This window comes from Dendropsophus ebraccatus, chromosome 4 (assembly GCF_027789765.1).
Source record: "Dendropsophus ebraccatus isolate aDenEbr1 chromosome 4, aDenEbr1.pat, whole genome shotgun sequence".
In the NCBI taxonomy this organism is placed as follows: domain Eukaryota; kingdom Metazoa; phylum Chordata; class Amphibia; order Anura; family Hylidae; genus Dendropsophus; species Dendropsophus ebraccatus.
The window spans coordinates 123866821-124010999 of NC_091457.1; the positions used below are offsets into that span (position 1 = coordinate 123866821).

Sequence of the window (144179 nt, forward strand, 5' to 3'; positions counted from 1 at the left end):
CTGCAAATGGAATAAAGAGAAAGAAAAAAAAACGGCACAGGCTCCTCATGTGCTACCTCAATACATAGAAGATAAGGAATGGGGAAAAGGTGCTCACCTGAGAGCCACTTGGGCTTTGTGCATATTACCCCTCTTAGACTGTGGGGTACAAGTCCGGATCCAGCATGTATTTCAGTCGGATATGGGCCTAGTCACTCTACGGACTGACAAGCCAACTGAACCAGAAACGGGATACTCCCAAAACTATGGGGCCCATGGAGACCATATGTAAGCAAAAGGAAAAAAATATATATGGTACTTTGGGTCAGCACTGTCCACAAAAAGAGTTTCTAAAGGCTTAAATTAAAAGAATTTATTGAATAAATAAAATCAATTATACTGGTATAAAAATAAATAAAATCAGCACAAAAATGACGCGTTTTTAAAGATATATGCCCTCTTCATCAGATTTCAGTTTCATTTATCTGATGAAGAGGACACGTCTTCGAAATGCGTCATATTTGTGCTGATTTTATTTATTCAATAAATTCTTTTAATTTAAGCCCTTGGAAACTCTTTTTGTGGACAGTGCTGACCCAGAGTACCATGTATATTTATCTCCTTTTGCTTATGTAGGATCTGCAAATGTCCCTTTAATTGAAAGCACTCCTGATAAGCGCTTGAAGTTATGCATGTACGACTACACTTGACAGCTTAGTGGTCAGTCAGGGGGGCCCAATCAAAAGTTTCTTATGGGGCCCAGCCAATTCTAGTTACGCCTCTGAACCAATCAGTTCATTAGGAAGCTCTTCAGTTATGTCACTAATACCTTTTGGATAGTGGATTCTCTGATGCATGTGCCCTGTGTGTTCTTTCTATAAAGGTCAGTCTCTAAGCTCAACAATATATCACTTAAACAACAATAATAAACGAATAAGGTAAAAAATAATCATCATGTGCATTTTATGCAACAACTTTATTTGAGCCGAAATGCACTTACAATAGAGATTGTCCACTTAGATCCATACATTGTTTACATAATATGTGTATAGTAATAACTACATTTGTGCTTGTAGTCTGCCAAGAGTACATCCAAAAGTACAACAAATCAATGCACTAGGTAGTAGAATACAATGACTAGAATACTCTTGGTAAGTGTTAAAAACTAGTCCTTTTTAATCTCTTCTTTTATATAGATACATGTATTATAAAATAACATAAACCCCATACACAGGCCATCTACAACTGGCGCTCATTAATAAATGGACAATATTAAAAATTGTATTGTTCACGAAAATACACCAGACTGTTTTTATGCTTGTAGAAATTCCCCCGGATAAGTAACTTGAGTTTCCATACATAACAGGATTGCATTACTAGATCAGACACATTAACATCCAATTCTCAGAATTCGCAATAGCAATGTATTGTATCGGTTACAGTAAAAAATACACAAAAGGTTTATTTAGCATACTGTTCAGTGATTAATGGGGAAATAGAGTCAAAGTCCAAAGGGCGCTGCACATGGTATTGTACATTGCAGTCTGGGTTGAGTGCATGAAGATGTGAATAAAATACTCTACCTTCCAGTAGTGTGCTGGGAAGGATACAATACTATCTATTGTTGTGTTATATAAGTTGTTTAACTTCTTTATTCTTCAAATGCTCAGATTGCTTGGTGGAGGGATAGAGACTCATATAAGTGAATAGGGACAAGCGCATTCATCAAGAAGAAAAAGACCAAGATCCCAACGTGTTTTATAGTATCAACCCTTCATCAGGGGCCAAGATATTCACAGGAATCAATACAATCTTGCAATCAATTGTATCTATCATTGACAAACATACGCTTCTAGATAAATAAGTGTCCTTGATACCCAAGAAAAAGTAAACATTTATCTTAGCGTCAGTCATATACACAGAGGATATTGCTAATTTGCAAGCTCCGAGGCTTGGGTCATAGCTACGCCTTGTTCCATAGATTTACTCCACATTGTGTACATGACAGAATCACCAAGCTAGTGTAACCTATGTGTATGTGTAGATTCCCTGGAGAGTGAACTATACCTTAGATAGTAAATATGTACCACAGTAACTTGGTCCTCATCTCACGCTCACACGCACTAAGAAAGTCACAACTACTTTACACAGTGTGATTGTTGCCCCACAAGCTACTAGTAGATTTGAAACAGTACAAGACGTCACTTTTTCCCTAATATATCATATGAAGAATATAAAAAAAATGTTAAGGGTAATGTTGAGATCTTTATTACGGCCCTCACATAGTTGGTGTTCACCATGATCGGAATATGGAGTCCTCTTCATGTAGAGGTCCTGGTATTATTGTTCTTTGAGACAATAGATTAGTTGGAACACATTGAAGGCCTCATATGATGATGAAACCCAAATAAAACAAAGGGTTTAACTGTTGCACAGAGTTTACCATAACACATGGCTACAGTACAACATATATCCAAACCATAGGATCATGCCCAAAACTATGCAGAAAACAGAAAATTAACAGCAAACTCACATCTGTCAAGAAAGATGTAGCATGCAGGGTTTGGGTTGAACAATACCGTTCTTAGCACAGTGAAATTTGTAATTTTTGCCACATATTAAAACATCAAGGTTTACAAAATGTGCTTACAGATATACACACAAACACAGTAATTTTATACACTAGAGATCTTCACCAGTTCCTAAATGAATCAGAATAGTACGATCCACCATCTGCATTTGCTTCAACTCTAGGAGAAACTGTTGGACAGTCTCTCATGTATACACCGTATCAATCCTGCTGAAAGGATATCTTCTCAAGCTGTCTGTGGTCATTGGGGTGGAACATGTTTTTCTCTATTTCTATTAAATCTGATTGGCAAAAGACGTTGGGCCTGTTTGGTTGTATCGTGCCTGGTTATAGTTTTGCTGGCCTAGTCCACCTGGTTGTCCGAAGTTGGGTTGTTGTCCAAATCCTCCTTGTTGTTGGTTGTATGGTGGAGTTGGTCCATAGGTTTCTTGGTTGTAGCCACCTTGGTTTAATGACTGGCTACCAGACTGTTTTTCCATCGGCTCTTGAGGATACCTTTGCCCTGAAGCATGCCAGCCCGTCTCCTTGAAGACAAACCAGATGTTTCCAGCCCAAAGAATAAAGTTTAGAAAACCGAAGACCTGGAGGAAAAATCAGAAAGTGGTCTCAGTAAGCAATTCAAGATACTGAAGAGTGAGTTTTGACACCTAATATGATATACAATGCATAAAACTTTGATGAATAGGCTAGTAGTGTCCAATAAGTATTCTGTAATATAAGTAAACCGGACTAATATTATGTTGAATGCTCGCTGAGAAATTGCTTGGATGGGATGGGGGGTTGTTTGCAGACCCCATCTTCACTATGCATCTGTACTTATTCTCAATTTGGCTTGTATGGAATGGGAACAATTTAAAATGTCCCTGGAAAAAAGGATCCAGTTTCACGGGTAGGTGACCAAGATATGGCAGAGTTTATTTAATGTAGGTAAATCAATACTTTGCATAGGCTGTAAGGTGAAGTGAGGACACCATGCTGGGAGCGGGTGGTCAGGTTTCCTGTCCTTAAGTCTCTCAGCAGGTAGTTTATGTATTTAATGGTGTGCATGTTTCTCTCAGGTTACCAACTTGTAAGAAGATCCTGCTTAGTGAGATAAAGATCTAGCTGTGTTAGCTCTTCTCTTCTTTGGAATTGCCCAGTCATCCCTCCTAGCTACATACCTGTTTACAATAGCCTTGACTGATCTATAATCTGTGCATTTAGCATTATTACCAGAAGGTATAAGAATAGAGATGAGAGAACTTTTCAAAAGTACGGTCTGGCGGAGTCACACTAAAACAGCTAAACCATCAGAAGGGTTCGCTCATCAATAATATCTACTTGTGTCCTTCTTCTCTGGTCTCTGGTGTCTCCTGTAGCCGTCTCCAGCCTGCTCAGCCAATCACTGACTGAGATGGGGCAATGCCACGGCCAGTGATTGGATGAGTGGGCTGTCACTCCTAAGGTGAAGGTGGCTGGAGCTCCACTGGGAGTGCAGACAGGTGAGCATACCCTTTTTATGTGTATTTATTTGTGTTACAAACTTTGCCAAAAAAGGTTTGGTTCTTAATAAATCTGGGTTCATAAGATTCAGCTCGCTCATCTCTATATACGAGCTTCATACCAATCTATATATGGATTACTTTCCCAGGCTCTTTGACATCTATTCATAAAACCTGCCTGTATTTTCTTTCTATTTTTGCTATGTACAAAAAATGGTCACTGAGCTCTAGGGCTGTTGACTTGATAAAGTGTGTCTAGCTAACTTCATATGGAGGAAAGAATTATGTGTGATTAGTTCTTTTCCTGTATAAAGGACATGGTGAAATACAGACTGTAAGGGATAATGGCTTCCTGACTCCTCTTCACACAAGATAATGCTTCTCCTGTTATTCTTTCTAAATTTCAATAGCCTAGGCTGAGCTGATACAAAATGGACTTGACTCCAGATAATTAACTGATTGTATGGTTTCTGCAGTTGGATAAAGGGTATAAAACCATTATCTCATTGTGAAATGGTATCAGGTTGGTAATGCCATGGTGAGGCACATGGAACCATACCCCAGAATGATATTCTATAGGGTTAGATCTATTCGAATCATCCCTTAATAAATAAAGCTGCGGATGTATATGAAGGATCATTACTTGGTGCTGCCATTTTTGCTCCCTCTGCCCTAGATCGTTTTATCTCGGCAAAATATTGCCCCAATAAAATCCAGCATTTATCTGCTTTGTGGCATCCCACCGAGATGGTACGCAGTGTCACCTTTCAAGTTCAAATTGAATTTGGTGATAAATGAAGATGTGAGTGACTTCCTCATATATAATTCATCTCCCTGGTACATCTGTCACACAAGTGGCATTTATATTCAAATTATTGAGTGTCACAAGGAAATGTAATCTTAAATGCTTTGTAGATTAAATTTCAAGACTGTATGTGTTCTGGGGGGATTGTAATTAGGTAACCTTGACACCGGGTGATTTATTGTCCTCTCCTCTCCATGCTTGTGAGGACGCATTCTCTTTTCTTGGTTGAAACATTGATTAAAATTTACAATGATTTTTATGTTTGTGCAATGTGAAGCTCTCCCTGTGTATATTGGAAAATCTGTTGGATATAACCACCCAGAAATATAGTGAAATGTTGTCTTCTAAAGGTTTTCTAAAATAAGAACTATGGTATCTCTGAAAGCTTTCAGCTGTCATTATCAATGTCTAGGCGCATTTTCCTTTTTTTTTTCCTTCTGCCCCCTTTCTTGTTCCTCAGCAAAGGATACCAATATTTTAGGGCCTATTCAGTCAACTATGTAGTAACCACTGCTCAGTTCTCAATGGATTGTCAATGTTCTAAGTCACTGTTCTAAGACTCCTAGATTGAGTGAAACTTGACTTGAAGGGACATCTCTTTGCTCAAGGGGTGTGAGAGCTATTTTGGATATCCTTTCTTCCCAGAATTCTCAATGGAGCAGCAATGGTATGTAAGTCTCCTTACATCTCTATGATGAACTGTCCTTAATGAAAGTTAGCACTCCTTTGACCTACGGACATAAGAAACAGCCACTACTTACCTCTCCCCATGCCCATGAAGCACCGTGTCAGAGGCTCCGGGACCCCTGTCGGAAGGCAACCCCCCCCAAGTTCTAATGTCATTACCTGACCTGACCCGGCTGATGGATGCTCCATAAGCCATTCAGCGAATGCAGTGGTGTCCCGCCCCAGTCACAGAGTGGGGTATCCATCCGCCGGGTCGTGACATTCAAGAGCTAGAAAATGCAGACAGGAGTAGGATGCAGCTCTGTGTGGACATGGAGAATATGAAATATATGTTCTTTATTAGGTTTCCCCCACCCCCTGCCCGAACTAATTTTTTTTCCCTGCTGGACTTCTCCATTAGGAACTGATCAGTGGTGACTATCCAATTGTGAATGTGGGCTATTAGCAGGTTAGAAGCATCTAACCTGCTCATATGCCCCTACAGTGGATGTGAGTGCTGAGGATGAAGGTACGTTTCTTACTTGGCCTGTTTTTGTTTATTTTATAGTCTAATTCATATGCTAATAAGTTTGTTTGGTGCACTGGGGGCAGGACTGTTACTCTCAGTGCACCACTCCGCTCCTCCTAATGAGTATTCATCTGGTGCTCTGCAGTGCGCCGGAGAGACGTCACTGCAGAACTCCAAACCCAAATGTCCATTAGGAGGGGCGGGCCGGCTGGGGCAGATCAGTGCACTAAGGGTGGTAGTCCCACCCCCTGTGCACCACACTGCCTTATTAGAATATAGAGTTAACTACAAAGTACACAAAAGCTGTTCCGAGGATGAAGGTAAGTTCACCTTCATTCTCAGATCCCCATGCGCTATAGGGACATAAAAGTAGGTAAGAAAGTTAAAAACAGTGTTGGCCCCTCTTGGACAATGTCATTATGTATATAGGGAAACAGCCCCCACCTACTGACACCCAGAGTTTCTCAGTTGTACTGCACATTTTTTCTAATGTTGCTTTGGATGTGGCTAGAAGGAAATACATTATAACTTAAAATAGCTTGTGTAATGCAAAGACAGGAGCCAAAGCTGAATATATTACCCTTTATATTAAGAATAAAACTCATATTGTTCTTGTGTTCATCACTAGGCTGCTACTTATACAGTCAATAAAGTCAATATTCCAGGCATGTCAGGGAAGAGACTGTAGCTGTCGTATGGGAGAATATCTAATGCTATATTCTATGTCAGGGGCGTAACTAGGATTCATGGGGCCCCATAGCAAAAAAGTGTATGGGGCCCCCCCAACATATTACCTGTACCGGCAATATGGAGCTGTCCCCCTGCCTTTGGCAGCTCTGAGACGCTGTGCCCTGGGGTGGGGGTGGGTGAGTGGTAGCAGGCCACTCGGAGTCCCTGCTGGTTGGAGCAGCTCTGAGTCCAGGAGGGTGACCTCCATTATACTGACCACTATACAAGATGCTAGGGAGGCTGAATGACCCCATTATACAGGATGCAGGGAAGGCTGAGTGACCCCATTATACAGGATGCCAGGGAGGCTGTCTGACCCCATTATACAGGATGCAGGGAAGCTGAGTGACCCCCATTATACAGGATGCCAGGAAGGCTGAATGGCCCCATTATACAGGATGCCAGGGAAGCTGAGTGACCCCATTATACAGGATGCCAGGAAAGCTGGTGACCCCATTATACAGGATGCCAGGAAAGCTGAGTGACCCCATTATACAGGATGCCAGGAAAGCTGAGTGACCCCATTATACAGGATGCCAGGGAGGCTGAGTGACCCCACTATACAGGATGCCAGGGAAGCTGCTGACCCCCATTATACAGGATGCCAGGGAGGCTGGTGACCCCCATTATACAGGATGCCAGGAAAGCTGAGTGACCCCATTATACAGGATGCCAGGGAGGCTGAGTGACCCCACTATACAGGATGCCAGGGAAGCTGCTGACCCCCATTATACAGGATGCCAGGGAGGCTGGTGACCCCCATTATACAGGATGCCAGGGAAGCTGGTGACCCCCATTATACCGGATGCCAGGGAAGCTGGTGACCCCATTATACAGGATGCCAGGAAAGCTAAGTGACCCCATTATACAGGATGCCAGGGAGGCTGAGTGACCCCAATATACAGGATGCCAGGGAAGCTGGTGACCCCCATTATACCGGATGCCAGGGAAGCTGGTGACCCCATTATACAGGATGCCAGGAAAGCTGAGTGACCCCATTATACAGGATGCCAGGGAGGCTGAGTGACCCCAATATACAGGATGCCAGGGAAGCTGCTGACCCCCATTATACAGGATGCCAGGGAGGCTGGTGACCCCATTATACAGGATGCCAGGGAAGCTGGTGACCCCATTATACAGGATGCCAGGGAAGCTGGTGACCCCCATTATACAGGATGCCAGGGAAGCTGGTGACCCCCATTATACAGGATGCCAGGGAAGCTGAGTGTCTTCCAGCTGGCAGTGATAGTTACCATCTTCCTGCTGTGTCTCCTCCTCAGGCCCTGTGCACTCTGCAATGAGGGAATATCCCACCCGCGGTGGGCGATGGGGGCGGGGCTTGCAGCGATGGGGGCGGGGCTTAGCGGAACGTCCCGGGACTGTTCCACTTGTGGAGAGGGGGACACTGATGCAGGATGCTCTGAGCCTGTGTCCGGGGGAGGTGCAGAGGTGTTTCAGAGGGGATTGCAGACGCTCCCTCCTGCATCTCTGGCAGGGTGCTTTGCTATCAGTAGCGTAGCTACCTTAAAGACAGGGGAGACGGGCAAGGCGGCCCCCGGGCCCCCTGTAGTCCGGGGCCCCATAGCAACTGCCTTCCCTGCCTTCATGGTAGCTACGCCATTGTTCTATGTATATTGTACAGTATATATTAAATACAGATAATGTAAAATATCAGAAGTCACCAAGAAGTCCCAAGACAGCAACTGAGGTGTGGATAAGATGTTCTGCAGCAGCCAAGGTGTGTTTCGTTCTGCAGCAACATCTATACCATTGATTTGTACTATATGGTTATTATAATGTGCTGTATCATGTCAGTTTTGTTTGACATATAGTATTGTAATATTTCCCCACTTCCGAATCTTTCCTGTAGACCTCAAGACTTGGCCCCTGGTATCCACTTTTGCTAACATCTAATTATCTTACTTGACCTTAAAATCCTAGAATCTGTATCCACAGGTCTCAGTGCCTCTGAGACAATGTCTGCATTGATGGGTTTAAAAAACAAAGCCGGCAGCATCCTTCCCAGTCCCCTTGTCATGTGAAACCAACTTACCACTGATGTGTTCAGACTTGACATGACAGGACTACGCAGCGCCATACACTTGTTAGAAGGCAGTTTACATGCGGATATCAGTAACAAAACCTCATCAGGATCTGTCGCCACCTTAACATCGGAGAGCCCTTTAGCCCAGGCAGATGAGCTTACCAGCCACATGAACGAGAAAACTACAGTAACAATGAAATCCTGGAGGAAACAAAGAAAAAGACATAGGACACAATGAAAAATAGAAAAAAAACGATCAACATTAATACGAGAAAGAATATTGATATGCAATAGATTTACATGCAGTCCTGTATAAAAATCAGGGGTAGCACATTGTCATGTCTTTGGTATTGTAGAATCCAGTCCTGAAGAGCCAAAACCCCACAAGACCATAGGAAAACCCCTCCTCTTTATTCCCATTTGACCTACCTCCTCCCTCCACTTCCCCAAAAGGATTGACACTCAATAGCTGCCATGACACCATAACAACCCACGTCCATTCTGGACCACCGTGACCATTCCAATCCTAATTCTACCTACGTCCCCCCATTTAACATTAATCCTCCAACAATTGGCCAACAATAGGCAGGGAGAGTGGGAACGCTGTTCTTCTCCCGCTGAATTGAGGCCCTTGGTGGAAAGCAAGGATTTTTATCAACTAGTCCCTGCCCATAGCCCTGCCCATAGGCCCTGCGTACAAGCCCCAGTCATGCGGGCCTGCACGTAGGCCTGCTTCCCTGTTCCGGCCCTTCTTTTTGCAATAATTTACAGCAGGTAACAAAATAAAGCGTAATTAAAACCTTGTATTAACCCTGAACTGGTACAAGCACGTAAAAGCATAGAGGTGAGGGTTAGTGAGTGGGTGGTTCCTACATAACTGCCTGAGGTATTGGCCACTGTTATTTCTTGCTGCCATGTTGTGTGTTCTACTATAGTACCCATTTTGCCAATCGACAAAAGATTTTTACTTTTTCTTCCTTCCCTTGGCAGTGGCACAAATACTTGATGGTTACAAATTCAATATCTATATAAAGCAAAGCAGGTGGGTGCCATATTCAGTTTTTACAATTCAATGGTTATAACTCTCTTACAGGTTTCAACTTCAAAGGGATTTAGGTTAGTGTTAGCTTCACACACACTCCTGGACAATGTTAACTTAACATAGCTTTCCCAATATCTCAGAGCCGAACTTTATGATACAACTTTCTATAGCTATGGACAACTCAGGAAGACACTAGTTAGAGCAGTTCTGCAGCCAACCCCATTTACTACAGGACTGAATCCTATAAGCCAAACTATAAACCTCAGAGCATCAACCGTCTGCTATACACTGCTCCAACAGCACACCACACATGGGCCTACATGGATGCCTGTGCCCCCTACTGTTAATTGTTAGCTGAAAAAAACAGATATTTTAGGTTCCAGGCTTCTGCAACAGATAATGGTTGCACTGTCAACTACTACACCCTAGCAATCCTAAAGTCCTAAAGATGCAACGTCAATAGGGTACTGATTCAGGATTATATGGTCTATATCATGGGTCTCCAAACTGCGGCCCTCCAGCTGTTGCCAAACCACAACTCCCATCATGCCTGGACAGCTAAAGGTTTTTCAACAGCTGGAGGGCCGCAGTTTGGAGACCCATGGTCTATATTATACCTTTGTTGGAATCACATAACAAACTTGCTGCCACACAGATCCTTAACTTAGCACCTATAATGTGTGTGTGTGTGTGTGTGTGTGTGTGTGTGTGTGTGATGCTCCTATTATATGGCCCAATGTACTTAGTAAATGAGCACTGATCTTATAGATCAGCACTCTTTTACAGATTCTATTACACATACTGACAATTGTGCGGGCAGGGCTGCATGATAGATCACTGCATTAGTAGTTCGGCCCTTCTCTGCCATTATTCACTGCCCACATATTCTTTATTACCTGGGAGTTATATGGGCGTCAAGTAACGTTTTTTGGACAGGCGAGAAGGAAGCAATAAAATCAGCGAATGAAAAAGCATTTGCTCATTTGTTGCCTATCACTGGCCCCATTACATCGAACAGTATTGGTCAGGATCAGCTGAAAGTTGTCAGGACACACTGGAGTCGTCGTTTCACAACAGTCAGAGAGCCATAGGTTGGGTAGCACCATATTTGAGTAATAAAAGCATAAGCCTTGCCACACAAGCTGTACCATCTGAACACATGCTAAGCAACTTGGTGTAATGATGTTATGTAAAGCCTCTGGCACTTTACAAGCTTCAATGATAAATGGCTTCTCCTGTCCTCCTGTTGTGAGTGATGTTCATATAGAAATCATTATCTGCGCCCAAGGGTCTCCCAGTTACCTTCTTGACACAGCTGGGGAGCAGTGAATAGACAGAGAATCGCTATTCTTAGGAACATCCTAACTGATATTAGAAGAATAAGTAAAAACACAGCGCACTGTTCTGAATGCATGAAGCATATAATTACCTTGCACTGAAATGAATGGAGTATAAATGTGTTTCCTATAGCCTATATGACACCAACATAATTCATAGGACTGCACAGAGATTCAGAAGAAACCCTATCTGCAGCGCCATAGATCACCTAGGCATGCTATTTTGAAACTTATGCATAGAATGAACCTACTTGAAGTGCTATTTCAGGAGTAGGAAAACTGCTTTCTTCTAAACAAACAGTGTCACTTTTATCCTCGGTTTGGGTGTGGTGTTGCAACTCGGTTCCACTGAAGTGAATGGAGCTGAATTGTAATACAACACACAACCAGGTATGGAGCTGTTTTTAGAAGAAAGCAGCAATGTTTTTCTATCTTGAATAAGGGTATGGGCACACTACGGAATACACACCGAGACTCCAAGCAGATTCTGCCTCCACTTGAAGCTCCGCCCATCCCATAGACTCAATGATATCGGCAGGTGAATTCCAATGTCCCCCCAAAGAATTGGCATGTCAATTTTTTGGGCAGATGGAAGAAGTAGCTGGCGAATATCATTGAGTCTATGGGAGGGGCAGAACTTCAGGTGGAGGCTGCATGGTGGACTCTGATTTGAGTCTCCGCATGTTTTCTGTAGTGTGCACATACCCTAACCCCTCTATGTATGATAAGGCCCCATTCACACCTTGTTCTTGGGGTATAACCCAAGTATATGTTGGGATGTTGCCAAAAGGTATACCACAGCTCTCCCACTGTGGGCTCATTGACTTCAATGGGCCTAATGTACTGTAAAAAAAAAAAATCAGGAAACAGAGAGAATGTAGCGACTTATAGACTACATTCAGACCATTAAAGTCAATACAATGACAGTGTGTACACTGCAGTATAATGCTACATTCACACGCCCGTAGTGCAGTGTGCGGTTGTGGACTGCACTACAAATGTGCTTCACAGAGCACTACAATGGCACATCATTAGCATAGCAATCTTGGCTATGTTACGGTCCGCAGGTGTGAATGTAGCCAAAGTCACAATACTTTTTTACTGATACAGTATCCTGACTGCATACCCTGCAATTGTATCCCAATTCTATTGTATCAATTATTTTCTACTGATCCCAAGTTACAGCCTGTACTTTACTACAGAGCTACATTATATAACAGGCTGCAGAGCTGAAATCAGAGTGTTCCATGTCCACACAAGTCATGTCCGTACACGTCTGTACAATAGAATTGTGAATGCAGTTCTGGTGTATAATACAGGTTGTAAATAAGCATCTAAAATATTTACATGACTTTTTTATTTAGATAATCTCTCTCTCTATATATATTACTATTAGATGGTTTTAAAGGTGACTGTACCCTTTAATTGCAGGGAATGGACTTACTTGGCAACATCACCCGACCTCAGATTCTGTATCATTTCATCAACCTGATAAAACCAATGAAATATTTATCTACGTGAGCAGGTAGCTGCTGTAGTTCGCACCACTAACAGATCATTTAATTACTGTGCCAGGCGGCCTACAACCTGCTGACATCAGACTGAAATCAGACCCTGCAGTGTGAGAATGGAGGTAATAAAGTTTGCTCCATTAAGACTCAAATAAGAGATCAATTTAAGTGTAAACTTGGTACCTTCTTCCTACACAACCTTTCTCTAAGGGTCTGGTTCAGAACGATAACCTTTAAAAACAAATAACACAATCTACTATAATTTTGCATTGTTTTTTATGTATGTTTTATCTTTACCAACCAGTCTATACACAGCAAACACTTGTCTAGTCCAAATTCGAGTAGATAATGCAATACAAAAATGTCACTATACATAAATACATTCCATCCTGTCTCCTACTACAGATTAATCGCTAGAAGATGTCTGATTGTGGATTTGTCAAGCTGTTCTATTCTATTTACCTGTTCCTCTTATTTATACTTACCCAGATTTAGCAAACGACCAACGATGATTTAAGAACATGTTGAAAGAATACAATGAACGATTTCTCGCTCGTCGTTGATCATTTGCTGTGTTTACACAAGCCGATTATCACTCAAATGCAATCGTTATTGCGAAAATTTGAACGATAATTGTTGCGTGTAAAAGCACCATTAGGCTATGTTCACACTACGTAAGTTCCGTGGAAATCATGGCCATTGTTTCAACGGCCATGATTTCCCGGGAACTTACGTAGTGCTGAAGGCTTAAGGGATCCTGGAAGGAGTGTATAAACATAGTATACACTCCGGCTGGGATCCCTAGCGGCGCAGCGAGAAACTGACATGTCAGTTTTCTGCGGCGGCTATTCATTGAATAGCGGCTGCAGAAAGCGCTGTCAGTTCTCATAATGGAGAGAGCGGCTCCGGCCACACGCTCCATAGTGAACTGTGCGGCGCTAAAGATCATCCGGTACTGCAGTACCGGTCGGGATGATCTTTTCAGAGACCGGCCATTCCGTGACCGTTCTCTTACAGTGTGTGAACATAGCCCTACACTGAACGATTAGCAAATAATTAGTGAACAATTAACAATGATTTAAGGGTAAGGGCTAAATCAACGATCACTCATGAACGATTTTTCAATCGTTGCCTGCAATTACATAGGGCGATAACTATTTAAATTCAAACAATATAACGATTTTCCGCACGATAATCATCCCGTGTAATAGGACCCTTAGTGGTTTTTATACCGGTTAACTGTATAGGGGTTGAATTTATCAAGCCCCACCCCCACGCACCCTGCAAGATTTACTATGAGGCGCATGCAAAAATACAATGGATCTGGGCCTGCAGCACGACAAATGCAAACGTCTACACTTTTTTTCTGTAACAGAACTGCTTTCTGATATCAGTTCATTTGAAAATTATTTCTTTTCAACAGAATGGCTTTTTAACAATACTACTGTCCTTTTATGAGGCAGAACAGTCTTCTCCCCCCGCGTCAGCCACCAGGACTGAAGTTGACCTCGCCAACGGATCATGTCGCTACTTTTGGGCCCTTGAAAAACAGGATCCAGCCTTGCTTGGTTTGTCGTAGATTAGTTAAAATCTATGTAAACCGCGTGTTCCCTACACCCCTGACTGTCATAGCTTTCTACAGCAGCAATCTGTTTCCGAGGTGAGATGAGTAGAGTGATTTATGGGGACTGTAGATCTGTCTCCTGCACTGACATGAAAGTCCATCTGTAGTACACAGTCACATCTGTAGCGCAAGAAATGTTATTGCAACCAGCATCTGTCTCCCCAAATACCAGACAATAGAGAACAATTCATGCGACAGCCTCTCCATAGATGAACACTTATTCCAGGAATTCTCACTGGTAATTAAAGGCTTTGTATCCAACTTCTAAAATAGATTTTCCCTTGAACATTTAATGTATCCTTAGCACAATGTTTGCTTAAAGAAGGACATTTTACTTGCATGTTCCCTGATAATAGGGAGTGATAATTACAGTATACGGTCCAGAGCCATACACGCATGAATGTCATTGCTGCAGACAACCATACAGGGTCTGCTGGTCCACTCAAGCTTAAGAAATTGAGCTCATTGCCAAATTTTTTCATCTATATCACAGGTGTCAAACTTGCGGCCCTACAGCTGTTGCAAAACTACAATTCCCATCAAAACTACAATACCAATCATGCCTGGACAGCCAAAGCTAAAGCTAGAGGGCTGCAGTTTGACAACACTGATCTATATCAAAACCTGATTATTTAATAATTTATAAAAGCTGCTTATTGTTGTAGGTTGGAGATCAATATTTCTGAGCTTAAAGGGAAACGGACAGCTGAGATATGCATATCTCCCTGCTGCCAGTTTTCAGATGCCGGTCACATATGCATATCCATGTTGTCAGTTTCCTTGCACTTACAACAGCATCAAGGCTTCACTTCCTGGATAAAATAGTGATGTCACGACCCGACTCCCAGAGCTGTGCGGGCTGTGGCTGCTGGAGAGGATGATGGCAGGGGGATGCTCCGTGTCCCTCCAGTGCCCTGTGTCCCTCAGTGTCCTCCTGCCATCATCCTCTCCAGCAGCCACAGCCCGCACAGCTCTGGGAGTCGGGTCGTGACATCACCGTTTTATCCAGGAAGTGAAGCCTTCATGCAGTAATAAGTGCAGGGAAAAAAGCACTTTATAAGCATTTCCTGTAATGAGTGTATATTGGGGATTTGCATAATCTTTGGGGGGGGGGGGGGGATAAAATTTTTTCAATAGACTTCTCCTTTAAATGATCAAAACTTTTCTATTTGCAGCCACCACTAGGGGGAGACTAAGAGCTAACCTGCTGATAGAGCCCTATAGTGTCACACTGTTTGTGTCTGTGTGTGGGGGGGTGTGGAGGTCAGTGCGGGACCGGAGCAGAGGAAGGTAAGACACATAACTTCCTCCTCAGTGTCCCAGATCGCAGATTACACTGATCCCTGCCATGCTATGGCATAGCAGTGATCAGTGTATTAATGTAAAAGTCCCCTAAGGGGACTTAAAAAGGACTTAAAATCAATAAAAGCTTTAAAAAATGTCCCAAAGCCCCTCCCCCAATAAAAGTGAAAATCATCCCCTTCCAATTTTATACATAAAATACATAAAAATAATAAATTTTACATATAATATACCATAGAGTGTATAATCGTCTAATATATTAAAATAAAACAATATTGTTCCCATATGGTGAACAGCATGAACAAAACCGCAGTAAAAACCATAGTAAAACCGTAGTAAAAAACAACGCAGGGATTGTTTTTTTAAATTACATTTTATGTATAAAAAAATTTATAAAAAGCGATCAAGCAATCTAGAAAAGAATGGTACTAGTAAAAAAAAGAGATCATGGCGCAAAAAATGACGCCCTATACGACCCAATAGGTGAAAAAATAAAAGCGCTATAAGAGTCACAATAGGGCCATTTTAAATATAATAAAAATAGGAAAGCGTCAAAAAACCTAGTAAACATGCATATCGCTGTGCTCAGACCGACCTATAAAATAAAGAAAAAAATGTTAAAGTGCATTACATAAACATGGAAGCCACCCAAATTTGCGGAATCACATTTTTCGACACAAGTTCACCCCATAAATGAGATTTTGGGGGTTCCGTCATTCATTTTATGGCAGATTGAAAGATGGCATTACAAAGTACACCTCCTGTTCCTGAAAAAAACAAGCCCTCACATGGCCTTGTAGGTGGAAAAATAAAAGAGTTATGGGTCTTAGAAAGCGATGAGGAAAAAACAAAAATGCAAAAGTGACAATTGGCCCGGTCCTTAAAGAGAACCAATCACCTAAATATAACTGTCCCTATTATGACAGTACATCTCTCCCTAAGTCTATTCATGAAGATACAGACTGCCTTTGCAGTCTGTATCTTTATACTTTACCTGATCCTCTGTTCCCTGGCTGTTCCGGTGAGCGCCGCCATCTTGATGACGTCACTTGCGTTCCAGCTGTGCGTTCCAGCGTGACGTCATCAAGATGGCGGCGCCGCCGGAACAGCCAGGGAACAGAGGATCTGGTAAAGTATAAAGATACAGACTGCAAAGGCAGTCTGTATCTTCATAGATAGACTTCATGAGGATACAGACTGCATTTGCAGTCTGTAGCTTTATACTTTACCTATCCTCTGCTTCAGTGCCGCAAGGCCGGGCACCGCCATCTTGATTACGGGCCTTGCCTTCCACCGCTGGAACGCAAGTGACGTAATCAAGATGGCGCCGCCGGCCTTGCTGCACCGAAGAAGAGGATTAGGTAAAGTATAAAGATACAGACTGCAGAGGCAGTCTGTATCTTCATAAATAGATTAGAGAAGAGGGACTTTAGATAATACACAGCGATCTTGCGCTGTATAGCGCGAGATCACTGTGTGTTAACAGAGCGGCAGGCAAAGGATCATGGGAACCTTTCCTGCCACTCTGCATGACGGGAGTTTCCTGTCTCGCGCCGGCTCTTTTGAAAAGAGCCGGCTCGAGACAGGAAAGTAAAAAGGGAATAATTCAAAAACGTGACAATAAAAATAATTAATTATATTTGCAAATGTCAATTAAATTATGATTTGCATCTAATTAAGGAATAAAATTTTTTTAACTTTCGTCCATGATTGGTTCTCTTTAAGGCCATTTCAGGCTCTGTCCTTAAGGGGTTAAAGGGGTACCCCAGAGATTTTTTTTTTTTTTTTTTTTTTCTTCAAATTAAATGGTATCTTGTGTTTAAAAATCTCAAGCCTTGAGAGCTGCAGAAAGTGGTATATTCTTTCCAGTCTGAAACAGTGCCCTTTGCTGCCAACTCTGTGGGTGGCAGGAACTGTCCAGGTGAATCCCTTCCTCTGGTGAGAATTGTAACAGCCAGCAGCCAGTATTCTGCTGAAGGATCTACAGGATGGCCTTGCAGGTTATTATTAGGACTGTCCCATTTGAAGGGAGCATTTACAATTTTAATGCTGGATTATGCCATTGTTATTTGTTACACATATTATTGAAGAGGCAGCTTCACACTAAACGTATTCTTTCCTTGAAATCTACAACTTTGAATAATCGCTACATTTACAATTCCTGACATGTTGACATTCACAAGACATATATAGGTTGGATTTCTGTCACTCAAGATATTTCATTTGTAAAGACAAGTGTTACCCTATAATACTGGAGGAAAATGAACTCTATGGTACCTGCAGAGACTACATGTTTAAGGGGCATGAATATGTATGAATGAGTGGGTGTGATATGCATGGGCTCCACATATAACATACTAAATTTCTTTGCCAAGGTAGATAGACAGATGGATAGATTATGAGATGTTTTGTACTTAATGTGTATGTCTATGCCTAGGAAGAGACCTGAATAGATCAAATTCAGTAGAGTGTTTGCACAGGTGACAGAGGGGAAAGGTCTGCAAGATGCTTGAAGACTAAGGCCACATTCACACGTCTGTTGTCTTTTCCCCAACTGTGAACAGGACATAGTACCAATGTTATTCAATGGCCATGATCCGTAGCGCAAAGAAATAGGACCCTCTGTAATGTGGACTGTAATTTGTAATTTGTGGTTGGGATCGCTATGCTAATGATGTGACAATGTAGCGCTCCTCTGTTCCTCGTTCCCCGCTCGCTGCCGCCACTATTCCACTCGGGGAGCTGCAGGGGTGCTGCTCGGGTGATCGCTAGATCGCCCGGGCAGCCCATAGAGGATAGTAGCGTTCTGCTTCCACCACGGAGCGACGGCAGCAGATCGCTACTATCCTGGTACAGGCTAGGGGAAAAGTACGAGATCACAGGGGGTCCAACCCCTGAACCCCCTTGCAATCTCCGTTTTGGATCCTGTCGGCTCTGTTATGAACGGAGCCCTGGGTCGGCACGTGACCCGCAGCTCTATTAATTCCTATGGAGTAAGGGAAAGACTTCATAGGAGCGCTGTAATCGTCTCTTTCCACCGCTACATAGGAATGAATAACAGAAATTATGGGGTCCGATACGGAGATCACTGGGGGGTTCAGGGTCGGACCCCCGTTATCTCCTACTTTTCCCCTATCCTGTACATAGGGGGAAAGTAAATTTTTCCCAGAATACATCTTTAAGGCTTAGTGGCTCTTAAAGAGACAATCCCCTTCTCTAAAGATCTGACTATGTTTACTCTCTATTGGTCCAGGACTGAACTGTGTTTGTGCACAGTGTTGGGTAATCTGCACATTTATACAGTGACAACTGCGGGTGGTCAGGAGTAAATTCTGTGAAAAGTAGTGGACTAAGAGCCGCAAGGACAGCAGATCTATACAAGATGTCTAGTGAACCACATGAGAAAACCCAAGGCACAGAAGGCTGTTGCAGGGGGTATATGAAACCTCACAATGTCTTCTAGTGTTGGTTATGTTGTCTGTAAATATAACTATTCTGCACTCATCAACTGTGTCATCTCACTAAGGCTACATTCACACGTTTCGTAGCTGCAGACACATTTAGGGCCCATTGGTTTCAATTGGGCTGTTGACATGGTCCGTATATTTACAGATCCACAAAAATTGCATCTGGAAAATTTACTGACAAGCTCTAGTATGGACTGTAATTGTGGCACAGGTTATCCCATAAAATGTATGGAAGCATCTGTAATTTTTGCAGATATATAATTTTTAACATCCGAAATGTCCACACATCCATAAATAATACAGATGAGTAATCATTGTAAACCATTCCAACTTATTTAATTACCGCCTTCGCCTTTTTTTTAAAGAATTATGGTTGCAGTACGGACAATTTTTATGCAGATTGCGGACAAAGATTACAGGCGATTGCAGACATCATTTACGGTCCTGAGAAACTACTGAACATGTAGTTTAGCCATGAGTGTAGCCTAAGTCTGAGTTAGACCATCAAGTGTATAATGTCAACTAACCGACAGTGTACATCTAGGGCCCTATTACATATTGCGATGATTGGCTGAACAGGCCAACTACAAAATCCACAACACAACCCGACGGACCCCATTAGAAGTCTATGGGGTCCATGGGGTAAAGCTGTTCTCTGCCAGCATGATCTCTGTTGCAATAGAAACCATGATAGCCATGTAAACAGAAATAGAGAGTTTTAGTTAATATTCCTTATGTATCTGTTTTACCTGGAGAACTTATTTAAACCCATACTGCAGCTTTTTCTTCAAATTTTAACAGAAATGATACACGAGTTTAGTCCCCTTATAAAAGGAAGATCCTAATAGGTTGTACTATACTGGCCCCAGGGTCTGTTCCACAACCAGCAACGTATGCTGCAGTAGTGTCTTTCGATGGTTTTGACAAGTGTAGTGCACGTCTGAGACAATGGAGAAGAACACTTGGCTCTGGTAGCAATATAAATATTGCTTCTTGGCTGTTTGCCCATAACAATGAGCCACTTGACAACAAATTCTCCTTTTGCTTCTGCTTATGTTTTGAATGGAGTCTTTGCACTGTCAATTGTTTGCATGCAGCAGCCCAGTACTCAGCAATCACAGTTGTATCCACTAATTAGCACTAAAGATCAAGGGAGGAAAGGAAAAACCATGAGGAAATGCGAGCTACAAGTATGGAGGTTTATGCTCGCATCCGGCAAGAAAAAAAAAATCTAATTACTTTACAACTGACTGGTTCATATACTGCAGCTGAGACGCTTCCACAGGAGTATTCCAGAAGTAGGGGGTGTCAGCAGACTAATGAGTTTGCTCCTGTAAAATTATGCAACAAACTAATAGAAGATATAATAAAAGTAAAAGAAATAACCATCTACCAGGGTATTACTGCTTCTTAAAGCGACTCTATACAAAAATTTGACCCCCCCAAACCACTTGTACCTTTGGATAGCTGCTTTTAATCCAAGATCTGTCCTGGGGTCCGTTCGGCAGGTGATGCAGTTATTGTCCTAAAAAACTACTTTTAAACTTGCAGCCCTGTGCCCTACGGGCGTGGCCTAGAGTATCTGTGCCCTAACTTTGCACCACCCCACCGTCCCTCCTCCCCACCCTCTTCATCATTAGTAATGCCACTGAAACATTTTCTGCATGCTGAACATTGCAAAGGTGCCTTAACGATCCAGCCCATGTGCCGGGCTAAACAGGTGGGGAATAGGAGACAATCTGCCTGGAGCATTTCTAATGATGAGGAGGGTGGGGAGGAGGGACAGAGAGGTTGTGCCAGTCTAACACACGGAGCGACCAGTTTAAAAGTTGTTTTTATGACAATAACTGCATTACCTGCCGCACGGACCCCAGGACAGATCTTGGATTAAAAGTAGCTATCCAAAGGTACAAGTGGTTTTGGGGGGTCAGATTGTGGGTACAGAGTCGCTTTAAAGGGACTTCCAAAACACCTGCTAAACTTATGTTATTAGTAGATTATACATTAGTAGAGTATACAATGCTGATTCTATATCTGAAATATTTTTTTTATCTTTCTCTGTTCTTGCATTCCTTTGCTTTAAGCCACAAATGAAGGAGTCACTTGCCCCTATAGCCTGTTCTCTGTGCAGTGATCCTCTGTTCCCTGCCAATAGAGATAGCTTTCTGTGTGTCAGTGATAGAGCTTCTACAGTAGCACGCTACTATAGCTAAAACTACTCATTCTTCAGATCTTGTTAGGGTTGGAAATCTGAAATAAAATTTAGACTAAGGGGGCAACAATCTTCCAAATTCAGCTGATTAATTTTTTTACGACAACTATGGCCAATAAAATCCAGCAGTGCTGATCACATTTTAAGTCTGCCACTAGCAATTTTAAAGACCTGTAACCCCCCCGTGCCGGGAGAGAGCCCGGCCGACCCCCCGGTACAGACCACTATACTCACCGCATCCGAGAAGTCCCTCTCCTGGACTCGCTCCCACCGCCAAGCCGTGCGCACCCATAGAGAATGATGGTTCCAGTATGGGCATTGGACTCATCTCTTGGAGCGCGCGCATAGCTTCCGCAGGAGATATCTCAGTGGTGGGAGCTGGTCCAGGAACGGGACTTCTCGAATGCGGTGAGTATATGGGTCTGCACTGGGAGGTCGGCCGGGCTCTGTTCCAGCATGGAGGGTGACAGGTTCCCTTTAAACAGTTCTTCACATGTAATTTACATGCAATGAAAATCTGCTATTTCAGGCAATCATTTGTATCTTACAGCACTCTGCTCAGTAGGTGGACATGCATATAACTATACATGTTGAACACCAGGTGGCACTAAATCTTGACTAAAGATGCAGTCAATGGTTAATAGCTTGGGTATAAATTCCATAAAATATAATAACACATGCAACTTTTAATAAAAAATATAACATTTTAATGGTGTGCCCTGAGGTGTATCTGTCAGTCATTTGTGGCCAATAACTGGCAAACCATAGCTATGTCCTTGGCCTCTTCCTGTAATTGACATCTTTAGTCTACCAGCCGTGTTCTAATGTTAGGAACAAGAGCAGAAGGAGGTAAGTTTGTAAAGGTTACATCTGATGAGGGCTTTTCTTTCTTCAAAACTTCATGAGCTGCCTGTTCCCTTGGAAACTTGCTTTTTGTTTTGCCCAAGGGGTCTCCCTGTCCGAAGCTTTTTAATCCTGTCCATAATCCTTGTCACTGTTCTGTTCTGAGATGTGCTCGGCGCAGTGAACTTGACGGAATCTCAAATACTATGTGATCTTTGCAGAGACAAATGACATCTCCTATCTCTACTGGTGGCTTATAAATAGTCCTCCTCAATGCAAGAGGTTGGATAACATCACACGAATATTTATAATGCATCTTCTTTAGATAATTCATTCCTTAAAGGAGAACTATCAGCAGGCTAGAAGGATCTAACCTGCTAATAGTTCCCTATTGCCCAGGAGATGCCGATGAGGAAGGTATGTCTCTCACCTTCCTCCTCGGCACTGTTCCGATGCAGTTAGTCGTCTGGTCCGAGGTCCGGTAGGGCTGTTAGGAGCACTGCCCGCCCCCCATAGTGCCAATCTCCCCGGGGCGGATAGGTGCTATGGAGGCAGGCAGGACTCCTAATGAGTTACTAAAAAAAATAAATAAAGAGGACCTATCAAAGGACTTGTTCTGAGAAGAGTGCAATGAATGACAGTAGACAGCAAATTAAGACTCTTCTCAGGTATATCTAATTCGAAATTCTGATGAAATTTCACATTATTAAAGGGAAACAGGTGTTACTTTCATTTTAGGGAGAAATCATACTCTCAGGGATATACCAACTGTGAAGTGGGAGATGATTTTGTAAGGGGTTAAACTGCTAGATTAGACTATAGCTGCTTGTAAAGAGTTATTTTGGTAGACTAGGCCATCTGCTAGAGAAAGAAAGATCTGCTTGTAAGGGGTTAATCTGAGTCTCTAACACACAGCCAGCTTGCAGAAGGCACAACGAACATGGACCAAAGAGTTTACCTTTGTTGCAATATTTGCAGCTTTTCCTCCTCCTGATGCATAATATATAGAACTCCTTTGTCTCACATTGCTTCTTATATCATTGAGCATTTAAAGAAATATTCCCCTCAAACATAACTTTTCATATGCTGCTGTTCATGGTGAGACTAATTATTATTTCCAGACTTGTTATGATCTATTTAGTCTCCTTTCCCCAGTTCTGAGCTGCTGCTTTCTGCATAAAAATCTGTGTGAGCTTTTCTCTCCATCTCCCCTTCCTCCCCCCTCCCTTTTGATACCGCTGATGTAAACAAGTTCCTGGCATGCTGTATCTGCAACTTTGTAGCCTCTTTGTAATGCTGGGAGGTTTAATCTGAGGTCAAGTCGCTGATGAACTTGCTGTGATTATCCCTCATTGCTTTACAAAGTAGTTACACATTTGCAGATTGTGACTTGGGAGGAGGAGGAGATAAAGAGAAAAGCTCACACACACAGTTTTTTGTCTCTTTAGCAGAAAGCAGCAGCTCAGAACTGTGAGAAGTAGACTGAATAGATGATAATAACTTTGGAATGAATTGTTAGTCTCACCATGCAGAGCAACATATGAAAAATTATGTATGAGAGTAATAACCCTTTAAGGGAAACTATCAATATGTTGATGAATGTAATCTGCTAATACATTCCTATAGCACATTGGGCGCTGAGGATGAAGGTAAGTTTCTTACTAGTGATGAGCGAACCTGCCGAATGCTCGGATTCATCCAAACCCGAACCCTCTGGGATGCAATCCTAGGGAGCCCTCGAAAACATGGATAAAGCATTCATCAGGTTCACAGACTACTATTTCTTACCTTCATCCTCGGCCCCTTTTTTGTGATATTAGCAGTTTTTTTCCTATGCTAATTAGGCATTTTGGTGCACTGGGGGGCGGGACTACTCAGTACACTGATTCGATCCTGCCCGTCCGGCCTGCTCTGCTGGAATTCATTAGAAAGGTGTACTGATTGGTGTACCGAATGTGGTAGTCCTGTCCCCAGTGCACCAAAACATCTAATTAGCAAAGGGAATAAACTGCTAATATCACAGAAACTGCACCAAGGATAAAGGTAAGAAGCTTACCTCTATCCTCAGCGACCTGTGCGCTATAGGGACACATCAGCAGGTTACATTTTTCTAACCTGCTGATATTTTCCCTTTAAAAGGGGTTGTCTGGAGAGCAGAAGACATTTGAAAACTTCTGCTCTGCAGTGATCACGTTTTGTGATTCTATTTCTTCCAAGGCTTCCAACTAAGCCTTCCAAGATGTCGGGGGGAAGGCGTACATCCTGATCATTGCGTTTTGGTAACACCACACCTGCATGCAAAAAGCAATAGTTGCACAGGTTTCCCCCGCATGCAATGATTGAGATATACACCCACCCCCTCCACATTTTGGAAGGCATACTTGTAAGCAGGGCCGCCGTCAGGGCAGTATTAGCAGTACAGTTGTAAGGGGCCCAGGCCCAAACTAGAATTCAGGGGGCCCGCTGAAGCTCCTTACAACTGTACTGCACACAAGCGCACTGCTCCTGCTGTCTGTCAGCCGCTCACTGTCAGGAGTGGAGCTGAGAGAAGACACAAGCAGGGCCCCCTTCTCACTCCCCCCAGGCCCCTCCCCAGCTACCTCAGTACCTTTTCTGGCAGCGTTCTCTGTCGGGACAAGAGGGGGAGGGGCCCGGAGCTGGCTGTGTGCAGGAGAGAAGATGAGGACTGCACCTCATGCTGCCCCAGACTTTCCCTGCAGAACGTAAGTGTACTGGTGCGTGTGTTAGTGAGTTGTGAGTGTGTTAGAGAGTTGGGGGGGGGGGGGGGGGGGGGTGTCGTCTGGAGTGGGGGTTCTGCAGCATCTGAGGTGTATGATGAGGTTCTGCAGCAGCTGAGGTGTATGATGAGGTTCTGCAGCAGCTGAGGTGTATGATGAGGTTCTGCAGCAGCTGAGGTGTGTATAAGGTTCTGCAGCAGCTGAGGTGTATGATGTTCTGCAGCAGCTGAGGTGTATGATGAGGTTCTGCAGCAGCTGAGGTGTGTATAAGGTTCTGCAGCAGCTGAGGTGTATGATGAGGTTCTGCAGCAGCTGAGGTGTATGATGTTCTGCAGCAGCTGAGGTGTGTATAAGGTTCTGCAGCATCTGAGGTGTATGATGAGGTTCTGCAGCAGCTGAGGTGTGTATAAGGTTCTGCAGCAGCTGAGGTGTATGATGAGGTTCTGCAGCAGCTGAGGTGTATGATGTTCTGCAGCAGCTGAGGTGTGTATAAGGTTCTGCAGCATCTGAGGTGTATGATGAGGTTCTGCAGCAGCTGAGGTAAGTATGAGGTTCTGCAGCAGCTGGGGTGTGTATGATGAGGTTCTGTAGCAGCTGAGGTGTGTATGATGAGGTTCTGCAGCAGCTGAGGTGTATGATGAGGTTCTGCAGCAGCTGAGGTGTATGATGAGGTTCTGCGGCATTGCTATCCAAGCAAAACAATGGTTTGGTACACAGATTTCCTGGTATTCGATACTTCTTGTTAGGCTATGTTCACATGCCGGAAGAGACCGGCTGGGTCACGGAACGGCCGATCTCTGAAAAGATCATCCAGTCTGGTACTGCAGTACCGGCCAGATGATCTTTCCAGCTGCAATGTTCTGATGCGGGCGCATCAGCACGCGCCCGCATCAGAACTTCCCACAGCACATAATGAAGCGAGCGGCTGCTCCATAGTGTGCACTGACATGTCAGTTGTTTGCGGCGCCGCAAGGGATCCCGGCCGGAGTGTATACTATGTGTATATGCTCCAGCCGGTATCCCATAGTTGGTAAAGCAACGTATATTCTCATAATAATAATCACGGCCATTGTACAACGGCTGGGATTTTATGAAAATATACGTTGTGTGGACATAGCCGGGGGCTAGGTTCACACTATGTAACTGTGCGGCTGTATTTTTTATGCGGCTGTTAATGTGCGGATGAAACTCCGGCCGTGGGAAAAAATAGACATGCGGCTCAAAACATACGGTCATTTACTTGGAAATCTGGTTCAACTAAAAATAACAAATAAAATCTTAAGAAAGTGATGCAAACACCTCTGGATGCATCTGGGAAAGCAGGGAACACAGTTTACATGAATTGCTATTACCGGGGTTTGCGATCCTCTGCACTATAGCTGATGTCTCTCATGGTTAATCTATTAAAATAATAAAACACATTTTCGTTGTAATAAAGTGCCTTTCGTTGTTCAATAATTAAATTTAAACTAATCCATCATTTTGCAATTAAATATACTGTTAAAATAAATAGATATATAAATAAATGTATATTTATATATATATTTATTTTTTGACAGTATATTTAATTGCACAATGATGGATTTGTTAGAATTAAATTATTGACCAACGAAACTGAATTTATTTCCACGAAATTGTGTTTTATTAATTAAATATTAATTAGTACAGGAAGCTCCAGTAAGCCGTTAATTCATATTGCTGGCAATAGAGCATTCTGTACTAATCATCACTTTACTTTAATGAAAACATCAAATGTTTCTTCTAAGTATGTTATCACAATAGCATTATTAGAAGAAACATTTAGAATTATATGTGCGCTCAGCTGATTGGCTGATCGGCTGAGCGCACATATAATTAGCGGGTCCGCAGCACAGTGACTTCATTGTGCTGCGGACCAGCGAAGAGGACACATCGGGGTGAGTATACAGCTCTCCCCACCCCCTCCCCAGCACTGCACCCCTCCCAGCAAGGAAGGGGGGGTCAGTTAACCCCTTCCTTGCTGGGATGGGTGCAGTGTGACATCAGTCTGGCCCCCAAGGGGTTAAGGGGGATGCAATACATCCTCCCTTAACCCCTTGGGGGCCAGACTGTAAGCAGCGATCTGTAAAGATGCTGCATACTGTAAGGAGCACAACACCGCTCACAATGATGGGTGTTGTGCTTCTGTTTGTGTGTTTTTTGTGTGTTTCTCCCTTTTTGTTTTTCAGATATCGGTATCCTGTGGATTACGTCGGATTCCGTGGACTACGTCGATGACCAGCGTTTTTTTAATGTTTTTTTTTTTTATAAAATGGTCAATGAGGGGTGTGGGGGTGTTTTTATTTGAATAAAAAATTTTTTTAACTTGTGTCTTGTCTTTATTTCTTTACTTTATAGACTTAGTAGTGGAAGCCGTCTAATAGACGGAATCCATTACTAAGTTGGGGCCTAGTGTTAGCCGGTATAAAATGGCTAACACTAACCCCCTATTATTACCCCAGTACCCAATGCCACCAGGGGTACTGGGAAGAGCCGGGTGCCAGTGGTCCCGGAGCGTCAATATTGGCGCTCCTGGACCAGGCGGCAGCAGGCTGGTAAGATTTAGGCTGGGGAGGGCCTAAAACAATGGCTCTTCCCACCCTGGTGTTACCAGGCTGCTGTCGTTTGGTTTTTAACCCGGCTGGTTATAAAAATAGGGGGGACCCTATGTGTTTTTTTTTTATTATTTATTTATTTAAAAAAAAAAACCCGCATAGGGTCCCCCCTTTTTTTATAACCAGCCGGGTTAAAAACCAAATGACAGCAGCCTGGTAACACCAGGGTGGGAAGAGCCATTGTTTTAGGCCCTCCCCAGCCTAAATCTTACCAGCCTGCTGCCTGCCCGGTCCAGGAGCGCCAATTTTGACGCTCCGGGACCACTGGCAGCCGGCTCTTCCCAGTACCCCTGGTGGTATTGGGTACTGGTAATAATAAGGGGTTAGTGTTAGCCATTTTATACCGGCTAACACTAGGCCCCAACTTAGTAATGGATTCCGTCTATTAGACGGCTTCCACTACTAAGTCTATAAAGTAAAGAAATAAAGACAAGACACAAGTTAAAAAATTTTTTTATTCAAATAAAAACACCCCCACACCCCTCATTGACCATTTTATTAAAAAAAAACATTAAAAAAACGCTGGTCATTGACGTAGTCCACGTAATCCGACGTAATCCCCAGGATACCGATATCTGAAAAACAAAAAGGGAGAAACACACAAAAAACACACAAACAGGAGCACAACACCCATCATTGTGAGCGGTGTTGTGCTCCTTACAGTATGCAGCATCTTTACAGATCGCTGCTTACAGTCCGGCCCCCAAGGGGTTAAGGGAGGATGTGTTGCATCCCCCTTAACCCCTTGGGGGCCAGACTGATGTCACACTGCACCCATCCCAGCAAGGAAGGGGTTAACTGACCCCCCCTTCCTTGCTGGGAGGGGTGCAGTGCTGGGGAGGGGGTGGGGAGAGCTGTATACTCACCCCGATGTGTCCTCTTCGCTGGTCCGCAGCACAATGAAGTCACTGTGCTGCGGACCGGCTCATTATATGTGCGCTCAGCCGAACAGCCAATCAGCTGAGCGCACATATAATTCTAAATGTTTCTTCTAATAATGCTATTGTGATAACATACTTAGAAGAAACATTTGATGTTTTCATTAAAGTAAAGTGATGATTAGTACAGAATGCTCTATTGCCGGCAATATGAATTAACGGCTTATGGAGCTTCCTGTACTACTTAATATTTAATTAATAAAACACAATTTCGTGGAAATAAATTCAGTTTCGTTGGTCAATAATTTAATTCTAACAAATCCATCATTGTGCAATTAAATATACTGTCAAAAAATAAATATATATATAAATATACATTTATTTATATATCTATTTATTTTAACAGTATATTTAATTGCAAAATGATGGATTCGTTAGAATTAAATTATTTACCAACGAAAGGGACTTTATTACAAAGAGAATGTGTTTTATTAATTTAATATATTAACTATTAGAGGCATCGGCATTCGGCATCATTGCCGGCTATTTTTGAAGTACTCCGTACGGGCCGCCTGTCAATCCTCGGCCGCATGTCCAGCCGCAAACAATGGTCTTGTTCATTTTTTACGGGTCCGTTTACGATCGGGCAGTAGATTCATACATAGTGTGCACTGTGCAGCCGTATATCCTATACTTTCCAGCGTACGCATGAACCACCAAAAATACCGCCGCACAATTACAGCCGCAAATACAGCCGCACAGTTACATAGTCTGAACCTGGCCTCAAGCTGCATAATAGCACAGTTTAACATAAAGTATAATACCGAGAACACAGCGGACAGCTAACTAAGCGACGGCCATGTTCTCTGTGTGCCCTTAGTGTCACCCCCACAGCCCAGCCCAATCTCCGCTTCCAGTGGCCTCAACTTCAAATAGTGGGCACTTAGAGATCGCTTGTGCCGGCTATTTTACAGTGTAGATACCGCCGTCACAACTGACAGTGGCATTTAACCCCTCCAGAGCCGCTCCATATGAAGCAGGGGTCTGCTGTATATGGAGCAGGCCCTCACTGCCAATGACTGCGGCCTGCACTCACGCAGACAGCAGTCATTTAACCATTGCAGGGAACGCCCAGACACCCCTTCTCCCCAGGACCTGCAAGTGCAGCAGCAGCGGTCCCGCCCCCATCCTCTCCCCAGGACCCGTCATTGCAGTGGTCCTTTATCTCCCCCCGGGGACCACTGGTCCGGTGGTGCAACAACTCCCAGCATACCTTCTTGTGCATTACAGTAGTACACAAGAAGTAGTGCACAAGAACATATGCTTGGAGTTGTAGTGCACAAGAAGGTATGCTGGGAGTTGTTGTGCCGGGAGGCTGTTGCTGCAGTGTGCGTTGTGCACTACGACAGCATGAGGTTCTGCAGCAGCTGAGGTGTAATATGAAGTTCTGCAGCAGCTGAGGTGTAGTATAATGTCTGCTTACCTTCATAATACACCTCAGCCGCTCCATTACATCATAATACACCTCAGCTGCTGCAGAACCTCATAATACGCCTCAGCTGCTGCAGAACCTCATAATACACCTCAGCTGCTGCAGAACCTCATAATACCTCAGCTGCTGCAGAACATCATCCTACACCTCAGCTGCTGCAGAACCTCATCCTACACCTCAGCTGCAGAAGAACCTCATCATACACCTCAGCTACTGCAAAGCCTCATCATACACCTCAGCTGCTGCAGAACCTCATAATACACCTTAGCTGCTGCAGAACCTCATAATACACCTCAGCTGCTGCAGAACCTCATAATACACCTTAGCTGCTGCAGAACCTCATAATACACCCCAGCTGCTGCAGAACCTCATCATACACCTCAGCTGCTGCAGAACCTCATCATACACCTCAGCTGCTGCAGAACCTCATCATACATCTCAGCTGCTGCAGAACCTCATCATACATCTCAGCTGCTGCAGAACCTCATCATACACCTCAGCTACTGCAGAACCTCATCACACACCTCAGCTACTGCAGAACCTCATCATATACCTCAGCTGCTGCAAATCCTCATCATACACCTCAGCTACTGCAGAGCCTCATCCTACACCTCAGCTGCTGCAGAACCTCATAATACCTCAGCTGCTGCAGAACATCATCCTACACCTCAGCTACAGCAGAACATCATCCTACACCTCAGCTGCAGAAGAACCTCATCATACACCTCAGCTGCTGCAGAACCTCATCATACACCTCAGCTGTTGCAGAACCTCATCATACACCTCAGCTGCTGCAGAACCTCATCATACACCTCAGCTGCTGCAGAACCTCATCCTACACCTTAGCTGCTGCAGAACCTTATAATACACCTCAGCTGCTGCAGAGCCTCATCATACACCTCAGCTGCTGCAGAACCTCATCCTACACCTCAGCTGGAGCAGAACCTCATAATACACCTCAGCTGCTGCAGAACCTCATAATACACCTCAGCTTCTGCAGAACCTCATAATACACCTCAGCTTCTGCAGAACCTCATAATACACCTCAGATGCGGCAAAACCTCATCATACACCTCAGCTGCTGCAGAACCTCATCCTACACCTCAGCTGCTGCAGAACCTCATCATACACCTCAGCTGCTGCAGAACCTCATCCTACACCTTAGCTGCTGCAGAACCTTATAATACACCTCAGCTGCTGCAGAGCCTCATCATACACCTCAGCTGCTGCAGAACCTCATTCTACACCTTAGCTGCTGCAGAACCTTATAATACACCTCAGCTGCTGCAGAGCCTCATCATACACCTCAGCTGCTGCAGAACCTCATCCTACACCTCAGCTGGTACAGAACCTCATAATACACCTCAGCTGCTGCAGAACCTCATAATACACCTCAGCTGCTGCAGCACCTCATCATAATACACCTTAGCTACTGCAGAGCCTCATCATACACCTCAGCTGCTGCAGAACCTCATCCTACACCTCAGCTGTTGCAGAACCTCATCATACACCTCAGCTGCTGCAGAACATCATCATACACCTCAGCTTCTGCAGAACATCATACACCTCAGCTGCTGCAGAACCTCATCCTACACCTCATCTGTTGCAGAACCTCATCCTACACCTCAGCTGGAGCAGAACCTCATAATACACCTCAGCTGCTGCAGAACCTCATAATTCACCTCAGCTTCTGCAGAACCTCATAATACACCTCAGCTTCTGCAGAACCTCATAATACACCTCAGATGCGGCAAAACCTCATCATACACCTCAGCTGCTGCAGAACCTCATCCTACACCTCAGCTGCTGCAGAACCTCATCATACATGGAAAAAACCAGGCTTATAATGTTAGTCTATGGTGTCTTTTTTTTTTCTTACACAGAGCGGGGGAGAGGATGCGCTGCAGTGGTCTTCTCCTGATCGGTATGGGTTTGAATGCTCGAACCTGGACCGATCAAAACTTTTGATATGTCTCTATAACATGTCAAAAGTTTTTTTTAAATGACTGGTACCCTTTAAATCAGTGATGGCTAGACTTGACACTCCAGCTGTGTCAAACCTACAATTCCCAAGGTTAGCCATCACTGCTTTAACGGGTACCTCTTTCAAAGTTGATGTCTCTGGAGTGGTGTTCAGATGCAGGTGCTACTGGGAGATTGGGTGGAACTGGTCTGGTGTGGGACATATTGAATAAAACCAAATCCTCTACAGGCAGCTGTGTCCCACGCCACACCAGAGACATCAGTCAAAGATATGTCCCGGATTTTTCGTTAATGGGGGGCCCAGACACTTTGGGTGTATGGGGCCCAGAAATTCCTGATGGCGGCCCTGCTTGTAAGACGTGTAATCATAGGAAGTGAGCACTAGGGAGAAATCCCTTTAAATAAGGGAGCAGTACACATCTCCCCTGTGTTTTTAGGCTTTCCTCAACACAATGGACTTTTCAAGCTTAGAAGCAAACAATCTATCAAAGCTAGTAGATAATGACCCTTCCCTTATATTAACTCCAGCTTTACTCTTTCATTTTTAAAAAGCCAGTGTTTATTGTTAAAGTAAATAAGAAACGGGTCTCCTTTCCTATCTAAATATATTCAAGAAAGTTTTTATATTTTAGTCTTCTATTTTTAACTGATGTTTCCTAGTAGGTGACAGGTGGTGTTTAAGATACAGACTTATCTACAAATATTTATTATATACTGATTTAGGGGGATCTGTATTATCGGCAATCCTGTAATAATAATTATCTGACTCCCTTTAGGGGAAGAGTGTAGCTATAACAGTAGCAGCCCAGGTAGCAGCAATGGGCCTATGAGAAGAGGGTGCTCAGCTCAGCATAACAGAAGGTGGTTTGGGGCACTGGGGGTGGGACCACCGACCTCATCACTTCAGAATGCCAGATGAAGTGTTAATGAGAAGGACAGCAAAGTAGTACCTCCCCCAGAACACCAAACCACCTAATCCAGCAACAACACAAGGGTGGGCCTCAGAATGCTTGTCTGTTGCGGCCGACTGGACCTTAAAATATACTTATAGTTTTCTACTGTGTTGGACTAAACTTTTACCATTGTTATTAATAAAGTAACAGGGTTCTGCCACAAACCACCATGGTCTACATTTCATAACCATGAAAATAGCCCTTAGGAGGAATTATTTTTATAAACCACATCTTGTATCTAGTTGTACATGGATGAATGCAAGTGCCCTTCAAAATGGTTTTCCAAAGGTAGATACTAGAGATGAGCTAACCGGGTTCGGGTTCAAGTCGATCCGAACCCGAACGTTTGGTATTTGATTAGCTGGGGCTGCTGAACTTGGATAAAGCTCTAAGGTTGTCTGGAAAACATGGATACAGCCAATGACTATATCCATGATTTCCACATAGCCTTAGGGCTTATTCCAAGTTCAGCAGCCACCGCTAATCAAATGCCGAAAGTTCAGGTTCAGATCGACTCGAGCATGCTCCAGGTTCGCTCTTCTCTAGTAGATTCTCATTAATAGTTATAAGTGTCTGAATGCTGGGACTCCCACCAGTCATGACAATGGAGGCCCTGTGTGCAAGCAGGAGCACTGACGCTCCATTTACTCATTATGGGACTGATGGAGACAGCTGAGTAGTAAGTAGTAGGCCATACCCTTTGATACTACCGTCCTGTGTTATTTCATTTATCACAGTTGGGGGGAAATATTTCTGTATGTGTGTGCAAAAAAGAGAGCTGTATTTTCTTAGATTAACACAATAGAAGTACATTGCTCACTTTGCTCAGTATTTAAAGTGACTGGAAGACTTACAATTAGGGGCCCCCTGTTGTTTTCCCGATACTTATTCTGGAAGAAGATGTAGACAACTGTGGCAGCCAGAGAGTAGAGGAAAGCGAAGACGGCAATTGTGACAAAGAACTCAGCTGAAGAAGAAAAATCTCCTATCAGCGAGAGATTTTCTTTTTTCTTCCCTTCGCATGTGGGAACATCAAAATTCACCTGATGCAACCTAAAAAAAACAGAGAAGAACACAATTCACAGACAAGACACAAATCCGATGAGGAGCTGAGAATTTTCTGATTCAATTATATATATTGCATTATAAAGTTCATACAGCGAAGGTTGTAAATATTTGATAGGATACATGGTGGTTCTTATTATTGGTGGAATGTTACTTTTATACAATGCAATGAATAGGAACCTTTCTGTCAGATTATTATGGTCATCAGTAGACTGTATAGACAGGGATATTCATCTTTAGGACAGGCCATAAATACAGTATGTCATAGGTAAAAGTCTGACCCCTGGTGCAGAAAAAGGGGTTTGTGGTGATCTCTGGAGGGCTGTAACCCCTTCACTATTTATTTTCTTGTCAGTCCCTTCTGTTAAACAGGGGAAGGGATAAGGGTCCTATTATACTGAGCAATTTGGGCAGGTATCACTTCATGTAATAAAGACAACAATCAGCTGAGGAACCGATCATCAGCTCGGTTCAACATGTTTAATAATCATCAACCGTCGGACAAGCATCACTACTGAAGATAATGATAATTAAGATAATGTATACTTACCTGTCAATGTTCCCCCTGCCTTGATTCTGTAATTCCCCACTCACTACAGCTGTCTCTGGCACTTTCAAACCCACCTCTGTGACAGGCCTCTCAGCCAATCACTGGCCGAGGCCCTTCCTCATCTCGGCTAGTGATTGCCCATCACTTCAAAGATGGAACCAGTAATGTGAGCTGCAGCTGCGTTGAGCGGGGAATCCCTTGAGTGGGGAATGTGGACAGGTAAGTATATCTTTTTTGTTTTACACCTTTAAAGCAAGGGCTCTCTAGCAGTTCAGTGCTCGCTTATTCAGGATATAAGGCTGTGTAATATGGCGCTAAGCTTGTCTGGTCTTTCCTTGTAGTTAGGGAGACTCCTGTGTTAACAAGCTGCTACCCAGCCAGATAGCAAGAAAATTGATGCCCCTTAGTGGTGGTGGTGGTGGTGGGGCATATGGGTAATTTGGCTCAAAGAAAAACAAATATGATGGTAAATGATGATGTAGCAATTTGAGGCGTGGGAGTGGATAGAAGTAGTGTTGGGCTGGGTTCACACTAAGGGGGACATTTACTAAGGAGTCTAATGTGTGTGACTATTCTAATAAGGATTGGAATGTATTTCTTCCTATATCTGTTGACTGATTCATTAAAATGTAGCACTGCCGTAGTGAATGCATCTAAGTAAAAAGTCACACATAAAGTCGCAAAATTGCAAAAATTGCGCAAGCATATACACCTGGTACTGACTAGATGTAGGCCTGCACCTGTTTGTGTGACTTTTTAAAAAGTCGCAAATTATAATTTTTGCGCTAATCCTGAATAATGCCAACTTTTGGGTGAATCCTAAAAACAGGCAGATTAAAAAAAAAAAGTTGCATCGAAAAAATATTCGCCAGTTGAACACTGGTTCATAAATAGAATTTAGAGCAAAAATGGGTGAAAATTCCAATTATTCACCAAAAAATAGGTGCAGACACCCTTCGTTCGTATCCATTTTGATCTGTTTTTCCATTGACTTCTATTATAGAAAAAAGCGGATCAAAATGCATCCTTTTTTTAATGTACACAAAAACGTGGTCAACCACATTTTTGTCTGCCCCCCCAAAAAATGGATGCCTTTTGATCTGTTTCTTGATAATGCAATAGAAAAATAGATCAAAAGGATGCACACAAATGCATCAGTTTTTTGCAAAAATGGATAAAAGTCTGATGAAAAAATGTAGTGTGAATCCAGCCTTATTAAAACATTTGTTGTGATTTTAATTAGAGCATAAACAGTTGGTACAATTTACTACCAGGAAGGTATTGATAGAATGACCGTTAGAAGATGTAAAGGACTTGTAAGATGCTTAATATCTGAAACTTAACTCCCTTGGGAGAACATTAACAAAGGCTTTCTGCTTTGATGTATGATGCTGTAATGCACTTTAAACAGTTAGCACTGACCACATATTAATATTTCAGCATTGGTGACAGTCCAAAGATGTAGTCATTCACAGGCTTGGCCAAACTAACCTACATATGAATTGTGAATGAGTTTCCTAAAATAAAACGAATGGCTATATAAAGTAAATTGATAACTAAACAAAAAGGTAAACAGCCCTAAATGAACAGGACCAATGAAATAATGTCTCTTCAATACCACAAGACATCCTCAAAATTCTGCCATTGATTCAATGATAGCACTGATATTCTACACCATTAATAGCTATATTATTTATGTAGACTCCTATGTTCAAATAAGGATGTAGATAAGATACAAATACAAAAACTTTCCAACCTATAGTTGAGGTTCCCAGGGACCAAATAAAAAGGGGAAATACAGCCACAATTCGATTCGCCATTTGCCTTAAGTGGAAAGCACTTGTCAAGATGAAATAGCCCCTAAGAACATATACGCATTAGAGATAACTGTGGATTTCATAATTTATAAGCTGTAGTCATTGCATCAATTGCTCATGATCATTCTTGTGAACAAGCCTTAGGCTGAGTTCACGTTTGTGTTGGAGCTTTAGTTTGGGGCCCTGTTAGCAGATTCCATAAGATTCAGTGGAAAAGTAGTGTAGCATACGGAGCTACTTTTATTTTTTATTAAATGATGGAACCCAACAGACCTCATTATAGCTCAATGAGCTCCATCAGGAGCTGTTAGCCCCCATCATGTGATTGGCAATGACTGCATTGTGGTTACTGTTATAAACAGAAACCACAAAACCGATGTAGACAGAGCTTAAATGCATTATTAGTGTCTGCGCTTAAAAGAAATTCAAGTTGACAGGTTTATGCTACCTTATCTATTGCCAGTTCTCCAAAGAGCTTGTAAATTAAAATGCTTCCATGATAATCTTGCCCTTTACTGCTTGAAATATTACACCTCCCCAAACTGGTTCATATATAACACAGTCTACCTAATTATTTTTTATGGTTTAGGCAATGAACAATAAAAATTCTGTTTAACTGCTCTGATAGCATTAATTAGTGATGAGCGAGTACTAAAATGCTCGGGTGCTCGTTACTCGAGACCAATATTTCCCGATACTCGGGTGCTCATTTTGAGTAATGAACCCCATTGAAGTCAATAGGAAACTCAAGCATTTTTTCAGGGGACCCAAACTCGCCACAGGGTAGCTTGTGTGAAAACCTATCAACCTCAGAAAATGATGGAAACACCACGGAAATGGACAGGAAACAGCAGGGGCAGCATGTATGGATGCCTCTGAGGCTGCCTAATCGCACCATTACGCCGAATTCTGGGCAACAGCATGGCAGTGATCACACACTGAAGGATTAAAACAGAGGTAGCATATGAACCACCCCAAAATTTTGCGTGACACAGCATGGCGGTGAAAACACAGCGAACCATTAAAACAAAGGTAGCATAAGAACCACCCAAAAACTTAACCTTACACAGCATGGCGGTGAGGACACAGGGAACCATTAAAACAGAGGTAGCATTTGAACCACTCATAAAATTTAGGCTGACACAGCATGGCAGTGAGAACACAGGGAACCAATCTAAACAGAGGTAGCATATGAACCACCCAAAAACTTAGCCTGACACCACGGAACACCACGGAAATGGACAGGAAACAGCAGGGGCAGAATGCATGGATGTCCCTGGGGCTGCCTAACCTCACCATTACGCCAAATTCTAGGCAACAGCCTGGTGGTCAACCTCAAGACAATAGTGCTGACCCAGACCAAGATGGGCAAGGCACGCGCGACCACGGTCAAAGGCATGAGGGTCACTTTGAAGGTCAAAGGCCATAGATAGTGTTCCCCTGCCAGTGCCTGACAAGCTGACTACTCCCCTCCTCCACCCTTAATAACTTTTTAAGTTACTAGACTGACCTGAACCGGGGCATGACACCCCCAGACTACTTTGGCATTCGGGGTAATTTCCCCTGTATCATGTGATTCACAACTTATACTGGTTACACTAGTTTTTGGAGGTTGTCATTTTAAAATCTGTTGGTAACTGCAGCTGTATAGTGTATGCCACCCTCGTACACAGGGCAATTAGCAGTGAGCTTGGATATGACTGCACTAAGAAATGAAGAAATAAGAAAATATACTGATCACACTAGTTTTTGGAGGTTGTCTTATAGTCTGTGTGTAAGTGGTGGTATATGGTTTATGCCACCTGTTCCACAGGACAATGAGCAGTGAGGTTCTATGCAGCTGTACTACAATTCACAGAAATACAATGTACAGCAGCAGCACCAGCCACAAAACAATATAATAGTACTAAGGACTTCTTTGGGGTCTGTATGCAACACCTGTCCCCTTTCTGCCAGCAGCCGATCACCACAGTGTGCTGCTAAAATTGTGTTAGCTGCACTGCAAGTCCCAGCCAGCAGTCTGAAGTAATAAAGTTTTTTAAGATTTTAAGCCCTTACAAGGGTTGTTGGGTTCTTTCTATAGTATCCCTGCCTACTGGAACACTAATTTCCTCCCTAACGCTCTCCCTGACATGCAGCAGCTCTGTCCCTATTCTGTTCCAGCATGCATGTGAGCCGAGCGCCGGGGTCATCTGATGCCAGGGTCATCTGATCTGGCCAACCAATCGCTGCTATCGACATGTATGGGTCCCGTGTGATCGCAGGATGTACCAAAGAGTCTCCTGCATGTTGATTGGCTGAGAAATTGCGCCCAAACTTACAGGAAATGGATGATGCCATTTTCTTGAGTATCGCGAGATGCCATCGAGTACCCAAATACTCGAATGCCAAGCTTGGACGAGCATGCTCGCTCATCACTAGCATTAATACATTTGACTTACATGTTGCTTCATCCTACTCTTTTATCGGTTATAAGATTTTGCAGCCCTGTTATAAATCCTATTCCATTAAACAGGGTCACCACTTCAGGACCACTGTTTATTAACCACAGATGAGACTATTAACCATAGAGGAGAGTGACTTCTCCGGAGGACTCCATTGAATTGGCTGTTAGAGGAGAAATCTACATCTGTCTGCAACTTCCCATAATTGTAAGAACCAGATGATGATATAGAGCCTTGGTAATTGTGTGATGAAATCATATAGTTCTATAGCCATAAAATATAAAAAGGCAGTTGTAACCTTTACTTTATAAGTCCATTAAAAGATGTAAAGGACTTGTAAGATGTTTAAAGTGAATGTACCACCAGTAGATCCCTTTTTTATTTTTTACATGAATAGACCAGCGCCAGGACGCCAGGACGTTAGGGCATGGTCCTTTTTTGAACCAGGGCCTCATTCCCGCACACGGCGCCCGTTTACTACCGAGCACCAGCCGGAGATGAAGGACTTAAGGCGGGCCGGCTGCTGCCCAGTGTGACGAAACCCCCTCCCCTCTGTGACATGGCTCTGTTATTATCAATGGAGATGCGCCACAGAGGGGAGGGCTGATCGTCACACTAGGGGGCGGCCAGCCCACCTCCAGTGCTCCAGGTCGGTCCGGTGCCCAGGAATAGACTGGTGTCATGTGCAGGAACTGGGTCGCAGTTAAAAACCCAAAAAAGCGATGTACCTGGTGGTACATCTGTTTTAATATCTAAAAATGTCAGTCATCAATGTCATTTTGGTTAAGAAGTACTATGTCTATAATCTACGTTGGGGGGGAGGGTGAGGGAGTTTGCACTTTAGTTAAAGTTGGTGAGGATTTTTTCTCCATGATCGGTGATTTGGAACTATGCCTTCCATGTGCACCACTGATTCACGAAGTGCCATCTAAATCCTTCATTGACATATACAAGCGACATCCTTTTTTTCTCTATCTGGCTTAGATGCTCATAAAAACTTCTGGCTACCATAACTTCTCTCTGCAGAGTTTGCCAGACAACCATAGCACTCTCCAGCATTTCTCTACTCACAGCTCTCCAACTAATGTGTTCTTTGGTGCCCTACATAGCGTCAATAGGTAAATGGGTTAGGGGAAGGGGAGGTGAACTGTGTGAGGACGGCAGGTGCTTCCCCTAGTAGGTAGGTAGTTCTTCCTAGTAAGTAAAAGGTAGCCCCCCCCCTTCAAGTGGGATAGATAACCCCAGCAGGTAATCCCCTTCTCATTAAGTAGATGCCCCCAATAGTGAGATAATCCCCCCCCCCCTTAAATAGGTAGATACCCCACTTGTGTTGAAAGTACAAGTAGCACCGTATCATAGTGCTGTGATGCTGGAAGCAATTATATTGACAATGTGATACTGCGGATCTTACAATGCAGACCGGTGCCTCTCATCATGAGTGATGGAAAGTGTCAGTAACACATTATTTTTTTTTCAGAGGCTTCTTCAAATGTGTCATCTCCATAGGGGCTGAATGCAGAGACCTCCGCAGATCCTTCAGGGAACATCTGGCTATAATGGTCATGTGATGCCAAGAAGCCGTTAAATACATTACAGAAATTAATGATCTTTCACACTCAGTCAGAGGGGACATGAATAAACATGATGCATGAGAGACGAGGGAATCAGAAGCTACTCCCCGCCAGGAGGGATAGGGTATATGTTCCCACTGTGTCCAAACTAATCACATCTAAGAGGAGTGAGTCAGTTTGATTCCCTTTACAATAAACGCTGAGACATGTAACATATAGATTAAATTAATACAACTACCATATTGCTTATAAATCCCATTAATCTGGCATCCGATAATCCATAAAGTCTGTTAATCCAGCATAGAAATCATGTAGGAAGTCCAGGAATAGAAGCTTTCCTGACAATTACACAAGAGGATTTTAGATAACTTTCTATGAACATCCAATAATCCGGAAAAGTTTAATAATCTGCTACTTCAAACTATGAAATTATTTCTGGGTAAAAGTAATTTAATAGAATAATGTAAAATGGATTTTTGACTTGAGGGAACTTGATCACTCGTACGCTTTCATGTTCTTCAGGAATATTTTTTACTGATTTTAATGGGTTTATTAATGTCGAGAAGATTTTTCCTCACTTGTCGTTTTTGCAATCTGACATTGAATGGGACATTTATTGTTTATGCTTAAAGGGTTTTCTAGGGATAAAAACGTTGATAGTGAAATATTGGGCCCCCAATGTGGGATTTAAACCCTGCTGGGACAGTGACCCCCATGGAGAGCTGTGCCCTTTATTGTTTATCCAGGCACTGTATATCTGACTGTATCTAGTACAATAGCAGAGCCCCATTTGGACCACTACTAGTCACATACTGCTAGCCTCGATTCCCTGGAATATCCTGGCCGCATATTCTCAGGATCTCAGCTATGCACCCGGGGTCACAGGCATCAATGATCGATTCCCAGCACTGTCATTTTGAATAGGATTACGTACTCGTAGCAGAATTTTCATCCCACTGCATGTAAATGTCAGCCCCCTTAACCTGTGGTGGCCCAGTGAATACTTTACTCATCTAGGCTTCAGCCTGCTTCTGTGGCTCCCCGCATCCTGATGTCACGCTCAGCCAATCAGTGAACCGCCCCACCACAGCCACTGATTGACTGAGAGGGATGTCAGGATGCCAGGAGCTCCCGATGTAAGCCGGAGCATATTCACATTCACATACTCGCAGCGGAATAAAATTTTTGCTCCGAGTATGTAATCCTATTCTAAATGAAAGTAAGGGATTTGCAGCAAATCCGATGTAGATCAGTTACGTGTGAACCCACCCTAAAAAGATATTGTGGGAACATAGCCTTACAGCAGAAGTATAGTTTTATACCCCAGCCATTCTATCCTCTTTCAGGTGAATGAACATGCATAGACGCATTTGTTTTATACACTGGGAGCTTTCCTGGCATACAGTATATGGCAAACAACATGTGAACAGAGACTTACAAGGTTTATATTTTTCTTATATTACTGTAAAACCTGTTAGAAGAAAATGTAATTACAGTGAAGTAAAGAAAAGCTAATAATTTTATACAGTTATGATATCTAGATGGAATCTTCTTTTAATGCTCATGTCATGTTTATTTAATGCGTTGTACCAAAGAGATCAGAAACTCTATTGGTTTATATAAATGATATGTAAATCAGGCACAGAACATGCTTGCGCATAATGTTTAAATAATAAATAAGATTCCAGGAGTTTTTGAGGAAAAAAAATTAATTTCAGAAATGTGGAACGAGTGAGAAAATCTCAGCTTGGAAATGCTAATAGTGATGAGAATATATAATTCATGCAGGAAGGATGATTCCACATCAGCAGTTATTAAAGGGACATGCACATTGCATGCACATACGTTGTAAAATTTCGCTGTTGTTATAATTCTCAAAATCTAAATCAGCAGGGGATAAGATATCAAGAAGATTTGCAATTTACATTTATTATTTTTTTAGTCATCATGCTATAAAACAAAGCTATACTTACTTGTATCCAGGCCCAGTCTCCTAAAGGCAGCCTTCTAGTCTTGTGCTGATTAAAAAAGAGAAGCAGGGAGTCCTGGCCAGTACAGAGTGTCACAGCTCATTGTGTTTAGTATTTTTTTCTTTCAACCAGCACAAAATCAAAAAGCTGCTTTTGGGAGACTAGACCTGGATACAAGTAAGTATAGCTTTGTTTTATAGCATGATAACTAAAAATAAATATTTATGTAAACTATTTAAAATTATTTATGTCAAATTTATGTAAACCTGCTTTATATCACATCACATCCCCTGCTGATTTTAGATTTTGAAAGTTTTAACAACAGTGATAAGTTATTTAAGTTCTGAAAAATAGAATTTGGTTTGGATTACAGTTTTTTTTTAAACATACAGTAATTCTATGTCTATGTTCACACACAGTAAAGTGAAATGCAACAGTAAAATAGATAAAAAATGCTACATTTTGAATCTAATAATGTGTTGCATAAAAGAAAAGTGCTGTTAAATTAAAAAATTTAAGGAAGGCGGGGGGGGGGGGGCGTTTAAGGGAACATAACTCTCGCTGACAGCCACTGACTGTCATTTTCAGGCAGCATCTGGATATGTCATATACCCCTCTTCTCCAGCTGCAACAGCACAGCCTCGCTGGTGGATTGCCAGTTCAGCCAGTCAGTAATTGGGGCAGTGTCCCAATTGCCTGCCCCAATTACTGATTGGCTGAGAAGGCAATCCTTTAACTGGGTACATGACATTGCAGCTGGAGGAGCTGCAGGAGGCCGGTGGCTAACAGTGAGATCTGGGAGCGGCGCTATGGGGGATGGGGACAGGTAAGTATACTTTGTTTATTATGTTCCCACACCCTCCCGCCTGTCATTTTTATGTTTCACGGGACTTCTCCTTTAAATTCTATGGAAAATTAACTGTCTGTGCACACACTGCAAAAAAATATGTCACCATAGATTTTAATGTAGCACATTATTTTGTTACAATTATTTTTTTTAAATCTATATTAGTGTCATATTTAGGCTTTTATTTTACTGTGTATGAACCTAGCCTAAGCAATGAAGCTTTAAAAATATGAGCGTTTTTGTCACTACTATGCACATGGTACAGTTTAGATAATTTTTCTCATTTATCCATGGATATAGTCCCAAAGCAGGTGTAGATTTCTGCCTGTTTGCAGGTGTAAACCATGATAAATTAGGCCACGCCTCTTTCCCACTTTGCCGTGCCCGCACAGATCTGCACCTTTTCTGCGGCGTATACAAGGGGCGCTGCATATGATAAATGTATCCCCATGTGTAAGTGTGATGTAATTTAGGTTAACACTGATGTGATTAGATTAGTATTATCAAAAGCAATATAAAAGCAGAATAAAAACTCTATTTTTTTATTTATTTATAATTTTATTTAATTTTTTTCCCTTTAAAAAACAAAAAAGAAAATTCAACAATATACATACATATTTTAGCCCACAATTACAAAACATAACCTTTCAACACCCCCCCCCCCCCTCTCCCCTGGAGCCCTGAAGTGCTGCAGATAAACAAAAACAGTAGTTACTGATGTTATAGGAAAATTTCTGTATTGGGATATAGAGTATACTGTACATACGATGTGTATATGCTCCGGCCGGGATCCCATAGAACAATAGGCTATGTTCCTCTCCGCACAAAGTACGGCCGTTGTTGCCGAAGGCCTTAAGCTATATATCAAGCTTCTTCTCCTGCTGCTGCTCCTTTCCCTCCCCCTAGCGGTATATGCTATTCCAGCCAAGTTTTAATCAGAATCCGACTATCACTTTAAATTCTTGTAAGAAAAAAAGGTATCTATCTGCTCCCCATTGTCACAGCACACAATTGTCCTACAAATGGAATAAAGACTGATGTATAATTGCGTCTCATAAATCTCGAGCTATTTTTACAGAGGTGCTGGCCTTGCTTTATAGCTAGAGAAGTATGATAAATAAGGCCCGCGTTGTGACAGAGCACTGGTCGCATGAACCCATTTACAAACAACAAAAAACATTGTATTTGCCTCACAAATAGCGCGCTGCTATTCCGGGACTCATTTGCAGGGGTTGAATTGAAGTGTTTATTTCTCTTTATCGAGATTTAAGATGTATGGGGCTGTTTAGTATTCAGAAAATAAGAGCCTGGAATATGGCATCTGATCATCATAAATCCTACATAAGTTATAGGGGGGGCTGACAAGGAGAACAATGCACAATTTGTCTATAGGAAATAAGTATAACAGAGTAATTAAAGAGTAAAATAGAGTATTACATAAAGGGTCTACAGGGTCCATTTTGGGGCAGACGTGCTGCGGACATCAGGGGAGTACTGACTGGTTCTATAAGGAGGCAGGAGGACACCACAGGTCATCCCACTCTCTCATTGGTCAGCACAGATGTGAGGGGTCTGCACAGATGCTTGTTTGATCCCCTAAAGCACATTCTATATGTGACGGTGTTTGGCTTGGTAGATGTTTGGGTGTTTTTGGTGGCGTGGAGCAGAAAACTAAACACGGGGATTGGAGAGATGCAATACTTGGCATAACCCTTATCCAGAACATGGAGGCACAGTCTCTATTATAATCTAGCAGGTGGTAGAAGGGTTATTCATTAGGTAGCAACTGCTAGATATTATGCACTAGTCCCTTTAGTCTCTGTCTTCTCTGAGGTAGCCATTGTCTCACACTGGTTGGCTCCCAGCGGTGTCCCATAAAATACTTACTACTCAATGTGGTATTGCTATTGCCTCTGCTGCATGCAGGTCTTGACAGGACAGCTTGACAGCTCGGGCAGCTATGGATCCCTAGGTCTTACCTGAAGCCCCCAAAGGTTCTAGGCTACATGCTATGGAGCTGCACAGAGTAGTGATCCTCCTTGTCCTTCCATCTATTGTGACAACTGCAAGCAATGTTGGTCTACTCTAGTTTAGATGCTGGCCTCAGACAAGTACATTCGAAGACTTTTAGGATTCTATCCAGGAGCCAGCGGGTCCCAAGTGATCGGCTCGGCCTCCTCAGCTCAGACTAACTAGGGCATCTTCTCTCAGCTAAAGCAAGATGCTATTAACTCCTGTCTCCGTAGGGTGGAAGGAAAAGCATTAACCAACTTAACCGCACTCTAGCACTCTCTCCATTGTAACTCTATAAACAATGTAAATAATACTTGTATCATGCTTTGTTACCTGCCAAACATAGTATAAATATAGTAACAGCATAATAATGTAATACAGTGCATGACCATTGGAAGAATAAAGTGCAATAATGCTTAGTTTATTGGGGTTGATCCAGCACCTAACCCTACAGGGTGCTCTGGGACTCTGCACTATAGTAGTGCAGCAGATCTACACCATTCAATAGGGCTAATTCTTGGTATTTCCACCTGTTCCTGAATTTTTATTTTCTAAAGCAAACATTTGTTCACGTTGCCCATGTGCATTCCCAACATGAGCTGAAAGCTGTTTCGTGCCAGACCCCATAGCATCTACTGGAGGTTCCATTTGATCCCACACTCTCATCGGTCCTGCCGCTCCCAGAGAAGATACATGTCATGTCTCTCATGCTGTATACAATATACAATCATACTCTGTAAGACTATATCACCTTTACAGCTATGTATGGTAAATTGAATGGCCCCTAGGACTGACACTCTCATTCTATGTATCTGTCCAGTATGTGGGAGGACATTAAACGGTTTAGCAAAATTCATATGAATCACATCAAGATTATAACTTAAAACTGTATAAAACCCGAGCAGATTAGTCTGGTGTATCAGGAGCTTTATGCAGTTGTTAATAAAGATTTATCACCTGTCAAACAACAGACAGAACACGACTTTTTTTATTTACTGTGCTTGTATTGTCTGCCTTCCTGTAGACCTGCTAATAAAATCAAAATAATCGCTCTACCATTATAATTAAATAAAAGTATAAACTCTGAACCATGAAAAATAAGAGTTTAGGGGCCAAAAAAAAAAAATGTTGGTTGAGAAGCCAAGAAATCAATGTTGTTCAATAAATTAAAATAGAACATCTAATTTTGGTGGAGCTGGAGGAATATTCGTCATATCCATCATCCCATAAACTAAGGCTGGGTTCACACTACGTTTTTGCAATCTGTTTTTTTTTGCAGAAAAACGGATAGAAAAAACTGATGCAAGTGTGTGCATCCGTTTTTGATCCGTTTTTCCATTGACTTCCACTATAATAAAAAAAAAAAAAAACGGATTAAAACGGATAGTTTTTTTTTTTTAGCGGGCACCAAAATGTGGTCAGTGGAAAAACGGATCAAAACGAATGCACACACGCATCTGTTTTTTCTATACGTTTTTCATCCTTTTTTTTGCAAAAAAAAACGGATGAAAAAAAGAATTGAAAAAATGTAGTGTGAACTCAGCCTTAACTCATTGTCACTTTTGTACTTGTTCATACTATCTAAACATACCCAAAGCTCATGCCATTTGTCTAAACCATAATTTTTCCATAATGCTAAGTCAAACTACCTCTGTGGCCAGTACACACCTGTAGACGTACACAGTGGCGGTCTTTGGCACCAAGCACCCAAAGCGATCGCTTGGGGCCCCCAACATCCAGGGGGGCCCCCAAGCCCCGCTCTTGTGCTCAAGACCGCTGGACAGGGCCGCTGCCCCGCTCGCTGCTGCCATCTGAACTGTAACTATGAGCACTCGTAATGTGCGCTCATAGTTACATGCAGCAGCACTGACAGGGCGGGAGACATTGGCCCCCTTCCTGTCAGTTACTCTTGTGGCCGCAGGAAGGGTTTTCCCTGCGGTCACAAGTGGTAGCTTTGTCCTTGTGGTGCCAGCGCTCCAGTGACATCACTGGAGCATCGGCACCAGGACAAGGGGAGTGCGGCCTCTTGTGATCGCAGGGAAAACCCTTCCTGCGGCCACAAGAGTGAAGAGAAGAGGAGACGCCCGGACCCAGGTGAGTATAAGTGTTTGTTTTATTGTGTTATATACTATATGGGAGGGGGAGCACACAGGGGTCTGTTTAACTGGGGGAGCACACATCGGGGGTCTATATAAATGGGGGGAGCACACAGGGGGGCTATATAACAGGGGGAGCACACAGGGGGGCTATAGACTACTGGGGCTTCACAGAGGGGTCTATATACTACTGGGGGCAGCACACAGGGGGTCTATATACTACTTGGGGCAGCAGAATGTGGTCTATATACAACTTGGAGAGCACACAGGAGGTCTATATCCAAGTGGGGGAGCACACAGGGGGGCTATATACTACTGGGGGAGCACACAGGGGTCTATTTACTACTGGTGGGGCACACAGGGGGTCTATATACTACTGGGGGAACATACAGGGGGTACTATATACTACTTGTGAGGCACACAGGTGGTCTATATATAACTGGAGGAGCACACAGGGGTCTGTATACTACTGGGGCAGCACACAAGGGGTCTATATAATACTGGTGGGGCACACAGGGGGTCTATATACTACTGGGGGAATCACACAGGGGGTTTATATACTACTGGAGGAGCACACAGGGGTCTATATCCAAGTGGGAAGCACACAGGAGGTCTATATCCAAGTGGGGGAGCACACAGGGGGGCAAAATACCCCTGAGGGAGCACACAGGGGGCCTATATACTAGTGGGGGAGCACACAGGGGGTATATACAACTGGGGGCAGCGCAGAGGGGGTCTATATACAACTGGCGCACAACACAGGAGGTCTATATACTTCTGGGGGATCACACGGGGGGGCTATATATAACTGGGGGAACACAAAGGGGTCTATATACTACTGGGGGAAGCAAACAAGGGGTATATACTACTGGGGGGGCAGGACACAAGGGGTATATACTATTGGGGGCAGCACACAAGGAGTATATATTACTGGCGGTAGCACACAAGGGGCATATACTACTGGGGGCAACACACAGCGGTTTATTGTTTTGGAACGCGTGTCGAGGGGGGGGCCCCAGACATAACTTCGCTTGGGGCCCCAGAAATGCCAAGACTGCCCCTGGACGTACATTGATATACAGCTCCACTCTTTTCTATATGCTGCGACTGGTATTGCAGCTTATACCCATTCAAGTGAAAGAGACTGAGCTGCAGTCCCATACGCAACCTCTGCGTAAGAGTGGCGCTGATTCAGCATCAAGGACCATATCACTGCAGATGGTTCCATTCCCCTATCATCAGTCATCAGTGTACTTTGTAGTTAATACGGATGGGAGATAAAGCTGATCTCACAAGGTGCCCATAGATCCCATACAAATAATAAGCACTAATCATTGTCATGCAAGCAACCAGTTATGGAGATATTAATTATAAGAAAGGCCTATATCACTGCTAGTCTCTAATGGGAGTCATTCATCAAGGAGGGAAGGTTCATGACACCGGCGGCACATTCAGCCTCAGTGATTAGCAGCAGTACAGAGGGATTAAACGGCAATAACAGCTATAACCACAAAGTACTGCTCAGCAGAATGCACAGATCTACAGTATATTCCATATAGGTAGCCATATGCATTATGTCAATGTTATATTATATATGTTTTGCAAAAATAATAATGTTGCAGTTTTTCCTTATTCTTATGTTTAATTTGCATATTTCTAAAGTATTATAATCCATGGCTGCCACTTCAACAGCTAAATGTATTCTACCATTATCTAAGAGTAGAACTTCTCTTTTTTCTTGCAATATCTTGTACAATGTGAGAATTTATCAGCATTTACTTCAATGTTAGCTGAGGACTCATTCGGCACACAGTTACCTGCTCTGACTTTTCTATGTGTACTCATCTTGGCCAGGCACGTGGGTTTATTTCAATGGGAAGAAGGGAATAACCACTGTCAGACCCCACTGGCAGCAGTTATCTCTTGCGGACATGTTAGAACAATTCTTCTCTCCAATATTTGGGAGATAATCAGGAGGGGCCTATTCATGGAGATCATCAGCCAATTTGCCCAAATCATCAGGTTTGGCCAGCTTTACCAAGCTAAATTTTAAGGGATCTTGCTGCTTTGGGGTGGTTCCTATTGGCTTCTTCTTGACCCTTCAGCCTTGACTTATTGATCTTTCCTTGTTGGGGTATAGGTGAAGATTAGAGATGAGCGAACCTCGAGCATGCTCAAGTCCATCCGAACCCGATCGTTAGGCATTTGATTAGCTGGGGCTGCTGAAGTTGGATAAAGCTCTAAGGTTGTCTGGAAAACATGGATACAGCCAATGACTATATCCATGTTTTCCATATAGCTTTAGGGCTTTATCCAACTTCAGCCGAACGATCGGGCTCGGATGGACTCGAGCATGCTCGAGGTTCGCTCATCTCTAGTGAAGATCTATCATTCAAGGCTGATGGGGCAGACGGAAGCCACCGGGGATCACCCTGTTGGTTTCGGTTCTCTTTAATGTATTAACTAGTTAGGATTGGGTGATAATAGCACAGGGTATATATAACAATAAATCCATGGCCTTTCCTGGGGAATGATAATAGATGTGATACGAAAACTGCAGACTATACTGAAAAGATCAACTTTAGCAACATTGAAATGTTAAGGTGATAGAACAGACCGACATTGTCTTACATTTGATAGAGAGGTGCCGTATCTAGTCCAATACCAAATACCATGGGTACCCAACTTCTGAAGACTGCACTTACTATGTGGATACCTAGATAAAGTAATGGGTGTATAACTTCTTTAAAGAGAAACTATGAGCAGGTTAGAAGCATCTAATTCATTCTAATGAATATTGAGTGATGATATAACTCTGGTGACTGAAAAACATTCATTAGACGGGACTGAGGAGGACTGGTGCACTGAAGATGGTAGCCTCACCCCCAGTGCACCAAACTGCCTCATTAGTATGCTGATTAAACTTCAAAGTACATAAAAACGGCACCGAAGATGAAGGTAAGAAACTTACTTTCATCCTCAGCACCCCTTGCGCTATAGTCTGATATCAGCAGGTTGGATGCTTCTAACTAGAGATGAGCGAACTTGCCGGATTTCTGGTTCGTATGAATCAGAAATCTTGGCGTCTGATTCCAGCTGTCTGCTCACTATGTGCAGCGAGTGGATACAGCGTAAGGAACGCCATTGGCATTGGCTGTATCCCAGTTTTCTAGGCGTTCCTTACGCTGTATCCACCCGCTGCACGGAGCAAGCAGACAGCGGGAATCAGATGCCAAGATTTCTGGTTCATACGAACCAGAAATCCGGCAAGTTCGCTCATCTCTACTTCTAACGTGCTGTTAGTTTCCCTTTAAACCTTTTAGCACCTTCTTTTGTTTCTATACCTTTCACTCCATAATTTATTCCTATATAAATATTAAAGAGACTCTGTCAGTAGGTTTATCTAAGGGGAGCACAAACTAGTGACATAAGCTGAACAGAATGATGTATTTATTACAATGTTCTGTGCAGCTGATTCAGAGATATCCTCCTAAATAGCATGGACAATCCGTAGTCCTCTGCATTTTGTGCATGAGCCCAGCAGTCCTGGATATTAATGAGAAGCAGAAACTCTGCCCTCCAGCTGCTGATTGGCAGTTATCTATTCATCCTGTGTATAGTCAACTGTCAATCAGCAGCTGAAGAGTGGGGGAAGGGGTGTGGCAAGAATCTCATTCTCCTGCATATGGTTATGTTCACACAAAGTTTTTTCAGCTCCGCTGAAAATGACGTCCATCATTTTGAGTCTAAAATAACTGACGTCATTTAGCTGTCTGGCCTCCCAGTGCAATGACGGGTGTTGGTACATTATTTTACTTTGGGGTTACTAATTGGCCTTTGGGTGCGGCTTAATTGAAAAGTCCATTGAACTTAATAGTAAAAACGGAGAAAGAATGGTGACAAAAGAAAAACTGTGTGTGAACAACTAATAAAAAACGTCCGCTGTTTGCAAAAGACGTCCGAATATAATGATCATTATAGTTTGAGGTCCGCTGTAAAAATGGAATTAGTTTGACGTCCGCTGTAAAAACGTCCGTTATTCAATACATTGTGTGCATTGGATGTCTGTCTTTCCATTGACTACCAGAGAACTGGTAGACCGAGCTGGGTAGAGGAGTCGTGCTTGGTCTCCAATGGTACCAAAACCATCTCCCTATGACCCGGTGTTAGGAAGATATGACCCACTTTGGGGTTATAGGGGTTTTGGGCTGTAAGCCCAAGGGGGAGTAGCTGAGACCAGCCCACACCTGGGGGGCGTGTTGACCAGGCATATATATACCAGGGGCTTGGCAGGATCCATTGTTCTTTGTCCGGGGAGGCCATGACTATAGATCGGAAAAGTTCCTGAAAATCAATGCAGCAAGCACATGCCTCCCATGCTTCGCTTTACCACCCAGACCTGCAAAATACGGTAACGACCGATTGCCAAAACTGTCTGTGCTACCACCTGTAGTTTTGTCTCTGACCACTGCATATATTTTTCCGTTTATATTGTGTGTTGTTTGGTGCGCCCTTAAGGAAATTAAATATCCCATTTAATCTGTGGCTGTTCTTTTATTTCAAACAACGTACCCACACGCCTGTGTTCGCAAGCTAACGTTATCCACTCTGGGCTGGCTTCTGGCCCGATATAGTATTATTATATCTTAATGAGAAGCTGGTGGCAGCTTTTACCAGTCTTCCTGTGCCCATGTGGACAGGGTGGCGGTGTAAATCAATACCCAGCTGACCTCCCATAATCCTGGTGGAGCGTTGGACGTCACATATTCCACAGAAGAAGAAGAGAAGAACTCTAGATATTAGTGTGGGGCTACTGTATGTTCACACTGCGTATGAATCCGTCCGTAGATCGTACGCCGCCGTACATGTGCGGCTGAAACTACGGGCATGGGGAAAATAGACATGCGGCCGGATGCGTACGAACCGCGAACATACGCCCATAGTACAGTTATGCTTCCCTAGCTTGTTTCGAAGCAATCTGAGACAGGTAATTTACTTGGAAATCTTCGCCCAGCCCCGTAAACCACACAGAACCTTTTGGATCGAAAAATCAAGTTCAATTTGGCTGAAATAAGTACTTCGTAAGGGACCGCATGGAAATCCACGGCCGTGAGTTTCAACATTTCCGTCCTCAAACAATGGTCTTGTTCATTTTTCACGGCACAGTATACGATCCGGCCGTAAGCTCATACGTAGTGTGCACTGTGCGGGGCGTATAGCGTATACTTTCAAGCAAACGCATCAACTTTAAAACTACGTGCGTATATTCGCGGTTCGCACTACGGACGGATTCATACGCAGTGTGAACATAGCCTAAGGCTAGGTTCACACTACGTAAGTTTCGTAAGCTCCGTGAATAAGCGGACGGAGATTTACGTAGTTTGCGTACAATGGAAAGTATACGATCTACGGCTGCACAGTTCACACTACGTAAGAACTTACGCCCGGATCGTATGCGGCGCCGTAAAAAATGAACCAGATCATTGTTTCGGGACGGAAATGCTGTAACTTACGCCTGTAGCGCAACATGCGGTCCCGTACGGAGTGGTGATTTTTTCTTTTTTACACTTTGATTTGCCGATCCAAAAGGTTCTGTGGGGTGTCCGCGGCTAGCCGAAGATATCCTAGTAAAATACCGCTGTCAGATCGCTACGTACGCCGCTCGGGAAGCGTACGTAGCTTACCGGCGTAAGTTCGCGGACCGTATGTAGCCGGCCGCAACTTGCGTAAATCCCGGCCGGAGTTTTACACGTATATGTCCGGCCGCGAAAAATATGCGGCCGGACATATATTTAGTGTGAACATAGCCTAAAGCTGTACATATACGTTAGATAGCTGTCAGCCAAACAATTACTTTTCCCATCACCTATACAGACATACTTAGCTTTAATGGAGAGAAGGTTGTAAGATTCTGCTCAATTCCTCAGGCAGTGTCATATCTCCCCAAGAATAAGAGGATGGGGCAGTTGAAATCTAACTTTACGTTTATCATCGGGGAGAGAATCAGGAGGCCCATGTACACATTAGATGGTATTCCAGAGGTGCGGAAATCAGCAGATTTATCAGATGTTTATCCAGTACATGTGGCCAGCTTGTCTTCTTTGGTCTTTTACAAGTAGATTTATACAAACAAGGCTATATCCAGTGATTTATACTTTTTTTGAAAAGTTACCTGAATGGGTAAGCAATGGCAATATCAACGCGGAGGTCGCTTAGAGTTCTGTTGGCGCAATCCACACTGACTCTCAGTTCTCCGGAGTAGCCGCCACATGTTGCAAATGCAAAGATTGCAAAAAGCTGCAAGAACAGTGAAAAATATAGTTAACACATCGGGGCAAAGGAAGAGGGAAATATTTGTAAAGTGGATACAGAATGCTACCATTCACAACACAATGTCATAACTTTATATTAAATGGAATAACATTAGGTAACTGACACAGAATACAATGAATGTGTTCTGTGCTGTAGAAACCAATGCCAGTCAGCTGTCGACTAGGCGCACAACATGGTTTAAAAAGGGCAATGACATTCTGGATAAGAAACGATTTCATACGCACTATGCATCTATGTAAAAAGTCAATGGAGAGATTTGTCTAATGATCTGGATAACCAAGTCTGCAGCAAAGGAAAGGAAGGTCTGAAGGAAAGAAAGTTTCAGCAACAGCTTAGAGCAGGGGTACTCAACAACTTTTAGTGAAGGTCCACTTACCGGGGTCTATTGTCAGGTGAAGGTCCGAGCTGAACATCAGTAGGAAACGTGTTTTGTTACTTTGTCACAAACGTTCAACTATTTATATACAGAATTGCTGCTTATTAGCGGGAAAACTGGCATTTTTTTCTCTCTCACCAGGCCTTTGATATTAGGTAAAAAGGGGGTGACTGCCCTGGTAGTATATAGCCCCCCTGTTGCTCCCCCAGTAGTGTATAGCCCCCCCTGTGCGCTCTCCTTCAGTAGTATATAGCCCCCTGTTGCTCCCCCAGTAGTATATAGCCCCCCTGTGCGCTCTCCCCCTGTAGTATATAGCCCCCTGTGAGGTCCCCCCTGTAGTATATAGTCCACCTGTGCGCTCTCCTCTTGTAGATGCCCCCCCAGACAGAAAAAAAAAAATAACAAAAACAACTCACCTAGCACCTCGTTCCCCGCTGCGGCTGTCTTCTTCTCTTCCCGTCGGTCCGGCCCCCGGCTGATACGCGCTCTGTAGGGATGTCCCGGGGATTCCCCAGCAGAGCGCGCATCAGTGACCTCAGCGTACGCCGCCGGCCTGCACTTCCGGGAAGGACAGGCCGGCAGCGTACACTGAGGTCTGTGGTGCGCGCTCTGCTGGGGAATCCCCGAAACATCCCCAGAGAGCGCGTATCAGCCGGGGGCCAGACCGACACTGCCCCCAGCCCCACAGGCGTACTGACATCTAAGGACAGTACGCCTATGGGGCGGGAGGCAGTGCGGTGGGGAGCGGGACCTCCTAACCGCCCCGGGACGGACCGGATCCGGGGCGGTTAGGAGGTCTGACCAGGGGTCCGGACAGCTGGCCTCCGCGGTCCGGGTTCGGACCACGGTCCGCCAGTTGAGGACCCCTGGCTTAGAGGGTTTTATCATTACTATAAATATAAGATTTACTTTGCCTTTCATTAACAGTTCTGCATGTTAATAGTTTGAACTGGAGTCTTCTTATAATCTTACTATCATAAGGGTCCTATTAAATTGATACAGAAAGATTATGAGCTATGTCACTATATGACTGTTCCCACATTCAGCTTGGTACAGTTGTCACACACAATTTTAAGTAGCCAATCTTATTTATGTCCGCAGCTGTCATTTCCACTGCTGGAGATAATAACTGCACCTTGCAGCTCTCATTGTGTAGAAATATATGTTCAGTACAGTGTGCAGGTAGAATCTACTGCTCGCAGGAGTGTACAGGTCTCTGATTTATTATCACTTCATTTTGTCACTCTCTGTATTTGTTTCACAAATGGGACACCTACATTTTATAAGAGTTTTATAAAGTAGACAACTCCTTCAGGTATTAGGACCTGGGACCAAAGGCAGACATTGATCCTTCAATACTATTACTCTTAGCCTGACCTCAGGGCCGATTCTAGCTTTTCTGCCGCCTGAGGCGAAAACTGACAAAGCGCCCCCCCCCCCCCCCCCTCAGAGCAATAGTCAGGGAGAGAAGATCCAGGACAGGCACAGTGCAGCATTGCAGTGTGTATGGGACAGCACTATAGATAACAGTGTGCTCTGTGCTGTGACCAGATTTTTTAACTGTTTGAGCCACTATGGGCCCCCTGGGAGCTTCAAAACAAACAACAATCTACAACTGCTGACCTCTGACCTCAGGAGCCAGAGAAGAGCCATAAAACAGGCTGCTCTGTTAACTCTTTCAGTACTGCAGAATGTAGAGTATTACTGTGCATCACTTACATTCTGCAATACAGAAAGAGTTAACAGCAGAGCAGAACATTACTTTGATGCCTCTTCTCCTGCTCTTGCACTATGCTGAGGTCAGCTCGGAGTTCGGCAGGGCAGAGAAGACATAATATAGCGTCCCCGCTGCTGTTAACTTTTTCTTTTCTACAGTGTGTAAGTGATGCAGAGTATAATAACTCTGCATTATTGAAAGGGTTAACAGCAGGAGACACTATATCTATGTCTTATGTGATGTGAATACCTGTGAATACGAGGCTTCCAGCCTCCTCAGCGCTTCTCATGAGGCAACTGACAGGAAACACTGCTGGGCACTGAGCTGTAACTAGTTGTAATAATAAGGACACAAGAGGCTGATGCCGCCCCCCTCAAGGGCTGTGTTATCTGCCGCCTGAGGCAAACACTTCACCTCGCCTCATGGCAGATACGGGCCTGCCTGACCTGACTATACTAACCCTCAATGCATGGACCATAATCCAATCCTGACCCTTAAAAACACACAGCCTCTATTCCAAGCAGGGCTACTCATAAGTACTAACCTTGAATATAATTGAATAATTGGTGTTAAAGCACAGGTACATGCAGGTTATATAAGTATGGGCTAATACTCTCTGAAGTAGTGGAAGATCAATTGGATTTCATATTTCAGGCTCCTACTTGAAAGGTTTAACATTTGTTTTCTAAATGGGTCCGAAATTCTAGAAAAAAATGTAAAATGTAATATCAGTGGAACCCTGTTAATTCCTGATACACAAGTCCAAATCCCTTTCATAAAAAGAGTCCAAGAATAGGATTTGTTTATACTTTGTACTTAATTTAACAGAATAATAAAACTGTATGCAATAAGTTTCTTAGCTCCCTCTAGTGGTAGTTACAGGTAGTCTTTAATTAACCATATACCTATACAGGGGATTTTTCAGGTTTTGTATAGAAAAAATTAGGCTCTAAATAGTATAAGGTTATTTCATCAAAACTGAATTTTGTATCTAAAAATGACAATTTGTATTAAGAAGGTGATTTTTACTCTAAGTCTTCTGGATGGCCACACAATCCGTGCTAAATCAGCGGCGATAATTTGCTCTGTTTTATAATCACAATTGATCGCCTCATTATTATATATATATAACTTATGAGGTTGTCATGTATCCAGATGACCCAATACTGACCTGTACTGTTCAGGCCTAGAATATTACAGGAAACTGACATGGAGCAGTAAATGTGGCTCTAAGGGATATGTTATAGAACAGATATAGTCCTCACATTTCTTAATATATGTACACTGTGGCATCAGCTCTCAGGAGGTAAGAAGAAGCGTGAGCACTGCATGTGCTCTTTGAATCCCATTATTATCAAACAACAGAATTCATTTAATCGGAAAAATACTTTGCCACATTTGACATCATGTATAGCAACTGCAGAGAAGCAGCCACTTCAGAGACATTTAAATGTCACCTCACATTCTGCCTCCGGTACAATGTACTCAACGATGCAAAGAAAACAACCAGCGAGAAGAAGAATGTAAACATTTAGCAAATTACATAGGATCCATGGCAGCAGAAGTCTAATGAGAACGTACGTTTATAGGGCACAAGGAACCTTTCCACTACATCCGTTCAACCAATCATCCACATTAGTGGTGACACACCGGTCCAAGATTAGTAAAGATACCTAGGCCGTAATAATAACTGCAGATGTGTAGAAAGAGCTGCTGGCAGAGGAATGGTGGAAGCCCCAAAGTGATGGAAACCGCTATGCAATTGCATCTTTTCCCCTACCTATAATAAGACCAGTTGGGCTGGGATTTCTTGGACCTACCAGAAGACATGAAGCTAACGCCCAACATTCTATTCATATAAAACATGGCCACGATAAAGAATAATGAGTTATTTTTGAATCAAACCATAAGAAATAGACCCTAATGGCAAGTGGTTGGCCCCCAAGGTAAATTCAAACAGTGTCTTTTTGACTATTGAAGCCCATAATTGTATTAGAGACAAGGCCCAATGGAAGATCCTCTAATTCTTTGGTGGGCAAGTCTAAGGCTGGGTTTACACTGTGATTTTGCAGTCCATTTATTGAATCCATTTAATGAAAGAGAAAAAAAACTGGAAAAAAATGAATGCAAGAACGGATGCCATTGTGTGTAATGCTTTGGATCAGTTTTTCCATTAAATTCCATTATAAAAAAAAAAAAAACAGAATAAAACGGACCGAACCCTGCTCGATTGACTGTATAAGCAGATCTCTGATCAATCAATTCAGTGCATTGCAGAATTGTAGTTTTTTTTATTCGCATCACATCCCACAAAAGTTAAATAAAAGTGATCAAAAAGTCAGATTAATGCCAAAAGGTTACTAATAAAACTACAGACTAAGGCAAAAAAATCTGACTCCCTATGTCTTCATAGACAAAAAAGTTAAAAAGTTTTAGCAGTCAGAATATAATGTAGTAAACATTATAGAAACTGTATTCTTGTAATCATGCTAACCTGAGAAATATTGAGAACATGTCAATTTGCTAAATTCTGTTTTTTTTTTAATTTCCACCTCACACTTAATTATTTTCCAGATTTTTAGCCCAACAAAGTACAATTGGACAAGTAAAAAAACATGCCCTGTAGATGAAAAACCATTAGGCTATGTTCGCAAACCATCTTCTTCTGGCCATTGACATTCGTCTTTTACAAACTTCTGTACAATTATGGGCTTCATTATGAAATAATGGCCGTTATTAGAACTCAAAATGATGGCCACTCTAAAAGAGAGCCATCAAACGGCCAAAAAAACAAAACAAAAACAAAAATGTGTGTGAACATAGCCTTATAGTTATGGCTTATAAAAGGAGAGATTAAAAAACTGAACCCCAAAATATTAACTTCCTGTGTCATTTATGGGTTAGGCTAGATTCCACAGTGAGGTTATATTCACACGCAGTTTTTTTTGGCCATTTGACAGCCATCTTTAAGGACAGCCATCATTTTGAGGCTAAATAACGTCCGTTATTCTATATAAATGGCTGAAATTGTACAAATAACGTCCGTCATTATAAAATATGACACTTCGGAATAACATCCGCCCTAAAGGATGACCGTCAAATGGCCCAAAAAAATATCCTAAGACTAGATTTGCTGCAACAGGACATGAACAGAGATGGGGAACCCTCCAGCTGTTGCAAAACTACAGTTCCCATCATGCCTAGACTGCTCGATCTATGGCTGAATCCTGATTTGTGCACAGCTCCTAACAAGATTTGGGGGAATGCACCGCTTCATATTGAAGTGTGCAGGTTGGCACAATGTGGTGTTCTACATTTGCAGCTCATGGCTTCTCATTAGGATGACTAATAGAATTCTCACCCAATTATCAGCATCCATAACGTTAAGTAAATGAGTATGGGTGAAGGGAATAAGTGAAAACTGGTGGGTGATGATATACGAGGCTACATACATATATATTTTATATAGACCGCCACCACCAATGAGCCTAGACCTTTTCTTAGCTATTCAAAAGGCTTTGTTTCATGAACTCAATTATAAAGCGTCAATAGAAAATATCAATATTTTGAACTGGGGAAATTAAGAAAGATGTCACCTTGTCATACAATGACAACAATCGTTACATTGTATCAGGCAGCAGAAGTAACGTTTTCTTAATCTACTCTAATTAATTACAATGTGAACTCGTAATCCCGGCTTTTTACTGGACAAATTCATGTTCTGACCTATATAATGGGCTCAAAATATACATTTAATTACCGCAATACGTCTACTCATGCTGTATTCTGTCACTGGCTCTGAAGGCAATAATATATCACCGGGTGACATAATTCATATGCTAATGGAGCTTATATGTTACTTGGTGCTTCATTCTTTCCTTCTTATAAATGGAGACAATACTGTATATAGCTGAAGACAACTATGGTAGAACAAGTGACCCATCTTTCCTCAAGGCAATCTGATCAAACAGTCATTGGTGCTGATAGGTGTCTTAGAGAATTGTTCACCATTTTAATTGGTTGCTGTATGGGTGGTCAGACCTCTGCTGATTGTTAGATATAGTCAGGAGAAGCAATGGGCTTGGTGCTTTATTCCCTAGCTCTTTGCGTTTTCCGTTTTGCTGCAGGAGACAAGAAATACAAACGCTGCAATCCAGAGGACTATGTCGGATTCAGTGGACTGAATCCACTGAATGGTCAACAAGGGGTGTAGGGGTGTTCTTATTTCAATAATAAATTATCACTGCTGTCTTTTTTTTTAATACTCAGTTTACAGTATAAGGCCATGTTCACACAGCGTAAGTTTTGTATTAATAGCGGCCATTGTTGACGATTTGCAACAATGGCCATGATTAATACAAAAATTATGTGCACTGCAGTCTGAGAGAAACCTGGCCGGAGTGCATATACATAGTATATACACTCAATAAATAGCAGCCGCACAAACCTGACAAGTTACACAATGGAGAGTGTGACTCCGGCTCCGGCTGCAATCTCCATTGTCGGCTATAGTGAATTGGGATGCAAGCACAAATGGATGCGCCTGCATCCCAATTCAGCACAAATGAAGATCATTCGGCTGGTAATGCAGTCACAGAATGGTCACAGAATAGCTGGTGTTTCACCCAGTGTGAATTCGGCCTAAAAGTGGAAACTATCTGAAGTTTTTCCTTTCCCATCCTAGTACTACTAGGCTGCTGCTGTTTTTACCTAGGTGATTATAAACCAAAGGGGGCATTTACACGTTTTTCCTTTATTATCGTGTAAAAAAAAAACATAGGGGTCCCCTTATGTTTTACAACCAACCAGGTTAAAAAACCAAGCAGCGGCAGCCCCTAGTAGTGCCAGGACACTAGTGCAAGCTCCCAGCATCATAAACATACATGATGCTGGAACTATGGCTATTGGAGATTTTCTATCCTAAAGATACCCATTCACCATATAGTAAAGCAGGCAAAACCTGCTGCCTCCTGACTCTCATCAATAGATGGTGTTGGTATAGAGAAGGGTTGGGCATGCTCGATTATTTCCACCCAACCCTTTTGCTCTTGGACAGATAAGCCGTAGCCAGGAAAGCCTGGTGGCAGCTTATCCTTCCCTTACCCATAAAAAACACATGCCAAACATTCATATGTATGGAAAGGGCCAGAGAGATATTGAAGGTGTATGGCCACTGAGAGGAACACTTGTTTCTCTTTCAGACTGTAAATTATAAATGGGAGAACTCCCTTTTTATATACTTAGCTTATATACTTATGTACATATACAAGAGGTAAACAAGTGCTCCCACCATAGGACTGCCCACACTCCACACATTGGACCTCCTACTTGACCAGTTCAGTATTAGCGTTGGCAGTAGTTCCAAGCTACAAACCAAACTGAATGTTGTGGAGCTTCATGGTGGGTGCACATTATCCCTGCTGGTTTAACCCTTTAAAGTATGATGATTATTGATTTTTTTTTCTATTCTGGCAAAGCAGAAACTGTTCAAGGGATATTCACATTTTTATTCCCATTTTTAACACAAAGTGTATAAAAAACAGGACTTAGTGGGAAGGAAATAATGGATAGAGATTGCAAGCTCCACCAGGGCAGAGGCTGATAGGAATGAATGTATGCACTGCACAGCCCTGCAGAATATGTCACTATTAGTAAGCTATGATGTTAATAATATTAATGAAGCATAGATCATTTCATTTCATTTCATTAGAGCTTTGAAGACTTTTATGGGCCTGAGCAAATATGTGGCCATGTGACCTGGTGTGAACTATGAGGCATGAATTATTAGGACAGCACATATAGCCTTTTCTCATGAGCAATGCAGGTCTATACAGGTTTGTGGTTACATAGCTTTTATATATTGAGTTAACTGAAATAGGTTCTAAAATAGTGTGTTCTATATGTATGTTATATAAGGTAATGATTTTCCTGCACAGATATCACAGATATGGGATAATATGGAATCACCACATAAAATATATAAAACAACTATGATTATTTAAAGGAGAAGTCCGGCCAAAATGAAAAATCTGCTGCAGGCAGGGGAGTGCAGGAACATAATAAAGAATCTATACTTACCTGTCCCTGTGCCCCCCACAGTGCCGCGTCACAAGCTCACCGACAGCCTCCAATTTCTTCTGGGTTCCGATGTAGTGACGACCCAGCAAGAGATTCTGGAGGCCGGTGATGCAGCACTGCAGGGGCATGGGGACAGGTAAGTATAGATTTTTATTATTCCGCAACCCCCCCCCCCCTTCCCACCTGTAGTGCATTTTTCATTTTGGACAGACTTCTCCTTAATAACTGGACTTTTTGGCTTTGTGAAATACACCTGTCTGAGACGCTGAGTAAACAATGTCTCTTGGTGACCACAATCTCCGAGCTTTGTTACAGCAGTTGCGGAGTAGTAAGGAAAGTAAGCACAGTGGTTCCTCAACTTACAATATTAATTGGTCCCTGGGCGACCACTGTATGGTAAAACTATTTTGAGACCATAACTCTATGGAAAACTAGCCCCCAAAATGTCAGCTATAATAGGAAAAAATTAATATTAGAGAAAAATAAGCAGATAACTAACCCATATAAAGCAAGTTATCCCATATAGGACCCAGATAAAGCAGCTGCTGGAGGCTAAAGATAGCTTTCAATGTAGGTAACAGGAGTTTTTTCGGGGTCCTGAACAGTACAAACACCAGAAAAATAAAATCAGAGCCACCCTGACATGGTGTCCAAAGGAGCAGCTCATGTTTTCACAGTAAGAGAGTCTGAGAGGCGCTACAAATAGACAATTACTACATATGTTTCAGAGGTACAGTACTGCACTTTACTGGGAGGCGCTACAAACAGACAATTACTACATACATTGCCCACTCTTGTCAGGTCTTCCATCCATTCACATGTGACATAGCTGCAGATTGTCTGTAGCATTGTATGTTAAAGGGCTTTAGTCACCTGGGAGACATATGGCATATCCACCTGGTTTGCTCAAAAAATCTGCCACTTTTTGCCAACGTACGTCCTGCTTGCCTGATTGATAGGCACGTAAATCATGGAGAAGTTCTACACCAGCTCCAGAGCATGTGCATACTTCTCAGTCTGACACACGGCAGTCTCAGATTGAACAGATATACTGTGAGACGTGCACCTCTCAGTAAATCCGGTGTGGGGCATGGGGGCGGGATTTAGATAAGACTGATGGACAGGTATGGCGGTCTTGTAGATACATCACCTCTCCTTTCCTTAGTTTTGGTGTGGGTTTGCAGCTCAGTTCCATTGAAGTGAATAGAGCTTAAAGGAGAACTCTGGTTAAAGAGATTGTCCAGCGAAAATCTTTTTCTTTCTAGTCAACTGGCTTCAGAAAGTTATATAGATTTGTAATTGATTTCTATTTAAAACTCTCAAGTCTTTTCATACTTATCAGCTTATCATACTTTTTGCTGGATAACACCTTTAAGAAAGATTTAACATTAACACCTTATCTGTAACCACGCCCACCACTGACATCACACATATCAATAATCACCCGGTTAAGGGCAGAAAAACAGCCTCTCCTGAGTAGTATAGTGGAAAGGAGACACTGTTGTTTCATCTCTCTCTCTCTCTCTCTCTCTTTCTCTCTCTCTCTCTCTCTCTCTCTCTCTCATCTATGTAGATCAGGGGTGTCAAACTCAAATACACAGTGGACAAAGTCACGGGCCAACCTTGATAATTATTGAATGCGGCAGTGCTGGCACTGTCAGAGCAGCGTGTGTTGTTCCTGTCAGTGGTGTGTGTCTCCCAGCCCTGTGCACTATGATAAATGACATGATAAATTGCTATATGATTAAACCACAACCCATGTAATAGCCCCCCCCCCCCAATATTGCCCCATGTAGTAGCCAACACAACCCAAACTGTCCCACATATTAGCCAGCCCTCCCAATAGTGCCCAAATAGTAGTCAGACCCTCAAGGGTCCCATATAGTAGCCAGCCCTCCCCAATAGTCTCATATAGTAGCCAGCCCTCCCAAATAGTAGTCAGCCCCCCAAGTGTTCAATACAGTAGCCAACCCTCCCCAATAGTCTCTTATATAGTAGCCAGCCCTCCGCCATAGTCTCTTATATAGTAGCCAGCCCTCCCCATAGTCTCTTATATAGTAGCCAGCCCTCCCCCATAGTCTTATATAGTAGCCAACCCTCCGTCATAGTCTCTTATATAAAAGCCAGCCCTCCCCCATAGTCTCATATAGTAGCCAACCCTCCCCTATAGTCTCTTATATAGTAGCCAGCCCTCCGCCATAGTCTCTTATATAGTAGCCAGCCCTCCACCATAGTCTCTTATATAGTAGCCAGCCCTCCCCCATAGTCTCATATAGTAGCCAGCCCTCCCCCATAGTCTCATATAGTAGCCAGCCCTTCCCTTATAGTCTCATATAGTAGCCAGCCCTCCGCCATAAACTCTTATATAGTAGCCAGCCCTCCCCCATAGTCTTATATAGTAGCCAGCCCTCCCCCATAGTCTCTTATATAGTAGCCAGCCCTCCCCCATAGTCTCTTATATAGTAACCAGCCGTCCCCCATAGTCTCTTATATAGTAGCCAGCCCTCCGCCATAGTCTCTTATATAGTAGCCAGCCCTCCACCATAGTCTCTTATATAGTAGCCAGCCCTTCCCCATAGTCTCATATAGTAGCCAACCCTCCCCAGTAGTCTCATATAGTAGCCAGCCCTCCCCCATAGTCTCATATAGTAGCCAGCCCTCCCCCATAATCTCTTATATAGTAGCCAGCCCTCCCTCATAGTCTCTTATATAGTAGCCATGGAGGGCCAGATGTAATTCAAACTCTGAATTGCCTGGTGGGCTAAAAATAATAGCACCAGGGTCCAGATTTGGCCCGCGGGCCGGAGTTTGACATGACTGATGTAGATAAATAGATAGATGCTGTGTTTAGACTGGGTTTACACTACGTTTTAGCAATCCATTTTTTTCATTCCGTTTTTTGCAAAAAACGGATGATATAACGGATGCATTTTAACAGATACAAAAGTAGTGTTAGCTAAGTTTTTGTGTCTGTCAAAAAAAAACGGATCCGTTTTGATTCATGAATTTTTTTAAAATGGAAAAACGGATCAAAACGGATGCACACACATGCATTTGTTTCTTCTATCTGTTTTTTGCAAAAAACAGATAAAAAAAAAACGGATTGCAAAAATGTAGTGTGAACACAGCCTTAGGGTAGTATTACACGGGCCGATGGGGGCCCAATAATACCTGTAAATGATCACAGCGATCTACTAGATCGTCGCTCGTTTACTGGACCTATTACACGACCCGATAATCGTTAAACAAGGGCTGCGGGGACATCGTTACCGATGTCCTTGCAGCCCTTGCTTAACTATATACATTACCTCAGCCAATCACAGGCCGGGACCGCCGCGGCCTGTGATTGGCCGGGCGGCCTGTCAGCTGACAGGCCACTCTGAAGCTAGAGCGTGCGGGACCCGGGGAGAAGAAGACTGCAGCAGCTGCCCTGGAACGTGGATAGGTAATGTATATCGTCAGTCGCCAGCTGCGCACCACTACTACACGTATCGTTGTCATCGGCTGATCGTTGTATTTATTACATGGAGCGATAATCGGCCGAATCGGTAATAGTACCCTTACTATGCAAAGCAGAAGCAGATCAAATCAGTGGTGGACAGATACTAAAAGACAGGGTTGGGTACCAGGCAGGTGCAATTCATTTTGGAGAGATGTGATTTCCCAGATGGGTGCCATGAGGTAAAACTGGGATTATTTGTAAATGTTTGAGGGGCTAAGAGCAGGAAAGGAGTCAAGGAGTGTAGGCAAGCAGGAAAGTAGTCAAACAATGGGAGGAGGAACAGTGAGTACACCTATATGCTGTTTGTGCATTTTAACTTTTTGTATCAATGAAGTTCCTCTTGATTGTAATATCACACACAACCTGGGGACAGGGGTGGTGCTGTTTTGGCAAGAAATTAGCTGTTTCTTTTTTTTTTTTGTAATCCTGGATAACCCCTTTAACCTAAAGTTATCGATGTCAATATATTATGTAACTCTCCTTGCAGAGTCATGGAGGTTATAGAATTATTCACAATACATACTGGTCAATTATTTTTCAGCACCTTTATATGCTTTACTTTATAGAGCCCAAATGCATTAACGGTAATGGACTATTGATATGATTCAATGTCTACATTTATTTCAACAAATTACATTATCCATGAAAAAATATATATATATAATCAAATAAAATAAATGTGATCACAGTGATGTTTAGTTGTTTACAAAGAACTATTTCTCTAGTGTCAATCGAGGATTCTGAGGGGCCAATACCGCATATATACAGAGTATGTACAAATTAACTTTTAATTGCTTTGTGAATCATTCCAAGTGGCCGGCCATGCACGTTAGGTCATCTAACCAGCAGCTGTCTCTCCTGACACCCCCATACTTATGCATGCCCATCTTAGCTGAGTATTATCCTAGTTCCCTGCAACTCCGTTCTTGCAGTCCCCCACTGCTTGTCCCTTCTCCCTGCTTTTGAGACAGGAGATCTGAGCAGGATCTGACCACTCCTCCAATCCCTGGCTGCAGTGGTGTCCCATCTTGGCTGAGCAGGCATGTCCTACTCTATGCGGTCACCTAAAGGTAGATAAGTATCACTTTTTTTCTTTCTTCACAACATCCCAAGAAAATATAATTTTTTTCCATACTGAAAGAGCCCTTTAATAAACAGAAGAAAGTGATTATCGCCAAAGTCAACTTCAAATGGTGTTTTCTTTTCTTGCAACTTTAGGACCTATCATTGTCTTAGAGTATGGGACCTCCGGAGGATCGTCTAATATTCCTTTAGGTCCATTCCACCCTGCACCCTCTCCCACAAACAAGAATGATAAGGAGCTAAACTTTTCTTTTGTAACAAAGAAAAAAACAACAACATAGGAACAGTTAAGTTACATGCTTCATTTTACATTGAATCCTCTAAATATGTTTGGACAAGAATTTCCTAGTCATTGCTGATACCTTTGCATCACTTGTCCCATCTAGAGATGAGCGAAGTGAATCTGGCGAAGCAGATTCATTGCGAATTGTGCTGTCAATTTGCTTCTGTCTGCAAATTGAATTCACACCGATTTGTTAAGAAATTTGCAGAAAACATGGTGGCCGCAAGTTAGTGTGTGCCTTACATAATCAGTGGTTACACTCCACTCCTACTGTGTTTTAAAAAATTTGTTTACATTAGTGAAATGAGCATGCACCTTACATAATGCACTCCTACTGTGTTATACAAGTTTGGTTTCATTAGTGAACTAAGCGTGCGCCTTACATAATTAGTGCTCGCATTCCACCCTTGGGGTCCTATTACATGGGACAATTATCATGCGAGAAATCGTTATATCATTCGAATTTATACGATAATTTTTCTGTGCAATTGCAGGCAACGATCGAAAAATTGTTCGTATGTCGTTAATCGTTGATTTAGATCTGAACCTAAAATCATCGTTAATCGTTCGCTATAATGCCACATTCGTTCGCTCAAGTTCCGCATTTTATCACTAATCGTTCAGTGCAATTGCCCATTGTGTATTGTTTTGCTGGGATCAGATCGAGTAAACAATCACAGTAACAATCGCAATAACGATCATAACTAACGACCATCGTTCTGTGTAATATAGTGAACGATTTCAGGTTAATGATCAACAATTTAGTTTTCAATCGTTTATCGTTAGTCGTTAAAAATCGTTCCGTGTAATAGGACCCTTACCGTGTTCTAAAAATTTGCAAAAGTGTCACTTTAAGCCACTCATTTACCAATATCTAATGCTGTCCTGAGAGAAAATAGATGTTACGCCGCTTTTCCACTGATGTCCACTACTGTCCATGGCGGAAATTGAATGATTGACTGGCTGACTGACTTTTTTTTTTTTAAATTGTGATTTTCCAAAAACTTGTACAAAAACATGAATTAACAAATTCGTCCTTCTGTAATAGTCCCAGTACAGTAGCTACTATAGTTTGGCTGTTTTATTGAAATTTGTTAAGAATTGATTTGTGCATCTTAAGGAATTTGACCCAAAATTTGGGAACCTCGCGAAAGAATTTCCGTCTTTCACTCATCTTGTGACCCATCATATTTAAACTATGTGCTGGAAACAAGGGCTGAGTTATCTGATGTTCTGGATAATTAAATAGCTCTGTATTCTGGATGGAAAATTTTTAAAAGATGTAAGAAGGATACTTCTGTACTAGAAAATGGCAGGCCTAAAAAAGGGGTTAAAAAAGTCTTCTTAGCCACAAATTTTTCTTAGTCGCTATTACACTTTAGCCATAGGACAGGGAAGCTAGACATCAGTTCAAAATTTACTCTTGGGGAAACTCCCCCAAACTTTGCTAAAACTGAAGCACTTTATAATACCCTGACAAGGTCTGCAGAAGGTGCACCAGCTCAGCAGAAATGGACTCAATGAGTGATTTGGAGCAGCTCTTTTCCAGATGCCTGTCTCCATCTATAAATGCTGCTAACAGTAAGATATTGGATGTTTTTTTACTCAACGATAAAGCGGTTACAAATTGCGGAGGATCTTTGTGTCAGCCAGTTGTCAGGCACTGATCCCTGAGCACCTGTATTTTGCAATAACCTTTTATCTCTATCTAAGTAAAGGTAAATTACTGTCAGCAATGACTGACTACAGACTGGAAGGGTAAAGGGCAAAATTGTCCAATAATGTTTAATAGATACTAAGTAGTAAAGTTAAAATGATAACTTGATAAAGTAAATTGTATTTTATTTTAGTTAGGCGTATGTGAAGTTATAACATATTTTTCAATTAAATTAACCAGAGCAGTGTCAGGGTAGCTTCACACGTACTGGATCCGCAGCAGATTTCATGCGGCCAGTTTGCAGCGAAATCCAGTGCGGATCCTGGTAGTGTGAAGGTCACATACCTGCAGCAGAATTTTCATTCCTGCCATGCACTGATTGGCTGATGGGGAGCAAGGGGAGCCAGGAGCCTCACACAGCCGCGGTGGCAAGCAGGTAATTTATGCTCTGGGCCGGGGGCAGCAAGATGCGGGGGGATAAAGGGGCCAGGTAACATACTGGCAGCGGAATGAAAATTCTGCTGCGAGTATGTGACCCATTCACTTCACACTACCATGAGCCGCAGTGGATTTCGCTGCAAACTCGCAGCGTGGAATCCGCTGCGGATCCGGTATATGTGAAGCTACCCTTAAGGTGATTTTAGTTCCCTCCCTGCTGTAATTGTGCCCCTAAATACCTCCTTTATACTGCACAGCTATTTTTCATTGTTTCACTGTTCGTCAGCAGTACTCACATCTGGACTTCCTTTCTCTTACTTATCTGGTCAATCATAGGATAGCACTTTTTGCTGGACAAAATGCACTGTACAGAACAGGCTGGCACTATGTGGGAGATGATAAGAGAAGGGTAAAAATAAAGGAAAGAAACAGTAGCAACACAGCAAGGAAGGAGTTACACAGGGCACACTAATGCTGCTGATAATGATGACGGCAAGCCTGCAGACTCAATACTTTTCAAGGGGGATTACATTTAGGAGGCAGCACACTGTAAATAGTAGGATCCCTGGTATGTACATAAAGGACAGCTGCTCATAGCTTTATCAGTGGTCAGACATAGCAGGGAAGTCTTGATATACATTGCAGGCACTGTTTGAACACTCTGACATATAGGCTCATAGATTACATAGTTAGTATGATTGAAAAAAGACACATCGAGTTCAACCAAGGAGGGGATGGATAAGGGGAAGTGGTGGCTGATGGGTAGATTCTATACATACTGTAAGTATAACTAGACTGAAAAAAACAAACACAGCAAGCATGTAAGAATAACAGCACAACTCTGGCGCAACTCACCCTCCACTGATTGCTGTCAAAATATGGTGTCAAGGGAACAGCAAGCAGTGGGTGAGGATCGCAAACGAGATTGTTGATCGTTAACCTGAACTTGTTCACCCTATTACACATAATAGCCGATAGCCGTTAGCAGCGATTGTTATAACAATCGTTACTATGATCGTATACTCCATCTGATCCCAGCAAAAGAATGAACAATGTGCAATTACACTAAATGATTAGCGAATGATTAGGGTCAGATCTAAATGAACAGTCAACGACACAAGCGCTATTTTTCAATTGTTGCCTGCAATTACATGGAACGATTATCATTTGAATTTGAACAATATTATGCTTTTCCGCCCTAACTCCCCCTAGGACATATGATGCATGTGGTTATTAGTACCCAGGTGCATAACTTTACATTTATCCACATTGAACCTCATTTTCCAAGTGCATGCCCAAACACTCAATCTAAGTCAGCCTGCAACATCTGTACATCTTCCATAGAAGATTGCAGGTACATACTCCAGACTCTCCATCTTGCACATAGCACTAGTTAACACCCAACCCAACTCCCTGTGTTCAGTCTTGTCTGTGCTGCTAGAGACAGAATTCCCCAAACAACAGTCAGGGGACAACAGTTTTCAGAGAAGTGTGACACCTAGTGGCTTGGACTTTTTTTTTCTCCTTGAGGGTATTGAGTCATTTTTGGCAACTGAAGTAATTTAATTGGAATGGGCTATAATAATTGTTTATAATTTTATACAGCTTCTTTAAAACTCCACATTTGCTATGTGCTCCCATTGTTCCATTTTATGCCTGTTTTATGTGCTCCATGAAAGCTTGCTGGCACTTATAATATCTTTTGTATAAAATTTTAGACAAGAAGTAAAACTAAATTAGTACGATTTCTTAATCCTGGGTAATGCTTAGAAAGTGTATCCCTTTTTATATAAGCTTTTGGTTGGCTTACTTTGAACCAATGCTCCATAAGCTGTGAAAAATGTCTAGAACACATAATAAATGTGTCTAAATCAACAAAATGTGCCATTCATCGTCAAGATGTCTAGTCAAAGTACCATGTTCAAAGAGAAGATTATTTCTCCTGTCCTCATAACAGATAACATTACTTAAAGACTATAATTAAATAGACTCTGTAAGTAGGTTTCGGCTGTCCTATACTAGTGATAGAGAAGCTGAACAGAATGATGTATCACTTACATTGTTCTGTGTAGATGGTGTAAAGATATCCTCTTGCTTAACAAGGGCAATAAGTGGTCCTCTCCATTATGTGCATGTGCTCAGTAGTCCTAGATATTTATGAGCTCTAGCACAATCACAGCAGTTGGCAGTTGTGTATATATTCTGTATATAGTGTAAGAAGGTGCAAGGCACCGTCATAGATGGGAGGTATGTCTTACCAAGGGTCTTGGCCTTGGTGAGGTGAAAGACAATCATTGCTGCTGTCAGTGGCAATAGGCCACTGGCACATGTTTAAAATTTAGTATGGCTGCAATGCAGCCTAGTTCAGGATGGTCTTTCACGGGAGCATACCAAAAATAGGGTGGGTGGCTGCTCCCACATTCCAGGTCTAGGTTTTGGTGTGGCCTATGTAAGCCTGGGAGAATCAGCTGGGTGTGGTTGTGTGCCTCCAGTCTCAGAGTTAGCTGCTGCAGAGAAGGAGCTGTGTGTTTGTGGCTGTGCTGAAGCCACAGAAGGCTTCCAGGAGCTGTTTGGTGTCTGACAGCGCCTATCCGGGTGAGAGCCCTATGTGAACTAATTGTTTTGCATAACTGCCAATGAATGTTTTTACGGACACTGTTCAATACCTGGGTGTTGGCGGAAGAAAGCCGTATGTTTTGTTTTCTCTTGTGAAAAGTGTGGACAAGAAACCACTTATTTTTCTTTAAACCTGCTGCTGGTCTCATATTAAAATACTGCTTTTGAGACTCATCCCCACATATTGGTGTTTCGGATGCGGGCAGATCCCTGCTAGTGGATCATATATCCTCAGTTAAAGTGACTGTACCACCAGGCCCAGGCTGAAGCACCGGAGGCGGGCCGACCCACCCTTAGTGGGAGGAAACCCTAGCCCCTCTAAGATAGGGTTCCATTTATTCTAATGAAGTCACGTCATAGAGGGGCTGGGGTTTCTTCCCACTAAGGCTGGGTCGGCCCGCCTCCAGTGCTTCAGCCTGGGCCTGGTGGTACAGTCACTTTAAGGCTGCGGCCCAGATACAGTCCAGGCAGAGACTATGGAGGACATTATCAAACAACCTGTGCAGGCCAACACCCAAACCATGGTTTAAAAAACAATTAAAAAGTACAAGTATAGATGAAAGACTAAAATGTGATGCAAGCAATCTAATCAGAATATGTTGATGCAAGCAATCTAATCAGAATATGGTGATGCAAGCAATCTAAAACTATATGATACAAGCAATCTAAAACTAAAGTGAAAAGCCTTGCAGGTCACATTACATTTTGATACAAAAAAATGTACCATTACAATTGGTCCCAAAAAAAACAAACCCTCATATGGCTCAATAGAAAAATAATTATGACCTTTAAGGGGTAAAAGACTGGAGTTTGAGATTGCTTGAGTAAAGTGGACGGGATGTTGAGGATCTTGTATTCTGGAGGACCCAACATGTCGAAGCGTTACATAGACAGCCCAATTACTTATCAGGAAACTATGTAATACTTTATTTTCCCTGCGGTGGTGCTCTACAGAACCTGAACACTGAAAGGTTTTACTGCTGATCACCTAATCACCTGGAGATCCTTCTCACAAAAGATGTTCAACCCCCTCTAAGAATATCCTTGATCTATGTGCATCACATTCTAATGTTCCCAAATGTTATACTGATATATTCTATTATCTGTTAAAATCAACTTCCAAATGGTGCATTTAGTGTAAGTGACTCTGTAAGAGCAAGCAGAGCACTGTCTGATCTCTCCTGTGTGCAATTACAACTATTCTGTATACCAACCGCAAACAAACATCCTTAGGGTTAATGAGGCCAGGTTACACTTTCTGGGTAATTGCATGACGGGCTGAGGGTGCAAATGCTGGAGACGCAGCGCAGATGCTGCTGAGAACTACTTAGCTATACCCTGACCATTTATCTCAGAGTGATTTAACAACACTTCTGCACTGCTATCAATTATGAATGAGGTATACAGCTCCTGTCGTATAAATATTCCTTGTAACACAGAGCACTTAAAACATTTTAAAATAGGCTGAAAAAAGGAACCGACTACATTTCCATCAATTGTAAATAATAGATGAGATCAAATTTTCATCTTTTTTTTTTCCCTCTCCAGCAAAGGTTTCAAGAGTTTCTATCACATTACATGAATTTTGAGCTGCTCTTTTTCTTTTCCCCCCATAAAAAAGTCAATATTGGTAATAAACTAATTTCTTATTTACAGTCTACAGATTGAGGAAAATCAATGAGATGATTAATTGTAGAAGTCGGTTAAATGGGAAAGTGAGTGGGTAGATCCAATTTAGGGAGTCTATAAGATATCTCACAGATGAATGACGGTAAGATGTAGCAGTGTTGAGTTTGGCAAAGGTAGCAGAGAAAGGTTTGTGATTTGGACCAACTTAAATGGATACTTAACTGGTGTCAGAAAGTTATACAGAATTGTAAATGACCTCTATTTAAAAAACAAACAAACCTCAAGCCTTCCACCACTTGTATGTCCTGCAAGAAGTGGTGTCTTCTGTCCAGTCTGACCCAGTGCTCTCTGCTGCCACCTCTGTCTGTGTAGAGAACTGTTCAGAGCAGGAGATGTTTTCTATGGCAATTTGCTACTGCTCTGGACAGTTTCTGACAAGCACTCAGACTGGAAAGAATACACCCTTTCCTGCAGGACATACAGCAGCTGATAAGTACTGGAAGGCTTGAGATTTTTTTTTAAATAGAAGTAATATATAAATTTCTATAAGTTTTTGACACCAGTTGATTTAAAAATATTCTTTTCTCCACAGTATCTCCTTAAGTATGAAGTTAACATTGATGGCATTACATTGGTTTGCAAGTAAACTCAATGGGAGGGGGGGGGGGATTTATTAAGACCGGCCTACTCATAAGCCAGTCTTGAATTAGGCCCGACCCCTTTTCCCTGGCCGAAATCCCACCTCTTAGTGAATCCGGCCCGCGCCCCAACCTGCACCTGGCGCACCAAATTTGATCATAATAACCAAATTTGGATGATGATAAACGAGGTGTAAAAGGAGGTCCCGCCTCCTCCCGGCCTTGCCACCCCCCCAGCTCCCTTACCCGCCCATCGGGCAAGTGGGGAATATGCCAGAATCGGCGCCTTCTCCCTAGTATATGCCCCTGCCGTAACATTCATAAATGTCCCCCTATAAGTTATTTCAGGCTAGGTTCACACTGCTTTTTGCATCCTGTTGAAAGCTTCTGATTTTGTTAGAAAAGTTTACCATTAACACAGGATGCAACTGGACAGAAAAACAATGCAGTTCCTTCTTTCTGATGGATCACAGAAGCCAATGGCAGCAAGATGTAACAGGCCAGGCAGTGGGGTGCATCCTGTTTTGGGGTTACCTCTTTTGGTAATTTTGGAAGAAAACAAAAACAAAACCTTGCTCCTTTCAATGGGATGGTGTGAACTGAGCAATAAAGCTTAATGCACGTGCCAGGTGTGTGTAGGGAGGCATGAATAGTACCTGTGGATCCATAGCACCCACAGAGATATTCTCCCCAGAAACAATGTAATAGGGCATCTGTGTATGGAACAGCACAACATGTATTTGAATAATTCATATTTTTTAAGATTTGCTCATCTCTAATCACAATACGCAAAAATGCCAACCCAGCTCTGCTACATCTGCAGGTAATACCCCCTGCTTGTACAGGTAAAACTTCCATCAGAGACTGTTGGAGGTGCAGGAAAAGGTAGCGTCCATTGGTTGACAAGGCTGATGATTGATTGCTGTATGGATTGATACCCCAGTCATTGACAATCTGAAGAGATAATGCTGGAGAGGCATGCCATGATAAATAGCACGGCACACTTTTTGCCACTAATTCTCACTTAATGATCTGTCTCCATTCCTTAGTTTCCTGCACAGCGAGCACATTTGGAGACAGATGTTTGGAGGGGGGAAGGAGTATCGCCCAGTGCACTTGAAGCAAGCAGAGCGGCTGGGTGCATTTAGGCAAAATAACATTATTTAAGAGTTGACCTTTGTAGAATTTAAAAAAAACAATGAACTGTACATCATCCCCTTGTGATGGGAGTTATAGGAATATCTGCGGGGACTAATAAAGGGCTGATGCTGGAGTCGGACTCAGGACCTGATACTGAGACTATTGGAGCAACTTTGCTCTGAGCCCACAGGTCTGTTCAGATAAATAAAGTGCCCACCTTCTGACAGTACTGGGAGCAGTCAGAACAAAGGTCATGTGCCATCCTCTATATCAGATGTAGCAGTGCTGAATTCTGACACAGTGACATATTGCATCTGAAAGAATTTTGCATCTTGCCCTGTTACTCTATGCATTTTCTCTGTGCTCCAATTTCCCTCAACACTCAGAAAACTTGCTTATGTTAAATAGATTCCTATAAAATGTACTGATATTGAGGAAATTAGATTGTGATCCCCTCTGGGGACAAGGAATAATGTGCTCCCCCTGTACAGCTATATACATATGTAGTCATGAAGCAAAACCAGAAAGGATGCATAAGAAATTGTGAAAAAATAAAGACAAACTCAGCTCTGCTACATCTCTACATTCAATACAATACAATTGGCTTTCTCCTATACAGATTTAGCCTAATCCATAAGAAAACTTGTGCCCATGCTATGCAATGCTCTTTTTCCTCCTCTTTGTTATAGAGATTAAAGAATAAAAATATTTTAGACAATGCTTCAAAGCTTCAAATCTCAGAATAAGTCACCAAGAGTAAAACAGACAGTGTCAGAGAAATTGGGCTTACTGTTTCATATGAAACATTGGGTCAGCTTTATATTATATCTGTAATGGGGTTAAAATGATGATTTCTTGTAATCCATATACAAGGTAGACACTGTTATATAATAATACATTATTAAATATGTAAGATTTCTCAGATTCTTTAAAAAAAAAAAGAGAAAAATCTTCAAAAAAATAAAATTAAAAATTAAAATTCTAAAATCTTAAACCCCAGCCCAAAGTAAAATTGTAATTTTGTACAACTTACCGGAGCGAATATCACCATACACATTTACAAAGGAATTGGTAATCCAACTCTGCGCTCTGGAAATGAATCAGAGGTTGTAGCATGCTAAACCGGACAAGATTCCCAAAAGCTTGTGTGCAGAGACTTCCAGCTGCCTGCCTATTGCATGAAGTACAGTAAATCAAGAGGAGCAGCCAAATCGATGCAGGGAAAGTGAGATGTTAGATGGAGCAAGGAAAAGAAGCTTCAGATTCCTTTTCTTGAGGGTTGGCAAGAATTGTCATAACATCAAAGATTACTGTACAAAGCCCATTGTAAGGCTGGGGGATCTGTGCACTACTTTTATTAGCTGCAGAAAGCTTTTGCCTGTGTTTAGAGGCTTAGCTGTACTCTATGTGCAGAGCCAGGTTGATAGTAGAATACAAGGGGGGGAGAATACATTTCCTATGTATAGATTCAGAAATACATTCAGGGAGGAGGAGACACACACGCTGGGTGGTATCTGCATATTGCTGGTGTATTAATCATGAAGTTCCCCCCCCCCCCTTGCATTTGACCACATGTTGGGTTTAATTGTTAAATGATTATTAGTAAAATGAGAAGATGTAGAGCTGAGGGAGGATCAGGGGGGAGGTGAGCTTCAACCTGTGGCTCCCCACCAGCACTTGTGCAGCTGTAACTCCTAGCTGCTGGCTGTCAGGGTTAACTGGGAGTTGTAGTTTAGCAACAGCTGGAGAGCATTAGGCTGAAGATAAAGCAGGAATTAATATGTCGATTGGGGTGAGGGGTTTCATGGGACTGATGACTGATGTGTAGAGGGTAGATATGGCAAGGAGTCCCTGATACATAGGGGAAATGCCCAGCAGAGGCTATTTTAAAGGGGCAACTCTTGGTGTGCTGTCACTGAACACAGTGTACAATAGACTGCAGACACCATGCGGCTGTAAAAGAATAAAAACATTTCTTTATTCTTCAAATATGCAGCAATGTGTTTCGGAGAAGGGTCTCCTCTCTTTCTCAAGTAGAGATGAGCGAAGCGGGTTCGGGTTCGAGTCCATCCGAACCCGAACGATCGGCATTTGATTAGCGGTGGCTGCTGAACTTGGATAAAGCTCTAAGGTTGTCTGGAAAACATGGATACAGCCAATGACTATATCCATGTTTTCCACATGGCCTTAGGGCTTTATCCAACCTCAGCAGCCACCGCTAATCAAATGCTGAAAGTTCGGGTTCGGATGGACTCAAGCATGCTCCAGGTTCGCTCATCTCTATTCTCAAGTCTATATCCTGGGCATGAGCATATATTTGCTTGTGTCATTTTAAGGCTGGTACCCCTGGGATCACAGCATATATAGCACTGCTGTATTCTCTTCTTCTCTTATTCTTGCACCACGTAATGCCATCTATAGGATGACTAAAACCATTGGTACAGAACACCCCGGGCACATACTTTCAACAGTCCTGCATTTCTGCCATAGTCCCATGAAATAGACTGCAAAAGTGGCAAGATTTCTATCAACATTGCAGTACAAAGGGCGTTTTGGGTCAGAACAGTGTGGATTTTGTGCACTGACCTATGCAGAGTTGATGTTCTGTTAAGGTAACACATTCAGAAATATGCTTTAAGCAATTAAAAAACAAAACAAAAAAAAACCACCACTCAGAAAGCTGTTATTAAAGCGAATCTATCTAGCGAACCTTGGACCTATAGTTTCTGGTATGGTAATCGGTGCCACCACACTAAATTCAATTCTGTACTTAAAATCTGTAACAGTTTGGAGATATGCCCGCTTTTCTAGATATGCAAATTAGCAAGTCTGAAGTACTGGAGGCTGCTCAGAGTTTCCACTACATAGACCATTAGCTTGATGCCCTAACAGCAAAAACTGCCCCCCCCCCCACCTCCATTTATCCAACTATTGTAAATGACTGACACGAGAAAGCTGCCTCTAGGGTTGCTTTCGGCCCCCTACTCACTGGGCCCCTGGATAGCTTCACAGGTTGTAATTAGTGACAGAGAAGCTGAACAGAATGATGTATCACTTTTATTATTCTATTCAGCTGATTCGGAGATATCCTTCTGAATAACATGGATAATAAGTAGTCCTTTCCGTTATGTGCATGAGCCCAGTAGTCCCCAATATCCATAAGAAGCAGAAAACTCCACCCACCAGCTTCTGATTGGTAGTTATCTATACAAGCTGTGTAAAGGAAGTCACCTGTCAATCAGCAGCTGGAGGGCAGGGGGAGGGGTGTGGCAACCATCATATTCTCCTGCATATTAGGAGAATGGCTGAATAGATTGATGTAAGTAATACACCAATCTGTTAAGCATTTCTGTCATTAGTTTATGCTGCCCTCATTAAAGGTGGAATAAACCACCTAGTGACAGATTCCCTTTAAGATGGCAAGTAATTAGTTCCATCAAATAGTTTCATCAAATGGGGTTGTCTTCTGCTAGACTTCTGGGGCCCCAGTTGCATTATGGGCAATATATTGTACTAGAGTCAGGGCTCACTCAGAATCTTTTGGTATTGTTGGGCCTTTAGGTAAATATTACCCTGACAAAACACTATAATGTGACTCGAAGGGGCTTTCCATGACTTTAATATTGAGTACCTATCTATAGGATAGATCATCAGTATCAGATTGGTTGGGGTCTGCCTTCCTACTGATCAGCTGATTAAATGGGACATAGTACTAGTGCAAACTGTGTGACCTCTTTATCTTTTACTATAGATCTATAGATTTGATAGCTGCTGTACTGGGCTTCTGGCTTGGTTCACTAAAGAGAATTGCCGCTTGTCCCAAGTGAACTGGCTGTTAAGAGGCCACAATGCTCCGACAGCACTGCATCCCTTTCAGTGAGCTGATAAGTAGAGTTATCGGACTCCAACTGATTTGATATTGATAGTCTATCCTAAGGATAGATCATTAATATTAAAGTCCCCAGAAAACCCCTTAAAGATTTACTGCTCAGTGTAATAGAAGCCTAATACTAAGCCATAAGTAATACAATCCTTACAATTTACAATATGTGATGAACACAATTTATTCCAACCCTTTCTAATGGCATATTCTACAGCGAGTCTAATTACCGTCAATAGTGCTTAAATTTGTGAAGATAACCGGCCTTCAGAAGCTCGTGAGAAGCCCCTGTAAAAATGCATTTGCTGTTCAACTCCCACATGAAAATCATTATTTTTCACACACGTTATTGGTTTCTGTACAGAACTTGTCAATCACATTGCCTGCCATATTCCCAGCAGTATCGGAAACTTCCAACTCTGACTAGTGAGCTTAACTCTGTAATATAAGTCTTTACTTTCTGAAGTTTAGCTGTTTAGCAAGGCAAGACAGAGAGCAGGTTGGTAGTGTTGGAATAGATCATCCTGATTTATTTTTACCATTAATGGTTTTCAGGACAATAGCTATCTGTGGAAAGATGGAGCATTTAAAGAAGAAGTCCGTCCAAAATTCAATCTAGGGCAGACAGGGGGGTGCAGGAATATAATAAAGAAGCTATAGTTACCTCTCCATTTGCCTCTGCAGAGCTGCCTCACTGCTCCCACTCCTGCAACATCATGACTCAGCAGTGCCCGCTCAGACAGTCAGTGACTGGGGCAGGTCACCACTGGCTAAGTGGGCCCTTACCAACAGGTCTTGACAATGCCAGAACCCAGGAGAAGCTGGAGCCCGGGGAGTTAGGGCAAGCTTTCGACTTGCCACTGGGACAGGCAAAGATAGGTTATTATATTTAGACCCCCAACCCCCCTGCACTGTATTTTTTTTTTTTGGACTGGACTTCTCCTTCAACTACACATTTGTATGGAATGAATTGTTAGTCTCTAAGAGATGCGAGTATTTAACATGTATTTTGGAATAACCCTTACTGCCTGCCCCCAGCCCTTCACCACAACCCCGTTCAGAGGGAAAACATTTTTGGAGTAATTTTTGAATGTTTTACATCTCAAAACAGGGTCTAAAATACAGTTTCTTTATCTGAGGGCCAACACAGCTGTTCACGTCCTACTTAAATGGGTATTCCAACTTGATTAAATGCATTCTCTATCCAAAGGATAGGGCATAAGTGTTAGATTCTGTGTATGTGTGTGTGTTTGTGTGGGAGGGTGTTGTGTCTGACTGCTGGGCTTCCCATGATCTATTGAACAAGGTTTAGTCTCCTATGTTTTGAACGAACCCCTTCCTGTGCCCCAGTAGTGGTAAGCCGTTCTCCTCGGCACTGACCCTCACCCCCAATCTACTTCCATAATAAAAAAAAACAACTAATAAAAATATAATATAAAATAAATAGAGATGAGCAAACCTGGAGCATGCTCGAGTCTATCCGAACCCAAACGTTCAGCATTTGATTAGCGGTGGCTGCTGAAGTTGGATAAAGCCTTAAGGCTATGCGGAAAACATGGATAAAGTCATTAGCTGTATTCATGTTTTCCAGACAACCTTAGAGCTTTATCCAAGTTCAGCAGCCCCGCTAATCAAATACCGAACGATCGGGTTCGGATTGACTCGAGCATGCTCGAGGTTCGCTCATCTCTAAAAATAAACGAAAGTGCTACCCCCCCATAATATTATATCAAGGATAATAATAAATAGGCTCCTCCTTCATGGCAGGCTGATGTGTTATCCGGGCGGCTCTAGTTCGGTATACATGGCTAGAATTTTATCCATAGGTATTCTCTAAGATTCAGATTCTCTCACTAGATCTGACATACATATTTTATAAAATTAATTCATAGCAGAGTAAGCACTTAGGAACTTAAAACATAACTTTTAATCAAGATCAGAATAAAAAAGGTATATATAACCCAAATAAATAGAATCACCAATCTGAATCAAAATAACCGCACTTAGGAAAATAACAGTATAAATGTATAGACAACGGAACGTATTATAAGGGAAAACAGGAGAGGACAAGGTGCACTCTGTCCACTCCTAGATGATGGTACTTTCCCTGCCTTTTGGGGTGACCCACCTCCTTAAAAGGGTGGCCCCAACCACAATGACGTTCCCTTCCCTACTCTAAGTGCAGGACAAGACACAAACAAACACACAATGTGAATCACACAAAATGGGGTACCACACCAAACCAATATTCAAAAAGATCCAACGCGTTTCACCTGTACAAATAATAACAGGATCATCAGGGATATAGTGGTTTAAAACAAACAATAACAAGAAGAGAAGATGTAGTGCAGTAAATGTACAAAGCAACACCACCTGCACCACCTCGGGGGATTGCTGGATAGTGCTGAGGAGTAGCTCAGTGACACATGTGTGTCTCAGAGTGTACATGGGATGATGCCAGTACTAGTAATCAGGACAATAGCAATCCCATGTATTACAACAAATAAATTCCACCAATAGGACTCTTAAGATTCAGTAAACAAATGCCAGAATAATAGCAAATGATCGTTTACACGAATATACCGGGCATGCTAAGATATGATATGCTGTTGCAATTTGCCCAGTCAAGCAACTGATAGCTGCATCACTGGATTATTACCAAATGCTCAATAGCACAAAACATACATTATCAGTAGCGTCCTGATGGTGGAAAAGGCATCCTGCTGCAGATGTTCAGTGCACTCCTGAGGGGGTTAGTGCCAAGATGTAATGCCCCTAGGCATTATAGGTAGCAAAGAGAGAGGCAAGCGCTGATGGCAAGTGCTCCCTCTTCAATAAGTAGCCCCTTCCCAAGCTATAATGTAAAGTCTTCAGCACAGGTGCCCATGCCATACTCCCTCACTAAACTTATAATTAGAGATGAGCGAACCGGGTTCGGGTTCGAGTCGATCTGAACCCGAACATTCGGTATTTGATTAGCGGTGGCTGCTGAACTTGGATAAAGCTCTAAGGTTGTCTGGAAAACATGGATACAGCTAATGAATAAAACCATGATTTCCACATAGTCTTAGGGCTTTATCCAACTTCAGCAGCCACCGCTAATCAAATGCCGAAAGTCCGGGCTTGGATCGACTCGAGCATGCTCCAGGTTCGCTCATCTCTAGTTATAATGTCAATGTAATATACATGGAGGGGATTTATCAAGCTGTCTTACAGTAGGGATGTCCTCTGTTGCCCATAGCAACCAATCAAAGCTCAGCTTTCAGATATTTATGTTCCTTGGAAAAATGAAAGCTGAGCTGTGATTGGTTGCTATGGGCAACAGTAAGACTGCCTAATAAATCTCCAGGTTCTTTGGAATATGAATCCATTATAACCATATGGTGATTGTTTTGTAAACATTGTAAGACAGTGGCAGGTGATGTCATAGTGGGTATATATGTCATAATAGGCATGTAGGTGATGTCATAATAGGTATGTTGGTGATGTCATAATAGGTATGTAGGTGATGTCACGGACAGCAAGCATTAGGTAAGTGAAGTTAAGCTGTAACCCTTTCAGTTGTTCGCTGTCTCTTGGAGAGTTAGTGTCCAGCTTCTTTTGCTGAGTATCCTGCGATTACTTTCTAAGCATCGCTGCCTGAAGACTGAGAATCTCGGATTTCACCCAGTTCCAGTATGTTTTACCTAATCCTGCTATGCCTGATATTGAGTGGTTCTGCAGAGGGGAGGCCATATTTTAGAAAGCAACAAAAGGAAAAGAGTATGGACGTTATGGACGTTACGAACGTTATGGACGTAACCACCCACGTACAACCAGAACTGGAAGACAACGCTAATGTCCTGTTGAGCTCCTTAAAGGAAGAGACAGAGGAAGAAGACCAAGTTAAGAATGGCATGGATAGAGATTGGACAGATGACGTCTCATATATTTGGATCCAGCTTTCTATCGCTGTTGTGGTGTTATCCATCGTATGTTGTGGCATTCTCTGGTTATTAAACTATTTATGTAAGAGATATGGAGATAAAATATCAATAGACAATTGCCTGCCTCCATAGAACAGGTAGAATGACATCTAAGCCTGCCACAAAGGAGCCTTTTTATCATTATGCCTTATATTATTAATAAATATTCATCTTCAAAACTGCAGCTTCTTGTGTGATTTATTTGCGCTTTCTATTCTTTGAGGAGTTTATTTTTAATCATGTGACACGTATGTAATAAGACCTTCCCGCCAATAACTGCAGGGATGGGAAGCCTTTTGGCTGTCTGCTTAGCTGTATACATAACACTTATTGAGCCCAGTGTATACCAACATCATGGAGGCAGGGATAGTTATAGGCTGTCATTTACTAGTCTACAAGTGGTTAAAGTTATTTTCTGTTACTTAAAAAAAATTCCTACAGGCGGGGTCTGGGGAGCAAAAAGAAAAGATGTTTTTGGTTTGTCGCCGCTCATCTCCTCTAGAAGTACTGCGTGTGACATTGCAGCCTATACTAACCATCTGATATCAGGTAATAGCCCCTGGCACACTGATCACTATGGGAATTTCACAATACGCCATTTTTACAAAATCTCTTTACAATGGCATCTCACTTCTATTCCATCTATTTCAGATCTGAATCTAGAAAGAATCAGAAAACTAGTACTATGAATGGATGTATGCAAGTGTTTTGGGTGCCATATCTAGTCACTGAACACTTCATTGGAAAATGGAAATTCTTTGGAGACATAAGTAACTATATTGATTTACAAAACCACTCATCATCCATCATTGATCAACATGAGGGTGCCTTTACACAGCCAGATTTTTCTGACAGATTTTTGAAGCCAATACCAGAAACAGACTATAAACAGGGAATAGTTCATAAAGGAAAAACAGAGATTTCTCCTCTTCTCAAATCCATTCCTGGCTTTGGCTTCCAAAATCTGTTAGATAAATCTGTCTGTGTAAACGCACCCTATTACAATGCTTTATTGGTACCTTATATTGACCACAGGTTACAATATTTTCAATACCCAATAGTCTTTTCTGGACCCATCTAACTTGTGACTACATTCAACCAGGGGCGTGGCTGGCACCAGGCATTTTTAGCCCTGTGCTTTAGATCTCCAGGTGACTGCTAACTGCTTCCAGTCCAGTTTACTGTGTCGTGCTAGCACCATACAGCTGATTGGTGGAAGTGGTGATTGCATCCAACTGATCAGTAAATGATGGGCTATCCTGAGGATAGGCCATCAATTAGTTTTACTCAGAAAAACCCTTAAATATTATTCTTATTTTGGTTACCATTTGGGGGTCTATGGAAGTTTGCCATAGACTTGCAGTATTTTCTCAAGTTAGGCTAGGTTCACACTGCGTTTTTGCAATCCGTTTTTGTGTGCATTTGTGTGCATCCCTTTTGATCAGTTTTTCCATTGACTTCCATTGTAAAAAAAAAAACTGATCAAAACAGATCCGTTTTTTTTTTAGCGGACACAAAAACGTAGCTGACACTACTTTTGTGTCCGTTAAAAAAAAACAGGTCCGTTTTGATCTGTTTTTTTCTTTTTACAATGGAAGTCAATGGAAAAACGGATCAAAACTGATGCACTCAAATGCATCCTTTTTTTCATCCGTTTTTCATCCCTTTTTTGCAAAAAATGTCTGAAATAAATGGATTGCAAAAACGCAGTGTGAACCCAGCCTTACAATATATATATATATATATATATATATATATATATATATATATATATATATTACAATATTTTCATTTTCAATTAGTATTATAACTTAAGGGAACACTGCATGACTGTCACACTATGAATACTTTCATAAAACTATGGCCGTTGTTGCCGATTGCAACAACGACTGTGGATATTACGAAAATATACGTAACATTGGCGCCTATGGAATCCTGGCCGGAGTGTATACACTTTGGCCGGGACCCCTAGCGGCAACGTAAAAAACTGATATGTCCGGTTTCTGCGGCCGCTATTCATTGAATAGCGGCTACAGAAAGCTCTGTCAGTACACACTATGGATTGAGCGGCTGAACATAACCTAAAGGAGAAGTCTGGTAAAAATGGTGATGTCACGACCCGACTCCCAGAGCTGTGCGGGCTGTGGCTGCTGGAGAGGATGATGGCAGAGGGATGCTCAGTGTCCCTCCAGTTCCCTGTGTCCCTCAGTGTCCCCCTGCCATCATCCTCTCCAGCAGCCACAGCCTGCACAGCTCTGGGAGTCGAGTCGTGACATCACTATTTTATCCAGGAAGTGAAGCCTTGATGCCGTAGAAAGTGCAGGGAAAAAAGCACTTTCCTGTAATAAGTGTATATTGGTGATTTGTATAACTTTTTACAATACAATACTTTAATAAAACTTTTTGCCAGATTTCTCTTTTAAAATATTTTTGCAGAAATCAATATTACAAGCTCTGTAATATGTTTTTTTTTAGTCAAAAAGCCTCTTTCTGTACTCAGAAAGCTGTTTTGCAGCCTTCCCACCACGCACACTTCTTATCTGTTCATTATCAAGCAAAGTCACCTACCTTACAGAGGAGCAAAGTGAAGACGGGTTTGCATTGTCCATTATAACCTTTGAAGGGGAGAGGGGCTGAGGGGGATAAGTAAGCAGGAAGAGGAGACAAACAGCCTGTGCAGTTTGGAGACTGTCTTGGGACATAAAATATTAGATTCACAGGTCAGAAAGCTCAGTGCTTGTCTGGAAACTTGGTGAGTAGAGAAGGAAACTATTTTCCTTACTAAAACCTATTACAGAGTTTCTTAAAATCGTTTATACTATTGATACTGCAAATTTATACTACTATTGATTTCTGCAAAGTGACATTTAAATGACAGTTACTCTTTAAGATTTACACTTGTAAGTTGAGGAAGATATATGGTTGAGGAAGCTAAATCTAGGCTCTGTTCACACCACCATCATGGCGGTGGAAACTATTACAGGAATGCTGGACCCACTGAATGACAGAAAACAGCTGTGACAAATGATTAATGATCTCTGTCCGATTCTGACATGGTGTCTGTCAGTTTGACGGTAAGAACAGGGGAGTATGCTTTTGGTATGAAGATATTATTCCTTTTGCTGGAATTTTTTGGAACAGCCTTCATTTCAATTTAAGTATAAAGTAAATCTCCTATAATTAAGATGTAAGGCTTTTACAGTTATTTGTCCATTTCTTCTAATAATTACATTCACCATTAAGAAAATGATGCACTGGTCCTCAGCTACAAGCAGACAGTCAAGAAGCATTACATTCATGCTCACCATACTAACTCACAGTATGTACAAAAAATATCCTACAAGCCTCAAGGTCTACGAACAACCACTGTCTCTGTCAATGACAATCAAAACAGCCAATTGTTTCTATTGTGCTATATGAGATGCCAACTCTTAATAACAGCTCCAGATATAGATAGAATAATAGAGCTTTCATGTCATATTCTGTTCTTGCAAAATATAAGCTGCGCTGTGATTGGTTGCTTTGGGTGACAAAAAAAGTTTTGCTTTAAGACAGTTACATAAATCTGCCCACACTGTTTCCTTTCTGTAAAACGGAATTATAATCCACACAAGTCACCCGGGGCATCTGCACTGGTGAATCCTGTTCTGATCAATAATTAAAAAAAAAAAAAAAAGAGAATAAATATGTGAAAGGTCATTTTAGGTAAACCACCCCCATAGCCCCTGGAGACAATTAAGGCCATGGGTGAAGAATTAGATGTGTAAATTCTTGTACTTTATGGTAACAATAAAATGAATAGGACAGATATCATTTAAAGGGGATGTGTCACATAAATTTTCTTTTAGGGTGCGTTTACACGTACAGGATCTGCAGCAGATCAGCAGCAGATTTGATGGCGCAGATTTGAATCTGCAGCAGATCTGCAGCAGATTTGATGGCCCAGAATTGATTTGGTTTGCAGATCCTGTACGTGTGAATGCACCCTTACAGATTAGAATCAAATAGTAAAACTTGTTCTTTTATTCTAATCTGTTTCTATTTTCTGATTTAAATTTGTATTTATTTCACTATTTGTGCATTGTTATGGGGGCTGTAATATTGCCTGCGCTGTCTATAACAGAATTTAGTGACATGCTTTACAGACTCATTGACATAGAAGACAACAGACAGACTCTGTCCCCCTGAGATGAAAGTTAAACATCATTGAGTGTGCGCTGTGACCTTTGAAAAGGTCATTCAGTTTGCTGCTATTGTCTTGTATTGATGTTATCTACCTACTGGTGTCACATGTTGTTGTAATGCTGTACAGATCACTTTACAGTAGGCTCCTCTTACCACTCCCGACAGAACAGGAAGTCTCAGCTTAGTTTTAGCTCAAGGGGTGAGAATAAAAACTGCAAGACTTCTGAATTATTTTATAATAAAGAAAGAAAAATGGAAAATTATAAATAAATGTGACCAAAAAATCTTAAAAAACATGTTTAACATGAAAACATTATTTAAACAATAAGTCATTTTCTGATGACACATTCCCTTTAAATAATGCTAAGGCTATGTTTCCACTTAGTCCCACATTCTGTGAAACACAGAACCCATGAATGGGGAAGCCCTGTAGTGGACTCTTTCCCTGTCTGGCATCATGTATCAATATGATGCCGGGAGCAGGGAAAGTGTTTAAATATTTGCGGCACTGTAAAGAAGCAGCCACATGGCTTTGTCATTACAGTGCCATGAAGATTTTAACACTTTCCTTGCTCCTGGCATTATATTGAAATCCTACTGAAATCAATTAGAGACTTGAGCATTTAACCAGGTGCTCCCTGCTCGGCAGAATGGAAGGTGCCTGGTTAACTTATTTTTTTATTTTTTTTTATATTTCGTCCCCTGAAGGGATACAAGACATATTAGAACTCTGGTATGCTTACACAATACTACTATTTATTTATTTGTAGAAGATTTTATTTGGATTTCAAGAAATAGCAATAGCAATAAGCCATGACCATAGACAGGAATGTGGCACGAAATATCAAATCCAAAATTTAATTATAACAAGAAAAAACAAAACAAAAAAAAACACAGGTGAAGAACAAATGCAGAAGGTTAAGCCTCCCTCACAGAGCCGTATATTTATATTTATATAAACAGATCAGTATAATTATAATTATGTAATTATAGACAGTATAGAACATATTGATTCCTATGGGACAATGCACAAGACCATTCTATATATTTACAGAAAGTAATGTCCACATAAAAATAGGGCATGCGCTTATACGGTCCAGACTTAACAGATCAGTGAAAAATGAGGATAGCGTACAGATTCTGTCGCAAAAATGGATTCAATACAGAATTTTTTTGTGAATCATAAAACAAAGAAGTGGACTTTGGCTCCACATTTTTTCAGTACACAAAGGGGCAGATTTATCAAACAGAGAAGGTGTAGAGTCTTACCTTCTCCATGATGTACACCACCGTAACCCACTTTATGACTTCTCTTAACAGGTGTAAAGGATAAATTTTGCACTTTTCATACCTTATTTTATATCATACGTCATGGCACTTGTTCCAGTAAAAAGTGATATTTTATCATTTGTGGATTGTGCTAACTGGGTGGGGCTTTGCGGCCACATCGCCTCCATAGCCCTGCTCCTTTGTAAAGTCATCGTGAGGATGTCAGGCCCTGCCCCCTCAGCGGCCATTGAAAGAGATGGCCTAAAGGTCTAGGCCCCACCCCCACTAGGTTGGCACACACCAATGGCCGCTGAGGGGGCAAGGCCTATGAGCCGTTGACGTCACAGAGGGGCAGGGCTACATGTGTGATGTGGGTGGGGCTAAGTGGTGATGTGGCCATGAAGCCCCACCCAGGTAGCACAATCCGCAGATGATAGAAGATCACTTTTTACTGGAACAAGCACCGTGACATACAGTATGATATAAAATAAGGTATGAAAACTGCTAAATTTACCCTTTACACCTGTGTAGAGAAGTCATAATGTAAAAAGGCAGTGAGAGTGTCTCTTTAAGCCTTCCCAGAGCTGTCTGGCTTTATAAACCAGCCATGTAAATGCGGATGAGGCTTTGTTTAAGACCTGCTTACGAGCGTGTTGGTCTTAATAAGTCTCCCCCAAGGTGCTTATGGTCATTTGAAAGAGGCCTTAAGGAAAGGGAGAGAAAAAAGAGGGGAAGCAAGGTGAAAAATCATTAGTCTAGAAGTAACGACCAAGACAATAAGGCAAGGCACTATAGAGACTTAATTTTCATTCTAATGTTTACTCTATAGTCTACAAAATAATAAAGTATAAAAAAAAAAATATATCATAATTATGATAATTCCAATTACAATGCAAAGCCTAATTAAAACCTTAAATGTCCCGTACAATGCAAAAAAGAATTATTTTGTTGTAAATAAATAATGCATAAAATGTAGATACACTACTTTTCTGCATAAAATGTGGCAAATAAATAAAACAGGCTCAATCCTATGTGTGGGCCATAAAATTAAAAGAGACTTTTTTTGTCACCCGCTGCTACCCCTAGGGGGAGCCTAGGTGCTTACTGTATACTGACAAACACTAAACTCAATGATAAAACCGTAAGCTCAAATCTCCCCCTGGTGGTGGTTAGGAGCTATGTCTGGTATTCCAGATAATAAAACAAGATTGGCCCTGTTTCTGGGCCCAACAATGGGTTAAAATACTTGGTTCAGGAACAGGTTTAATTTAGTATAATAATAACAACAACAGTATCTTGATCACAGAACTTACTTAAGTCAGCCCTATTGTTAGATCACAGAGACAAGTGGACTTCACAACATAGTGATTTGGTATCTCTGTTAAAGGAGACTTAAAATTGTTTATCTTTCTTCTAGTGATTTCTCAGACGGACCGTTCTCCTGCTTTTTAACACCATTACCATGTCATTCACCAGCTATTCCCAAGCACATAATCACTATAATTACTGTTGACATCTAATTAACATTCAACTTCCTTCCTGCAGCAACTCCAGCTGAAAATGTCTCGCATCTCGTATCTAAGCAAATGAGCTGCGTTGCTGCGGCTGAACGTCATGGGTTCTCGTCTTATTTAATGTCCGTGATATTGATAATAAATAAGGCTTCTTTGCATTCTGAAGTGATTCCTAAGGCGGCTCATTAAATGTATTCTATTATGAAATCAGCAAAGGATTTATATATTAAACCCACATAGTGGCCTGAGCTCAGCAGCGCTCTAAGGTTTTTCATATTAAAAATGCAGCAAATGATGAATTTAAAAATGAATTACTTGGCTCTGCTCCATCCTTTAGATCTTGGATTTGGATCTAGCACCTACATTATACATTACAGGGTGCTTAACACCTTAACAGAAGGGCAGCTTCTAGATAAGACCATCTATGACTATGAGCTATTTAGCTTCCCATTGCTTTTATTTCTTACCAATTCTTACCAATTAACATTTATTGTATAATATTATAACATATCGGCTATATCTTCCCCTTTCCTCACGATTTCTAAAAATCAACATAGACAAAACAAAAGTAATCATCTTTCCTTCATCTCACTTCATCCCTCCATCTAATCTGTCAATTACAGTCAACAGTTGCACTCTGTTCGCACGTCTGTTGCCTTCACCTCAAAAACATTTTCCGAATCTGCTCTTGGACTACTGCAACATCCTCCTCTCTGGCCTTCCATCTAACACCGTTACTGCCCTCTAGTCTATCCTTAACTCTGCCGCCCGACTAGGGATGGGTTCACACTGCGTTTTTGCAATCAGTTTAAGGTATACGTTTTATGGAAAAAAACTGATGCAAAATCAGATGCAATTGTGTGTCATCCATTTGGATCCATTTTTCCATTGACTTCCAGTATATATATATATATATATATATATATATATATATATATATATATATCTCAGATACATTTTTATACCGGACACAAAAAGAGTGTTGAGTGTTTTTCTGTCCATTTAAAGTAACCAATTAAAAACAGATACATTGAACGGAATGTGAAAACGCAGTGTGAACCCAGCCTAATCGACCTCTTCCCTCGTTCTGCCTCTCCCCTCTGCCAATCCCTTCACTGGCTCCTCATTGTCCAACAAACTCATTTTAAATTGTTGACCATACAAGGCCATCCACAATATACATCCGTATATCTCTGACCTGATATCCCGCTACCGGCCCTCATGCAACCTCCACTCCTCCAATGACCTCTGTTCTTTATACTCTAGACCTCTCTACCCCAACACATCTGGCTCTGATCCACCAACAAGATCTTCAAAAAGCAAGCTGAAAACCCATCTCTTTAAACTAGGCTACAACCTACAAAAACACTTTGACTAGCTGCTCTTTATCTTTTATCTCCCTCCTCTTACTTTGTAGACTGTAAGCCTTTGTCCTCTATCTCTATGTATCTCTATGTCTGCCATTTACCTTATTCATGTCACATGTTTTTGATTTTGTAATGTTCTGTTTTTCATCCCTTACAGCTTGCAGAGCTCTCTGACTTTAGGAACAGTGACTGAACATGTGTCCTCCAGCATTAAGCTTATTAAGTGGACATACACACTGCTTTACACTTTGAACACCAGGTGGCGCCATATTATGTGTTTAAATGCAAGATAATCTTCACTTTCCATTTTTCTAATCATTTTTAACAGCATGGTAATGGTAAAAACTATTCATTTTGTATGAGTTATATAATATTTATAACATTTAATGGTTAGACAAGGTACTCAATGGGGATTGTGATTTCTTTCTTACATATATGATCTTAACCTGTATTACGTTAATTTGGAAAAAGTGATTACAAGTCATATAAACTTTTGTACGTACTTGATTTGCATTGGATACACACACACACACACACACACACACACTGCATTAACGTATTTGTATGTCTTCTGGTGTTTATAGTAATATGTCAGCCTTGTGGTAATTGAAGTGGTAATTCTACATGAGATAATTTCTGACATTGTCTGACATATTCGTTCCTCGCTGAGTACTTCACGTGTCATCGACAGTAACAAAACTCATGAAATTTAGTCATATCAGTTGGACAAGCTGACGGTGTGCTGGGCTCTGCCGTACCTGACCCTGATGAGTGGAGATCTCCATCAATTAGTTTATAGGAAACATTCTACAGTGTAATGGAGGATTCCAAGTTTATCAACCAAAGGTTACTCTTTGCATTATGAAAAGTTTTTACTTCAATTTCTCATGATTTCCAAGTTCCCAGCTGTCATTCGAGGTGCACATCAGCTAGAGTACAATACGCCCGATCCGGTAATGAGCTGTGTACCTTTGAGTCCATTACATAATCAGTCATGAGTATACATTGAAAATCCCAATAGTTAAAAAACATCCACACAGGAGAAACCATGGAAAGTATCAATCACTGCTTAGTGCTACCATGGGTGAGCTTCTGCGGACACTTTGTTCTGTCTGATTGTGACATATAGGTCTTGCAGTCTGTTCATTGCAATATGGCCATAGTGATTTCATTAGAAGAGGGCAGTGATTGATAATCTCCATGGTTTCTGTCGTGTGGGTGCTTTTTACTATTGGGGTTTTCCTTGCATACTAGTGACTGAAATGTCATTGCAACTTTTTTTTTATCTTCATTTATAAGAGCTAGAGATGAGCAAACTTTGAGCGGGATCGAGTCTGTCCGAGAGTGCAGCATTTGATAAGTGGTGGCTGCGGAAGTTGGATGCAGCTCTAGGGAGTCCTGGAAATTATGGATACATCATGTTTAGCCACACGAGACTTGCACAAAAATTTGTGATGTCTTAATGCTAGAAAACAGCCACACAAAGCCTGGTAAATTCCCCCATAGTTACACAGAGCAAAAATAGTTCCATACAGTTTCACATTAGTAATATATGGTTCCACTTAAGGGTGCATTCCCACTACAGAATCCGGATTACGTGCTCTCGCCCCATCCCTGGGGCTTCTGCTTGAAGATCTGCCTAGCTCATAGGCTCCATTCTATTCAGGTAGATTCCGCTGTCCACCAAAAAAGAATTGACATGTTAATTCTTTGGATAGACAGTGTAATGGAGCCTATGGGACAGCCAAATGTTCAAGCAGGAGTGCGCACGGAGCTTATCCGCACGGATTCCGTAGTGTGAATGGGCCCAAATAACTGCACAGTATAAGTATCCTTTCCATCTCAAAGCGTTAACAGATACCATGTCTACATCTCTCCCGATGCTCTTCTCTCTCTCTCTATTCTTTACCTGGATTTAGACTTTCAACCATTACCTGTTCCTGACATGAGATTAATGTATAGCATTTAGCCCATTGGCGACCATACGTTTTACTAACAGCTGCTCACCGATTATTAGTCATAATTACATTAGGCTTAGTTTATGGTTCTCTTATTACTGTAATATACTGAATGTAGTCATAATGAAATTGCGCAGTCTTATGTCATGTTGCCCAAGTGCCTTTTTGACAGACAATTCCTACTCAAGGATGTTAAGGATAGCATTCACATCACGATCGCGCCTTCTCAGGCACAGATATATTGGCACCCTGTCAAAATCACGTGTTGCCATATCTGTGCACCGACTGGCATGGGCCCCATTTATATTTATGGTCACTAGTGCTATTTCCTGTAACTACGATTTTGAGTCCAAGTAAAAAACTCATATACGTGCAGGAAATGAATCAATGTCACTGATACAATAGGGCCATACAAGTAACATGGCTGCCATTACTGCACCCGCAGTGTATGGTATTTAGCTTTTCCAAGTTTCCTCAATGCCTGGTTATGCAGTGACATTTGCCTTTTTCCCTATTTCACAGCATAATGATGCAAATTTGCTAACTCACTACTGTTGCTATTGTCTATGGTAATGATGCCAGTGTTTATGCCTTATAGTTTGTTAGAATTAGGATGGTGTTTTAGTATTTGCTGTTAGTTTCTCTAGAAGGGTTAACAGCTCTATAGTCATTTCCATAGTGTTAGCCTTGTGAGCACCCTGAACACAAAAGAGTTAGGAAAGGATTCAATTAGTATTTCACTTGAAGGTTTAAATTAGAGTGTCACACACAGCACAGTGTGCTACGGGAACAAGCATGTACTTAGCCTCCAAGGCTGAATGAAAAAATATACTTGTTATGTAATGCTTGGGGGTTAGGGGGAATAAGGACATGATATCACAGGGTAAGGCTCCATTCACACAGTTGGAGATAATGCTGATTTATTATTGCTGCTTTTCCGCACCAAGAAAGGACCAAGATTACCCCCATTGCTGGAAACCTGATGGACCCCTGTGGTGTCCCACTACTGGGTGCTGTCTATGGCACCTTAGTAAGTCACTCCCTCAGGTTCACAAGAGTGGGGGATGTAGTATTGTGTTTTTTAGGTGTCACTACTGTCTCTAGCCTACGTGTTGCACAGCTGAAATTACCAAGAGTTGAATTGTTTGTACCACATGTTTATATTCTGACCAATCACAGGTGCTTGTTTTAACGTAACCTATCACTTTTCTTCTCTCTCTCACACACACACACTCAGCCCCACCTCTCACGGGAGGGTTTAGTTTTAGCCCCTGTAGGAAGAGTTAGTTCCTGGTGGGAGGAAGTGAGTAGTTAGTAGTTGGAGGTCCAAGCGGACAGATGTGTGAGACACTACTCTCTTACAAAGTTGTTCTACTAGATCCTTAGATCAGTATGCAGTGCCAAACTCTACTTAGGGGAGAGAAGCCACCTAGGAATAACCTTACCCACACCAGGAACCTCTTTAAACAGTGCAGGGCTGTCTCCTGAAGCAAGAGGAACTGACCCCAGACAAAGCTACCGTGTAAAGTCTATGTGTCCTACTGCGCAGCGCAAAACGATTGGGAAGACCTCGGAAGTCTGCTACATCCATATAACCAACGAATGGGGTTTGTATTACCCACCTAGGACAGGTACCTTGCAACTAGGGGGCATAAGGCGATTCAGAGCCCCTTATACCATTCGTGAGTATGAATATTTCTTATCTCTTCTGCTTATACACCTGTTCTGGCAGAGCAGATTCACTACTTTGGGCAAGGCTCCTTTGGCAACTCCTCTCCTCCTCTCTCTCTCTCTTTCTGCAAAGCTCCAACTACTTCTAAAAACACTGGTTCTAGCTCACTGTCAGCACTAACATTCTGTGTCAAGATTTGCACTATTGTTGTCACGTGTACTGTACAAGTCATACCACAGTAAAGTATTATATTTTTTACTTAACACATGGGACTCTAATCTACTCTGTCAGCACCTATACCTACACATCTCCTTTAAAGTGTCATAGAGACATGTCAAAAGTTTTGCTTGGTCCGGAGTGTTCAGACCCAGACCAATCGGGAGATATAACCGGGAGAGGACCACGCTTAGTATGGTCTTCTCCAGGCTCTATCTCCTGATTGGTAAGGATCTGAACCAACGTTCCCTTTAAGCTGTGTGTGGCTGCTCAGCTGTCAGGGAGGCCCTGCTCAGCCTCCAGCCGTCTGCTCAGCCTGAGATCTCTGGGCGGCAGCTGAATGTAAGGGGGCCGTGACATTTCCTTTCCCAATCTCTCTTGTGACCGCAAGCAGTATTCTGCTTGGGGTCACAAGAGGCAATCTGGCCCCCAGCTGCTGCTCCTCAGTGTGCATTGGCCGGGACTTCTGGCACAGGGAGCGCATGTTAGAGACGCTTCCTGTACCGGAAGTACTGGCCCCGCCACACACTGAGCTTCCTGATGTGTGCGCCACCCAGGAATCTCCAGGACACCCCCAGGGAGCGGAGCAGCAGCCAGGGGAGAAGAGGAGAAAAGAGCAGCGACAGGGAACAGTTTGTTAGGTGAGTTTTTTTTTTATCTGCATGGGGGACCATCTATAAGGGGGATAGCGGGGGGGGGGCATCTATAAGGGGGATAACAGGGGGTTCATCTTTAAGGGGGGTTATCTTTGAGGGGGATGACGGGGGCCTGTATAAGTGGGATTATTAGGGGGACCATATATAAGGGGATAACTGGGGGGCCTGTATAAGGGGGATATTAGTGGGACCATATATAAGAGGATAACTAGGGCGCATCTATAAGGGGGATATTAGGGGGACCTTCTATAAGGGGAAATATTAGGGAGACCATCTATAAGGTGGATAACTGGGGGGCATGTATAAGGTAGATTATTAGGGGGACCATCTATAAGGTGGATATTAGGGAGACCATCTATAAGGGGGATATTAGGGGTACATGTATAAGGGGGATATTAGGTGGGCATCTATAAGAGTGGTATTAGGGGGATCTATAAGAGGGATAACGGGGGCCATCTATAAGGGGGATAACACAGGGGGATCAATAAGGGGGATAACTGGCGGGCCATCTATAAGGGGGATAACACAAGGGGCATCTATACAGGGCCGGCCTTAAGGTAATTGGCGCCCTGTGCGAAACTTTTTTCGGCGCCCCCCCCCCCCACGGGGTCTGCTGAGACCCCCTTAAGGTGTTATAAAGCTCCTACTCCTCCAGACAATATCCAGCACCCATCACCCGACCCTCCCAAATATTACCGCCACACCACAACCACTACCATCACTATCATATTGTTACTGACCAAATCAGTATACTAAATCCAATAAAACACAGTACCAGATTACAAGTAACAAATATTACCACCGCATACTGACTAATACCACTGCATATTGACTAATACCACTGCAAACTGAATAACACCACCACATACTGACTAATACCACTGCTGCTACTGAATAACACGACTACATACTGACTAACACCACCACTGATACTGAACAACACCACAACATACTGACTAACACCACCACCACATACTGACTAAAACTACCGCCACTACTGAATAAAATCCTCTGTACACAGATCACTATAGAGGTAGAGCCAGCCCTACACAGGTTCTATACATCATTTACATTACAGTGCAGTTATATCCAGTGACTCACAGAAGATGTCTTCTCTGATCGGAGTTCTTCCCTTTTCATCTTCTTCTCCATCTGCCCTGGGCCGTTATGAGAACTTCTCCGAGCCACGAAACCACAGAATCTGCCAGACAGACATATTAGTCTCCTCACTCTGGCATCATCCTCATCTCTATACTAACTGCACATCTGTATTGGCCCCTTTACACCCTTATTTAGTGGGTAGGCTGACTCTATGTGACCCCCTTATAGTATATGCCCCCCTGTGTAGCCTCCTTATAGATGGCCCCTTGTTTAGACTTCCCTATATATGGCCCTATGTGGATCTCCTTAAGAACCACCCTCTGTGTAGTCCCCCTATGGTATATGGCCCCCCTCTCTGTAGCCCTCCCTTATAAATGGCCCCCTCTTTGTAGTCTCCCTTACAGATGCCCCCCCCATGTTGTCCCCTCTGCCCCTCTTACAGATGGCCCCCTGTGTTGTCCTCTCTGCCCCTCTTACAGATGGCCCCCCTGTGTTGTCCTCTCTGCCCCTCTTACAGATTCCCCCATGTTGTCCCCTCTGCCCCTCTTACAGATGGCCCCTCTGTGTTGTACCCTTTATAAATGGCCCCCATGTTGTCCATCCCCTTATAGATGGCCCCCGTATTGTCACCCTTATAGATGGCCCCCCTGTGTTGTCCATCCCCCTTACAGATGGCCCCCTTATGTTGTATCTTCTTATAGATTGCCCCCTTATAGATCGCCCCCCTTGTTGTCCCCCTTATAGATAGCCCCCTTATGTTGTCCCCCCTTATAGCTTGCTCCCTTATGTTGTCCCCTCTTATAGATTGCCCCCTTATGTTGTCTCCCCTTATAGATTGCCCCCTTACAGATTGCCCCCCTAATGTTGTCTCCCCCCTTATAGATACCTCCCCTATTGATTGCACCCTTGTTGTCTCCCCCTTTAGATTGCCCCGTTGTTGTCTCCCCCCTTATAGATGCCCCCCTATAGATTGCTCCCTTGTTGTCTCCCCCTTTAGATTGCCCCGTTGTTGTCTCCCCCCTTATAGATGCCCCCTATAGATTGCCCCCTTGTTGTCTCACACCTTATAGATGCCTCCCCTATTGATTGCCCCCTTATTTTGTCTACCCCCTTACAGATGCCTCTCCAATAGATTTCCCCCTTGTTGTCTCCCCTTATAGATCCCCCCTATAGATTGCCCCCTTGTTGTCTACCCCCTATAGATTGCCCCCTTGTTGTCTACCCCCTTATAAATTCCCCCCTATATATTGCCCCCTTGTTGTCTCCCCCCCTTATAGATGCCTCCCCTATAGATTGCCCCCTTGTTGTCTCTTCCCTTATAGATGCCTCCCTATAGAAATTTGCCCCCTTGTTATCTCCCCCTATAGATTGCACACACACACACACACACACACACACAACTCACCTATTCCTCGTTCCCCCGCCGCGGCTCTCGTTTCATCCCGGCCGATGCGCGCTCTCTGGGCAAGTCACCGGCACTGCACACACCAGTGACTTCAGCGCACGCTGGGGCCGGTACTTCCTCCCTGTGCCGGAAGTACAAGGCGGACGGCTGACGCAGAGGTCACTGATGCGTGCTCTGCTGGGGAATTCCCAGGGAGCGCGCATCAGCCTGGGGCGTACTGTCCTATCAATCTTGTGACCGCAAGCAGTCACAAGATTGATAGGACACAGTACGCGGCGCCCATGGGGAGGGGAGGCTGGGGGAAGCCACCACAGGAGGGGGGCGCGGGCAGCCAGCTAGGGGAGCGCTCGGGCAGAAAGACAGCTGCACAGCTGTCTCTCTGCCTCAGCGCCCCCCCCAGCTAGACGAGAGTGATGCGCCCTGTGCAAGCACACAGATCGCACACCCCAAAGGCCGGCCCTGCATCTATAATGGGGACAACACAGGATGGGGGGCATCTATACTTGGGACAACATAAGGGGGCATTTATAAGGGAGAATACACAGGGGACCATCTATAAGAGGGAATACACAGAGGGGGCATCTATAAGGAGGCAGAGGGGGCATATACCATGAGCGGGTCACATAGTCAGCCAACCCACTAAATGAGGGTGTAAAGGGGCCAATTCAGATGTGCAGTGTGTATAGAGATGAGGATGGTGCCAGAGAGAGGAGCCTAATATGTTTGGCAGATTCTGTGGATTCGTGGCTCGGGGAAGTTCTCATAATGGCCCAGGGCAGATGGAGAAGAAGATGAAAAGGGAAGAACTCTGATCAGAGAAGACGTCCTCTTTGAGTCATTTGATATAACTGCACTGTAATGTATATGGTGTATAGAGCATATGGTACCGACGTTCCTGTGTCAAGTTTTTAATTTGTCCAACTTTGCCTGACCATTGCTCAGCTCTCTTGCGATTCTGCTTAGCTGTGGCTGAAGCTTAGAGAGAACATTGATCAGAACACTCAGACCTGGACAGATCAAAACCTTTGACATGTCTCTATGACATGTCACAATTTTTGTAAAATCCTTGATTTACCTTTCACTAAAACTGTGTCTTATCTTCAGCAAACAGACTGGCTGAGCTTTTAGGTACACCGGCCAGGCCAGGCCAGGCTTTGTCGTGATCTCTCTTTCCCTCCTGCACAAAGCACATGGTAAACCCTTTCCCCACTTTTTTTTTTTTTATTCTGGGTCTCTCTGTTACTAGAGACAGAAATCACCTGACAACAAGCAGCAAACAGGAAACTGCAAAGAAGAGAGACACATAGTGTACAAGACTTTAGGGGTATTTTTCTGTAAAAAAAAAAATTATAATAATAAACCTGGAAAACCCCTTTAAATTTGCTGCTGACTTTATGTTCAGTGTAACTTTCTGTTGTGCCTGAAACACCTGAAAATACCTGTAAACACCTGAAACAAATGCTAGGAAAGGTTTCCATATATGATTCCTCAGTCTCATTATCTCACATCTCAGTATATGGGTCACTCAGCCTTGCACATGATACTTACCCTGACTGCCAGTCACTTCTATACACTGTAGAATGTAAATGACTTATAATCGTCCTTATTTTTAGAATTTAGCTAATTCTCAACAATATCCAAGTAAAGTTATAAGATCAAAGGGATTAATACACTTGAAGCTGATGCAGTCCTCTACGTGGTTATTTAACGGGTCTGATGGCGCCTGGGGATATTTTAATGTGTGCAGCCTTTTCCAGCCCGTCAGCTTCACTTAATACTGATAATTGCACTTCTACCTTTTTATCGTTGAGCAATCTGCGGCTCAGAAAGGATTTCACCTGGAATTATAACAAATCTATGGTAACAGCAGGAATGAATGGCCAACAACTCCCCATGCGAAGTACAGACGGGGAATCGGACTTCTGTATTAAATTTGATATTGCAGGGGATGTCATTGACCAGCGCCAGGGTCAGGACGAAGAGTTGGGGTGTGACTTCTACATCACAAATCCATACAATACTTGTGTATGGGATTACTTTAAAGCAACCTAAAGCACACATGTAGTTTAAAAACATTGTTAAAAACCTGAATAATTTTGTTAGGTTAACCCCTCAGAGTAGTGATAAGGTGATTTTGTTTTATTTGAGATTCTTCTTCATGGTGCACAGCTTTTTCCTTGGGCTGGGCTGTTTTCCAGTAGTACACACACAGGACTGCCTTTCCCTGGCTTGTTTGACAAATCACAGCACAGCACCTACTTCTTTCTCATATGCCAAGACATAGAGGTAAACATGCACTGTAGAGAATAGGCTGCATTGTGCAGAGGGATGATTTATATAGAACATTACTATAGATAACACATGGAGGGAGAACAGGTTACTGATGCGCTGTCTTGGCAAGCAGTCATGTGAGCAGATATAAAGGAACCTGCAGCAGTACAGCAAGGAAGGGGTTACATTAAAGGGGTATTCCATCCAAAATCATTTTACATTAATAAATAGCCCACTCATAGCTTTTTATCTTTGTAAAATGAAGTAATTATTAGTTATTTGCAGTTTCTATGCTTTTTATGTGGACTTACCCCTCTGGATGCAGACAAATAGCTAAAGAGAGTCATCTCTGTCTCTATCATTGCTCCTGGCCCCCATTTTCCAAACGTGGATTACATGTCTTTCAATGGGCTGGGTTAGCCACCTAGTGGTGCCACCTACTGGCGCTGTCACTAGACAGACAGCTTTCCTAGAGCCCTTGATAGTGACCCTGCCAGATCATGCACAGTAGTATGGTATAACCAGACAGCTACACAATATCCAGGCTCCAAGTATGATGGGTACTGTGGTTGTCACCCAGCTGTTGGTATATGTGCAATGTCGGAGCTCGCTGACATAACATTGTGTATGTTGTAACACCCGGACATAGGTAGATGTGATAGATAAGCGGAGTAATTCCTGGTTACAAGATGATCAGGCTGAAGCCACAGAACCCTTGAAGCCGAGCCCCACCACGCGACCTTATAACCCAGCGCATGGCCCCTGGCCAGCTCCGATCTGCCTGCTGCAGCCATACCACTTGTAATGTAGACATGAGAGTGGCTTTGTGCATAAAGTAAACTGATTCTTACCTTCCTTGCTCCCCTGCTGCCACTGTAACAAAGGCTCCAAACCCATGCGCAGAACTTCCAGGATTGGGGTCAGCATGAGACATTGCCCGTTCAGCAGCTGGGCTGAGGTGGAGCTGTGCTGCAGGTGAGGGGAAAATGTCTATGTTCAACCTCCATCCTGGAAGTTCTCTGCATTGGGATTGGGGCTCTGTGACAGAGTCGGCAGTTGGGGGCAAGGAAGCTGAGTATCACTGTTGTATATTGACTAGCTGCCTGAATACATTAAAACAACCACATTGGACTACTCTGTTAAGGAGCAATTTGGTTAATAACATGGTAATATGGAATTTCTGTTTGTGCAGTCCTAATATACATTTTAACATGATCCCTAATGTGCAGCTTCACCTTACCTATAGGCCAAAAAGAAAAAGGTAGCAATTTCATTAGAAGTCACTCTATGTGTATGCGATTACCGGTACTTCAGAATTACTATTGTTCAAGGTAATTTATTATGGATGTTGGACACTTTGTGTTGTGCCTCCAACAATGGCTGACCATAACTGTGCACGTACACGGACATGTTACATTATAGATTACCTGTGATCTGCTTACACCTCCGACATGACACAGAGTGTAACCTCCATGGGGTGGGGAGAACAGCGACATCTCCTTATTATTTACAGGAACTCCTATTTCAGCTGGTTCAGGTCCAAGGTATTTTGGCTGTTCAGGACTAGACTTGATTTGTGTTTTTTTTCTCAGCTTGCATTAGTTTAATGGTTAAAACTATTAACATGATGTTAGTGTTTGTTTTTTCTTACCTATGTAGTTTTCTTTTTTTTATATCATTTTACACACTTTTTTTTGCCTTTTAGGCATATAGTTAAATCATAAATAAATAAATAAATACAGTGGTGCCTTGGATTACGAGCATAATTCGTTCTGGGACCGTGCTTGTAATTCGAATCCACTCTTAAACCAAAGCAAATTTTCCCATAAGAAATCACTGATATTCAGCCAATTGGTTCCACACCCCAAAAATAATTTTTTATTCTAAATAAAAGTTATTGTACAGTAAAGCAATCAGCATGTGGAGTATAATGTATAGTAAGTGCATAAACCTGAAAACACAGGAGCAGTTTGTAGGTACAGAATGGAGATGCAGATCCCCATAATGCAGTAGCGTAGTACAACAGCCTAGAATAGAGAAGCAGGGCTGCTATCAGAGGTCTGTGTGGTCACATGACTGCAATGGGGAAGGGGTGTGTGCTCAGCGTGGACCAATCCGGAAGGGCACCTATCCTCCCAGGGTGTGACACTTGACAGTGTTACCTTTGTACAGGTGGTAAACAAGACGTAGTGGCACACCTGTATGTCCACTACATTATGGTTTTAACATACAATGGTCATCCCCAAACCCATTAATATTATGTTAAGGGACCACTAGATATCAGTTGCTCAGTCCATGTTTCTAATTCAGCAATTAAGAATCTAGCAATATGTAGCTACAGTGAACTCGGGGGCAATGGACAGTAGCAGAATACTATAGGTCAGTTTCGGGCGGTAGCCTGGGGCCCTGAGCTCCTGGGGGGCTCATGGCCCCAAACAGACTTTTACTTTCAGTGGTGTATTATCTCCAGGCTACAGTTTTGCCATGATTTGCATAAAAATTGCTGCTTTTTACCACAATTTTGCACAAATCAGGGCAAAACTACAGCCAGGAAACAATGCAGTTACATTAGAGAATATACTTAAAGTGTCACTGTCGTTAATTTTTTATTTTTTTTTTGCAGAAACTTTGTAATTGGGTTTATTAGGCAAATGTGCCATTATCTGCATTTAAAAAGACTTTTACCAGGTCCCCCCTCCTCTCCTTTCTGTCATCCACTGTTTAGAATCAGGAAATCTCGACTGTTTTACATCAGTCGGATCCTGTCTGTGCTATGGAGGGGGAGGAGGGAGATTAGTCGGCAGCAGAGAGCAGAGAACAAAGCATTACACCACAGGGAGCCACTGAAAGCCCCTATTCAGAGGTCAGAGAGGTCGGTGCTGATGTCAGAGGAGAGAGCCTGGTGATGTAGCTGTAAATTAACTCTTTGTTGTCCTGTTTTGGTGCCTTATCTCTCCCCTCTCCATAGAGAACAATGAAGACGGGGGAGAGCTTCAAACTGCTTTTTCATGATAAAAATGTATTTTTCGGCTAATAAACCCAATTACAAAGTTTCTTAAAATCACCTGTACTATTCATTTCTGCAACAATTTTTTTTAATGACAATGACACTTTAACCCTTAGGCGACCCTGGACGTACCCGTATGTCCAGGGCCGCCTCCATGCGTTCAGAGCGGGCCGCGCGTAGCCCGGGACCGCGGCTATAAGCGGGCACGCTCCGATCGCCGTGCCCGCTAATACAGTAATCTTACTTGATGCAGCTGTTCCCTGGTGTCTAGTGGGGAGCGTTGTCCTGGAGGAGCGATCCACACATCTTACCCCGTCCGGGGTCAGTGCTGTAATGGCGCTGATCCCAACTCGGCACTCGATTGCTTCCGACTGCAGCAGCCGTAAACAATCGATGTGCCTATCTCATCGATCTATTCTGCATATCTATGCAGCACAGATCTGTATGAGAGATCAGTGTACTTATATTAGAAGTCCCCCAGGGGGGCTTCTAGTATAAGTATAAAAGTAAAAATAAAAGTGTTGCTTTTAATAAAAAGCCCCCTCCCTTAATAAATGTTTGAATCACCCCCCTTTCCCATGTTATAAATAAAAATACTGTAAATAAATATTAAACATGTTTGGTATTGCGGCGTAATCACCTAAACTATTAATTAATCACATTCCTGATCTCGAAAGGGTAAATGGCATAAGTGCAAAAAAATCCAAAAGTGCAAAATTGCGCATTTTTGGTCGCATCAAATCCAGAAAAATTGTAATAAAAAAGTCGCATATGTGCAATCAAGGTACCGATAGAAAGAACACATGGCGCAAAAAATGACACCTCACACAGCCCCATAGACCAAAGGATAAAAGCGCTATAAGGGCGGGTTCACACTACGAATTCTCGCGGACAATGTCAGCGGAATTCCGTCAGCTGTCCGCCCGCACATCTGGGCGCCTTTCCGCTGGCCCCATAGACACCATTCTATGGGCCGGCGTATTCCTCTATACGCTGAAAGAAGTGTCATGTCACTTCTTTAAGCGGATCGCGGAATACGCCGGCCCATAGAATGGTGTCTATGGAGCCGGCGGAAAAGCGCGTGCCCGTGCGGGCGGACAGCTGACGGAATTTCGTAGTGTGAACCCGCCCTTAGCTTGGGAATAGAGCGATTTTAAGGAACGTATATTTGTTAACAATGGTTTGAATTTTTTACAGGCCATCAGATACAATAAAAGTTATACATATTACATATCATTGTAATCGTAACAACTCGAAGAACATATATAGGAAGTCAGTTTTACCCCAGGGCGAACGGCGTAAAAACGAAAAAACCCCAAATAAAAGAAATGCTTTTTTTTTTTCAATTTCACCACACTTTGAATTTTTTTCTGGTTTTCGCAGTGTACTTTATGAAAAAATTCAGCCTGTCAGCGCAAGAAATAAGGGCTCATGTGGGTTTGTAGGTGAAAAAATGCAAGTGCTATGGCCTTTTAAGCACAAGGAGGGAAAAACGAAATTAGCCTGGTCCTCTAAGGGTTAAGGACCTTATCATGTGAAAATGATGTCACCCCAGGTCCTTTACAGGCTGCATTATGTAGGAAAAAGACTAAAGCTAGTGTTGCCATAGTTACAGTTGGTTTGGGGGGGCCCAAGCTTGGTAAACAGCCCGGGGCCCATGGGGAAGGTAATCTGCCCCTGACAATGGAAGCAAGAAAGCAAAGATTGATTAAATTTTTTATTTCATTTCTGTACATTATTATGGGGGCAACCAACATGCCTGAGCTGTTTTAGCAGCATTTAGATATATGCTTTATAGCATGTCCTGTAGACAAAGACATTATTGATGGACATCTTAAAGTGGCACTATAAGCAGGTTCTGCCGCAGAAGCTGCCGCAGAAGCTCAGTATATTGCTGTCCCTAACGTTCCTCTTCTCCCCCCGCATTCTTTATTAATTCCCTCATTGCCTTTATGCGAATCTACTGCCTGAGAGCATTTGGGGCGTCACCCTCCGGCCCTGAGCACCACCGCGCACCACCCAGCCCGACCCCTCCCGTCCCACCCACTATGCCGACACAGGAAAGATGTCCCGTTGAAGACAGGCTGCTTCTATACTCCTAAGTTACTGAGCTTCTGCGGCATATCAGCAGGTTCTCTGGTGCCGCTTTAAGAGGTCATTCCAGAGGGAGGGGGAAGCCGAGCTGTGAGCTTCAGCCTTTGTCTTCTCTATATACTGGTGTCACTTTTCACTGTAATGAAGTAGAGATCACTTTCCATCAACCCCAGTGGGCAGACTAAAAATTACAAGAGTTGAAAATTATTTTATCATATAGATAATAAAATGGAGAAAAAAATCTTAAAAAATCTGTTTAACTTGAAAACTTCATTTCTAATGATAAATTCCTTTAAGCTTCTATAAGTCCTTTATTTGAGTAAGTGGAGATGCTAATGGCATAGTGCAGAGATACAGAAATTGTCATGGTGTGACCCAAATAACTACTATGTTTCAGCATGTTTCAGCATTTAAAGGTGTTGTATCTAATCTAAGGATCATGAAGTACAGATGGTTTAACAAGAATGAAGTTGGGGAATTTGATAATAGAAAAACTTTTCTGAAAACTAAGCGGTACTGAAGGTAAATTTACTGTTGGGGACTGTGTGAGCATTTTTACAGTACTTTACTGCCCTCTTGTGGTAAACTGGTGTATAGCATGCATCAAATGGGAGAAAATATAGAAATGTTATAATTAGTTATGAAGTCTGAGATGAAAGATCCTGAGGATGAAACAGTCTTATTATTAATTTAGAAACTATGTGGCTTATTCTTTAAAAGTGTGAAGTATTCCAGGAAACAAGAAGTTTCCCAATGATATTGATTTTAGTTGGAATTCACATTACATTTAGGCTATGGTCACACAATGTATAACAACAGCCATTGTTTGTCATGACCGCTGTTGGCAGTGTCAGAAAACGGCCACCATTTAACATTTGCATTATCGCCCAGATTAACATTATTTTAAAACCATTGAAATCCAGCCACCATATGGGTGTGCATGGAAATCAACTAAACATTTATTTCCAGGCATAACACAACCAATATGACAGCTACACAGTGTGTGAACTTTTAATTATTTGCAGCTGCTGTTTTCGAACAACGGCCACAAATAATTGACATGCCAATTATTTGTTTGGCCGTAGTGAACAGTGGTCATTGTTCAATACACTGTGTGAAGAACGGACGCTGTTTGCATTGATTTCAATGCTGCTCATTATTTTATGACAAGAATGGCCGTTGTTTTATTTTCTAACAATGCCCGTTCTTGTCATAAAAAAATACATACTGTGAACATAGCCTTAGGCTGTATACCACATGAATAGCAATAAATTAGTGCTCTGATGCTTTCCTTCCTTGTTATATATGTTCTTAGACCTATTAGGAGACTTACATTACCCCCAGATCTCTATAATGGGATACACCGATTTCTCTGGTTTATAACCAGGTAATTATCCTTTGCTCCTTACCTGACAGCCAGGGAAATAGACTTTAGGCAAACTTTTTGGCTATGTACACACACACACACACACACACACAAAAGCAAAATAAGGTCTAAATTTAGTGTAAAAATAAAACAATGTGTGTGCACTGATGGCCAATTTGCCACTGACTTCAATAGAGTATGGGTTTATGTTCACCTCAAAATTGCTATCATATTTTGGTATTATTTTACTGTGTGTGAACATAACCTTACCTAGAAGCAATGTGTGCCTGCCTTAGCACCACCCACAGCATATACAAGACAAGAGCAGCGAGTAGGTGGCATAGAACCCTGACATGACTTCTCCTTATAGTTCTACTAATTCTCAATTGGAAGTAAGCTTGGGATAAAGCAAACTTTTTCCATACCTGGTGGTAATGCCGCAAGATTAAAGCGGTTTTCAAATTTAAAAATACTTGTCCCCCTCTTTTCGGCAACCCCATAGAGACTGAATAGAACTTTTTATCGATATGTTATTGGGGTCGCATTTATAAAATATTTATTAATAAAATATCCTATCTATCTATCTATCTATCTATCTATCTATCTGATGCTAAATGCGATATGATAAAATATGACGCTATATTATATATTTGACAGTCTAATATTAGATCTGGTTACAGCAAGGTTCTCCATGCTAATAAAGCTGTAGCTCACCTGAGCCGTTTTGCATCCCCACTGTGTGTTTGGTTATTGAATCAGCTATTGATTTGTAATAGTATGACTGTTTTACACCCCACAGAGATTTGGTTCAACCTATAAAATAATACTACAAGGAAAACCTATTAACTTTATTTAAGCCCAAGAGAAGCATAGTAACATTTTTAATCTATGTGTGATCATGAAGATTCCCTCCCCTTGCAGCATGCGTCCGCTGCGGTAATAACAGCCTGCCAGGGTGATAATCATTAGTGCTTGCTTGCAAAGGATAGTGTAATATACAAGGACATGCTTTGTACACCAGAGTGTGTGGAATGCCTGCCACCTGGTGGATAAAAATTGTAACTGCAGTGACTGCACAGGCCTGACCAGAAGATGCTTCTGCGAATATTGCACATGCAATAGCAGAATGTTGTGCCTACTGCATACAGTATTAAGGGACATAAGAAGCTGCAGTTACTGCACATACAGGAGCAGGGGATGAAGCATTTTCATAGTCAAAGCAAAATTCCATTTCTACAGACACAGTCTAATTCTGATTTATTAGTCCAAAGATGTATTTCATTGAATTAATTAGGATTAATATATTAGTATTAGTATTAGTAAGATAAACATGTTAAGATTTCCCTCAACAGTTTTCTATGTGCTTGTGACAGCTATATGAAAAGTATAAATGGAGGAATTTATTATCTCTGTACAACCAGAACTGGGGTACAGAAGTCGCACATTGTTATGGAAATCATGTTTTGCAAAAAAAAAAAAAAGGGAGGAAGTTATTTTCCCTTTGAGGCTGTTCACACACTGTACAAACAACGGTCGTAGGAAGCATTAAACAACAGCCATTGTTTGAACAGTGTGTGCCTCAAGCGTGTGTTGCAGGAAGCATTGGTAAATACACACTGGAGAAATTAATTGTAGAAAAATCCACATCTGCACAAACATCCATGTGGATTTCGGTGCAGGTTTTCAGTTGCGGAATTGCTACAGATGTGATGCAGAATTGATACAGATCTGGTGTTGATGTTACCTTCCTCATTGATACCAATAGTGAAAAGTTTTCATTGGTCCAGGCATGAGTGTTCAGACCCATACCGAATTTATGGGTTTGTTCACACTGAGCAAATTCGGCCTCCATCCACAGACAGCCGTTTCAGGGTATTTGCCCCTCTTCAGTAGGGAGTAGGATTCTGGCTAGTTAGGGCAATGACAAATCAACCAACAAAATGCAGTAATCACTGAACTCAAGGAGAACAGTGAAAAATAACTCCAATGAAGTACTCAATCAAGAGTCTCCACTGATGCCCCCAAAAATGTAAATATGCAAAACTAGAGTCCGTGGAGTCTCGGTTGCGAGTCTCAAAACACGGGATAGCCAGATATCTCTAGGCTGTTGCCACGGGGTGCCTCCATGATGGGGAGAGCACCACACCACCCTGATAAATAACCCCTTAAGTCCCACTCGGTTGCGAGTATTGGAACATAAATAGGGAAATACCAGGGTGGCCCAACTAGCCAGAATCCTACTCCACACTGACGAGGGGCAAATACCCCGAAAGGGCTGTCTGTGGATGGAGGCCTGCCTTGGCAAGCCCTTGTCATGATCGCAATACTCGTACCTTGAGTTAGTTATTAACAAAAAGGGGACACCCTGGTATTTCCCTATTAATGTTCCAATACTCGCAACCGAGTGGGACTTAAGGGGCTATTTATCAGGGTGGTGTGGTGCTCTCCGCATCATGGAGGCACCCCGTGGGTGAGTTGGGTTCCTAATGTAAGTCTATGGAGCCAGACTCTTTTTTTTTTCTGACAGAGTGGCGAGCGGACCTGCTAAAGCGCAGTCTTCTCCCGACCCGTTCTCGCAATCGGTATGGGTCTGAACACTCAGGCCTGGACCGATGTGATGTCAAAAGTTTTTTATAATGACAGATTCACTTTAACAGTTTACAAGTTTAGTTTTCTTAATTGCTTAACCGTGGTATTAGAATTGTAATGGTTACAGTGTGCTTTAAAGGGCACACTTTGAAATGTAGTTACACTTGATGGTTGTGTGTTACAGATAGAGGTAAAAAGACGTGATGTGCGTGAAGTTTATCCCCAATAAGTAAACCACCATTTACATGTTCTAACAGTTCTATAGGCCATCTACATGTTCTAACATTTCTATAGACAATCTACATAATCTTATAATTTTATAGGCCCTCTAAAGGTTCTACCAGTTCTATAAGCCCACAACAAGTTGTAACAGTTCTATAGACAATCTACATAATTTTATAGTTTTATAGGCCCTCTACATCTTCTAACAGTTCTATAGCCCATCTACAGATTCTAACAGTTCTATAGGGAATCTACAGATTTTAATACAGTTCTATACAGTAGGTGCTCTACAAGTTCTAACAGTTCTATAGGCTCTATACAGTTTCTAACAGTTCTATAGGCCCTCTACAGGTTCTATCAGTTCTATAGGCCATCAACAGGTTCTAACAGTTCTATAGGCCCTCTACAGGTTCTATTAGTTCTATAGGCCATCTACAGGTTCTAACCGGTCTAAAGGCCATCTACAGGTCCAAACAGTGCTATAGGCAATCTACAGATTCTAATAGTTCTATACGGTAGGTGCTCTACAGGTTCTAACAGTTCTATATGCCTACTACAGGTTCTAACAGTTATGTAGGATCTATACAGTTTCTACCATTTCTATAGGCCCTCTAGAGGTGCTAACAGTTCAATAGGCCCTTTAGAGGTTCTAACAGTTCTATAGGCCTTCTACAGGTTCTTACAGTTTTATAGGCCATCTACAGGTTCTAACCAGTCTATAGGCCATCTACAGGTCCTAATAGTTCCATAGGCCCTCTACAGGCTCTAACAGTTCTGTGGGCAGTCTATAGTTTCTAACAGTTCTATAGGCTATCTACAGGTTCTAACAGTTCTATATGCCATCTTCAGGTTCTAACAGTTCTATAGGCCATCTACAGGTTCTAACAGTTCTATAGGCCATCTTCAGGTTCTAACAGTTCTATAGGCCATCTACAGGTTCTAACAGTTCTATAGGCTATCTACAGGTTCTAACAGTTCTATAGGCCATCTTCAGGTTCTAACAGTTCTATAGGCCATCTACAGGCTCTAACAGTTCTATAGGCCCTCTACAGGTTCTAAAAGCTCTACAGACTACAGCCTGTCATGCACCTACCATGCTTCTACCATGCTTCTACCATGCCCCCCCCCCCCCCCCCCCCCCCCCCCCCCCCCCCCCCCCCCCCCCCCCCCCAACCATTAACATGTGAGGTAATACAAAGCCCACAGACTACTATGAAGGCATGGGAGTGCCAGGGAATACAGCAAACATCCCATGATACTTTTGACTCAATACCCAAGGTTCTCAAAGGGGTAATGGACAAAGCAAAACACAGAACAACGTATACTACACATTTATACGCAACCTGTCATTCACATAAATCCCTTACAGCATATACATCAACCAATGACATATGACACATATATGTTCTGGTCTGTCACTCACACAGCAGACTGCATCGTCTCTCAACTATTTTTGTATATCTCATAGGGAGTTGAGCTGAAGCTCAAAGCAATCACTTGGGGAGGGAATATGTCAACACCAACAAAGCTATAATACCACTGACATTATAACATAGGCACTAAAACCTAAAACACTAACCTAAAGCACTAAAAAGTACATTTTCTTTGGCTGCCTGTGGTCCAAAATGCAGAACAATCCTGTTATTCAAGGGATTGGAGTGCTCTTGGCTTCCCCTCTCCACGCCATTCCATCACCATTGACAGACGAAATTCCTGACCACAAATCTGGGTGCATGCTGGAAGCCAAGCCATGACTGTCAGGGAATTTTCCTGCATTTTCAGGCACACACAGCCCTAATGGCTACCTTCTATGTCAGCGGTATCATAGCTTTGTTGCTGGTGACAGACTCCCTTTAATCACCAGTATGTCCCCCAGCAGCAATATCATTGTCATTTCTGAGGCTTCTTCTTCATTGGGACACTTTTTAGGCCTAATTCTTGTCTTACAGGGGAAATATAAATGACAATAGGATTCTGCCACAGAATGGAGGCAGTTCTATACATATCAAATGGTGACAGTAAGCAATACTACAATGCTTATCCTTATACACTGAACAAAATTGATGCACACTTTTTGCAGCATATATACAGGCATTACAATGTACCAATAGTATTTAAAGTTATATTTTCCTCCCCCTTTCTATAAAAGGAGTTCTCAGCACCATTCTTTAAGCTTATATTCTGGACATTTCATACATTACTGTATAAAGGATTTCTTGGTGTACTCTACACTCAAAACTGCATGCTATTGTTGGTGGACAGTGCCATCTGGGAGGGGCTTTATGTCATGGAGGGGGCGGGACCTACAGTGGCCATGTAGGTGGGGAGATGGGGTACGACGGCTGTAATGCCACACCCAGAGGGCATTTTCCACCAACAATAACATGCACCTTTGAGCTCAGAGACCCCCAAGAAATCCATTATAAAGTAAGATATGAAATGTCCAGAATATAAGCCTAAGGCCTGTAAATTCTTTTTGCTATCAATATTCACAATCGGCTAAAAATACAAATTGTGCATCAGTAGTGCATCCCTATTTTTTTTAGATCTATTAAATCTGTACTGTACTATTTAATTTAAGTTGATCGAGTGACAAAAAAAGATGTAATCAGTTTGCCCATTGCAGATCTGCATTTTTTGCAGACAATACTGCTAAAAGGTTAAAATCTGTAAAAAATTGCGCATTCCCATTGACTTTTATAGGAGAATCCGCAAAAAATACGGTCCGCACTAGGACATATCTTTTTTTATGTCTGTGGATCAGATTGCATAGTCATAATCTACTCATGGTGTGAATAGCCCAAGTGGGCAATAACTCAAGTAGGTAAATGTGGATCTAGAACCTAAAAAAGGCGCTGAGAACTCCTTATATGGAGGGGGGGGGGGGGAGGGTGACAATATCACTTTAATGCAAGGAAGGGGATTATAAGATTCTTTGGCTACAACATAAAAGTCCTTAAGTGTATGATGTGTAGAGGAGATAGCACTCTGTAATGGTGGTGCTCATGGCGTGGTAGTGTCCCAAAAGTAGCGATAAAGAGAATCCCGGCACTCACCTAGAAGAGTTTATGCTTGTTTATCATGTGCAAAACATCATAAAGTACAGGAGGACGGGTTTCGGCATTTAGCCTTCATCAGCTCCTGAAGGCTACATGCAGGGCTGGCCATAGGGCACTTCTGGCAAATGCCAGAAGGGCCTGTGGCCTCCTGACCCCAACCGTTTGGAAAAGGAGTCACTGGGCCAGGAGGAGCAAGGGACCAGCCCACAACGCTCCTGTCAGCCCCCGTCTGATGCGTGGCTGCCGGGGTGTCACGTCCTATTCCCAGGAGCGCATATCATAGAGCTCTCTTTGGACCTGTGGCCATGACTTCCGGCACATCTCTGTGTCGGAAGTCACGGCCACAGGCCCACAAAGAGTTCTATGATACGCGTGCTGCTGGGGATAGGACACGACAACCCTGGCAGCCGCGCATCAGACGGAGGCTGTAGGAAAAAACGGCTTGTTGTTAGGTGAGTTTTTTTTTTATCTGCTCTGCCATTAATAAGGGGGGGGGGGGGAAGAAGGGGCCATCTATAAGGGTGGGGGAGAGGGAGAAGAGGATAAGGGGCCATCTATAGGGGGGAGGAGAAGGGGCCATCTATAAGGGGGGAGAGGGGGCCATATATAAGGGAGGGGACAACATAGGGGGAGAAGGGGACAACATAGGGGGAGAGGGGGACTATAAGGGGACAACATTGGGGGAGAGAAGGACATCTATAAGGGGACAATATAGGGAGAGAGGGGGGCATCTATAAGGGGAAAACATAGGGGGAGAGGAAGCCATCTATAAGAGGACAACATAGGAGGGGCCATCTATAGGGGGGGCAACATGGGGGGCATCTATAAGGGGGACAGCATGGGGGGGCATTCTATAATGGGGCCATCTTTAAGGGGGCAACATAAGGTGGCCATCTATAAGGAGAGGCTACAGAAAGGAGGGCCATATACTATAAGGGGATCACATAGAGTCAGCCTACCCACTAAATGAGGGTGTAAATTGGACAGTACAGATGTGCAGTTTGTAGAGAGATGAGGATGGTGCCAGAGTGAGAAGCCTGATATGTCTGTCTGGCAGATTGTGTGGATTGATGGCTCAGAGAAGTTCTAATGGCCCAGGGCAGATGGAGAAGAAAATGAAAATGGAAGAACCCTGATCAGAGAAGACGTCCCCTCTGAGTCACCTGATGTAACTTCACTGTAATGTATATATAGTACAGAACCTGTGTAGAGCTGCGTCCACCTCTATATGACTGTATGAGGTGATAGTGATCTGTGTACAGTGGATGTTATTCAGTAGCAGCAGTGGGGTTAGTTAGTATGCGGTGGTATTAGTCAGTATGCGGTGGTGTTAGTCAGTATGCGGTGGTATTAGTCAGTATGTGGTGGTATTAGTCAGTATGCGGTGGTGTTAGTCAGTATGTAGTGACATTAGTCAGTATGTGGTGACATTAGTCAGTATGTGGTGGTATTAGTCAGTATGTGGTGGTATTAGTCAGTATGCAGTGACATTAGTCAGTATGTGGTGACATTAATACCCCCACATACTGACTAATGTCACCACACACTGACTAATACCACCACACACTGACTAATACCACCACACACTGACTAATACCACCACATACTGACTAATGTCACCACATACTGAGTAATACCACCGCATACTGACTAACACCACCACATACTGACTAACACCACCAGATACTGACTAGTCAGTATGTGGTGACATTAGTTAGTATGCAGTGGTATTAGTCAGTATGTGGTGGTATTAGTCAATATCTGGTGGTATTAGTCAGTATGTGGTGGTATTAGTCAATATCTGGTGGTATTAGCCAGTATCTGGTGGTATTAGTTAGTATGCGGTGATGTTAGTCAGTATGCAGTGATATTAGTCAGTATTTGGTGGTATTAGTCAGTATGCGTTGGTGGTGTTAAACTCAGCACAGTGATGGGGGCCGGAAGCAGTCTGTCTCTGTACACTGCGTAGAGGTGACGACCTGTAACTGCAGCACCGCTACACAGTACAGAGACAGAAGCTTCTGACCCCATTTACTGTGTTATTATCTGTAATTCCAGTCATGGCCATGATGATACATGTAGCCAGGGCCGGATTAAGGTTGGTGGAGGCCCTGGGCAACAATTTTGTTTGGGGTCTCTCATTCCCCCCTTCCCCCCTAAAAAAAACAAAAAACTATACAGTCATCCATACAAATGGCTGCCTTACTGTAGGGGATTTATAATGTTCATGAACATTATACTTGGCTGTGACACCGAGCTCTTCATGAATTGTAGTGAAAATGTTTGTAGATGTTTCATTTCTTTCAAATTCAGTGTTGAAAACTGTCAGTTTTTATTTAATTTCATGCGGGGCCCCTCTCTGTGTACTAATAGTGTGATGCGGGGTCCCCCTCTCTGTGTATTATCAGTGTGATGTGGGGTCCCCCCTCTCTGTCTATTATCAGTGTGAGATCAGTGGTCCAAAGTCAATTTTATTTTGAAGTCATCATTTTTTGTTTTTACTTTGATGCCCATTTTTATGCCAACCGTGGGCTCCTTTTGGCCATATTTATCACCTGTCTCCTCAGGGCTCCTCACTTACAAGCAGGTTATGAATATTATACATTTTCTATAAGAATAATAGCTAAAACAGAAAAAATAAAAATCCTCTGAATAAGAAACCAACTTCCGCCTGGTTAATGTAGATACTATATAACAGCAACATGGCAGGCATCATGTGGTAAGGGGGGCAGAGGCTATTTGTCCAGCAGTACAGCAATACTGTGCACTGTGCCACTGAAGGGGTAGTGGGTCTCACCATGAAATGTGGGCATTTTTGTGGAAACCGTGGGGGGGATAAAGATGGCATTAAGGGGGCATTGTGGAGAGTACAGAGCGTGCAAGTATAGATAGCAGAGCTGTATGTGTGTGAGCATTCATAAAAAATATGTATGTGTAACAGGCAGGTGTGTGTGTGTGTGTGTGTGTGTAACAGGCAGTGCTGTGCTGTGGTGTGTGTACATTGAAGGGCTGGTTGCCTGCTCATATGGACATGAGCTCCTCTCCATACACATCCCCTCCAACAGCTTGTAGAGTCTGGCTCCTCCCTCATCACATGGGCCTGACATCACCACAGGTCCTTTAGCTCACACTGAGCAGGGTATACCGTCCTGAAGCTGCCCTGGTGTCCTGTCTCTCAGCCATATCACAGTCCTCACAGGGAGGAGCAGGAGTCACAGGACACACAGGCTGCTGCAACCATGGTTAGCAGCAAACAGTGAAAATACACAACACTCTGTGTGAGGTTGTGTATCCTCTACTGTTTGCTTTTTTTTAGAAACCCTACTTCCAGGTTTGGGCTGGTGGAGGTCCCCTAGTGGTGGAGGCCCCGGGGCACGTGCCCCTGGTGCCCTCCCTTTAATCCGGCCCTGCATGTAGCCATTCTGCACTCACAATATCATCTCATAACTTATCACCGCACTGCGAGTGGCCCTGTGTGCTCTGAAATACCAGGGCTGATTTTCAGTCCCAGTCCGGCCCTGGCTACATACCGAAACGTGTCCTCCTGTACTTTTATAGCTTAAGTGTATGATGTCTGGCCCAGAAGGTGTTAAATATTCAATAGATCTTTAATGTCGGACCTGTCCCTAGAGTATCAGTCTCTTATAAAGTTTGTGTAAAAGGTTGTAACAAAGGACAAAGTTGAAGGTCATGAGGTACAAATGGCAATGAACCAATAAAACCTGTCCTGACATGTGTTGCCCCCCTGCAGCAAGAGCTAAATCCAAACTAATTCTCTAATCCAGAGCGGCTGCATACTTTACCCACCAGTCCTTGACCTGTGACCAAAAAAAAATGTAAAAGAATTCCTCTAGTTTTATAAACCTTCTATGTGAAGTCTATATCACTGGGGGTCTGTAATCTGGGATAAAAGATGTCTGGTGCTTCAACATATTTCAATCCAACTATTATGCCCATATCTCTTTCTTCATTGTTGTCAACACTACAACGTACAAAGGTTGGTGCTCAAGCCTCCTTTGTTATACCTCTGGGTTGTCCATACAACATGTCTATAGTTTTATAAAACTAGAGGAGTATGTGGAAATACTAATAATACTAATAATAATAATAATAATAATAATAATATATTTATTTATTATAATCTGTGCAGAGTCTTTCCTAAGGAGGGCATCAATAATTCTATCTCATAATCCACATGGCTAATACCAGAACAATCAATCAGCAATGGTGACAGTGTCTTGGCTTCTACCAGCCCTATCTTGTTCCACCACTACACATGGTCTGTAAATAGTAGGAATGCTGATTTATAAGTAGGAAAGTTGAGTTATTGAAAAGCATAAAAAAGGTTCATTTGAGCTGTGCGCATAATTTAATGCATCTCTGGAAATTTGCTCCCTTCCTCAGATTAGGATTATAGTGACTAGTGATTAAAGTGAGTATAGTGAGTATGTAATTGTTCTAACAAAGAATCTTGTACCAAGCAGTAGAACAAGAGTAGGGTAGCACAGACAAGCACTGTGTTTTATTCCCAGAGCCTTGTTACCAGTGTTACATAGTTCTTTACCTGCGATCGCAGTATCCCTTAGGTTGGTGTAGGCAGCATGTGACAAATCTTCTGGATATTCTATATGCCCCCTTTTTGCATTGTGCCCAGAGCATGGCAAGATCAGGTACTTTAAACACACTGTAGGGGGCTTAATCTAGTAACAATTAGGGGGTGCCACTGTCTAAAGTGACTAACCACATGGCACAACTAGTCAAGGAAAAGGCACAAATAGAGTGCACCTCAAAAAATTTACATATACAGACTCACTTTATAAAAAAAAATAAAAAATAAAGAAAATTAAAGAAATCATCAACATGATTAAAAGTATCTAAAAAACATCAAATGTGTATCAGTAAGTGGGAAAAAATGACACAATAGTAGACACCAGGAAGCGTCCGGGAATCGGGGACCGGAGTGCCGCGATGAGTGACCCGCCGCTGGAACCGGGGAGGTGAGTGAACGTCTTTTATTTCAGCCACCTCCTCTCCGGCCCCCCCCAGAAAGTGCCCCCATGCTGGAGCACCCCTTTAAAAGTGCTACAAGAAACAATAGTAATACCAAAATTGTGATCCCTATATCATGCTAAATAAAGGACAAGCATGTCCAAACTAAAGCACCCAAATAGTAACAAGAATCAATTGGGTAAAAATGAAATAAAAAAATAATATTGTCAGTAATCACCAAATTGTGATAGTATACCGAACCACTCAGGAGATCATGGTATGGATTCTGGATGGAGACTCTAATTGACACGATAAGGTGAGGTCACACCTAGATTCATCTGTTTATTACATTTGTGTTCAAGGATAATGGCAATATTGTGCATTCTCTACTTAGCTTTCCTCTTGCCCTGCCACCTACTTAAACATGTAAAGAATATCCTGGCAATGGGCCTACATGGTGGATAGCCCCCAGGGCAAGTTCACATATATGGGTGCTTTTTAGGAATACAGACCGGTGACCTATGGTACCCTTGAGATAATTCATTTATTTGTGATCGGTGGGGGTCTGGATGCAAGTGCCACAACAATATCTAACGTGTCCTTTTTGGACCAATCTGATTTTTTTGAGAGACTGTGACAATTAGACTGGCATGTACTGATTGCAGCAATCATGAATGTGTATTGTGCACCCAGGAAGATGAGTTATTGTGACAGCTTCTAAAATATGCAGATACATAGTTAGCCTCCGCACCGAAATGTCATCTCTCAGCTGTCTGTCTTTCTATTAAATCAAAGGTGGAGTTTTAAGTACATAATCTAATATGCTACTATGTTTAGATAACATTGGCAATATATGATAAAGGAGTCAATATGTCTGCCTCATTGATCCGCTTCTGGAGTCTCCATGGGGTCATCCATGTCCCAGCAGATGGCGACATAGGGAAACAACTTTGAGGTCAGAACACTTAGAAGTAAGGCTAGGATAGTCCTTGAGAAGTATGGGATAAGTGTAGACCTGTGTAAAGTAACAAAGACCTAGAAGGGACCTATGTATAACAAACAGGACCTGATACTAATTCCTTCCTGATTAAGGCTATGTTCACACTATGTAAGTTTCATATTAATCACGGATGTTGTTGCCAATTTGCAACAACAGCGTGATTAATATGAAACTTATATTGTGCTGCCGTCAATGTAATCACGGATGGAGTGTATACACATAGTATACACTCCAGCTGAGATCGCTAGCGACCACGCAAAAAACTGGCATGTCAGTTTTCTGCAGACGCTATTCAATGAATAGCAGCCACAGAGAACCTGTCAGTGCACACAATGGAGTGTGCGGCTCTGGCCAGAAGTGAAGATCATCCGGCTGTCTGCAGTCTGTGTTAAACTTAGTGTGAACATATCGTTATTCTTGTTGTATTACCTGAAATGTACACGCTATAGTGCCACCTAGTTTTAATGTTCCCACTATACTTTGTGCCATTATAGTTGAAAACATGTTAGGAAAATTTAAATAGTTTGAATCACATTAACCTGCCACTTGCAAGATAGTAGCAGATAATCTCACATTACATTTAGTAACTAGACTTTAATGGAGCAATGAGAAACCAAAGCTATCCCCTAACAAAATAGAAAAAATAACCAACTAAGAAAATAAATAGTGAATAATAATAGCCATAGGACCCATCGTGTATTCATCCAAGCCAAAGTTGAGAGAGATGCTTGATTTTTTAATAATGTGATTTTAATAGAAAGGACACCATTGGGTTTACTACTCAGCCCACATCATCAGCAGAACTCAGCTGGGGAACATTTCAGTTCTTCATGATTACTGTTGCCCAAGTGACTGTGAACCCTTTGACTTTCTATCTATGCTGCCAGAGATATAAATGCTTACTGGACCAACATATTATATCTCTACTAGAACAAATCCCCAAATGAGTAATTTAATGTATTCATATGCATATCAACTCTGTAAATGATGATAATGGCTAACTGTCTTTGTGTATTGCAGCATTATAGCATCTGCTAGTTCTGTACAGTCAGGGCCGGCTCCAGGCTTTTGTGGGCCCCTAAATGACAAAGCTCAATTGGCCCCTTTGTGGAGCAAATCATGTTGTGACAGTAAAACAGCAGGTCCCCTTATTGCTGGCACCCCTCTGTGTAGCCCACTTATAGATGACCCACCCGTGTAACCCCCTTATAGATGCCCCCTGTGTAGCCCTCTTATCGATGGAATCCCTCTGTGTAGTCCCCTTATAGTTGGCCCCTGTGTAGCTCTCGATGGCATCCCTCTGTGTAGCCCACTTATAGATGCCCCTCTGCCAGACAAACATCTTAGGCACTTCACTTTTTGAGCACATTCTCCTCCTCTATTCAAGTTCCCAACATAGTGCCCCCAAACAGTAACAGGACCTTCTTTGTGCCCCTAAAGTTACGTCCTTCTTTATGCCTTATTATTTAGTTGGAATCCCATCTGAAGTTGGGCCCTCTCTTAGTGCCTATATCTGTAGTTAGGCCTTCTTTGTGCCTCCCCCCATCTGTTGGTGAGCCCCTATTTGTGCTTCAGTCTGTAGTTAGACCTCCTTTGTGCCCCCCATCTGTAGATGAGCCCTCTTTGGATTCAGTCTGTAGTAAGGCCCTCTCTTTGTACCCCTGTCCATAGTTGTGCCCCCTCTTAGTGCCCATATCTGTAGTTAGGCCTCTTTTGTGCCCCCCCATATCAGTAGGTGAGCCCCTATGTGTGCTCCAGTCTGTAGTTAGGCTCTCTCTTTGTGCAAAAATAACTTTTCTACTTTGCCCTTATGAACTATCCCCCCTAGATCACCTGTGCCACTGTCCCCCTAAATCACTGTTTCCCATCCAGTGGCTCTTCAACTGTTGCCAAGATGCAACCCCCATCACATCCTGCCAGTAGTGCATGATGGTAGTTTCGCAGCAACTATACAGTGATTTTCTTGTTGGAGAACACTGGACTAAATAACCTGTTCTCCTAACTCTTTTGTTCCCCAACCAGTAGTTTTTCAGTGGTTGTCAAACTATAACTCCAATTATGCCCTGCCAGCAGTGCATGGTGAGAGTTGTAGTTTTGTAGCAACTGAAAAGTCACATTTTAGAGAACACAGGACTAATAAACTGTCTCCCCAATCACTGTTTCCCAACAAGTGACTCTTAAGCTGTTATCAAACTACAACTCCCATCATGCCCTGCCAGCACTACATAATTGGAGTTGTAGTTTTGCAGCAATTGGAGAGTCACATTTTCTCTAAACACTCCACAAATCACTTCCCCCCTCCCCCTCTGTACACTCACCAGTCTCCTGGCACCATAGTCGAGCTGCTCTGCTGCTCTGGCCTCATCTAGTTATGTCTGGCAGAGCAGAAAGATGTAGACAGTGCTGATTGGCTCTTTGCATCACAGAGACTGGAAGCACTGACTGGTCGGGCGGTGGGGTGAATGTTCTCTACCTCCAGCCAGTACCTATACATTGCATTGTATAGGTAATTAAAATACACCAATGTAATGCAATGCAGAGAGCACTCCCTTAGCAGTGACCGAGTAATGAAAAGGGCTCTGGTGGAACTGGGCCCCTAGGGGCACTGTGGGCCCCTGGCACTTGCCCGGGTAAGCTGGGTCCTGACAGCAACCCTGTATACACTGAACAAAAAACTATTTGCTGGTGCCCTATGTAGCAATTGTCAGCAGCCGGTGATTCAGAAGCCCTATGTGTCCTTTGACCCCTTAATTGACATTAGTGCAGACATATTCTAACCACCAGATAGTGCTGTTTTGGATGGTGTAATACTAGTGTGATCAGGGCCAAGATGACCGGACGCCAAAATTAGGCACCTAGGGTGCCACGCCACCACTTACCTGGCTCTGGCAGGTGCACTAGCACCAAGCACTTGCTCACTACCTGCGGTCTGTTTAGCACCAATTTTTTCTGCAAGCTTGTCCTTAGGACACACATATAGTTTAAGCGCAAAGCTGTGACGGAGCAAGGAGCAATTGTAAGCCGCCTTTCTTGTGCCTGGAGCCTACAGGGAACAGGGACAAACAACTTGTCCAACAGTGTCCTGCCCCCAGCGTTGGCCAGGCCCTTACAATGATATTACTCTGATATTATTGTGTGTGGTCACAACTGAGGGGAGGAATCAGACTATGTTGGCGTGGGAGTTTTTTCCTTTTTTTTCTGGCAAGAGGGGACCTGACTACCTACAGGGACTGGTACCTATCTACCTACAAAGGGATGCCTATCTACCCACGGGGGGGGGGGGTCACCTATTTACCTACATGGGGGGTACCTATCTATCTACATGTGGGGCAGCCATTAACCTACGGGGGGGGGGGGGGCACCTACAATATCTTCCTACGGGACCGCACCTATCTACCTACATTGAGGGCTCTTATACACGTATTGAGGTGAACTTACCTACAAGGGGAAGCTATCTACCTACCGCCTATAGGAAGCAATATCTACATGCAAGAAAGGAACGAAGGGGGTCACCTATCTTATAACAAGGGCACCTATCTACCTGCAGGATCACACTTTTCACCTACAGACACATATCTACTGCAGGGTGGCAGCTATCTATCTACAGAAGACACCTATCTACCTGCAAGGGATCACCTATCTTCCTCCAGGGGCATTTCTCTACCTACATATGATACCTAATTACCTGTCTGATTGTCTAAAATCTTGTGTCAACGTGTCGGCTTCTATTGGAGCAAGCTAAAGATCATGTGACCACTGTCGCTCATGCCACAGACAGGGGCACAGCTGGGAGCTGGCTTAACAGAGGACGGACGCTCGTCCAGCCCCCAAATTGTCACAACATGGTGGAACTTAAATTTCATCAGACATAGGTTGCTGTTTCCCTCTTGGGATTTTCCTCAGCCCGATTGTATATGGAGGATTATTACATAAATTGTTGTGTATCATTTAAAGAAATGCAATAATAAAGAAAATATAATAAAACTAATTCCTTAAAGGGGAACTCCAGATAAGAAAAACTTGTTTTCTATTAAAAGTACATTACGGGTATAAACCCACACACCGTATAAGCAGCGTATTTACTGCTGCGATACGCAGCAAACACGCAGCAAACACGCAGCAAATACGCAGCAAAAACGCAGCAGATTATATCTAAATAACTGAACACAGCATCAAATCTGTACTAACAAATCTGCTGCGTATTTGTTGCGTATCTGCTGTGTATACGGTGTGTGGGTTTGTACCCTAAAAGTTATATATATGTGTCTATACAATGTATTACTGTATCTGTACAGTTCTGCCTCACTGGTAGCTGATAGAAATCCAGGAAGTGAAGAAATATGGCCCCTGTGCGGATCCACATTGTCTCCTGCTCCCACTGCTCTCCCACCTTAGGAGACAAATATTCCATGCCTCTGTCTCACATTGTGTGTGTTTGCTAGACACAGGCTGATGATGCAGAGAGGGGGCAGGGCGCGATTCACCATCTCAGACTGGCCAGAAGCAGGTGTTTCAGCTTTGCTGATTGTGCAAAAGTCTACAGAGAAATTAGGGCTGTGTTCACACATGTTGGAGTGTCATTGCAGTACTGCAGCATCTGCACAAAAATGATGCAGTAACACAATTAGATAATGCTAAACAGCAGAGAGAATAAGAGCCGACACTGCCAATCCCACCTGCACAAAAAAACAATGCATAAACAGTATATCCCAGGTAAGATAACATCGGATAAACTCCTTTTTGTGGGAATCAACTTCAAAGATAAAAGATGCTTGATTATAATATGTGGGTGGAGATGAAAAGAAAAAAAAATAATTTAAAAAGTTCTTTGGTTTATTCCAATGTCGGCGTTACAGGTAGAGAATACAGCGTGCTGTGTGGGTGGGACCACAATGAAATGATAAAGTACTGCAAATAATTCAGTAACACAATGAAACTGCAATGTGTGAACACAGCCTAGATGTTCTGCAACAGCTTTGGGCGGGGAATAGGCAGGGTGGGGGACTCTGATGGAACAGCTAAGGGAAAGCATTGCATTCTGGAACCTGTAGTACTGAGTACATCTGCTCAACCAGGAAATACAGAAACACAAAACAGAACAAAACCCCCTAAAACAAATGGATTTTTGGTAGTTTTAAAACTGGGATAGATAGGTAAGTATTGTTTTATGCTTCTGCAGAAGTTTCATTTATTTATTTTTTTACCTCTACCCGGAGTTCCCCTTTAATAGCATTTTAAAAAATGGGTTATATAAATCGGTTAAAGGGGTACTCCAGAGGAAAAAAAATGTTCTAAAACATCTGGTTTCAGAAAGTTTCAGATTTGTAATTACTTCAGTTTAAAAAAAAAAAAAAAAAAAAAAAAAAAAAGAAAACTCAAGTCTTCCAGTACTTGACAGCTTATAGAGGTTCTCTACTACTTCTACTAGACAGTTCCTGATAGGGACAGAGGAGGCATCAGAGAGCGCTGTGTCAGACTGGAAAGAATACGCCACTCCCTGCAGGACATACAGCAGCTGATAAGTACTGGAATACTTGAGGTTTTTTTTTTTAACAGAAGTGTTTGACAAATCTATATAACTTTATGACACCGCTGGAGTACCCCTTTAAGCTCTCATCAAAAGGACGTATGGCATTACTGCATAAAGGCACATTGATGTCTATTATCCCTATTATCCCCAGTACTGTAGCTCTGTTCATGCAGCATCAAAAGTCCATCCGCAAATCTGCAAAATAAATTATTCTTAAGCTATTCTTTCTCATATTCCTGTTCTCATGTGAATCTTATTATGACACTTCAAGAAGCCTTTTTAATATTTATAAATGGCAGTCACATGTAGCTCCTATACAGTGATGTTATTGAAGAGCAGCTCCACAAATATACAGCAGACACTACACCAAGGGTACCTAATAGTTTCGGATAAAAGCCATATGGCAATGTTAATGTCAGGTCATGGTACCTATTAGCTAAAAAGAGAAAACTTCCAAAATGTGATTGAAATTCAGTAAATGCTAAATTAATAAAAATGCATAACTAATTACTAACAAGGAGAGAAGATTTCAGGGTAAAAATACCAATTCCATGGAAACATTAGACTGCAGTTAAGCTTTGTTGAAAAGCAGTACTGTGTTCATTATTAAAGGAGTTATCCAGCGAAAAACATTTACTTTCAGATCAATTGGTGTCAGAAAGTTAGATAGATTTGTAATTTACTGCTATTAAAAAAATGTCAAGTCTTCCCATACTTATTAGCTGCTGCATATCCTGCAGAAAGTGTTGTTTTATTTTCAGTCTGACGCTGCTCTCTGCTGACATCTCTAGCCGACACAGGACCTGTCCAGAAAAGTAAAGGTTTTCAATGAGGATTCATAGAAAACTGAAACTGTCTTGGCCAGAGATGTCAGCAGAAAGCGGTGTGTCAGACTGAAAATAAAACAACACTTTCTGCGGGACAAACAGCAGCTAATAAGTATGGGAAGACTTGAGGTTTTTTAAAAGAAGTAAATTACAAATCTATATAACTTTCTGACATTAGTTGATCTGAAAGAAAAAGATTTTCGCTGGACAACCCCTTTAAGTATGTGAATAAAACCCCAATGTGTTTCCAGCACTAAATGCGTACTTACTCATAGAGATAAGCATACTGCAATGACTGGCAGCTAACCCATAATCATGGTGGCTGTTTAGTTCAAGACCAAGACAATTTTTGCATTTTAACTTTTTGAATTTTAACTTTTTTATCCCCGCCATCTAAAAGTCATAACTGCTTTATTTTCCCATCGACAGAATAGGCTTTTTTTTTCTGATTACCCCTTTTATTTTACCATATGTACGAATGTATGTATGTACCATTTTTAAAACTACATCCCTCAAAGTATTCAAAGTGATATTTAGGAGGAAATGTTCAATTTACTTTCTGTAACAAAACACTTATTAAAGTGGTACTCCTGCCATTGAAACCTTTTTGCCATAGTGCTGGGAGTGCATAGAAAATAACATTCATCCTATTCTTACCTAACCATTAGAGATGAGCGAATCTCGCGCATGCTCGAGTCGATCTGAACCCGAACTTTCGGCATTTGATTAGCGGTGGCTGCTGAAGTTGGATAAAGCCCTAAGGCCCTAAGTTTTTCTTATCCGGAGTTCCCCTTTAAGGAATTAGTTTTATTATATTTTCTTTATTATTGCATTTCTTTAAATGATACACAACAATTTATGTAATAATTCTTCATGTGGAAATCATGGATATAGTCATTGGCTGTATCCATGTTTTCCAGACAACCTTAGAGCTTTATCCAAGTTCAGCAGCCACCGCTAATCAAACGCCGAACGTTCGGGTTCAGATGGACTCAAACCCGAACCCGGTTCGCTCATCTCTACTAACATGTTCCCCCAGGGTCGTCACACCTCAACATCTGAAATGGCATTGTCTCAGTCAGTGATTTGCTGAGTGACCTGTCACTGCCATAATGAATCCATCTCTGTCAGGAGGATCCACAGAAATTTCATAGAATTTATTAGGTATAAGGCTGTGAAAATGTAAATATATTTTTTATTTGGCCATATGGCATATGTAGTCATAAACTGTTGTTTAGGGAAACAGCAAGTTTCAAGAGGGAAGGAGCACCAGTTGGCTATTTTTGGTTGAGATTTTGTTGGATTAGTTTTTAGGTGTCATGTAACATTTAAAACCCAGTAAGCTCATTATAGTGAAAGCGGGACCCCATTTCAGAAGCTACATCCCTCCAGGAAGTTAGTGGGGTAGTGAGTAGAGATGAGCAAATTTTTTAAAAATTCTGTTCTTGATGTCTGCAAATTTTTACAGCGGAATTTGGGAACTTTGCGAACCAAACTAAACAAATCAATACTTACCTTTCTGCGCTCTTTCATGTCTTCAGCTGTTTTCAGTCTGCTCAAGCAGTCACTGACTGAAGGACAGAGCCATGGCCAGTGATTCGCTGAGTGGGCTGTCACTCTTCACTCAGTTGATCACTGGCTAGCTGAGAACAGACTGCACCGTGGCCAGTGATCGGCTGAGCGGGCTGTCCCTCTTGTGTCTCGTGGCTAACAGCCTGCTCAGCCTATCACTGGCCATGGTGCTGTCCCTCAGTAAGTGATTGCCTGAGCAAGCTGGAGGTGGCTGAAGACATGAAAGAAAACATCTAAGAATTTTTTTAACGAATTTTGCAAACATTTGCTTTGTCATGAAAGAAACAAAATTTTTCACTGGATTTGCTTCACTCATCTCTAGTAGTGAGCATTTAGATTTTTTAGTTTTTTGAGTTTTTAGCAAAAAAAGTATTTCTTCTAATGTATTTTATTAATATAGTTATATTAGTTAAAAATAAATTATATGAGGAGAAGAAGTACGCCACAATCTAATACACAATTCCTCCAAAATAAAGTCATAAACTGCTGTTTGGGCACATGATAGGGCTCAGAATAGAACAAGTGCCAGGTAACCAATGGTTTTTGGGCACCATGTTGCATTTGCAGGGCCCCTGAGGAACCAGTACAGTGGAAGCCTCACAGAGGGGGACCCATTTTGAAAGTTTTATTTTTTTAGGAAACTGTACTTGTTTATTTATCAAGAAATATAGTGTGAATTTTGACCACACAAATGTTTTTTTACAACTTAAGGTACAGCAGATGGTACAGACTGAATATTGCACAAGGAGGAGGCAAAGCAACAATTTCAGCATTCACTCTGTGAGATAAAGTGTCCGTTTTAAAAGTTGGCTCCTTAATTTATTATTATTATTATTATTATTATTATTATTATTATTTAACAGTGAAGGAGTAAAGTGTGATGCTATGATCCTTTAATTGCTGCTATAGTACACGGCAATATTTCTGTGTTGCAGTATATTACCCATGTCAGTTTTATAGTGTCACACATGCCTTTTAGACCATGCCTTTAGAGACAGACCTGGAGGCCATATCAACCCCCTTCCTTCTGTTAACCCCTTAGATGGCCCAATTGTTAGTAGCCACAGCATCTGGGGGGCTAAAGAGGTGGGAGCTGAGCTAGCCAGTTATTGCATTGGGAGCCCAGCTATATAATACAGCCAATGCCATTCGATTACTGTAAATGTACAGCAGTTCATTCTAATGATCTTCCTGTTGAGCTAGAAAGGTCTCAGGACAGAATGGGGTTCAGGAATAAGTACAAGGAAAGGATTTGTACATTGACGGTTGAAGAGACTGTTAAATGTTTAATCTGTAATGCTCACTGGAAAAATAAAAATGTTCTTGTTTGCACACAAAAGCAGATATTTGAAGAGTTGGAAATTTGGGCTGGATGACTACCCCACTGTGGCTCTCACACCAGCACATCATATCGACCATAACCTCATTACAGAAAATATACAGTATCTTAACATAATTCATCATGTTTACATCTTAGCCATACAGATATGTGATGGTGCATATTCAGTGCTACTAATGGAAGGCTTTTATACAGAGGTGAAGCAAGCCACAGAATCAGCCACCTCCTAATGGTTACTAGGTTGTCAGGCAAAGTCATGTCAGGCAAGGACAAGAGCGATTAATGCATCTGAATGACACACACTCTCTATAATAAGCACCTTTCACATTTCACAAGTAATGACAAGCAACACATTCTGCAAAATGGCCGCAATCGAAAATGTGCAGCGGTGGCTTTTATATACAGAACAACACTGTAGGGCCCAAAGATCGATGTTCTAATAGAGATGTAGAAAAGGGTCTTGTTAATAATGTCTGATCCTATCAGTGCTTTTCACCTACTTCAGGCAATGTAAAAGCTGCATATACTGTAAACTGAAGCTGTCCTGGAAGTGCCAGAGATTCGTAATTCACTTCTATTAAAAAAAAATCTCCAGTCTTCCAGTACTTATCAGCTGCTGTATGTCCTACAGGAAGTGGTGTATTCTTTCCAGTCTGACACAGTGCTCTCTGCTGACACCTCTGTCTATGGCAGGAACTGACAAAACACTGAACTCAAGGAGAACAGTGAAAAATAACTACAATGAAGTACTCAATCAAGAGTCTCCGCTAATGCCCCCAAAAATTTAAATATGCAAAACAAGAGTCCGTGGAGTCTCGGTTGCAAGTCTCAAAACACGGGATAGCCAGATATCTCTAGCCTGTTGCCACAGGGTGCCTCCATGATGGGGAGAGCACCACACCACCCTGATAAATAGCCCCTTAAGTCCCACTCAGTTGCGAGTATTGGAACATAAATAGGGAAATACCAGGGTGGCCCCTTTTTGTCAATGTCTAACTCAAGGTGCGAGTATTGCGAGTATGTCAGGAACTGTCAAGAGCAGTAGCAAATCCCCATAGAAAACCTCTCCTGTTCTTCACACCAATAATACAACTTAATGCAGGGCAGACAGCAGCTGATAAGTACTGGAAGACTAGATTTTTTTTTTAATAGAAGTAACTTACAAATCTCTGGCACCTCCTGGCACCAGGTTAACAACCGCTTTAATGAATTACCCCCCCCCCCCCCCCCCCCACACACACACACATAACGAGTAAATATAGTTCTTATTTTAAGTTGTTCTTTGCAACCATATAATATACATGCATAAAAACCAGTATACCTGCCATTAAATGTCCTTCAGCTCTCCTCAAGTCCAAATAGTATGTACTTTATAAGAAAATATAAATAGTTGCCTGTCACTTTAAATGAGCACTCCACATCTAAGGGAATACTTATTGAGGCTTTTCAGACTGCCATTCGTATTTATGATGTGAATGTTTTTGGAGTATAGACTATGTACATTAAGGCTATGTTCACACAGCGTAAAAGTACGGCCATTGTTGTCATCGAAAACAACAGCCATACTTTGTACGGTGTGAAACACCGCCTATTCTTCTATGGGATCCCGGCCGGAGCGTATACACATCGTATACACTCCGGCCGGGATCTCATGCGGTGCCACAAAGAACTGACATGTCAGTTTTATGCTGCCACAGTTCAGTGAATTGCAGCAGCAGAAAGACCTGTCAGTTCACACAATGAAGCGAGCGGCTCTTGCCGCTCGCTTCATTGTGTGCTATAAAAGTTCTGATGCGGGCGCGCGCTGATGCGCCCGCATCAGAACACTGCGGCCGGAAGGATCATCTGGCCAGTACTTAAGTACCGGCCGGGATGATCTTTGCAGAGACCGGCCATTCCGTGACCCGGCCGGGTCACGGAACGGCCGGTCTCATACGCCGTGTGAACATAAATAAATAAATCTGTTTAATTGGTGGAACTACAAAAAGTGTTGCTCAGCCATAATATTATATTAAATTATTGTGGATGACAATGAGAGTCTTCTGTGATGGCAGCCACGCGGGAAGGTGGAAGCGAAGTCATAAATAAAATAGAAAAAATACTCGACATAGCATCCAAATGCTTGGATTCTGATCTCCCCAATTCGGACCACATTGGGTAACCACCGTGGTGCTCTGCTAACAGCCAACAGCATCCAAGTAACTTGAAGAAGCGACACTCACCAATGAATCTTCTTGTGGTTCTTTATTGTGTATAAAACTACATCGACACAATGCGTGCAGTGTTGTTACTATGTTCGTATTATGATGTATTTAAGCCGCTCATATGGACAGGATGACGTACCACTAGGCCTGTTGATGCACATGTGCGCAAAATGGCCATTGCTTTAGTGGAACACACCTGCTACCACACTGTAACTTGCTGAACATTGGTGTTGTTTTATTTACAATATAGAACCACAAGAAGATTCATTGGTGAGTGCCACTTTTTTAAGTTGCTTTAGCCACCGGTCAGATAGTTTTCCCTTCAGTGGTAATGAAGGTGCATTCTCTAGCTTTACCACAAGGTGCCAGTATTGTTTTTATGTATTGTTTTATGTTGCACAGCTGTAGTCATTCAAGGATTACTGTTTATGTACCACCTGGTCTATACCAACCTATGAGAGATGCTGTTCTTTCTCTACCTATCTATTCACTCTTTACACAACACAACCCCAGGGGATAGTCTAGTCAGACCAGTGTAGACTAGTGGTGGTAGTGGACACATATGGAGAACACAGAGACTTTCTTTCTTAAAGCAACACTTCAACTAACGATGCAGTGCTAAACACTAAAGAGAGGACAAGTCAGAAGACACCCCAACCCACACCGTGAACATCTCTAAAAGTGCAGGACAGTATCCTAGACAGAGCAACTGATCTGGATAGAGCAAAGCTACCGCAACAGTCTATGTTCTCTATCTCGCAGCACAGGTGACAATTTGCTCAACTCAGGTAACCAAGACTGGGGCTTGTGTCACCCTTGTAGGACCGGTAACTCAACACTATGGGGCAGAAGGTGGTATAACAACAAAGGTCAAAACACGGCACAAGTATTCTTTTTCTGTCAAGTATTCACTTCTCAAGTTTTTCTCTTACTCTCTACCTCAGTATCTCTCAGTACAGATCCAGTGAAAGAAAGTCTGTATCAGTCACAAATTATTCACCTGTTTTACCAGAAACTTGCCAGTAAAGAACAGTTTTATTTATTCTACTGGGACTCAGTGATCATGGAGGCTTTTCTGTGACAGTAGAGAGATATAGCTTAGTGGTAGTATTTTGGTGCTAAATAACATTGTGGGTTATCCTTGAGAGGAGTGTAACAAAAGGGTGGATCTATGTGGCGTAACACAGTCCAGGGAAAGCCTCCTGTGGAGACAACAGGGACACCAAACTGATTGCTTACTGTTAAATAGGTTTCCAGGCAAGTGGAATCCTCCCTTTACAGCCTCAGGCTATGTTCACACAACGTAAGTTCTGTTGTTGCAACGGCCGTGATTAGTGCGGAACTTACGTTGTGCTGAAGGCTGAGGGAATCCCGGCCTGAGTGTATACACATAGTATCGCTAGGATCCCTAGCAGCGTGGTAGAAAAGTGACATGTTAGTTTTCTGCAGCTGCTATTCATTTAATAGCGGCCACAGAAAACCAGTCACAGAATGGCCGGTGTCATACGGATGTGACTACAAATGCTCTACGGACCAATTATGGACCATTTTTCATGGATAGTACAAATAGCTGACCTTTATGAGCACCTAAAAAATCACTGAACATGTGAATGAGGCCTTCATGTTGGAACCTCGACTGCAGTTTTCAGTGAGACACCTAGTGGCCAAATTGTATTTCATATAGAAAACAGGCAGTAAAATAAACAGTAAATTGTCAAGATGTAGTATATCACCACCCCTGCTGATTTAACAATTTACATTGGTAATGACAGATCCCATTTAAAAGGAACCCGTCGCCATAGAAATGCTACCTAAGCTATCGGCATCATGTTATAGAGCAGAAGGAGCTGAGAGTATTGATATATATCTTTATAGGAAAAGATTCAGTACAACTTGTATTTTATTGATTAAAATCTCTGATGTTTCCAAAAAGAGTCCAGTCCATTGAGTGACTCCGCCCACAAGTTATACTGAATCTTTTCTCACAATGATATATATTAATCTGCCCAGCACATCCTGCTCTATAACATGATGGAGATAGATTAGACAGCATTGCCTTGGTGACAGATTCCCTTTGAAGGGGTAATGCGGCGCTCAGCAATTATTCACAGAATAATACACATTACAAAGTTATACAACTTTGTAATGTATGTTATGTCTGTGAATGGCCCCCTTCCCGTGTCCCCCCACCGCCGCACGTGTACCCGGAAGTGTGGTGCGCTATACATGCCTGATCCGTGTCGACCGACCCCATCCGCCATCTTCTTCAAAGATGTCATCTTCGGGCGGCCGGCCGACCCGCTCCTGCCGGCCACCTTCTGCCACGTCATAACTGTGCTCAGCCGCGATTGGCTGAGCACAGTTATCGTGGCTGCAATGGGGGGCCGGCATGCGGGACGGCCTCCCGAAGATTGCATCGACAGAAGACGGGGGTCGACACGGATCAGGTATGTATAGCGCACCACACTTCCGGGTACACGTGCGGGGGTGGGGGGACACGGGAAGGGGGTGATTCACAGACATAACATACATTACAAAGTTGTATAACTTTGTAATGTGTGTTATTCTGTGAATAATTGCTGAGCGCCGCACTACCCCTTTAGGCTATAGTGCCATCTATTTTGAGTCTAAACACCAATTTTACCAAATTGTAGCCATCTTGATTGCTGTGCCATTTTATGTCAAGAAATTTTATTTAAGATGTTTGGTTTTGATTTTTTTTTTAGGGAATCACACAAAAAGCAGTAAACTCCATGTTTTATGTCCCTTATTATCCCCAAGATATCAATAGGTTCCCTTTTATGTACAACCTATATGTGGGTTCCCTGTCCCTTTAATTCCAGAGAACTTCAGGGAAAAAAGTTCTCATTTTCTAAGAAGCAGCTTCTGCATCTTATTTCAATCTGGCATAGATTGATAGTTTTATACTTTGTTTTTCAATATGAACATCTGCAAATGTAACAAAAAATACACTAAATGCAATTAGAGGAATTGTTTCCCATAAGTGCTGAAAGCAGGCGAGTTGCTCTCGTTTTGATCCACAACAGAAACCAATCAGCTCTCCATGGAAAAATGTTTAGGAACATTTGGAAAAGAGCCCGAGGTTGAGCTTGGTTTTTAGGGTCTCTAAATGACCCTTGGACTATGATATGATTGTGTTTTTTTACATTAATTTATAAAAGTAAGAAAAAACTTGTGTTTCACAGATCCCATTCATTTCTAGTGGACTAATACTGGTGACAAATTTCTGCCTTTAAAAGCTATATGTCAGAGACTTTCCCATCTACTTTACCTTCTAATCTGTGCAGGAGGTGGGATTCCAGTGCCAGTGATGCCCAGTTGTGTCAATGAGAGTCGGGCATCCAGTCATCTCATGGGGGCATGATAGGCTTGCCAGACCAATTGATGTGGTTGTCCGGAACCCTATCAGGTTCTTGTCAGAAAGTTAGGCCAATCACAGTGTTCCAGATTGACATCTGGTCGGACATATAATTGGGCATCTAATGTTCCATAGTGTCTTAGACTGCATCACCCTGTTGTTAGTGTTTTCCTAGTATTACACAGAAACAAAGAAGAAAAGCGGCACTACAAGTGGATATTGTTATATGTGTTACCACTGGCGGATAGCTGCCGGATTTGGCAACATAGGGGGTGCTTACTTATAAAATCCACAATGAATCAAAAAGGTATAGAGAAAATAAGTTTCACTTACCCACAACGTCTTCTTAAACTTTTATTTTTTCTTCTTAAGAAACGGACATAGTGCGGACATAAACTTGAGCAGATGCTCTGTGAACGGAGTGGTGACAGCCTGTTTCACGCTCTGAGGTGCTTCTACGGGAGGTCCGTAGAGGCACCTTAAAGCATGAAACAGGCTGTCACCACTCCGTTAATGTAGCGTCTGCTCAAGTTTATGTCCGCACTATGTCCGTTTTTTAAGAAGAAAAAATAAAAGTTTAAGAAGACGTTGTGGGTGAGTGCAACTTCTTTTCTCTATACCTTTTGTTTTCCTAGTATACCTGACCTGGGCTTGTTTTTCTGCCCTCACCCTTGTCTCCTGCTTTTGTACTTCACTACCTTATGTGTATGACCCTTTGCATGTTTTCTGGGTTTGGTTTTTGGTCTCTGATCAGATTTGGACTGTGGGCTCTTACATTTTTGGGACCTTATTTTTATTGCCCCACAATCCCTACGTACTGCATAGGGCAACATATACACAATTTACATGTGTATAATGTAGTTTATATAAATTTTATTTTATTTTATTTTTTCATAAAAATTTTCATAATGTTTGTATGTTAAACATATTTGTTAGGAATTTTTTGTGACAATTTTTCTAATTTTGTATTTTCTATCTACATTATTAAATAATCCTATAATCGTGCAGTTTTCATTCTAACCACTGGGGCTAAAACTAAGCTGAGACTTCCTGATGTGTAGTTGGTGATAAGAGGAGACTGTTGTAAAGTGATCTATACAGCATTACAGCAACATGGTACACCAATAGATAAAGGAGACAATAGCAGCTCCCTGTGGAATGACCTCCTCAAAGGTCACAGAGCATGCTCAGTAATGTTTCACATTCATCTCATGGGGACAGACTCCCGTCTATTGTCGTCTATGACCGGAGTATTGCTGTAAAGCATGTCAATAAATGCTGTTAAGAACAGCCCAGGCAAGATGGCAGCCCCCATAACAATGTACAAAAAGTAAAATATAAACCAATTACAATCAGAAAATAGAAACAGATTAGAATAAAAGAACATTTTGAAGTATCTGACTCTAGGTGACATTATTCACTTTAATTTCAAATCACACAAGAACTAGAGACAAGAGTCGTGTTGTAACTGGAAGAAAGTTGCCATGTTTTTCTAATGCTGGATAACCCCTTTGTCAGAAAGGTATACAGATTTGTAAATTACTTCTGTTTATAAATTAACATATTACAGTACTAATCATCTGCTGGAAAATGGTGTATTCTTTCCAGAGAGAGCAGGAGAAGTTCATCTATGGGGATTTGCTACTGCTCTAGAAAATTCCTGACAAGGATAGAGGTGGCAGCAGGGATCACTGTGTCAGACTGGAGAGAATACATCACTTCCTGCACCACTTCCTTGGAAGCCCCATCCCTGGCTGCCCCAGGAAGCCCTGCCCCATGCGTTTAACCACAAGCACTTCTAATGAGTGCTTATAGTTAAAGTGTCACTGTCATTATAGCTTTCAAAATCTGAATCAACAGTAGATATGAAATAAAGCAAGTTAGCAATATACATTAATTATTTTTGTTGTTGTTATCATGCTGTAAAACAAGGCTGTACTTACCAGAAATCCAGGTCAAGTTTCCTAAAGGCAGATTTTCTGATTTGTGCTGGTTGAAAAAACAAACAAAACAAAAAAAAAAAACAGAATAAACACAGGAATTCTGGCCAGTGCAGAGAGTCACGGCTCAATCAGTCACATGACTGTCCATCAGTCACGAGTGACTTCTCTCTGTGAGCACTCAGATGGCCTGGGAAACACATGACTTCCTGTTTTCTGACTGTTTCCTGTTTTTTGAAAAAAAAAAGTCAGACAACAGAAAGTGCTGTGTTTTTCGAGATAACTAAAAAAAAAAAGAGAATGTTAATTGCAAACTTGGTTTATATCACATCTACTGTTGCTTTAGATTTTGAAAGTTATAACGACAGTGACACTTTAACCCCTTAAGGACCGGGCCAATTTACATTTTGCGCTTTCGGTTTTTCCTCCTTGTGCTTAAAAGGCCATAGCACTTGCATTTCTTCACCTAGAAATCCACACGAGCCCTTGCGCCACTAATTGTATTTTGCAATGACAGGCTGAATTTTCACATAAATCATGCTGCGAAACCATAAAAAAATTAATTAATTAATGCATTTTTTTTTATTTGGGGAGTTCTCATGGTTATGCCGTTTGCCCCAGGGTAAAACTGACTTGTTATGCATGTTCCTCAAGTTGTTATGATTACAACGATATGTAACTTGTGTAACTTTAATTTTATTTGATGGCTTTTAAAAAATTAAAACCTTTTTTGAAAAATATATGTTCCTTAAATTCCCTCTATTACCATGCCTATAGCACTTTTATCATTTGGTCTATGGGGCTGTGTGAGGTGTCATTTTTTTGCACCATGATGTGTAGTTTTTTATCGGTACCTTGATTGTGCACATGAGACATTTTGATCGCTTTTTATTACAATTTTTCTTGATTTGATGTTTCAGAAATGCGCAATTTTTCACTTTGGAATTTTTTTTATGCTTACACCATTTACCGTGAGAGATCAAGAATGAAGTAAATTAATAGTTTGGGCAATTATTTATGTATTTATTTTTATTTATAAAATGGGGAAAGGGGGGTGATTCAAACTTTTATTAGGGAAGGAGATTTTTTTTAAATCAATTCTTTATTTTCATTTTAACAATACAATTTTACAAAGGGTACAGAAAGTTACAAAAGATTAAGGCATGTGGTGCTTTGGCATGTAATGCCTGCCCAATGATGCATGGAAAGTTTGTACAAATATATATAATGGGCAAAAAAAGTAGTATATATACAATATATATATATATATATATATATATATATATATATATATATATATTTTACACACATAATAGAAGTCCTTCTGGGGGATGTCTAGTATAACTACACTGATCTCATTGAGATCTATGCAGTATACATATACTGCATTGATTGGTGAGATCAGTGTTGTATTGCTCTCGGCTGCTGCAGCCGAGAGCAACAGAATGCTGAGCTGGGATCAGCACCATTATGACGCAGATCCCGGCCTGGTAAAGATGCGATCCCCCCCACTAGACCCAAGGGATGGGGAAAAGAAGCATTTTAAATGCAGCTGTCAAATGCAGATAGCACACGGGATTGTGGCAGTTAAGAGCGGGGTCGCCGCGCGACCCCATTCTAAACGCCCTTAACGACACAAGGGCATACATTTACGCCCTTGGTCATTAAGGGGTTAAATATAGTGGTGCACTGACCCCTTTAACTATAGAAACCCCTTGTATTAAAAAAAGGCATGGTAGGCGGGGAGCTTGTTACAGATTCTGCATAATGAGTTTCAGGTTAAGCCTCTAACTGCATGTTACACTTATATACTGTAGGTTCATTATTTTATGTTAAAGGGGTTGTCTCGGAACATAACTTTTTTTTTTACATATTGCTTGGGGTGCATTAAAAATAAGTTATACTTGCATACCCCATACCCCCTGCAGCTGCTGTTAGGAATCCCAATCCCCTGATCCCAGTCTCTGTTTTGTGGCCAGTGATTGGCTAAGTGGGCAGTTCCTGCTGAATGAATAATTCACAGAAAACAGCAAAGTGACAAAGATGAGCTTGGAACAGGAGGCATCAAATGTGCCCAAATCCATACGTAGAAAAATATTATGTCCCCGGACAGCCCCTTTAAAGGAGTCTTTCAAAACAGCTGGTGCCAGAAAGTGCCAGAGATTTGTAATTTACTTTTATTAAAAAAAAAATCTTCTGTTTTCCAGTACTTATCCTTATCAGCTGCTGTATGTCCTGCAGAAAGTGGTGTATTATTTTCAGTCTGACACAGTGCTCTCTGCTGCCATCTCTGTACATGTCAAAAAAGTTGTGAATAATCCTTTTAAGTGGCATCTAAAGAAGTGAATGCAAATAATAGCAATACGTTATAAGTAAAATCCATTGCAGGAAATCTGTGGGGTATTGTCTGTTAGGAACCGATTAGATCTCCAAACGCTAGTCGGATGCTGTGGGCAAAATCAAATTTATTTTTTTATTGCCTGCCATCATGTCCCTCTACCAGTCTGAGTAATAAAATAAATATATAACCAACTCCAAAATAGCAATTTCTTTCATAAATCTGCATCCAAGATGAAAAATGACAGGCTGTGACTCTGAGCTATGTACCATGCAAAGAAGGAGAACCTCAAAGCTTCTTAACGCCAGAGAGCAAGGCTGGATTCTGCAAGGAGATCCATGAAATAGTTAATGTGTTTAGCGCCGAAGGAAATGCTTTATGAATTTGTTATCGGAATTGGAGCCCGCAGTCATCAGCCACTTCACACAACACAATTATTGCTGGTCCTCTGCCGACTGATCTCAGCGTTTGTGACACAGAGACTTGAGAACTGTCAGGAGAAGACAAAGAATATTCCTTAGACCTAGAAAGAGCTATGCTCAGCTTTCTGCAGCATGTTACAGTATTTGAGTGTGTTACATATGCATTAGCTGTTCTCTCGTGGTCAATAATAATTACACAGCAATCGCATAAGTGCATTGAAAACCAGGGACACGTGCAGGGATATACTGTACTACAACCAGGGCCGGCCTTAGGGAAGATGGCGCCCCGTGCAAAACTTTCTTTTGGCGCCCCCCCGCCCCTGTTGATACCCCCTTATGGTGACATACACTAAATCTTACAGCCTCCCACCCCTCCAGACAACCCCCACAATAAAACCACAAACATGACGGGAGGCTGTAGTATTTAGATACGATATACTAAATCCTACTACAACGAGTGCCACCCCTAAACCCCAGCCCCCCAAACCACCCGACCCCCGATAGTAGTACGATCTATGATTTATCAAACATGGTGTAAAGTGAAACTGGCTCAGTTGTCCCTAGCAACCAATCAGATTCCACCTTTCATTTTCCAAAGAGTCTGTGAGGAATGAGAGGTGGATTCTGATTGCTAGATTGCTGGTTGCTAGGGGCGACTGAGCCAGGTTCACTTTACACCATGTTTGATAAATCTCCCCCTATCTATCTATTATCTATCTATCATCTACCCCCCAACTGTTATATATGTGACCTTTTCATCACTTTTTGAAATTTTCTCTGAGATGTGACTTCACTAAAAAACAGCAAATTTGGACTTGGCCTGTTGGGATATGCTGGGTGCAGTAGTTATGCACTGTTTAGCTGATGGGGTATGCTGGGGGCAGTAGTTATGCACTGTTTAGCTGTTGGGGTATGCTGGGGGCAGTAGTTATGCACTGTTTAGCTGTTGGGGTATGCTGGGGGCAGTAGTTATGTACTGTTTAGCTGTTGGGGTATGCTGGGGGCAGTAGTTATGCACTGTTTAGCTGTTGGGGTATGCTGGGGGCAGTAGTTATGCACTGTTTAGCTGTTGGGGTATGCTGGGGGCAGTAGTTATGCACTGTTTAGCTGTTGGGGTATGCTGGGGGCAGTAGTTATGCACTGTTTAGCTGTTGGGGTATGCTGGGGGCAGTAGTTATGCACTGTTTAGCTGTTGGGGTATGCTGGGGGCAGTAGTTATGCACTGTTTAGCTGTTGGGATATGCTGGGGGCAGTAGTTATGCACTGTTTAGCTGTTGGGATATGCTGGGGGCAGTAGTTATGCACTGTTTAGCTGTTGGGGTATGCTGGGGGCAGTAGTTATGCACTGTTTAGCTGTTGGGGTATGCTGGGGGCAGTAGTTATGCACTGTTTAGCTGTTGGGATATGCTGGGGGCAGTAGTTATGCACTGTTTAGCTGTTGGGGTATGCTAGGGGTAGTAGTTATGTACTGTTTCAGCTGTTGGGATATGCTGGGGGCAGTAGTTATGCACTGTTTAGCTGTTGGGGTATACTGGGGGCAGTAGTTATGCACTGTTTAGCAGTTGGGGTATGCTGGGGGTAGTAGTTATGTACTGTTTCAGCTGTTGGGGTATGATGGGGGCAGTAGTTATGCACTGTTTAGCTGTTGGGGTATGCTAGGGGTAGTAGTTATGTACTGTTTCAGGTGTTGGGATATGCTAGGGGCAGTAGTTATGCACTGTTTTTTAAACAACATTATGGACAATTCTCTTTTTACATTTTTATTTATAAAAAAAAAAAACTCCTAGAAGGCAAGGTGAGGAGAGATGCCAGTGTCTGTATATACTGTGGCACTACATGTATACTAAGCACCAGGGTCAGAACTGTGTACATGAAGATTGCCACAGTGTATACAGACTCTGCACAGAGAGAGAGAAAGAAAAAGAAGATAGATAGATAGATAGACAGACAGACAGACAGACAGACAGAGAGATAGATAGACAGACAGACAGACAGACAGACAGACAGACAGATAGATAGATAGATAGATAGATAGATAGATAGATAGATAGATAGATAGATAGGGAGATAGATAGGAGATAGATAGATAGATAGATAGATAGATAGATAGATAGATAGATAGATAGACAGATAGATAGGAGATAGATAGATAGATAGATAGATAGGAGATAGATAGATAGATAGATAGACAGACAGACAGACAGATAGATAGATAGATAGATAGATAGATAGATAGATAGATAGATAGATAGATAGGAGATAGATAGATAGATAGATAGGAGATAGATAGATAGATAGATAGATAGATAGATAGATAGATAGATAGATAGGAGATAGATAGATAGATAGATAGATAGATAGATAGATAGATAGGAGATAGATAGATAGGAGATAGATAGATAGATAGATAGATAGATAGATAGATAGATAGATAGATAGGAGATAGATAGATAGATAGATAGATAGATAGGAGATAGATAGATAGATAGATAGATAGATAGATAGATAGATAGGAGGGAAAGAGGTAGATGGGAAGGAGGATAAAGAGGTAGATTGGAGGGAGAAGAATCACCAGACTTACAGCAGGGGGGCAGGATCCTGGAGGCTGCACAAATTGCTGAGGAGGAGGCACATGGCTGGGCAGAGGTCACAGGCCACCACACTGATGGGATCTTGGCACACAGCAGGCTGTATTGGGGCAAGTAAAGAGTCATCATCCCGCGGTGGGCGCCGGGGGCGGGGCTTGTCAGCAGGGGGCGGAGCTTACCGGGACCTACCCGGAAGATTAATTTGCCAGGTCCCTAGCCCGTCTATCTTCTGGAGCGCCCCAAACCAACCCCTATGCAAGGAGGGTAGGCGGCCAGCTAGGGGGGCGCTCTGGCAGATAGACAGAACGTCTGTCTGCCAGACCAGTTAGGTGTGCAGCTGACTGTCTGCCAGAGCGCCCCCTAGCTGGCCAGGAGTGATGCGCCCTGTGCAACCGCACAGCTCGCACACCCCAAAGGCCGGCCCTGACTACAACATAGACTTCTCTAATTTAATTTAGGTGGCATGTGACTGTACATAGTCCGCCCTTCTTCCTGGATTGGCAGCCTCTGTGCTGTATGATGTTGTTCTCACTATGGCAGTCAATCCGTTCAAAGGGGGGGCATAGGCTGTGATAGGGGAGGGAGGTTGTGGACACACGCAGCAACCAGGACAACGTAATTGTGACTAATTAGCATATTAGCAAAACATTAAAGGGGTACACCGCATAGTTGCCAATATTTGAATTTTTTTTCCAGGGACACTTTGGCTTTCACAGCAAGGGATGTGGCTTCTTCTGGGTGTCCTTTGTGGGTGTATGGCCTACAGTGGCTGTGGTTTGCATGGGTGTGGCTGGTCACCGATGTCCCACCCCACCCCCAGAATTCTCTGTATCGAGTCCTTATTGTGTGGTCCTTACACGTGAGACAATACAGATTCCAGTATCAGGCTGCCAGCATATTACACACCCAAGTATCAGACCTCCAGCATATTCCAGACCCCACTATCAGGCCCCCAGCATATTCCAGACCCCACTATCAGACCTCCAGCATATTACACACCCAAGTATCAGACCTCCAGCATATTACACACCCCAACATCAGACCTCCAGCATATTACACACCCCACTATCAGACCTCCAGCATATTACACACCCCATAATTAGACCTCCAGCATATTACACACCCCATAATTAGACCTCCAACATATTACACACCCCAGTAACAGACCTCCAGCATATTATATACAAACTCCCCATTTGTATTGCTCCACATGCTCCCATGTATATTGTGCTCCCATGAAGTGTTTAGGCCCAATTTGGTCCCTCAACAGATACTTAGACTTCCTTTGTGCCTTCACAAAGTAATAAGCCTCCTTTATAGAGTATAATCCCCTTATGTGCCACCATATAGAAGACAGTGCAACTTTGTTACCCGATATAGTACTTTGTTTTCCTATGTGTCTCCCATATAGTCATTATTTCCCTCTGTCCCCATCTCCCCCTGTAGGTGGCCTCCTTGGTAGGTAGTCAGCCCCTGTAGGGTATCCCAAAGCAATAAAGACACAACATCTCAAAAGCTGCAGATTTCAGATTGCAGGTAAATTGGGAAATAGGAGTGGTGGCTTTAGTTCCCTTAAGGTGGCAATACGGCTTAAATAACTTGCAACCAAACAATCAGTCAGACGTTAGTTATCCCTCCCATAGGGCTCCCATTCTCCCCATACGCAAGAACATTCTGCATAGCTTTACTGTGTTCTTTATTGGGAAGGTTAAGCTGCAGCCAGAGTGCTCTGGCTGTAGCTTATCTCTCCCAGAACAAAGGGGCAGGTGGTAATTTTTCATCACGTCTGACCCCTATCTCAACCAATATCATGTTTCGTTGGTTGGTCTGGAAAGCCCCAAACACCTTATACCGAAGGCTTAACCCACCGTGACCCAGCTGATTAAAGTATAAAGTGTATAGGGACACATTAAAAGCAGCTATTGCAGTTTTCACTGAATGTCATAGACAATTACAGCATAACCTCTAGAAAAGAAGAATTTGGCTATCCAACAAAGATACAGTCATGTGACCCTTGTGAATCTATTGTGAAATTATTATAAACCAGACTATCACTTTAAAGTGACACTGTCACCCCCTTTTAGCATTTTGTCTGCTCTCCACAGGTGTAAAGGGTAACTGTTACAGCTTTCATTACTTATTTTATATCACACGTCATGGTGCTTATTCTGGTAAAAAGTGTTTTTTATCATCTGTAAATTGGGATATCTGGGCAATTAGCCCCGCCCCTAACGTCCCTTAGCCCCTATCCGTGACGTCATTGCCTATGCGGCAATGATGCCATGGATGGGGCGGGGCTAAGTGGCGCTAGGGCGGGGCTAAGTGGCGCTTAAACCGCTAAGCCCCACCCAGATATCACAATCCACAGATGATAAAAAAACACTTTTTACCAGAACAAGCACCATGAGGTGTGATATAAAATAAGTAATGAAAGCTGTAACATTTACCCTTTACACCTGTGGAAAGCAGACAAAATGCAAAAGGGGGGTGACAGTGTCACTTTAAAGAGGACCCATAGTCAGTCTAAAAATTAAGGTGTTTTTTTTTTTATATCACATTGAAGCCTTAGGTGCTCCGTTTTTAATATTATTTGTGCTATACTGCAGGGTGCCACAGTTCATGAGATATAGAAGTTTTACTGTTTTGTGGACTATCTTCTCTTAATAGTCAGACAGACAGGATCTCTATTACAAAAGGAAGTTTGAATACTAGCCTAAGGGGGTACTCCAGAGCCTTTTTTTTTTTTTTTTTTAAATCAACCAGTTCCAGAGAGTTATACTGATTTGTAAATGACTTCTATATAAAAATCTGAAGTCTTCCCTCACTTATCAGCTGCTGTATGCCCTGCAGGAAGTGGTGTATACTTTTCAGTCTGACACAGTGCTCTTTGCTGCCACCTTTGTCCGGAAATGTCCAAACAGGAGAGAACAGGATAGTACTGATCTGGACAATTCCTGACACAGACAGAGGTGGCAGCAGAGAGCACCATATCAGCCTGGAAAGAAAACAGCACTGGAATACTTGCGATTAAAATTTTTAAATAGAAGTAATTTACAAATCTGTATATATTTCTGATACCAGTTGATTTAAAAACATTGCTTTGTCTCTGGAGTACCCTAAGGGTTGTGATTAGAAGCATCATAATCTCAGTCCCCGAATATGATTCGTGCCCCCTCTGCTTTCAGATCCCATCCCCTTGAATCTAGCATTCATGCTGCATTTTGCAATAAAGTCCCCACCCATCTGACAACTCATTGTAAATTACAGATTGTCAGCCAAACAGTAAAACCTAACAAGAAAGAAAAAATACTGCTGGAATCAGGGCACCCAAGTCTTAAAGGTGATATAAAAATTCTATTTTGGACTCACCACTCCAGAAGTCTAGAATAAGCATACAGTAATAGCCAAAAGTTTTGAGACTGACACAAATATTATATTTTCACATGATCTGCTTCCCTCTGGTTTATATGTGTGTTTTCACCACCTTTATTTATACTCACATATTTCCTATGTCCAGTTCTTATGCATATCATTGGTATTGAGGACAGCAACAT

General features: G+C 42.3%; 1 protein-coding gene across 1 annotated transcript; it reads right to left on the minus strand.

Annotated features, from left to right (window-relative positions):
- Positions 1 to 969: 969 nt before the first annotated feature.
- On the minus strand, positions 970 to 101094 carry SYNPR (synaptoporin). The gene is made up of 6 exons (XM_069967931.1): positions 101012 to 101094; positions 66663 to 66750; positions 53384 to 53508; positions 33693 to 33891; positions 8833 to 9024; positions 970 to 3150 (listed from the first exon to the last, which is right to left on the minus strand). Exons 1-6 carry the CDS (start codon positions 101092 to 101094, stop codon positions 2845 to 2847), a joined length of 993 nt encoding a protein of 330 aa, XP_069824032.1. The 3' UTR covers positions 970 to 2844.
- Positions 101095 to 144179: the final 43085 nt, after the last annotated feature.

Excerpts from the sequence above, each read along its gene's own strand:
- SYNPR (XM_069967931.1), bottom strand. The coding sequence starts at position 101,094 with ATGTCTCATGCTGACCCCAATCCTGGAAGTTCTGCGCATGGGTTTGGA. Across the intron at positions 66,751-101,011 it reads GCAGCAGGGGAGCAAGGAAG|ACAGAAGCAAATTGACAGCA; the intron begins GTAAGAATCAGT and ends TTCAATTTGCAG. Across the intron at positions 3,151-8,832 it reads CAAGTCTGAACACATCAGTG|GTCTTCGGTTTTCTAAACTT; the intron begins GTAAGTTGGTTT and ends TTTTTCCTCCAG.